Source organism: Gordionus sp. m RMFG-2023, chromosome 2, assembly GCF_954871325.1.
Source record: "Gordionus sp. m RMFG-2023 chromosome 2, tfGorSpeb1-WG-v2, whole genome shotgun sequence".
Classification (NCBI taxonomy): Eukaryota; Metazoa; Nematomorpha; class Gordioida; order Chordodea; family Parachordodidae; genus Gordionus; species Gordionus sp. m RMFG-2023.
Genome location: NC_088776.1, coordinates 54,778,402 through 54,890,018, shown reverse-complemented (window position 1 = coordinate 54,890,018; position 111,617 = coordinate 54,778,402). Strand labels below are relative to the sequence as shown.

The 111,617-nt window shown below is 27.3% G+C and overlaps 7 protein-coding genes and 2 long non-coding RNA genes across 9 annotated transcripts in view; 3 read left to right on the top strand and 6 right to left on the bottom strand.

Moving 5' to 3' along the window:
* Positions 1 to 4,348: 4,348 nt before the first annotated feature.
* On the bottom strand, positions 4,349 to 9,033 carry LOC135923868 (eukaryotic translation initiation factor 2 subunit 2-like). Its single transcript, XM_065458850.1, has 10 exons — positions 8,960 to 9,033; positions 8,619 to 8,700; positions 8,524 to 8,579; positions 8,224 to 8,344; positions 7,162 to 7,259; positions 6,329 to 6,477; positions 5,860 to 5,916; positions 5,548 to 5,633; positions 4,951 to 5,148; positions 4,349 to 4,491 (listed from the first exon to the last, which is right to left on the bottom strand). Exons 1-9 carry the CDS (start codon positions 8,972 to 8,974, stop codon positions 4,952 to 4,954), a joined length of 861 nt encoding a protein of 286 aa, XP_065314922.1. The 5' UTR covers positions 8,975 to 9,033; the 3' UTR covers positions 4,349 to 4,491; position 4,951.
* Positions 9,034 to 13,316: 4,283 nt separating this feature from the next.
* On the bottom strand, positions 13,317 to 17,168 carry LOC135924475 (uncharacterized). Its single transcript, XM_065459531.1, has 5 exons — positions 16,885 to 17,168; positions 16,290 to 16,379; positions 15,291 to 16,185; positions 15,095 to 15,192; positions 13,317 to 13,430 (listed from the first exon to the last, which is right to left on the bottom strand). The coding sequence occupies exons 1-5, from the start codon at positions 17,080 to 17,082 to the stop codon at positions 13,317 to 13,319; spliced, it is 1,395 nt and encodes a 464-aa protein (XP_065315603.1). The 5' UTR covers positions 17,083 to 17,168.
* Positions 17,169 to 27,006: 9,838 nt separating this feature from the next.
* Positions 27,007 to 45,855, bottom strand: LOC135924474 (soluble guanylate cyclase 88E-like). Its single transcript, XM_065459530.1, has 11 exons — positions 45,490 to 45,855; positions 44,229 to 44,781; positions 40,680 to 40,767; positions 38,551 to 38,647; positions 37,951 to 38,080; positions 30,015 to 30,161; positions 29,625 to 29,771; positions 28,773 to 28,929; positions 28,551 to 28,660; positions 28,115 to 28,204; positions 27,007 to 27,978 (listed from the first exon to the last, which is right to left on the bottom strand). The coding sequence occupies exons 1-11, from the start codon at positions 45,810 to 45,812 to the stop codon at positions 27,007 to 27,009; spliced, it is 2,814 nt and encodes a 937-aa protein (XP_065315602.1). The 5' UTR covers positions 45,813 to 45,855.
* An 8,644-nt stretch (positions 45,856 to 54,499) lies between these two features.
* Positions 54,500 to 56,495, bottom strand: LOC135924473 (uncharacterized protein DDB_G0288629-like). The gene is made up of 2 exons (XM_065459529.1): positions 56,400 to 56,495; positions 54,500 to 54,748 (listed from the first exon to the last, which is right to left on the bottom strand). Exons 1-2 carry the CDS (start codon positions 56,493 to 56,495, stop codon positions 54,500 to 54,502), a joined length of 345 nt encoding a protein of 114 aa, XP_065315601.1.
* Positions 56,496 to 58,630: 2,135 nt separating this feature from the next.
* LOC135924471 (putative uncharacterized protein DDB_G0271606) lies at positions 58,631 to 60,073 on the bottom strand. The gene has a single exon (XM_065459527.1). It carries the CDS (start codon positions 60,065 to 60,067, stop codon positions 58,631 to 58,633), a length of 1,437 nt encoding a protein of 478 aa, XP_065315599.1. The 5' UTR covers positions 60,068 to 60,073.
* A 4,211-nt stretch (positions 60,074 to 64,284) lies between these two features.
* LOC135924587 (N-alpha-acetyltransferase 16, NatA auxiliary subunit-like) lies at positions 64,285 to 83,010 on the bottom strand. The gene is made up of 22 exons (XM_065459659.1): positions 82,879 to 83,010; positions 82,751 to 82,835; positions 82,601 to 82,705; positions 82,420 to 82,508; positions 82,171 to 82,239; positions 81,720 to 81,854; positions 78,696 to 78,843; positions 77,651 to 77,782; positions 76,075 to 76,176; positions 75,131 to 75,237; positions 74,720 to 74,783; positions 72,290 to 72,465; positions 71,894 to 72,046; positions 71,253 to 71,381; positions 69,624 to 69,824; positions 69,032 to 69,207; positions 68,582 to 68,780; positions 67,788 to 67,896; positions 66,981 to 67,248; positions 66,567 to 66,733; positions 65,853 to 66,010; positions 64,285 to 64,859 (listed from the first exon to the last, which is right to left on the bottom strand). The coding sequence occupies exons 1-22, from the start codon at positions 82,945 to 82,947 to the stop codon at positions 64,674 to 64,676; spliced, it is 3,027 nt and encodes a 1,008-aa protein (XP_065315731.1). The 5' UTR covers positions 82,948 to 83,010; the 3' UTR covers positions 64,285 to 64,673.
* Positions 83,011 to 84,326: 1,316 nt separating this feature from the next.
* Positions 84,327 to 84,681, top strand: LOC135925068 (uncharacterized). Its single transcript, XR_010571514.1, has 3 exons — positions 84,327 to 84,366; positions 84,415 to 84,558; positions 84,604 to 84,681. It is a non-coding gene; the product is annotated as an uncharacterized LOC135925068 (long non-coding RNA).
* A 2,222-nt stretch (positions 84,682 to 86,903) lies between these two features.
* On the top strand, positions 86,904 to 87,400 carry LOC135925260 (uncharacterized). The gene is made up of 3 exons (XR_010571595.1): positions 86,904 to 86,961; positions 86,999 to 87,064; positions 87,110 to 87,400. It is a non-coding gene; the product is annotated as an uncharacterized LOC135925260 (long non-coding RNA).
* Positions 87,401 to 102,893: 15,493 nt separating this feature from the next.
* LOC135923109 (RNA-binding protein 39-like) overlaps positions 102,894 to 111,617 on the top strand; it is a 9,083-nt gene continuing 359 nt past the window's right edge. Inside the window, exons 1-13 of the mRNA XM_065457685.1 lie at positions 102,894 to 102,970; positions 103,012 to 103,043; positions 103,428 to 103,586; positions 103,640 to 103,993; positions 104,838 to 104,912; positions 107,445 to 107,583; positions 108,119 to 108,211; positions 108,899 to 109,108; positions 109,318 to 109,383; positions 109,828 to 109,974; positions 110,277 to 110,472; positions 110,748 to 110,895; positions 111,176 to 111,360. Coding sequence (XP_065313757.1) covers positions 102,920 to 102,970; positions 103,012 to 103,043; positions 103,428 to 103,586; positions 103,640 to 103,993; positions 104,838 to 104,912; positions 107,445 to 107,583; positions 108,119 to 108,211; positions 108,899 to 109,108; positions 109,318 to 109,383; positions 109,828 to 109,974; positions 110,277 to 110,472; positions 110,748 to 110,895; positions 111,176 to 111,360 — 1,855 coding nt within the window. The 5' untranslated portion in view covers positions 102,894 to 102,919. The remainder of the gene's footprint in view (positions 102,971 to 103,011; positions 103,044 to 103,427; positions 103,587 to 103,639; positions 103,994 to 104,837; positions 104,913 to 107,444; positions 107,584 to 108,118; positions 108,212 to 108,898; positions 109,109 to 109,317; positions 109,384 to 109,827; positions 109,975 to 110,276; positions 110,473 to 110,747; positions 110,896 to 111,175; positions 111,361 to 111,617) is intronic.

Here is a 111,617-nt window from a genome sequence, read left to right as displayed (position 1 = left end):
GACACTTTGGCAGAGATATCATTTTGCGTTCTTCTTTTATGAGTAGCCCAAGACCTCAGCTTTATCAGCACGCAATGGGTGTTGTACACTGCTTTGGTAATCCGTCATTATTCATTACTTTCACCTACAACCTTAAATGGGATGATATTATACATTAATTATTTCCTCTGCAGACGACTGCCCAGATTTATTTTGTCGCTTTTTCCAACAAAAATTAAAATGTCATAAAGGATTTGCTCTTAATTTTATCAGACACACAAAATAATAAATAATCCTCATCATTTTTTTAAAAAATTACCTAAATTTATATGGCAAGAAAAACAAATTTCTTAAAAAATATATAAATAAATTGCATATAAGTTTCATTAGTATTGAATGGCATTTTTGTAATTTAAATAGATAGCATTTTTTTGTACTTAACACAAAGATATAGATAGCCCTTATCAAATTTTTTGATAAAAAGAGTTAACCCACTAATTGGTAAATCCGTGATTTCCCCTTCATGTGATGATAAATTATTTAGAAATTTAACTATCTCCGGGTTTGGGAAAATGAAAATTAATATGGGTTGGACTGGGCTTGAGAAATATTCCTCAAGATTAATATTTGCTTGCACCTGACTTGGGAATATATTTTACAAATGATTATGGGCCGGGCTAGGAAAAAATTTTCAAAATTATTATGGGTTGAGCTAGGCTTGAGAATTTTTTTTAAAAATTATAAGGTCTTGGACGCTTGGAAATTTTTTCCAAATATTATGAGCTTGGACCTGGCTTGAAATTTTTTAATGATAAATGTTAGTCTTATGTAATCAGTAATATATTTACAAAGAATTTTGATATTGGGTAAAAGCTCATTTAAATATATTTTGACTCAAAAAATAGTTTCCACTCTTAGTCCTAATGGGTTGGACTCAATGACATTGGTTAAACTTGACCTAAATGAGGAGGGAGGGGGGTTAAAAATATTATAAATTGGATATGATTTTAAAATAAAAGGTAACATCTTTCTTAAAAAAACGAATAAAATTCTCATTCCCCGTCATTTCTGACAGGCTATCTACTAGTTTATCTTATTTTTTGCCTTTCAACTTACAATTCAACCTTTTACAATTTAACTTTTTACAATTCAATCTTTTATAATTTAACTTTTTATAACTTAACCTTTTATTACTTTTGTTTTTCGTTTTGATTATATGTATTCTAATTTATATTTTTAGATGATATATATAGAGTGTGTAGAATATAATAAGAGAATATAGATAGGAAGAAATAAAGTTACAATTAATTATTAAGATATCTTTAAATAATTAAAATTTATAAAATTCTTTATAATTAGTAGAATTGTTAGTCAATGATGTATGTATGCTATTAGAATGACGATATTAAAATGTCCATATATAGGAGTTAGCTACAGCGCCATTTTGTGGTTTGCACGTTGACTAATTTTTTTATTTATCAATATATGAATGCACATGTCATTTAATCGTGCATGTTTTCATAGATGCCTTCAAATGCATGCATTTAATGAATTCGCCTATCTAGTGGTATATATAAATCATTGGATAAGGATGGTATCGAGATATACTTTAAAGAAGTATCTGTATTTATATACTATTCTAGAGGCATCTTATATAATTTTAGATACATAGGCTTCGGATTGCTCATGTTGATTTGACATGGTATTTACCATAAATAGGTGAAACATGAAATTAATACATTTATTGACGCCATCAAAGCGGTTGTCGATTTATTAGATGTCACTCAGTGCCAATAAATATGTAATATATATAAAAAAACAATACATGATGCTTGACAATAAATATTATGATTACTATAGAATTAGATAAATTACAACTTTATGGTTTTTTTTAACTATATTTTAAATTACTAAAAAGTAAGTTCTTACTCTAATTTTTTTTATAATATAATGTAAGTGATAAAGGCAATCTATGTAGGAGAATGCGACACACGGGCAGATGGTGCAGATAGTGAAAGCTTTGAAGGGAAGGTAGAGTCCATTATTTATCAAATAATGGATGTGGTGGCTAGAGAGATGCGCGAAGAACTTCCATGGTAGTTACTATATTCAGATGACATTCTATTAATGGCAAACACTGAGAAATAATTGAAATATATGAAAGCAAAGGGCCTGAAAAAAATGCAGTAAAGAGAAAGGCTAGGATTAGTGGAGATCTGAAGATGGATGAATCTACCAACTGACCTTGTAATGTATGGGGGAAAAGAGTTGGTAGATATTCAATCCAATGCACCAGATACCAGAACTGGGTGTATAATCAGATGTTAGCGGAAAAACAATTAGGTCTGGAACATGTATAGTAAGGGTACATTTAGGTTTGTGGAATCAATGCAATTAAATGGATCGAATCCAAATCACGATCTTATATTGTTTTCTAGATCCATAATAGACATTAAATTTTTAGGTTGTAAATATGTAAATGTTGTCTTGATAAAATTTATGAGAAAAATATAAAAATGTTGGAGGATGCTAATAATATGATAAAGGCATATTTTTTTTAAAAAATACAATATTTTATTTTAATTTCTTAAATTTATTTATTATAAGTAATTTTTTTTTATAATAGATTCGAATATTTTAAAAAATGATCACGATCCTCAATTCAAAAGAAAATCCTAAATCCGGGTAAATTTCCAAAATTAGGATCGATTCCAAGATCGTCGATCCTTAAACAACTCTAGGTACATAATAATGATAACGTAAGAAATGGTGATTTGATTATTGGCAATGGGTCAACCCTGGGTGCTATTTAGTTTATATGCTAATCGCGTGGTGTGGATTCTACTGTTGTTGCAAGGGTCAGACAAACTTGGAATTCAGAAAGATGTCGTCTAATCTAAGAATGAAGTTAAAAGGAGTTAACATAACCTGTGTGAGTTATTGTTTAGTTTATAGCTGAAAAACATGGGTAATGAAAGTGGCCCAAGAAGCCAAATTGAAAAGATCAGATGAGATGTGTAAGGTAGAGATCTGCAAAGTTAGGCCCGGCCCGAACGGGCTTCGGGCCTAATATTATGGAGAATAATCGGGTACGGGCCGTTGAAAATAAACGACATATAACATATGTCTTTTTTGAGTAATTATAAAAATTAATTTCTATATTTAAATAAATTCGGACCGGGCTGGTCGGTAAATTTTTTTTAAAAAATTTGGATTCGGGCTGGGCCGGTAAAACTTTTTTAAAAATATTTCGGGTTTGGGCTGGCAAAACTATTTTAAAAAAATTTCGGGACGGGCTGGGCTTGGAAAATTAGGCCCGATGCAGATCACTAGTGTGGGGTATCTCTGAAAGAGAGAAAAACTAGCAAGTAATTGTGAGCAAGAATGGGAATAGAAGTGATTGGAGTGGTAATGAGACGAAATATACTAAGATGGTTTGGGGGCGTGGAACGTAAGACAAAAGATGACTGGGCAAAGAGCACCTTGATAGTAGGATCAAGACCTCGAGGAAAACCTAAAATAGCGTGGATAAAGGTGATAGCGGCGGATATCAGAAAAGTTGATCTTATTGATGCTCAGGAATGTCAAAAATAGAAAATACAAGGGGAACTAACCTGAAATCAAACGCAAAAGAAGTTAGTTGTAATAAACGCAAGGGAAAAATAATTATCATCAGATTAAGATTACTATAGAACATAGATGTTATAAAAGATCGAAAGTCCGTCTAGGAAGAAAAAGACTCGTCTTAGACAAGACGTCATTCTGTCTAAATTATTTCACATAACCCAGCCTGCAAATTTATATTTATGAAAATTTTTTAGGCATATTTTCAAGATTAATTATAATTTATGATTAAAAGAGTCATTTAAAAATTGCTATATTCAATATGCTTGAGTTGAATTTTTTTAAAAGGCTCATACGAATCATGTTATTCTCATTTGTGTTTTAATAAGCAATAAAATCTGATTGGTTTTTTAATAATTAAATTCTCTGGATTCATATAGAATTTTTCTATAAAAATTTAGTCTGACACAGATTTTGCTTACTTATCCATTTTGATTTTTTTTATATTTTGTCCAATTATGACTAGATTGGCGATTCATTCATTAAATGCATTTAAAAATGTACAATAGGAGTCAGCTGTATCGCCATTTTATGATTTGCACATGGATTAAATGAGAATAATGTGCACTTATATAATAATAAATAAAGACAATTAGTAGAAGTGCAAAGCAAAAAATGGCCCCACAGCTGACTCTTATGTAAGAACACTATAATAAATCTCCAATCTAGTAGTATATATAAAATGCCTGAAAATTAAAATATAATTTATAACTCTTAATAGACATAGGTTAAGGCATATTTTAGTTCTTAACCAAGGTTTTATTTTAAATTTATTAGCAACATTGTAGAAATGTGTATAAATAAGAATAAAACATAAAATTAAATATAATAAATGTCCAGGTGATATAGCGTCATTTTGTACGATAAGGCCATTATCTCGAATAGAATCTGTTGAATAATAAAATATAATTGTTATGAATAAAAAATGTTATGGAATTTAATAAAAAAAATTTAAAATTAAAGTGTAAAAATTTTAAATCTAGCATATTGTTTCAGTTTGTTTTAACTCACATTTAAATAATATATTGTAAAGATAAACCTTAGTATAATTAATATTCCATTTATTAGATATTAAATAAAGTATTTAAGGTAGTAAGGTAAGTTTGAAATGGTTAAGTGCGATAAGATAAGAATTAATTAAAAGGTTTTTATATAGCAAAATGTAAAAGGAGATAAATGAGAGAACCAAGAATTTTGTAGTTTTTTAAAATATATTATGCTAAATCAACCTCTCATTCTAGAGGGGGAGTGGGGTAAATGATGTTTAACACTACGGATAATCTATTACAACCAAGACCAAAAATATATAAGATGATAGTATATAAATTTGTAAAAAAATGCATATACATTAAGCTGGGGCAGTCTGAGCCATGGCAGTGTTGGCGCGAATTGCGGCTCGTTTTCCAGTGACGGCTTGGAAACCAGACTTGATGGCGGCGACCGAGCAGCGAGACCCACATCGCTCGCATTGTAAAAAAAAGAGACGTGTCTCTTTCTGCAGAAGCGTTTCAGGACTATGACATGTGTGACATGTTACGTATTCCTCTGTTGACATATTTAATTTTTAAAATCAAATTAATAAATGGTTTTTAAATTAATCTTCTTCAATCATAGTAGTCAATCAATTTTTTAGAGTAAAAAAAAATAGTACATATGTTTTTTAAAAAAATGCCATTAACAAATGCTCAATAATTTTTGGGTTAGTTTCTCGTAAAGTTGCTTTCTTTGTAAATAAATATATGAGTGCATTCGTTCTTTCCTTTTCTACCATTTTTTCCCCTTCATTGAATATTTGATTGACTTATTTGAGAGATTTGGACAAGTAAAACGTTTATATGAAATATACAAATTATTTGGTGCCCATCTAAAAAAAGGAAGAAAAAAAGAGACTTATCTTGATGCGATTTTAGCATCTTAAAAAAATCATTTAAAACGTGATCAAACTTATGTAACGTCTCAAGATATTTTCGATCTGTTTTTGCTGGAATTTCCCTTTGATAATTAGTTGATTGTTGCCATCTACCGAACCACTTAAGACATAAAAAAAAGAGTTATGATGTAAAAAAAGAAAAAAAAATAGTTTAATTAATTAGAAAATGGCTAAGAAAAATAATCCCTGTACAAGGGAAAAGTTGTTTAGACAAAGTGATAATTAAAAAAATTCGAATTTTTTAGAAAAGGTTTGATTTGACTTTAAGTATTATGACATAATAACTTCTATAAATATATTTTTTTTCTAAAAAAAAAAAATGTCACCTGGTTCCCAATTCAGAAAGTAAAAAGGCCAATAAATGTTTGGGTTGTCTGTGCAATCTATAATATAAAAATAATATATAAGTTTAATATATTTTATTCATTCACTTAACACGTTGGACTACAACCAATTCTGAAATCGCGTGTACACCGGATAAAAAAATTATCAAAAATTAATTTATAATTTAAAATGAGTTAATTTTAAGCAAAAATTTTCTAACAATTTGATAGTGTAGAGTTCAATTATATTTTAAAATCAACCTAAAAAATAAGCTAAAATTCGCCAATATTAGCTTATGCTAAATTAGGAGATCACTATAAATTTCACCAAGACAAATGGGATAATTTGATTAAAAATTAGGGCAGGCTGGAGAATAATTTATATCACAGACCGAACACTAAAGAGTGAAAATATTTTTTAAAAAATAGAGATATATATATAATCGTAACAATTTAAGGAAATGATTTATACAATTTGCAAATATCGTGGAAATTAACGAATGAAGTTTTTTTCGTTCCGACGCGGACAACTTGCGGAGGCTTCATAACGAGACGTTTTTTTTCTCCAGCTACCAAGTCTGGATTTTTGTCTCTCATTATTTCGAATACTCGCAGTAAAAGCTTTAAAAAATGGAAGTTTAATTCATTAACATATATATTTTAATAGAATTATTATCCAGTTTATACCAAGTCTTTTTTTCGAGGAAGCAAATCAACACCCAAAACATAATTTAAAAACAATTTTTTAAGTTTTTTATTAAAAGGTGTTTGCTTATTTTTTATTAAATAAACTTTATATGTATGAGCCCTCGTAGAAGTTATCGAATATTAACTTCCATATTCTGAGCATAGTTTTCAAGTTAGAAACATGCTTATCTATCTAGAAAGAGTTTTTTATTTCTTTTGCACTGTATTAATAAATGAATATGATCCACCTGCATAATGGCAAATAGAGATTCACTATTGTAAAATGATTTTGAATTAAATAAATAATAAAAAATGGCAGGTCAAATTGGATGGAGAAAAGATAATTATAAAATTTGTTCTGCGATAATATCAAATAGTTTTGGAACCAATAAGATAAAATCAATATTTTAATTTAGATTGTTTAAAAAACATCAGTACACCCTAGAGTGTGTAAGATCGAGCATTGTATAAAATAGTTATTAATTAAAATCAGATCAAAACACTGATTCAAAATATCACCTTGTGGCATGATAGTTTAAGTTGAGGTGGCCATCTTAGATAGTTTTATAAATGATGGCAAGTTAGATTGAGTTTATGGTTTATTTAATATTTAATTACTTCATCATAGGTATAATCTCTGTCTGTATTTGACCAGGATGATGTGACATCATCCTCATTTGCAAATGTACTTGCTTCATGTGTATCTTCATCTAAACCTAATTAATTATAAAATTAATGTTTGGATGAGACTTATATTCTATAAAATATGATATATATGTACATTTTTGATAAATTTTGATTTTATGAGCTTTAAATTTGATTTTTTTTCAAATACTATTGAGAGAAATGCATCCACAGGCTTTTCAGGATATCCCCACTTTTGTAGAATCAAATTTAATCTTACAAGGGTGTCATTAAAACAGTTCCATCTTTTAATAAAAACTTGGCAGGAGGTATAAATGAGTTGAAACCCCTTATTTTGAATTTTTAATTAACCAAAACAAAAATTTATTTATTCAAGTTCATTATTTTCTTTTTGATGCAAAATAGCTCTGGGCCATGCAAAATTTTTAGTGGTCAGGGCATGAACTAGACAGTCCTTAAAGCCCCCATATTTACTTAATCTTAAAAAACCATAAAATAAAAAGATTCAACCCTCTTAAAATGGGTTTTATGAATAAGGAGCTTGGAATGTGAAACAGCTAATTTAAAAAAAAACAAATTTGTTCAAGTTTATAGTTCACTAACAAAAATCAAATACATTCCCTTCCCATTCAACTTACATTTACATAAAAAAATATATTCAAACCCGTAAATACATTCATTCAAATCTATAAGTATTTTTTAAAATGTGGTTAATATAAATAAATGCCAAATACCATCATTGCTAACTAATGGATTCAATATTTTAATTTACATTTATATATTTTATCCATAACTGAGATTGCATTAGTCTTGTCAAATAGGCACATTAAAACATGTCACATATATCTAATAGGCATTGATGTGGGTTATTTTTTGGCTTTTTTCAAGCTATTTTTTATGCAAAAATCTTAAAAACAGAGGTGATAGTTTCTTATTAAAAACTTTTTCTAGCCATCATTTTAGAATCATCCCAAAATATTTTTAATTAGAGCAATTTTACATAACTAGATTGTATTATAAAAACTATATTTTTACCATTCATGTGAAGATTATCTTGATCATCAAATGTGACAACATTTTTCTTTTTCTTCTTTTTCTTTAAGGATAAATCAAATATATCTGTACCTTCAGCATCCTCTGCATTGTTTAATGTTTCCTAATAAGGAAAAAATAAAATGCACTCTAGTATCTATAATAATTTTAGGGAAACTAACCCACCCAAGTAAACCTGAGTAATAGTTACTAAATTCAAATGTAACATATATTAATTTAATAAGAAATTAATTCCATTAAAATAATTAAAATATAAATTGATTATAAAAAGAAATTACTAACTGGTAAAGCTTCACTAATTTCTTCCATATTAAATGCATTTTTTGGTTTATTATCACCTAAATAAACAAATATAAAAAAATTTTGAAATAATTTACTTTCAATTTTAAGGTCATCACCCTGAAGCTCTAGAGATATATCTTTCTTTTTCTTCTTCTTTTTCATGATAGGGTTAAAGAGCTAAAATATATTTTTTGTATGATTAAAATTTTGGAGGTTTCACAAACATTTGGTTAAATATATATTATTATTTAATAAATTCTCTATATTAAACAAAAATAATGAGGTATAAAACTTTTAAAATAGTTATTATAAATTATGATGCAATAATTAAATATTATTTTTAATTAACTTGATAAGAGTAATATATACATATAAATCATTAGAGTTATAAATATTTATAGAAAAGTTATTATTATAAATAAAATGTAATGAATACCATATCTTCTTCCATAATTGCAATGAATATAAAATTAATAAAATTGAAGAACTTTTATTTTATTTTTTACGCCACTAGTAAAATTTGTGATCTTGAATAATATTTGAAACACTTAAATTTGGATTTATTATAGTCGTATTCTTTTAAAGGACATACTTTTTTTATTTAAAATTAGTTTTGTATTTTGTTTATTTTATCAAAAAGAAGAAGGGCAATCATTTTTTATGAGAATATTGTAGAAGAGGGGAGATAATTTATAATTGCAGATTTTAAAAATCATTCTATGGATTTAATATTATTAATTTTTTATGAAAATTGAAATATTTTTTTTGATAATAGAATTTTACGAAATTTGAAATCAAAGGTAGTCTTAAATAAAATTGATTAGTGTATGAGGATAGTTCTTTTTAAAATAAAATTTGTAAAGGGCGACCCAATACGTCCACTAAGGTAAGCTAGACTCCTAGGTAGGTAGAAATCAAAAATTTTAAAAATATGGGGGGGGGGGGGGGGGGGGGGGGTGAAAAGAAAAACCAAGACGTACTATCTAAATTTCTCATATATAAAGACGCGGAGTTACTCTAATTTTGTATAAATTTTGAAGGCTAAAATATTGGAAAATAAAATATGAGGAACTAGAGAAGGCGTTTACACAGTTTTAAGGATCTGATACATTATTGTGCTAACAACTATAGGTGCTTTACTATAGGTGCTTTACCAAATGAATTGATATACTAATAATCACTTCTAAGCTAATTGAGTAAACGAAAGAAAGGAAATATCAAAGCAACAATTTATTAGGTTAATTCAGAAGCACAATTTAAATTCGGTATAAACCATTTAGCCTTTTTATTTCATACTCATATCGTTCAATAAACCTTATTTTAAATGATGCGGGTAATGATATAGAATGAACATTTTTAACATATTATACAAAGCTCATATATGTTTTTTTTGTCTAAGATACAATGTTGGTTCGTTTATAAAATACATCTAATTCTCAAGACAGTAAGTAATACTATCTGGGAGAGTAGATTTGAGGCGAAGTTAAGATTAAAGAAGAGATTAAAAAATCTTTCAAACAAAATTATAAATTTATCTACACTCTATTAACTTGTTATATACTAATTTAAATGAGGTATATTTTTTAAGCAAAACAATGCGTTTGTTCTCTTCTATTATATTTATTTTGAATATAGAAATGATTTGAAAGTAATACTTATGTAAAAATTCTCCCAAAAAAGTGAAAATTCTTATAATAAATAATTATGAGGCAGGAAATTATAAAAATCTTCATAATCATTTTAAATTAGAATATATAATTATATATTGGGTGGCGCAAACAAAGATTTATTTTGAAGCTTTACAAACATATTTATGTTTCTTTATGAGAAATTGTTGCAGATGATTGTTTAGCAAAGAAATTGGGCCTAAAATTTTTTGGTGAAAAGCTGATAATTTACTCTATAGTTATACCTTAGCTACCAAAGGTTCATCTTATTGTAATAAAACTACTTTTTAGGATAACATAGAATGCCGCAACGCGAATTTTTTTAATAAGAATTGGAATTATCGAACCATGCAATTGCAAAAAGCTATTATACAAAAGAAAGATTCTGGTTTAATTTTGCAAAAATTTGATATCTGAAGACTAAGGAAAGCTAAGAAGGAAACTATTCCCTATGTTGTAACACTCAAAATCTCTAGAGAAGGTCAGCCAAGTTCAAATAAATCGTAAGAAATTTGGACGAGACAATTGATTCCGACGAAAAAGATAAATAATTTTGAAATTATTTATCTCCATTAATTTTCTGTGAAGAAACTTAAATAAATACTATTTCTAGTAAACTTATAAATTTCATTAAAATTGGCTAAGTTATTCATCATTTGACAAAATTTTTAAAAAACATTATTTTTTTACGCCGGTCGGTATCTAGCTTCTTGGGCCAGATCTATGGATGTGGGTTGGCTAAGTTATTATTTATTTATACTTTAGAAATAAATTATAGATAGCATAACTAATATAGATCTAATGAACAATATTATAATATTTTTACTAGAGATCTGCAAAAGTCTGGCCTAATATTTTTTAAAAAAATCGGGCCGGATCGGGTCGGGCCTTGGAAATTATTTTAAATATATTTAAATTTATCAATTTTATATTGAATTTTTTATCTAAATAAAAATATTTGACTTTATTTATAGAATTAGACGCCATATAACATATGTCTTTTATTTTGAGTAATTATAAAAATTGATTTCTTAAAAAAAACTTCGAGTTCGGGCCGGGCCTGCAAAATTTCTTTAAAAAATTTAGGTTCGGGCCGGGCTTTAAAAATTAGGCCCGATGCAGATCAGTAATTTACCTAATAAAATTAAATTAAAAAATTTACTTAAAATGGAGTATACTCATTTATGGTTTACATGCCTAAATTATTGTAAACTATTTCTTGAAGCACTTAATCTATTTTAGCAATATTAATTTTTTCAAAACCTAGACACTTTAGTAGATATCATAAATTATTCTTTTTAGTTCGGAGCCGAGCTCTAATTTTATTGTTTCACGTGCTTGGTTAGATTTTTATTAATAAATATGAGCCGATACTGGGCTCATACCATAAATTTTTTTTAACAACGCGAGAGGCCGTGTGCATGTACTTTAAATTTTCATATGCTTAGACTGGGGTTTGCTATCGAATATTGCAGCCATTCGCTCCCAATCGAAGAAGGCTTTGATTTCTATTATAAATTATAAAATCACGGCAAACATTTTAATTCTAATAATAAAATGCCCGTTATAAATAATATTCCAGATAACCTTTTTTTTAAAAACTGTGAGACTGTATTAATTATTTATTATGTTTTTTATTTATTTACTTCCCTTCTAGAAAAAAACATGATGGATCAAAAGATCTTTTAGAATACAGTATATATATAACCGAGATCAACAAGAGTATCATTTATCGCGGTGGTCCAGCCAGATTTTTAAAAAAATATTACAATAATTTTTCATCTTTATAGCTAATAATGGCGATTGAAAATATTCGGTTTTAAAATACACGGCCAAACCCTCGGGTATTTAAAAAAAATTAATATACGACCCAGTCCAAAGCCGCCGGGCATGCAGGTCTCTGATATATATACATAATTTTAAATCTGTATTTTGGAATATATTTGTTGTTCTCTATAATTTTAATGACAATACCGATATTTATTGGTAGTGTCAAGAGCTACGTCTTCAGATTGAAGCTAATTAAAACATATTTACACTCTACAAATGATTAGATATAGATTGAGTAATCTAACTTTAACTTCAAAAATTGTTCAAAGGTAGAAAAAGTAACCACACTAATTTTGAATTTTGGAGAGAAATAAGTCAGAAAAAATGATATTTTAAATATTTATAAGTTACAAGAAATATTCATTAAATTGTGTTGCTATAATTTTTAAAATTATTTAGATATAGCGGAAAATTAAAAAATAGTCATATTATATTAGTCCCACTAGAAAAAAAAGGTTAGGGTTGGTTTGGCAATCATCATAACAAATATGCTATCTATTTTTTTAATTAGTCAATAGTGTGAGATCCCCGACCACTACTGTCCAACCATTTAATCAAAATTTGCATTAAAACCTTTAGTCTAATAAAGTTATGTTACTAAGCTAACACATAATTTATGGTTCATGAAGCTCAAAAATAAATATTTATAAAACCAGATTATTCCCTATCTACATGCATCATAAACATAAGCCTTAACCAAAAAGTTTGATTAGATTCATCTTATTTTTAAAAGGAGTCGTCCCCAATATATATACATTAAATGTATATGGGTGCAAAAATGGGGTAAAATTCAAATCAGTCTACCAAGCAATTTCACCCTAATGCATGTGTTGTTAAAACTTGCCTTTAGATCCTTTGTCCAAGTCATAAAGAAGAAAAAAATTTAACAGAAAATTACTTTTAACCTTTTCAATTTTATTCATGATGGACCTCAAAAGTAACGGGCATGAGATATTATATATATAAGCTCACTGAATCTAACAAAATATAATCCCAACATGCATCTCACCGCTTGAAACAAAACTCATGGGAAGACTTATTGAACGGCCATAGACAAATCCAAGCCCCAAAATGATGATTTTTATTTAATAATGTGGACAACTATTCAATTATTTAACCCTGTTTTATTTTAGGTATAATAATTAAAAGAGACTATAACAAAAATATAGTATAATAAAGTGTACATGGATTATATATATATATATATAAATATAACTTTATTTAAAAATGATATGCATCAATAATTTCAATTTTACTGATATTTTAAAAAAAAAGTGTAAGGTTGTAATTTTTGTTTTAGCAAATATTAGTTATTTTGTTGAGAAGTCTCTCTTCTTGCAATAGCTTCTTATTTAATCTGTTTAAGATGAATTGGGTCTTCTTCAACGATTTTTTTATACAGGTTATATTCTTTATGCATGTAACAATAAATTGGGAAAAAAAAATAAATAATATCAATTATTAATCTAAAATTAAGGTATATACTTTCTTAGGGCGAGTCCTGGTTTGCCATATTTTTGAAACTTATTTTTGTTTAGCCTAGTTTTAAACAGACTTTGAACTAGGACACCCTATGTTGGTTTGTTTTAAGTTTGTAAATTTAAATAAATATTATTACTCCTATATTTTTCCTGTACAGCAACTATTGAAATAAAGAGAGAATTTACCCGTCAAAAATAAAAAATAAAACAAACACTCATATTCTTAGCTGTTTCGAGAAATCTGTATAGGCGGCTAAACTGACATTTAGGAATAAGACGAACCAGGACATGGTCATTCTTTTTAGAATATTCATTGAATTTGCCTAAATGATCATCACACTTATCAAAGTTTGAGTCAAGTATAGAAATAGATGTCCTATTTATAATTAAAGAAATGCGAGAAAAAAAATAATCAAATCAAATAAGAGTTTTAGGCCGCATTCATATAGCTGATCAAAGATAAAATTAATATTAATATTAGAAAAAATGGTGTAATATACAGATTTTAAAAATTGATCAGTTGTTAAATGGTGTCGGTTCAAATCCCCCTATAAATGCCGCCTTTAGCATACAATGTTTCCTGTGTGTGATCTCCGGATCCAATCCCAAAAATTGATAAACAAATATTTTTTTATTAGCAATCGGTGCAGCCTACAATAACCCGAAATCCGAAAATTGGGCAAAATACTTTTTACGGGCTGAGCTGAAGTTTTGAAAATGTTTTTATAAAGCTGATATTTTAGCAAATTAATATTATTTTTCTTCATAATGCGTACCAAATATATTTCAAGAACTGGGCCAAGTAAGAATAATTTTTTAAGTTTTATTCGTAGTTATATTTAAATTTGTATATTATCGAGAATAGATTTTTTTTTTCTCTATTAATTTATCGATTGATAAAATTCAAAGTTTGATTTAGCTTTATACATGAAACTAATATGTGTTATATAATATATGAATATTTAAAGGTATAAAAAATTTCATGATAAATTTTATAACAATTTTTATTTTTTATTTAAAAAAATCTTATATATATTTGTAGGTTAAAATTTTTTCATATACAATATTTTAAACAATTTACTTCCCATATGATTTAAATTGAATTTAAAAAAATTTTTACAAATCTTATTTGAGGGAGAACCTGGAGTAAAACATATATTTAATTTTGAGAAATATTATAGTTTAAGAGGGTGCTTGTTTTTAATAGGGCCTCGATGATGCTAAGGTGTAAATAATAAAGAAAACTTAAACGAATTTTAAAAAAATTATATAATTTGTTTTACAGACGTAGAGACCCTAGAGCTAGACTACTGTTAGAATTATTACTAGAACATTGTAACCAATATTTAGAAGTTTTATAAACCTTTCTACAAAATCCATTCCATTTGACCACGGTCCTATATCTTAAATGTCTGCTATTACAAAAATATATGATGACTATCTTTAAATGTTTAAAAAGTAAAAAAAAAAAAATTAGAAGAAAGTGTTGGACTGAACTAGCGTAAAAAAATTTAGATCTTCTAGGTACCTCGCATTGTTAATACAATGTATAAAATTTACAACGACATTTATATTTGATCTAATTCTAAATACCTTAATAGTGTTATGGTATCGAGGTTGGTTAAAACTTTGACCAATCATAACAGTAGATGTATTCTGATTTTGGGTTGTCACTTTTTTGCTTATTTTTCCTTTCATTATGAAAAATGAATATAGGATAAATAACGTGTAATATGATTTTAAAAAAAACAACATTCAATAGTTATCATAAAATAAATGAAGATAGAACCTTTAACTTTTAAACCATATATCTCATTCCTGGGACCATTTCGTTGGTTTAGTAATATTATGGATAAATTAATCTTGGATTTTAAGTATTTTCTTGTTAATGCCTCTTTCGAAACACTACATAGCTTAATTTTGTGCCTTCTCTTCGCTTTGAATCTTTTTTTTACAGCATATTCTTTCGAAATAACCGAGTGGCTGACGTTCTCATCCATATTACGGAAGCAACATTCGACTCCAAATTTGCTCAATGCATTACAATTATCGCTCTCTACCATATCCGCGTCATTATTTGTCATAATATCTTTAACTAATTTTACTGGTAAATCCAAACTTGTTTGTGCCGAGTCTCCGAAATCGAAAGCTTTCACATCAATATTAAGCGTTGATCCTCTATTATTATTAGTATCGTTCAAATGGGCAACATAAGGACTAAACCTTATGCTTTTATTGCTCGGAGAAACATATGGTGGCATGTTGGCAAGCATTTTTGAGGGTTTAATAAACGAGATTCTTTTGTTAATATCGTGGTAGATACTAGCTAAGAATGTGTTGAACGGACATATAGCATTCATGGTGTTCGGATTCCCGTTCACTGTCATCATTTTAGGGAAAGTGGATTTCCAGGTACTAGAATTTAAATAATTATAAGATACATCGTAATTACCACTAGAATCGGCGAAGTTGTAAAAATCGCCATTATCCCCTCGGATGTTCGTAGACTTAGCACATGTTTTAACTTCGGTCATAGAAGTAGAGGCCTTAAAATAGTTATTGCTATCGAAATAAAAGCTTTTTGGGAGAGGATGAGGTTTGTGGTAGGTGGCTATGTAAGAATTTTGCGATCTATTTTGCCTTGTATATATGAAAAGCTCTTTACGAAGGTCTGCCAGACTACCCTTATATTATAAAAAAAAAGAAATTACAAAATCAGCATTAGATATAAGTTAAAAGTATAAAAATCCTATGTGTAAATATATTGTAATTATACATTGTTGCATACTTTTATTAAAGTGGCCACAAAAGGTTTTAAAATGATTTGTGAGTGTTTTTCAAGTCTAACGATAAATTGATCAAGTGAAATCACATTATTCTGACAAAAAAGAAATGAATTTTATTTAAAAAATTTATATAGTATATAAAGAATGGCTAATATATATAATCTTCTTTTAAAATTACAAAATATTTTTTTAAATCTAATGTGAATTATTTTTTTAAAAAAAGAAGATATTTTGGTCAATTTGGAATATTTTTGTGCGCCTGTTCATTAAATATAAATATTCTATCCACTATTTTACTCCCTCCCCTAAATAGTCCTTTAACACGGCATTAGGATCCAATGACTTTATTGAAATTTCAAGGAGTAACCAACCCCTAATTGTAAAAAAGCATAGTCAGTATCCATTTTATATTTTAATTACATTGGGTGTGGTATATATATATCATCGATTTAAATGGGGGTGGGGATCTAATCTCTGTCTCCTAGCTACGCCACTAAGAAAAAATTGATTAGATTGTTACAGCTTAGTTAATTTTTTATTTTGTTATTTGTACAATTTATTTAATAAATATTTGTTTAAAAAAAGAATTTTTTTTACCACTAGTTCCAAAATTAAGTTTCTAACCACAACTCCATTTTCTGGCGACATATCATGAGCTCTTTGCTGTAAGGTAGTTAAAAATCTCTTAAATTTCCCCATCTTTTTAACGAGTAAGAATCCATTGTGGTCTTCGTGTGTATTTTTCCCCTCTTTATCATTCGCATCGAGTCCCAGATTGGGTTGGCCTGAAATCATTATCAGATGATTAAGTCACGAATAAAGGGATTTATAAGCTTATTATATATATATATATATATTTATTATATTATGATATAATAGGGGTAAAATGACGATTTAATAATGAAATCGAAAAAAAAATAAATAAATCAAAATAATAAGTCTAATATTATTGATGAATATTATGGAATAAATTGTCGATGATTGACACTGTATCAATTTTTATTTGAAATTATTTATTTTTTTTCTCCCCTTTACTATTTATGCCGTTGTGAGCAATTAAGTATACTTGAATGAATGCGCACACTTTCTATATTTTTTTTTTCGAAGAAGTAACGATTCCCTATTTCGAAGATCTTCTTATACAAAAATTATTTATTTATTTTTTTTATATTGATTTTCATCCATTTTTTAAAAAATTTTAATTTCAAGAATCATTCAATCAATCAATAATATTACCACGCGGTATGCAAAAGATTTAGAAGATGGGTCAACTTTAAAAGGTATGAGGGGTGGGGGGGGGATGAGAGAGGAGACCCGCAGATGACTATTCAAAAAATAAATCGAATAATTTGAATCGAATAGTAGATTATTCGTTTTTTTCGAATATAAATGAGTAAATTATTTGATTTCTAATAAAATTTATTCGATAATTTTGCTTGGTTAAAAAATTAATAAAACTTGAATAATTTTATCTTAGATAATTATGATATGATGAGATTGATTTCCCAAAAAGGACAATATTAATATAGGACAGTTAAAGGAAAAGATTACTTGCAAACATTCCAAGAGCATTGTAAAATGAGAAGGAATAACAATATCCTCATATTAATCATTATAATAGGTTCTAGAAGTTAGTGGTTTTTTAAAATCAATCATCAACATTCCTTTAGTTATAAAAACGGATTTTAAGTAAGGATAATTGTAAAAAAATTTTATACTTATAATAACATACCATTTTAAAACTGATTTCAAAAGATTTTAAATATTCTATAAATTATCTTAAATTATCTTAAATTCGTCAGTAATCATTATATTACAAGACTCTTAAATTATGTTATGCATAATGCATTCAGGGGGGAAAAAAATAGTTGATTAAGAAAGGGATATCGAAAAATGGTATAATCAGATATTTTTAATCAATTATTCTGATCAGCTCAACACAGGTTCTCTTTTTATAGCAACTAACAGCTTATTTTATTAATGACAATTTTTAGGCTAAATAACATAACAGTGCAATAGTAAAATTTTTAATAACTATATTTTATAATATTCAAAAAGAACTAATTATTTTGAATGGAACACAAATAGTAAAAAATTATTTTACATACGAATAGGAAATTAATTGATTTGTTTAAAATAGCCGATCGCAAATATACACTATTCTATTCAAGTTATGCTTGTTTTTGAATAGGCCTAGAAAATATTGATAGGAGAGCATTTTGAAATAAATTCTCAGGACTAAGCTGACTTATTTAGTTATAGTCAAATATATTTGATCATATAATCGCCATTTATATTTCTTATACATATTTCTAACTTGATTCAATATGGATTCCATCGCTTTAATCTTATAGTTATGTTTTAAGGATATTAAGGAATTTAACATAATGCGTAGTGTTGTTAAAAAGCCCGATTTGGGTCGATTTTTCAAAACGGCCCGAATAAGATTTTAGCTAAAATAATATTATGTAAGCATCGAAATTTGTAAAATAGATGTCCAAGCATTTCTGCCAGCTATGTGTAAAATCTTTATGCTTGCATTATGTTATTTTGGTTATATCATTTTTTTAAATTTACCCGAATCACACTAATGAGGCATTGCAACTAGTATGATATGAAAGAATCTTTAAAAATTTAACTCATTTGTATAGTGTACATTTTTCATTTTTAAATATTCTATTTTACCTTCCACTGAATGAATATAGTTACCCATATACATGCCCCATGAATCCTCACACCAATCCTGTTGTAAGATTTCGAATCAATTTAAATTTTGAACTTAATTTTTGTATCGATTTTTTATCTTTATTAATTTGAGTTAACTAACCCACTATTTTGTCTATAATTCATAAGGTAGCACCATAATTAACCAGAGATGTGAACCCTTAGACAAAAAAAAAGGATCGGACCCAGGTTTGGGTTTAGGAATAAAATTTAAAAAAGGGTTTGGGCTCAGGGTTTGGAGATCATAAATAAATATAAAATTACACAATATGTTCTTATAGAAAGAAAGAAAGAAAGAAAGAAAGAAAGAAAGAAAGAAAGAAAGAAAGAAAGAAAGAAAGAAAGAAAGAAAGAAAGAAAGAAAGAAAGAAAGAAAGAAAGAAAGAAAGAAAGAAAGAAAGAAAGAAAGAAAGAAAGAAAGAAAGAAAGAAAGAAAGAAAGAAAGAAAGAAAGAAAGAAAGAAAGAAAGAAGAAAAAAATATAGTCGTTTACTACTTTTCTTATTATTACCCACACTACAAAACATAAGCGTATCAGAAATTTTATTAGAAGTGGGGGGGGGGGGCATTATTAGGTGGGTTTCTCCTCATAAATTTTATTGAGATCATTAAGTCCACTTATCGTAAGCCTTTCACTTATGATAAAAAATAATCTTAGGTTTTTACTTTTTTTTTATAAAAATACTTTTTCCTAGAAATTTTATAGTGATTAACTTTTACTAATTTATCTTTCAAATTTGTTATATATTGTTTACATTTTTTTGAGGTGAGCACTGTGTAGGGTAAAAAAAATTTATTACCTTAAAATGATATTTACGAGAGCAGGAAAAATTGCTATGGGGAAGGGGGGAGAGGAGGGGCTTGGTTACGCGCCTGCTACAAAATCCCCAATATTTCACTTTCTATATAATTGACATAAAACAAGTTAAGCAAAGTATCTCTATTATACAGCATATTATAAAATTATCATTTATAATAAAATATTATTACCTACACTACAAAATTTCTCACATGTCACCTTCTAAAATTGTTATGAATTGAAACAAGATATTAACCGATAAAATGAAAGTTATAAAAACAAGAGAATCGAAAAATGGGAAAAGATAAAAGTGATTTTTCGAAAAAAATAAATTATTTATTTTTGGAAAAATATTTTTAAAATTTTTAACGGGCACAGCTAAAATACCAGGATTCAGGAGGGTTCAAGGACCGGGTTCACATCCCTGTAATTAACACATTGTTTCAGGATAAATTGACCTTTTTCAAAATTAAGATACGCGAGTCTAAATTTTAAAGCTTCCTCCATTATCCGAATTCCGCTCTACCCTACCAACAAATATACATGTGTTTGATAAATATTTTTTAATTTCTCTCAAACTATCCCAATAATCAATATTTTGATTCTGAAAATACCAATTCTTTGAAATCCTGAAAATACCAATTCTTTGAAATGGAGATCGGACTGAACGACATTCATTTTTTTTTTCTAAAAGCATTTGGGTTATCTATTATATACATACCCTTTGAGTGTTAACGCCAATATCATTAATATTGTTTTAAATTAACCTAACAAAACAAATTTTTTGGTGGTGGTGAGAATTCATTCCTCCTCGAAATTTGGAAAGAGGGCTAAAAATAAATAATAATAGCGGTGTGGGGGCTTATCCCCCCGTAGGTTCCTCGCAATACGCCTCCTGGTTTTTATTTACCAAATTCAATGTTATTCACATTTTCAGAAATTTTTTTGCGTAAAATTAGTTTCATTTTTAAGGATGGGACTCATCCACCCCAACAACTATACTTGTTTTGTCTAACACGAACGATTACTTTTTCTAATTATAGGTTTCCTGAAATATTAATGTAAATTTTTATTAAAAAAAAAATAAAATATATGTTCCAATATTTTCTGTGTAGGCATACACTCGAATAAAAACCATTTTCTAGCCTCTACAAAAAATTATAAGAACCCCCAAGAATTCTACTTAAAATTCGCAAAAAAACAAAATTACACTTGGATATTGCAGAGAGGGGGGATTGGATGTATAACGATAATTTTATGATTCAGAAAAGATTTATATTATTAATATATAAATATAAGATTTTAGCCTTTAAATCGTATGCATTATTATAATATATATAAAAACTAGAATTAGATATAATCTAATGAATTCTTTTTTTTAATACTCTCTCGAGAATTCATTTGAATGTTCATTTTTTTTTTATTTGTTTAAAAAAAAAAATTGAATTATAATAAATTTCTTTATAATATATAAAAATGTATTGATTCGAAAAATAAAATTAATCATGAGGAAAAAAAACGATTTATGGTTCCTCTAGGTATATTATGTTTATAAATTGTAATTTAAGATCAGCTTGTTTTCTTTTTAGAAAAAATATAAAATTTGAAAACTATTTATTTCTTAAAAAAATGGATGCTATTAGAAACCAGAGCTAAACATCTAAAAATACCCTTAAAATATTCAAAGTGTTCGTAAATAGAAATTAACATTGATTGCAATTTGTTTAATTTATAATTTCTTTTCCAGGAAAACGTATATAATATGATTAATCAAATCGAAATGTCAAACTTCCATTTTTAATAATTTTAAAATTAAAATAAAAATTCCCTTCAGTTAAAAACTCTACTAACTTGCTATAAAATCAAATGTCTTTTGAATTTATATTTTATCTGAAGGATTGATAGAAGTATAGGACGAGGTCTAATATTTTAGTAGATGTGGAAAAATAGGAAAGATTGACTAATATATAAATATTAAAAAAAAAACAATTTAGCTTTGAATGGTTGTAAGCTACCCCGAGTTTACCCTCGTTATTTTAAATGACTGGCCAACAAACTTATATCTATAGCTCTCCGTCTAGAACCTCTATATTCGTCGATTGTGGGCAGAGCCCATCGAATCAAATACCTAATTCCCTTAGCACTGCAAGTTCTCTCGCGGACTCTAACCTCGCAATAAATCTAAATCCGTTAACAACATTCTCCTAGCTACCAAATGTTAATATACCATTCACTTTTGAACCAGTGGGGCTTTTTATTAAAAATAAAGCCCTACGCCTGGATAGCATACCCCTTATCTCCAGAGTTGTTAAAGTATCTAGATATAAAAATGCAGTATCTGTATCTGTATCTAGATAGATTTTTTAGAAAGATATCTGTATCTGTATCTAGATATTATTTTAGAGGTATCTGTATCTGTTTTTAGATACTTTTCAGATACATTTTATATACCCCTTTTTTTATTTAAAAATATTTGACTGTAAAATTTATTTTATTTCATATGAGCTTATGAAATAAATAAATATATATATATATTATATATTAATATTTATTAATATTATAATAAAGAATTATATATACATAAAATATTAAAACTTATATATAAAAAATATATATAAATATTCATTAATTTAAATATTATGTCCGAGTTAAACCATACAAATTTTAATATTACAATATGGAAATGGTAAATTTTATTTTATAACTAAATTTTTAAGTTTATATATTTATTTAGATCTATATCGATGAAGAAGAGGAAGCAACAACAAGTTCTATTGCTTTACCATGGCCAATTTATAGAGAATATTTAAAAATAATATCTCAAAACAAAGAAAACAATTCTCTGATGGTAAAATGTTTGCCGTGTCTACCTAAAAATACAAAAATATCCGTCAGTATGACTTCAACGTGCAATATCTTGAAGCACATAAGGGTATAGATATTATATATTTAAAATTCTAATTTAAATTTTAAGAGAAAACATCCAACCTTGTTAACAAAAATAAAAAAGGGGAAGGAAAATAAAACTACCAAAGAAAATACTGGACAAGGCTCATCCTCCATCAATATTTTTGCTAAAAGACCTTTGACTTTAACTCAAGGCACTTTAGATGATTTAATTATTGCTTTTATTATAGATGGCATGCAGCCATTTTCAATTGTTGAAAATCCTTCTTTTAAAAAAATGATCAACACTTTGGCTCCACACAAAAATATAATTTGCCGACAGACAGTTGTTGGTAGAATTTCCCAAAGATGGGAAAATGAAAAGAAAGAAATAATTAAAAGTCTTATAGAACCATCATTAATATGCACAACAGCAGATTGTTGGAGTGCCTATCGCCGGTATAGTTAACATTTCAATTTGTATAATAATTAATTAAGAATAATTAATTCAGCAATTTTAATAAATTTTAATAAATTTTAATTTCTAGTTCATATATAGGAGTAACCGCTCATTATATAAATCCAATAAGTTTGGAAAGAAAAAATGTAGCGTTGGCTTGTAAAAGAATGACTGGTAGTCATACATATGATAAAATAGCAAAAAATTTACAAGATATAGCTAAGGATTATTGCATTCAAAATAAAATTTCAAAGACCATTACAGATAATGCCAAAAATTTTAAAAAATGTTTTAGGTTTATTTTATTATAAATAAATATAAACATAATATATGATTGATTACTTAATTTATTAAAGAGTTTTCAAGCCAATTGAAAATAATACAAGTGAATCAATTGATGATCTGGAAGATGAAGCAGTTGTGCCAATTTCTATATCAAATCTTTATAATACAATATTTTCTTCATTAGATATATAGCACAACACTACTTAAATGCCAAAATATATGGAATAGGCAAAATAAGTCTCCTATTTCATCTGAGATTATTAAGGAATATATTGGTCGTTATTTTATATGTCCTAATATAACTAGATGGAACTCCACCTATAATGCCTTACAATTAATGTCAGAAATTATAAAAGATAAATCTGACAAAGTAGACAAGATATGTGATAAAATAAAACTACCTAGGTTTTTACCTAATGAATGTGATTTTATTCATGAATATTGTTTAGTAAGTTATAAATAATATTTATATATATAGCATTATTTTAAATTAGCTAATGAAGCCAATAGCTAATTCCCTTGATATTTTGCAGGGAGATAAGTATATGTACACAGCTTATTACTGTGCAACTATTTCACAACTTATTATCAAATTAAAGAATTTTAAAGAAATGAACCTGAGATTCTGTTTACCACTCTTAGATGCCTTACTTAAAGGGATTGAGGATAGGTAAATTAATATAATAAATTAAAAATATTTAATAATTCTAGGTTTATTGTGACCTTATTTGAAGATGATAATATTATAGCAACCATGCTCCACCCTTTTTTTAAACTTGATTGGACATGGTTGCAAATGGAAGAAAATCTTAATAAAAGAAAACAATTAATACAAAAATTAGCTGGTGAATTATCAAAGTCATCAACTGACTGCAAGCAAATAACCTGCCAAAAAAAACAAATAATTTAATTTCAGATTTTTTTCAGTACCCTACAGCAGATATAATTTCTAATAATGATTTAAATTTTGATAATCAACAAATTTTAAATAATTTTTTCAAAAATGAATGTAGAGATTTTAGCATTTTTAAAGAATACCCTGATATAAAATTGTTATTTATTAAATATAACACTACAATTCCTTCAAGCGCCCCTGTGGAAAGACTATTTAGTGTTGCTAAAAATGTCTTTACAGATAAACGAGGATGCCTAAATGATCAAAATTTTGAAAATGTTTTATTACTGAAATCTAATAATTATTTATAATTATTTAATCATATATTATCATATATAATATTAAAATCATTATTTTAGTTATATTCTGATAAATGTAATATAGCGTCAATAAATTTTTTAGCTCATTTCATGAATTTTCACAATATAATATTAATTTAGGTTTATGCAAACCTATAAGAGCATAATAAAAATGTATCTGTATACAGATACATTTAAAAATTGTATCTGTATCTTGATAACTTTTTAGACGCTGTATCTGTATCTAGATAACTTTTGAGACTATGTATCTGTATCTGTATCTAGATCCATTTAAAAAGTATCTTTTAACAACTCTGCTTATCTCTCTCATGAACGAAGGGGTTTCCATTGACCCAATAATATACGTGTTTTAACTTTGCAGTGAAGTCTAACCTCACATTTTCTGCCATGGAAGAGGCAGAAATCTTTAAATAAAATAAATACGCCGGCCTTATGAACAGAATTTTTACATCAAGAACTATAAAATCCTAGGGATGTCCTGAAATGAGGGTTTCCTTTTTATCAAAATCATCGCTAAAAAAAAGAGACTCATTACAGGTGACTGACTCCAACGAAGGATTTTACTTTCGTCAGCAGATTTTGAGATATTGACGATTCAAATTTATAAGCATTTACTCCTTTGTTTAACAATAAATCTCAATTCTAAAAATAATTCCTTATAATTTTATAAATTGAGTTTCTACAAATTTTATTAAATTCTATTAAAAGGGTCCAAATTTTTGCCTATTCAATGTTGGACAAATAAAATTCGAACTTTCCAACATGTAAAAATTCATTTTTTAAATTAAATTTTAGAAATTTGATATAATTAATTTGAGTCAAATGTTGTATTTCAAAGCTGATGTTCAAAATGCCCACAATTAGCTCGAATACATGCTCTAAGGAGATCTCGCCATTCATTGATTGCATAATCAACGATTCCTTGAAAAATGATTCTATTCCTTCACAAGTGGCTGTTTGAGATTGTCAACATAGAGTATGCGTATTTGATAAACAAGTTCTTTAAGGAAGCTCCATAACTTTTAATCAATCGGATTGAAGCACATCCATAGTTTCTCTGGCTCAGGGAACTGGACTTTGTCTTGCTGAAATATAGGAAAAATTTACTCGACAATTCTTGAGTAATAGACAATAAGTGCGTGCCGAGTAAACGGCTTGCACCATATATTTCGACTCCTGGATCAATAAAGATAAGTTATGTGCAGTCAAGACTTAATACCCCAACTGAAACTATAACCCATTTAGAGAAATTTGAACGAGTATGAAGCAATTGATTGGCGGCAATCTTTTTTTTTCTCATTAAAACTGCTATGTAACACCCTATCATTCTACAAATTTACAGTTGGAGTTACTGTAAACATCTTTTAATCTGTGAAACATATGAATTGAACTAACCTCTGTGGATATTTTCGTAGAAGTTCTTTGGTACGTACTTTTCGGGAATCCTATTAACATGGTTAGTTACATACTGGTAGGTTCAACTTTGTTCATCTAACTTTGAATGTACATAGACCCTGTTGAAATAATTTAATGAGATTTGCAGAGAATGAGAATTTATCCCTTTCATAATCTATAAAACTTTCTTAAATTATATTTAGAATTAACAGATTTATTGCTAAAACAAAAAGGGTATCAGTTCAATTGGAACACAGTTTATTGTATACAACGATAATATTGGTATTATAGTATTATTCGGGAAAAAAATCTTCTAAATAAAATGACTCTTGAAAGAAAAAAAAATCAGGAATGACTAAAATGGAAATCTATTTTACAAAAATTAGCTATAACCGAGTATAGCCTTACTCTGTATTCACAGGCGTGAACTCGCGGTGCAGGAGTTAGGGTAAAATAGGCTTTTTCTTTGATTTATTTAACTAAAATTTGATATAGAAAGTATGGAACTATTGTTTCATCATTCACATAATTGTAAATTGGTTAAAGGTTGTTATTTAGGGTTAAGTCTAACTTACCTCTACAGATGATGTTTCTAGGATTATATAAATATATTCATCAAAAAATATTCCGGAGAAGGAGGGGGGGTTCCGTTTTCCCCGCAGGATTTTCCCCCGAGTATCTGATATTTAAAAATATGATATTTTTTTTTTTAAATATTCAATTGTTTTAAAAGTCGGGTGTATAATTTTAAATCATTAAATCATGTGTAATATTTTTACTCAAAAAGAGTTATATATAGATCATTTACTTTAATTCAAAAATAAATAATTTACTATTTGTGATGTATAACATTAAATCTATAATGTAATGCTATATTATAATATATTGTGGTAATATTTTTTTTTGGTATTTTATAAATATAATATTATACAAAAATTAGATATTACAGTGCATTTTTACAATATCTTACACATTTTACTTTTCACTAAAATGGCTTTATTTTTTGGTATAGAGTTTTGAATTTGTTTTCCAGATAACTCTTGATTATTGATAGGTTTATTATTATTAATATTATTGGATTCATTATTATTATCACTCTTCTTAATAAGGGCGAGTTTTTCAGAACTTTTTTTATAATTAAATGTTTTAATATGATTCTTTAGATGATCGGATTTTATTTCCTTAGACACATTATCGTTTTTATTTTCAAAGATATCGTTGGTGTTTACCGGGAGATCATAACCAGAGGTTCCGTTAAAAATATTGCTCCTTTTTATCGGTCTAAATGATAAGTCGGATGTTTTAGCATTGTTGGTTTGTTTACTTAAATCATTTTTTATGAAATGACAGCGATCATTCATCTTATTCATAATATTTACGTCATCGGGTTTATGATCGACATTATCCGATGCATTCGGTGCAGCGCTAATAGTAGATTTTGATTTTCGAGGACGATTCTCCCTTTTCATTATAATATATTTACCTTGTTGAGATGACATGGCATCGATGGGCAAAAAATGGTTTCCAGTAAAATCATCCGACGATATTCTTGGAGGCAGATTTAATAGCATGGATGAAGTTCTTTGATCATCAGGCACTGGCGGATTTAGAGAGGGCAGAACAGTACTCACTTTGCTATGCAGACTGCTCTGGGATTTAGCGATATCCATGATGGTCACGGGGTTGTAAGTAAAACCAGATTCTTTGACTTCGTCTCCTCCCAAATAATCATAATCATCCACTATTTCTACTTCCGGGTGATTTTTTTTGCTGATGAGATTTATATTACTCTCCATCGATAACATTGACCCCCTCCTATCAATTTTGGATATTATCGCTTCGTATTCCCTGCGTTTGGCCTCCAACGCGGGTGAATAATTCGCTAGCGTTTTATTCAATAACCAGTAGGTCTCCATTGTTCCTTTACCCTGTATACAAAATAAATGATGTCCAAGTGAAAATGATTTTAAAATTAAAAGAATACACTTATTTATATTAATATCAAATAAATATAGTAAATTTCTAAATCAATAAAATGTAAAAGAATGAAATTGTGTATATAACCTTTATATCGATGACTCCTCTTTTCTCGACATGATATGGAAAACCCTCCAGCTGTTTTTTAGTTGTCTCACTTATGTGAATTTTGAGTGGCTTTATTGAATATATCATTTTAAAAAATTTCCCCATATTTTTATACTATCTTTACAAACTTTTAAACAAATTTTCTAATATCTGTACAGACATTAATTTAAGTTTGACATTTAAAATTATAATTAAACTATCCCTTTAAACTGATTGGGGGCTAACATTAAGTATAATAGTATTTATATAGAACTCCGCTACATAACAAATTGATGGAAAGATTTTATTGATCTCCATTAAATTATCTAAGTAATTTATGCAAAAAAAAAATCTCGTCTCATGTATATTATCTATTATAAAATTATTTATATACATATATAAAAAAAATGAACATCCCAAAACATATAAAATTTACTTCGCTCGCGGATTGCATACGAGAAGCCGTATTAACTGTATCCCCAAACAAGCAATATCTTGGCATTTTAATTCCTACCACACCCGCTACCACGGCGCCCGAATGAATACCTATTAACAACAATCATATTTCTTAATGTACATCAATGCATATGGCAAATATTAAGCCTTTTTTTATAATTCTATTTAATATTTATTTCCAATATATAAGGATTCACTTAACCGAATCTAATTTGTAAATTCCCTTTCGTAAATGGGTCAATAAGTTTAGAGCAGGCGGCTAAAATATCGAACGTGGCCTCTGCGAGGTATTGAGCATGAAACTCAGCCACAATAGGGGCTCCTGACACTATCATATACGCGTCCGCTATAGTTTCCACCTACATTTCGCGTGCCCAAAATTAGTAAATCATTAATTCTTTTGGTTGTTGTTAAGGATCTCTACATGTATATACTATAGCAAGTTAACCTTAGCTTTGAACTCTAACTTAATTGAATTTCTTATTTTTTGGGTATTTTAATATAAAAATAGACATAGTATAATTAGAGAAAAGAAGATTAATTTATTTTTAAAATGTGTTGAGATCTTATATCATAGTTACAAAAAAATCGCGGTATACTACTCAATCTTTGAAAATAGATTTATGTGTATAATGATCACACTTCCCTTGAGTTGTAAATTTTTTGGGGGAATACCATAAAGATATCTACAGAATCTTAAATCTTAAAACCATCCCCCGTTTCGTCCTATTTGAAACTTATTTTCCGCTTAGCCCCAGATTAAACAGATTTGAAGTAGGACACCCTATTTTGGTTTGTTTTAAGTTTGTACATTAAATAAATATTATTTGTTATTTATTACATTTTTTTTACGATATAAAATAACTAATCTTTTACATAATCTTAATAGCCTTAGCCTCTATCTTTTTAGGCTGTTTAGAGGAAGCTACATGGATTGCTAAGCAGACTTTAGAATAAAGAGGAACCTATATACCCGTAAAGACTAATAACATTTTTATAGATATAATCATGTCATTAATCACAGAATATAGCTTCAAATAAAAAATATGAATACTTTGTAGACGTGATGATTTGATACAATTTTGTCGAAAGTCATATACATGGTATTTAACATTGTGACGACGTCCATCGGAGAAATGTTGGCGCATATGACATTGAAGTTGGCGATATCAGTAAATAATATAGAAACGGCATTGAATATCTAACATAAGAAAAATTTAATTCCGATTTTCAAACCTATAGGAAATTTATCGTTTTAATTATATAGATAAAAACCCCTATGTAAAATATTTTAATATATTTTAAATTTTTAAAAAGTTTTTCATAAATTGTATGTCTAAGATACGCTTTTCATTTTATAACGGGGCGGAAGATTGCGAAGTTCTTTTTCCACGTTAAAGGTTGAAATGTAAACAATTATAATTAGGATAAATATGATATAAACTTCGCAAGTGTTGACCGATGGTTCCCCTTTACGTAATCTATCGGCCACTGCTTTGGGTATCATTTGATACAAGAGCTGATCAGTTCTTTTTACTTCTTCATCTAATCGCTTCATATTTAGGGCTATCTTTTTACTTTTCAATTGTTCCTAGAATAAAATTTTAAAATTAGAAAAAACCATTGACGATCAATAGTTTTTTTTTATTCATTCAATATAACAGAACTAGTTCTATTGTTCCATCTTTCCGAATCACTCATTTGGAGTTTTTGGATTTAATATCAATAGAATTTGTTAAAAATTTGTGGGATCTAACGGAAAATATTTATTAAACCATTTTTAATGATTTTCATCGGGCCTTTTTTAAGCATGTTCTATCCTTGACAAATTTTTTATTTGTCACGCGATTCGAAAATAAAAATTATTTGTTCACCCCAGAACCCAAATTTATTTAAATAAAGAAATTAATCAAAAAAAATTTTAGAGTTTTTTTTTACTATTTTACCTTATTTTTAGTGTTATTTTATCTTTATTATCAAAATCTATTTTCAAATTGTTCCATACTTTTACTCCTACCTAAATGTGGTTTACATTTATACGCCGCGTTCTTTATGTGTTATTTTTAAAAATAAATCGGATCTAAAATATTAATTTTTATTTATCCGTTAATATTAGAAAAGATTTTTGATTATAAATCAAAATAAAAATATTCATATCTAAAAATTATATATTGAATTTAATTTAAAAGGTTTTATATGTGAAAGAAATGTGTTTTTTTTTAAAAAAAAATCATGAGATTTTTATTTTTAATTTTTAAAGATCCAAAATAAAAGATATATGGCGTAGTATCACATCAATTAGGCGCGGAAAATTCGGCGCACGACAATTCGGCACAGCTTCAATTCGGCGCTGCGACAATTCAGCACAGCATCAATTGAGGGTGGCGACAATTCAGCGCAACGTTAATTCGGCGCGGCGACAATTTAGCGCGTATCTATTACAGTTGCAATTTATTATATATTACTTAGTATAAAAAAATAAGGATGATTAAATAGAAATCATTTTGAATGTTGGTCCTATTAATTATTTCTCCATATTTATTTTTACAAAAATTTCAATTTTATTTACTAAATGTGTAATATCAAAAAAAATTAACATCCAATATTTATACCTATTTCTTTGGTTGACCAATTTACCACATAAGATATGTTGATTAATAGCCAATGTTATGTAAGCCGAAATTTTGAAGAAAGAAAGAAAAAGAAAGGTTTGGACCTCTATTTCGAATCTTACATAATATTTTGGCTGGAATTTAAATCGACCGTTTTTAAAAATAGACCCAGCCATGGTCCAAAAAAAATAAAATTAAGACTGACTCACTTTTTAGATTTATTAAAAATCCTTAAATTCTATTAAACCTTTTTAAAAAAAATATTATGCTTAGGCTAATTTTTTCTATTATATAAATCAAAAATTAAATGTGTAATATCAAAAAAAATTAACAACCAATATTTGATTCAACCCGACCCTCTTCGATTTTTAGTAAGTATATTTATCAAATATTTTTAAATATATATATTCCTCACTATTTTATCTATCTTTCTAATATTTATTTTTGCTCAAATAAATAATATTTATATATTATTTTGATCTTTTTAATGTGGTATATTAAACTAACCACTGCCACTTAACAACAATATTTTTAATATTTATTTTTTTAAATAATTGATAAATTTTGCCAACTCATTTCGCAATAATTTTAGCTTGTTATATATATGGATGATTATCTGGACATTCCATCTGAATGTTCTTCGTTAGACAACTCATCCACTGATTCCGAAGATGATTATGAATCGGATACACGTTACCAAATTGATAGTGATGATTATGAATCGGATACACCTTATCAAATTGAAATTGATGACAATTCTGAACAAGATGCGTATGATCAATCTGCTACAAACCATAATAATCCTATCTGGTCCAAGAAATATTCTTCACAACCAGCATTAGAATTTGATAAAATATCAGGTCCAATATCATCTTTAAAAACGGACCCATTGTATCCATCAGATATATATAAGAAATTTATTAATGATTCTCTAATAAATACAATTACATTCAATACCAATTTATATGCCCAACAAAAAAATATTAAATATCAACCAACTAATCCTACAGAAATAAGAAAATTTTTATGTCTTTATATACTCTTTGGAATTAAAACTATTGCAAATTACAAAGATTATTGGAGTTCTAAACCAGAATTCCATGACAATTTTGTTTCATCCATAATGAAAGTAAAACGTTTTATTTGGCTTATGGCCCACATCCATATAAATGACAATATCTTAGAACCATCGAGAAATGATGAAAATTATGATAAATTATACAAAATAAGACCATTCATTGATAATATCCGTTCCTCTTGCTTGAAATATTTTCTTCCCTCGGAATATCAAGCAATTGACGAAGGAATGATTAGGTTCAAAGGCCGTATAGGATTTAGGCAATACATGCCTAAGAAACCCACGAAACGCGGTTTCAAGGTAATGTGTAAATTTTGTCATTATTTATTTCGGCTAAACTATATTTTTAGGTTTGGATGAGATGCGATAATTCAGGATATATGAATGATTTTAATATCTATGTTGGGAAAAATAAAGAGGTTGAAAGTAATCTTGGTTATAATGTTGTAACAAAGTTTTGTGAAGGACTTCAAAATCATAAAATATTTTTCGATAATTATTTTACGAGTTATACTCTAATGGCCGATTTAAAAAAGAAAGGTATATATGCTAGCGGAACACTAAACAAAAATAGGAGATACTTGCCCATAAAGAATATGGAAACAAAATTAAAAAGAGGTGAGTTTGACTGGAGAAGTGACAAAAATAATATAAGTATAATTAAATGGCGAGATAATCGTGACGTATTTATAATGTCCAATTATATTGATCCGAGATCAGTGGATACTGTGAAGAGAAAAAATAAAAAAGGGGAAGTTTTTGACGTAAAATGTCCAATAATGATAAAGATGTATAATAAATATATGGGGTCTGTTGACCATTTCGACCATTTAAAGTCTTATGGTGGCTACCAATATTCTTTTGGCTGATAGATGCGGCGATTATCAATTCATTCATAATATACAATATTCTTACAGATAATAAACTCTCATCGAAAGAATTCCGAAGACAAATAATTGCTAGCGAATTGGCATACTGTAAAAATGTTAATAGGGATGATAATATTCATAATGATAATAATTATATATCAATGCAAAGAAAAAATAATAAACCTTATATCCTTCCAGAAATTAGACTAAAAAATTCAGCTCATCAACCTCAAGCAGGAACCTCACGAAGGTGTACCTTCTGTAGTACAAAGTTAAATCCCAGAAGAACAAGGTGGTCGTGCAAATCATGCAACGTACCACTCTGTCTAAATAAAAATAGAAATTGTTTTGAAAGTTTCCATAAGGTGTCAATGATATGAATTTAAAACCACCAGGGAGAGCCGCCATTTTGAATTTAAAAAACTTTTTTTGTGTGTTTTATATTATATTATATTAGAATCAATAAAAAAATTAGTAAATATCGTGTTGCATCATATTAATTTTATGAGGGAACCTAAAGGGTTAAGCTAAAGGTATAATTTAAACTTTATTAAATAACTCTAGAATAGCCCTTTAATATGATATAAAATTTATTATATTGAAAATAATTTTATTACCAAAAACCGGAAATAGAAAACCGGAAATGGTTATAAAATAAAAATTACCCTTTTTTTTCTTTCAAATTTTTTTAACAAATAGACATTATATATCTTAATATTTGTACAAAATCCTAGATTGGGACCATTACTGGGCCAATAGTTATTACGCTTTAAATATAAATAGTATGGCTTAAATTCTATATTATACGAAATGAGTAATTATTTTTTTAACAAAAGTGATAATATTTGTGAATAATAGTATTAAAACTGAAATCCGAACCCCATCTTAAGATTTATATTCGCCCCCCCCAAAAAAAAAAATTTTCTTCTTAAATTCGAGATTTTTGACCTCGCAATTCTATGAGTGAATTATGTAGATTATTTTCTTTGCCAAATAAAAAATTATCTTTGTGATAGTCAGAAATATATTTTCATAAAGATTATTTTCTACTTATAATTAATTATCAAATAAAATAATTATCATAAAAATCAAATTCAATTCCAACAGCAACAGCCGTCATTTATATTGATTAATTTTATAAAGCCATTTTTCTAAGAAAATTAAATTACCGGTATTCATTATCCAATTTATTTTTAATTTAAAATAATTATATAAAATTAATAGCTATCTTTTATTCCTTACCAAAAAAATTTAAATGTCTAGAAAAGATATTTATATTCCAGTAAAGTGCTGTAATCCCTTTAGAATAAAATCTCATTCAGTACGTTACGATCTTAGAAATGTTTTACAATGGATGAGAGAAGTGAATTCTAGCTTATCAATTAATCAAAAAATTTGTAGCTCTTGCCGGAAAAAATTAAAAAAATATTCAACAAATCTGATCTCACCTTTTACTTCTACGATCCCGATCACATTACCTTCTATTTCTAACTTACCTTCTACCTCAACTATTAATGAAACATTTAGCGATTCTGAACCTGATCAACCATGCAATAATCCCGACTTTTATACAGATTTTAATACTTCAATTTCAACTTTAAATGAAACTTTGCCATTTTTAGGGGAGACTTAAAAAGAAAAGGTTAAATGAAAAAAAATATCCTGTAAATAAATTTTTGAAAATTCAGGGAAAAATTAAAAAAGTTTTTAAAATAAATCTAGAGGATCAAGCAAAAAAAGATGAAGCCGAAATCATAAATCAACTGAAAGAAAAATTTGCTACAAGTTCTCGCAATGAAAAAATACAAATTTTAACAGTTTTACAAAATCTTGGACTCTTGATAAAATTGAAAAGGAATTTTCAACCACAAATTTTATGGCCCGGACAGCTAAACAATTAGTTGAAGAAAAGGGTGTTTTGTCAAACCCAAATATCATAAAACCAAGTAGAATAATTCCGGATGACATTGCAAATAAAGTAATAGAATTTTATAATTCTGACGAAAACAGCAGACTTATGCTAGGTATGAATAATTTTATATCAATGAAAGTTAATGGAAAAAATGAAAGTCAAACGTTATTCTAATTCATTAGATAATTTAATGTATGATATTATTTAATTTAATATGTTTATAACAATATTAATTTTCCATTTGATATTCATGTAATATAAATAATTAGCTAAATAAAGTTATAAATATTTTTACAATTATTTTCTCTCTAAAATAAACTCGCTAAACTTATATGTTTATAACATAATGTCTACTAGTGGGCTCACAGCCTGAAACATTTATAAAAAAATATAATCGGCCCGATCATAAAGGAATTTTCTTTTTATTTGTTTCGTAAATTACTATATATTTGGTATAATTTAGGATTTAAGCCATATTATTTATATTTAAAGCGTAATAACTATTGGCCCAGTAATGGTCCCAATCTAAAATTTTGTACAAATATTAAAGAGTATAATGTCTATTTGTAAAAAAAATTTGAAAGAAAAAAAAAGAGCAATTTTTATTTTATAGCTATTTCCGGTTTTATATTTCCGGTTTTTGGTAATAGACTTTTTATTAATAAAATAATTTTTATATCATATTAAAGGGCTATTTTAGAGCTATTTAATAAAATTTAAATCATGCCTTCAGCTTAATTACTTTTTGAGATATTTAAAATTAAATATACTGTATTTTAGAATTTTCGCGTTTCTAAAGATGGCCATATCTCATGAAGTAAGCCGATTTGAAAAGTAAAATTTTACATTTTTATTAGTTAGTGTATATACTACCAACATACAAATTTTTAAAAAAATCGAAGGGGGTCGGGTTGAGAATCGACTTTTTTTGGTTGATTTAATATGGAATACAACCGTTGACCAATTTATCACATAAGGTATGTTGATTAGTAGCCAATTTTATGTAAGCCGAGATTTTGGGCATATTATCAGGGGGGGGGGGGGGGGGTATATTATTTTTTTAAACTTTTTTAATTTTTTTTTCTATTATTATCAAAAATTAGGCATGAAAAGGGGATTTAAGATTTAACATTATAGTACTTATCAGGGGGGTATTTTGGGTCTATTTTTAAAAACGGTGATTTAGATTGTAGCCAAAATAATATATAAGATTATAGATAGAGGTCAAATCTTTCTTTTTCTTTTTTCCTTCTATGCGCAAAATATCCAGGCTTACATAATATTGGCTACTAATCAACATACCTTGTAACGTGGTAAAATAGTCCTTTAAAGAAATTAAATATTAGTTAATTTTTTTCGATATACATTTAGTAAATACAATTGAGATTTTTGTAAAAATAAATATGGAGAAATAATTAATAGGACCAACATTCAAAATGATTTCTAAAATGATTTCTATTTAATCCTTATTTTTTTATACTAAGTAATATATAACAAATTGCAACTGTAATAGACACGCGCTGAATTGTCGCCGCGCCGAATTGACGTTGCGCTGAATTGTCGCCGCGCCGAATTTTCCGCGCCGAATTGACGTGGAACCATATGGCGTAGGATTGTTAATAAAAATCCCGCAGGCAAAATAATATTATGTAAGCCTCGAGATTTGGCAAATAGAGATCCAAACCTTCCTCCCATCTATAAGCAAAATTTCCAGGAATACATAATATTATATCGGCTAAAATCTTAATCAGGTCTAGACCCAAATCGGGCTTTATAACAATCTTAGTATGGCGCCTATTTTCCTACTATAAGTAAAATTTAATATTCCTTAAATATTTTTTAAAAATTAAATTTATTAGATTTTCAAATTTCAATTATTAAAAAACGTTTAAAAAAATATGTATTAACAAAAAAATATATATAAAACTTATAGTTATAATATATGAAGAAGAAGAAAAAATATAAATTTCAACTATATAAACTAAACTATTTTAAAAAAACGGGGATGGGAAGGGGGCGTGGATTAAAAAGATATATTGTCAGGCATAGAGCGCTGAGTAGCGATGCAAAATAGCTCCATTAGCCTATTAATATTTTAGATACTGCCCTAAACTCTCAAGATTTCATTAATAGATTTACAAACCTTGCGCATAATATCTTTCAGTTTTTTTAAAAAAATCGACTCAAATGGAGGGATTTTTGCATTACTAGAGAGCCGAGGATGGAGAATAAAATAATATCTACACATCTCGAGAGATATTCTTTGTCTAAAAATTTTCTTTAGGATCTCCGCTGAAAATTATATTCCACAAATAAATATAAAAAAAAATATTTGCGCTTTGTTTCCTGCACAAAAAAATTTCATAATATATTTATTTTGATTTCACATAATTGAACCCGTACCAAAATTATTTGTTGAAAAGTAAGTCCAACCATACTTACCCTGAAGATCTCTACTCTTTATTTATGTTAGCGTCGATATGTTTTCTCCGGTAATATGTTATTTTTTCAACTTTAAATCATTTTTTAAGAAGGTTTTTCTAAATTTAAAAATCTGATTTTATCGGAAATATATTCCAAGTTTAGCATATACCTACTTTATAAATTGTAGAAAATATTTCCATTAACCTTTTTGAGTCATTTTAAATTTTTATAAAAAATCTATGGAAAAATTAATTTAAATCATATTAAGTTCAAAAGTTCATAGCAAATTTGTCTGAAATTCATAGGTTGGGTATCTAAACATTATGGAATACATTTCCAGTGAAATCATATTTCAAAATTTTCAAAAAAGCGCTCAAATAATGATTTAAACTAAACCTAATAAAAATAACACATTGCTGATAAAAACTCTTATTTATCTTGGTTAACCTATTTTACAATATATGATAATACAAGGGGAAAGAAACTTGATCAACGGCCGCTTTTAATTCGGTACTTTGTTGAGTGCCTGCTAGAAGTAAATCCCTCGAAGAGTCATGCATGCATAAATCGTTAATGTAGAGTCCGAACTTGGCCATATCATCCAATTCTTGCATTCTAAAAAAAAAAATTAACAACTTTAAAACATCACAAATTTTTATAGTATAAATAAATTCGTAGGCGCGTAGAAATGGGAGGGACGAGATAGGGAGTTAAGGCGAATAAAAATATTTACAATTACCCCCCCCCCCATTCACCTCTCTTCACTTCTCTTTCTCTCCCAAAATATTGTATACAAAATATCAATATAAACAAGAATTTGAAAAATAAGTATTAAAGTTAATAATTTTTTACAACGACTAGAATTCAAAATTTTCTAAAAAAAGAAGCATCATATAACATAATTTAGAGACCTGTCAGTCATAGGTGGACCTAAAAACCTTCAATAAAATTTATGGCGGAAAAACTCAACTAATACTCCTAAAATAATTCTTGCTTCATTCTGACTATTGTATTCTCTTCTAAACAACGTTTTCTTTTAAAAAAAAATTTTGTTTTTATATTAGTGTTATATTAGTTAAATATACACGGGCGTTCCCAAGAAGTTCAAATATTGGAGTTGGTCTAAATACACCATCTGTCCTTTCAAATGTAAACTATGCTCCGAGATATCGATAAGAGTGTCTTGATATGTATATTATATTTTTAAAAAATTTATATGATCATATGACATAGTTTTAGAGTGTTTCTATAAATTCCTGATCGATATTTCTAAAAGAAATGGAAGGTATTAGGTAGAAAAGACTGAAATTCAAAATAAAATCCTATTTTATCGAAATATCAATGATGTAATTTTTTTTGGTTATAAATACGATATTGAGTACTAACCTTAACTTACGATGCATTCATTAAAAGTGTTGTACATACATTTGAAGTAAGCTATACAGTCAATATCTAAGGCTCAATAGACGCGGTGGCCCCTACACTTTCTGAGCCATGGAATCAGAATACCCCCCAGTACTTTCATTCCTATGATCCTTCCACTCATGTTAGCACCATCCTCTGCCCAACTAAGAATTAGAGAAGTAGATTCATGCAATCAATATATCTTACTAACAAAGCTACTGCTTCTGATTTAGATATCATAAGCCATCAACTATAATGAAAATTCCCTGTTAAATTCAATCTCTTTTTCAATTCTTTTTTATAACCATAATTTTAATGGTTTCAATTAGAATATTTATTATTATTATAAGAATAGAGTATAATTTGGATTATAATCCCTTATGTTTTTTCTCCTTCTTTTTTTCTTCATTTTTTATGGATATACAATGTGAGGACAGGTTTCGAATCTGCAAATAGTTTAATAAAGTTTTTAAAAGCTTCATCGTTTAAATTTAGCCCACCATGCGTTTTTCTAATATGGTCCGTCCATTTATCATCTCTCATATAAAACTGTGAGTAATTATTAATTAAGCATTTGTATTTTTTGGGGGGGTTAATATTTTTTGAGCATATTTTAAAATTAGTAAAATAAAATTTTATTGCTCCATGCCCTCCCCCTCCGTTATAGAGGCCCACTGAATAGACGCCATTTCTACATTAATGCTTTCACATTTCGTCTAAATACCTCTTATTTCAATATATTCACACTTTGTGTATTTTAATGTACGAATCGTCGGTTCTTGGGTTAGATTCGTACTCGTATCAGTCCTTTCAAGAAATTAAACTTGTCCCAAAATGTATTATTTATTACAACTCCTCTCCCCGACCTCGAAACAGAACCACCCTATTCAAACACCCTCTCCTTCCCTAATCCCTCAACACGTTATATGAGTGTTGAACCCTTCCTTTCCACGAGGATTATAAGACAGTTTTAAAAAAAATATTGCAACAATTTTTTGCCTACAATTTTGAAAAATAATTTTATAAAAATAGAAAACAACGTACCATTTTAACATTTCCACAGCAGCGGAGTTTAACAATTAAAAAAATATATTACTATTAATCTTTTCTTATGCGGATTAGAAATCTGCAAAGCCGACCCTGGTTGAGTTTCCAGCCCCGTCGGAATCCAGGGGATTTACGTAAAAATTTAACCGGCCAGGTTTGGCAAATTTTTATAAATTATAAAGGGTCGGAACAAATTTTAAAAAAAATATTATTAACTGACCGGACCTGGCAAAATGTTTAAAGGGCCAGTGTGGGCAATATAGGCAAATAAACTTAACAGCCAAAGAAGATCGGGTGAAATTTTGCCGACCTCTAATTTAGGTCGTTAATTTGTAACTCCTTTTAAATCTTTTTAATTTCCCCAAAATTCAGTCCATTTCTTTTATTAGGATTATTCAATTTGATTTCCACTCAATGATTTATTCTCCCCCGAAATCATTTTCAGTATTTGATTTACAAACTTGGGAGGCTGGTACTTTTTCATTCCTAGCCAATTAAATGCCCACCATTTTGCGATCTATTGCTTTCCTTAAATAATCTACTCCTTAACGTCACCTCTTATCATGATAGTAAATATAGTTCCATTATTTTAATAATTAATTATCAAATCTATTTATTTATTTTTATTATTTATTTTAAAAGTTATATTCATTATTGGGGGGGGGGGGTCTTATCTTCATTGGGTTATGGAAAAGATGATCTAAAGAACTCCGTTCAACAGATGTTTTGGATTAATTTATCTAAAAGTAATGTTGCATTTCACCATAATTGTCCGCTGCAAGGTCATCCTCATCTTTTTGTATAGGAACTATAGTTATCAACTCGAAAAGGTTGTTCAAATGATCCAAAATCTATATTTAAAAAGGTCAAAAAAAATTAATTTCATTAACAATGTATGATGGAAATGATAATTTTATGATTTGAAATAGGGATTCACCGCATTTTAAATTAAAATTTGAATATCCATTAATTTTTTTTTGTTTGAAACAATAATTTTATGTATTATAATTTTCCAAAAAATTTCTTTACGTTTACCTTTAAAAGTGGGTAAAAGTATAATAGCATTTATTATTAATAAGTTCAATTTAATTGCCAAACAAACTTCACATTTATGTTTCAAAACACAGTTTTTTAAACAAAAAACCAATATGTATAATCAACGTGTGTGGATTTATATCTGTTCCCTTTATAAATTTTGCACACCCTCATTTTACTTTCCTTTCATATTTTAAGGGACGTTAAATTATAAGAATTGAGTCTAATTAATGACTATCTGGTTAAAGGCATACAATTGTAAATGCCTATTTAGTTGAGAATAGTCATAGATAAAGAAGTATACGGTATTATCACGTTTGAACCATGATAAAGAAGAAGCTCAATTTAAAACGCGTTTTAAGCGCTTTTTATTTTTTTTTAAATTATTGTTTTTTATTTATTTTCAATGTTTTTTGGGGACTTATGAAAGTAGATATGTCGAATATAGGGTATCAATCGATAGCTAATCAAAAGATCTATTCTATTAGAGATCAACATTTTCCCATTAATGGGCGAGTCTAGGTTTGGGTCAGAAATGTTTTTACCAAAACTAAATATCGATATGGGTATCAAATAATAGCGAATTTAAATATCTCTTGATTAATAGTATTTATTATTGGTCTTGATGAGTATAACTTGGTCTAGATGGGGTGGGGAAGGGGGGGGGGGGGTCATGAATATTTTTATCAATGCAAAATAACGATATGGGTAACAGTATAAAAGGTAATTAATAAGGATTGAGCTACACATTGATATTAAATTTGTTGGATATATTACCTTTAAATGTTTTCTCAAGTTGATGCTACTAGTCTTGTTTGATGAAAAAACCTTCTGACACATCTTACAACAAAATTTATACTCTGTTTATATTTTTTTTATAGAGATAAAATATTTTGTGAATTTGGGAAAAGGAAATTCCATATTATCGTTATTTTCCAGGGATATCTGTCCATGATGATCTGTAACAAGATTATCTTCAATATCAATCTCTACTGTCGAAATTTTTAATTTTTAATCTTTTGCAAAAATATATTTATAATGCGTATTTTTAAATGTAAAATTAAATTTCAAAATAATATAAAATAAAAGGATTATCAATTTAGAATTGATTATAAAATTGTTTTAATAATTTTTGCCATTTTATTTAGTACCGAGCTACCGCTATCGCTCTTTTTTTTTAAAAAGGTGCGCGCTAAAGCTATCTATATTTATATAATATCTATAAAATAACGCGCTACTTTAAGAACTGCATTTTATATATTTCGAATTTAGTATTGGCACCGAAAAAAAGATTTTAAAAAATTTGTTTTATCTTTATTCTCTTTTATTTCTTAAAATTCTATCCAACCCAAAATTTTGTTATTATGAGGGCGTGGCTACTAAAGAAAGGCTAAGTCTTTTTAACGAGGTTTGTGTTTTGACATATCCTAAATCTTAATTTATACTAAGGGAGATTAGGTATAAACGCATAAAAGAATGATTTTAATCAAATTAATTTTACATTATGTAGGCAAACCCCAACCATTAACACATTAAATTACGATTTATCTATAATTTTATGTGAAAGCCAATTTTAATAATATGTAAAATATATGTATATATAGAATATAGGTATAAATAGAATATATTTATTGATAAATAACGGACTTCCGAAGTATTTTATATCCATATTCAATTTATTTATTATGGAAATTTTATACAAATTCTGACCACCTAAGCCCTAGACCCGACCATTTACTGCTATTTAATACTATAGTCTTAAGAGATTTCAATTACCTTAGATACTCATATCAAATTTTTATTTTTTAACTCTTCCCTCCTCAGGACGTAATCCAACCTATTAAGTGACCAAGAGTGAATACTATTATTTTAGTAGAAAAATATTTTGATTAGCTTCTATTTGTTAGTCATATCAATATTTTGTGTTGATAAAAAATTTCCTGACCCTCCAAGACCTAGAGCCCATTTAGAGTTTAATTATTATTACAATCAAAAGATATTTCAATTACCTTTTATTTGTTACCCATATCAAAAAAATATATCCCGGCCCGTGCATCCACCCCCCCCCCCCCAGGCCAAGTCCTACACATCAAGACCAAGAATTACTTACTTAGTCAAAAGAAATTAACTTTTATTTGGTACCCATATCGATATTTTGTTGAAAAATATTCTTGACCCCTAAGACCTAGATCCGCCCACTTAGAGTGATAATTATTATTGTCAAACAATGAAAGTTAATTAGAGTGAATATGCCCATAGAAAATAATGTTTCGGTAACAAATGTTGTAGTTGAGAATTAAAGAGAAGACAAATAATTAGTATAAATAAATTTACTACTAATACTTTATTAATTAATATAATTTGTAATAATTACATAATCATAACTAAAATTTAAAAAATTAAATAATATAAGAAAAATTAAAAGATGAAAAATTAAGTTCGCAAAATAATAATAATTAACAAGTAAAATATCCTCGATTATATATACTTTTCTATCCTATTCATTTACATCGTCTTTACTCAAATAATATAATAATTCGTTTCGTTTTTCTGTTTAACAGTCGATTTGAATATTACTTCTTTTTTCGCGATTTTATTTCAAAGTAAATGTACATATTACAACAGTTATCACAAACAAAAGATATTTTAATTACCTTTTATTTGATACCCATATCAAAATTTTTTAATTTTTACTCCCTCACCCCACAGACCTAGTCCTGCCCAACATGACCAAGAATAAAAATTTTCAGTCAAAAGATAATAAAATTAGCTATAATTTGATTACCCATATCGATATTTGTTTTGATAAAAATATTGAACTTTTGATTAGCTATCGATTGATACCTTATATTAGAGATATCATCTTATTTCATAAAGTCAAAAAAAATAATATTGAAAATTAATAAATAACAATAATTAAAAAGAAATAAACGAAATGCGCGTAAAACGGTTTTTAAAATACGATTTAACTTTATCACGCACGGTTAAAACCCATATTATCATTCCTTAATTTAAAACACTAATTGTTATCCCTATAAAACCCGTGTATGATCCCTTTAATAATTACGACAGGTGATTCCGAATATATATATAAATTTCTATATTTTTTTTAATTAATTTTTAAAAATTTTTTTATAAAATAATTAAATATTATATACATTAAATTGCAAATTTAATCTAGATTCTAAATATGTAAGTAATATTTTTTAGACTTACATAAATAAACCCCACGAAACAATAAAATAAAAAAACGACGACACGTAATTTACGTAATTACCTTCGACCACCTAAAATCGAAAGGGGGCTTAATGATGGCAAAGGTCTCGTCAATATTCTGTCCGATAAGATCGGGCATGATGGCTAACAGAGCTGATCCAGCACTTACTATCATCATAGATTTGTTGAATGTGACGTGGAAAGGAAATACGGTATAATAAATGGAAGAATCCAGTTTCAAAATATCGTAAGGAATTAAATTTAAATCATTGGAAGACGTGCCATTATTCTGGTAAAGAGATGAGGAATCCGTTCCCATGAACCTTTCGTAATTTAACGCGTAGTTATGAAAGGGGTCCTCACCTTCTGAAAGTAAAAAGGATGAGTTATCGAAATAGAGTCTGTACACGACTCCGTAGGAGTCCTTGGATATCAGTTCTTTCATCATTTGTATTTCTATGTCAATTTTGTAAAAGACTCTACCAACTTTCTTAATCTGACCCTTGACATAATTAGCGTAACCTTTGCGCTTGCTTTTGTATGTTAACGTGAGTCCTTCCCTTGACTCTTCACTGGTGGAAAAGGATGGAGCTTTTAACCTTGGGTAGGTGAACCTAATTGTATATTCAAAATGGATATTATTTTTTTTTTGCCAGTTGTGGAAAGTAGTGTCTGTATTACAAACAAATAAAATATAAGGGTTATCTACTCTTAATTTTGGTTACCATTCCCAAGAAGGAGTCCATGATTGTAATTTAAAAGTTTTTATTTGCATATTCTGTTGGAGAATGAAAAATTCTTTAGATTCGTTTGAAAAAAAAAAGAATTGATTCTATTGTGAAACATAGTTTTTAAAAAATTTATAAGGTTTTAGGGGGGTGCAGTTGGAGTGAACATATACTTAGTTATTTAATTTATTTATTTTTATTTCCCTTGATTCTGTGGCTTAATCAAGGATTACTAATTTTAAAGTATAAACTCTCGACTAGTGTTGTTAAACAGCCCGATTTGGGGTCATTTTTTAAAAAAACGACTCAATTAAGAATTTAGCCAAAATAATATTAGGTAGTAAGCCTGGAGATTTCGCTCCTATATGGCAGAAAGATCGGAATATCTATTTGCCAAATTCCCGAGGCTCAGATAATATCATTTTGACTAAAATTTTAATCGGGCCCGTTTTAAAAAATCGATCTAAATAAGGACCCTTATACTTTAACATTGGGCAATAAAAAGATTTTTTTTTCTCCCCTCAATTAAAAAAAAAATGTTTAAAAATATACATTTTTTGTAAGGAACCTTTAATATATTAAATTGATATGGACCTTAGATACTCGTGCAAATTGTCGAGACCACTGAGGAAGTCTCTCATTCGCCTGCCAAGAACGGATAGAATCTTATCGTAACCATATTGACTGAGAAATGTCACGAATGATGCGCCGAATTCTTCCATCATAACCTCGTGATCGACTCCCGTCACTTCTTCCGCAACTTTTGCCAGTCTGGGGATAAGCGTTTCGGAATATATTTTGTGGGTCGAGAAGGATCTATGCTTGATTCCGACTTTGGTCATAATAATTGTCCATACCTCTTCCCCGAACTTTTGTTTCAAGTGTTCAGCTATCCCTTCCAATACTAATCCGTACATTTTTAATTATAATTTTTTTTATTTTGTCCCTCGATTTTTTTTTTAAAAATTTTTATTATATTTTAATTTATTCCAAAAAAATATAAGAAACGACATTCTATTAGAATGATTATTTGATTTGGCATTGAAATAATTGAAGATTTTATTAAATTCAGGAAACATTAAGAAAGCATCTTGACTTTCCCAAAATTTTATCCAGTTTTGTTTTTTAATATAAATTTTTTTATACTTTTTATTTATTATATTTAATGTATAAAAAATATTAATGAATATTACACTTATATATAATTTAAAATATTAGTTGTTTTTTTTGTTTCTAGATTCAACCTATCGATTTTTTAAGTATAATAATAAAAAAAAAATTAAATCAAATTAAATTAAATTAAATTTATATAATAGTTTTAATTTTAATTTGATTTTATTCAACATTTTCTTTAAAACTTTACATTTTTTTTTTGGAAAGTATTTTTTTTATTATTTTAATTAAGATTCATTTATTCAAAGATAATGATGAACATATAGATTGTGTTATTACCTTGGTCTATCTACCTTCAATTTATTTTTATCGGAAGATTATCCCGCTCATTAGGCCTTTTTTTGAAATTTTTAAATCGTTTTCTTATCCTGTAAAAGATATTAATGTTAATGTTGTTGTGGTGTTAGATAGATATTGGGTAAATCTTGATATAAGTAATAAACTAGATTTGTCATATTTTTCTATAACGTTATCAAAATTAATTATTTATATTATATATATATATATATATGTATATATGTATTAATAATAATAATGAGATTTCTATATTTCTAATTCTTTATACCTGATTTGAGAGAACAAGGGTGAGAGATTATTATGTTGCCGAAATATTTATAATCAAAATTAATTAATGTCAACGTGCACACTCCATTTCATTTTGTGATCGAATAATCATTTAATTTTCCGAGCCAAGGTAATATTTCGAAATATTAATTATAAATGTAAAGGGTAACAAATATATAGATATAATATAGAAGAGAAAGGGTTTCTTATGGTTTATATAAATACTTAAACATATTTCTTATGCACTTGTCAGGGAATATCCAATAGTTATCAAGATAATTTTACTAAATAGTTCCTTTTAATCTTGGAAGAATTTTAAGCTAGAAAAGTGGATAAAATTTGTTTTTAGGAATATGGGTTTACCTTCCTGCAAAAAATATCAAAGATATTCCCATTAAGGAAGCCATCACTATAGAAGATAATTTTGCCTAAATGGTCAGTTTTATTAAACAAGGGTAAAATGATGTATTTATACATATGAATCAAGTTAAATGAATAATTTTATATATCATATGTTCAAAATTTTATTAAATTTTGTGATTTTACGAGTCATCTAACCTATATTATTGAATTTTGAGATTTAAAAAATTATTATAATTTCAAAATACCTTTAAAAATGGGAAAATAAATAACCTTATTTTAAAATTCTCATTAATAAATATTCGATTTAAATGCAAATTAAATTTAAATGATGCTTCATAAATTATATTAAAGCTACGCAGTGTTGATCGATATTTTATATAGATTTAGTGGCGCACTGGTCATAAGATCAGGTAGGCGAGAAAATGCGATTTTTGATGCCAATCAGAAAAATATATGCTTCTTGAGATTATCATTTAGATATTGCTTTATTAGTTTTTCCCCATTTATAAAACTATTTTGTTAATTGTAGTTATTATTAGAGATCTGCAAAGTTAGGCCGGCCCGTACCCAACCCGAGTCCGGCCCGGCCCGAACTAATTTTATTTAAAATAATCAAGTTCGGGCCGGGTCGAGCCTAATATTTTAAAAAAAATACGGGCCGGGTGGGGTCGGACCTTGGAAATTTTTTAAATATATCTAAATTTATCAATTTTATATTGAATTTTTTATGTAAAATAAAAATATTTGATTTTATTTATTGAAACTAAACGACATATAACATATGTCTTTTATTTTGAGTAATTGTAAAGATTAATTTCTATATTTAAATAAATTATGGCCGGGATAGGTGGGTAAATTTTTTTAAAAAAAATTTCGGGCCGGGCCGGGCTTGAAAAATTAGGCCCGATGCAGATCACTAGTTTCTATGCATTATTTATTATACTATAATTTTCTTAATTTTCTTGATAGTATTTCAATTATAAATATTCCAATTAGTTTTATAGCCGCAAAATACATTATACTATACCACTTTTTTGCTCTCGATTTATATACAACTATTAACTAAAAAAACATGCTCACTTCACAGAATTCTATTTACTTACTATACGAGCCAATCTCGCTTATTATATATACTATTATTAATAGTTGTTTATTGCTTATTTGGCTGTCACAAATTTAAGTTGTTAGTTGAACAATGTGCTCACTTGCTTGAGGAAAATCAGCACGTCGAGAATTGTATTTGCGAAGGTTTCCATGCCCATATTTGCCATTAAATGGCCGCAACATTAGGTGGGTTTATTTTCCATAATTTTTATTGGAGATCTATTGTAGGCCTTTGGCTATATTAGATTTTTATAAAAAAAAATAAATGGGTTTCTACTTTTCTTTTTTATATAATTTTTGAATCATAGTCGTTATTTTAAAAAAAATTATTAGCTTTTACTAAAACTTTTTTTTCAAATTCTTTCTTATAGTGATATATAGTATCCATTTTTTGGGGAGAAGGGGGTGTAGAGGGAGGGGATTATTATAAAGATATTTATGCGAACAGAGCCCTCCCCCCTTGGTTACGAGCCTGATATTTATTAAATGAACGAAATGATTGTATAATAAATTCTAGCCTTTCTTGGAATATTAAAGGCCTCTTTTTTCTATCGCTATACATGGGCTTCTCTAAATTTAATTCCTTTGAAATCGATGCCTAGTGTTGTTAAATTTTATCCAGATAATTTTGACTAAGCCTCTAGATTCCGCTAACCTTTGTTCCTTCTACAAGCTAAATCTTCAGGCTTGCGTAATATTATTCTGAATAAAACATTGAGTTAGCCGTTTTTTAAATTCGGCTCAAAACGAGCCGTTTAACAACACGATGCCTATGCTTGATAACAATTTTAGATTTTTTTTAAATTTTGCTAAAAAAAATTTTTAATATTTAAACTGTCTACCAAAGGTAATGATGTATAGCGTTGAGTGTTATCAATTTTTTTTTATGTGCTTTTACTTAAAATATAAGATAAGGTAATAAATTATTTTTTATATATAAAAAAAATTAATAACTTAAGTTTCTATAGATGTTGATTTATTGCGGTATTATACTTTATAAAGTTCGACCTTAGCTTGAATCCTAGAAGGACCGGGTTTTTTCTTAAGCCAACTTAAGGGATTTTGTGCACCAGATATGATGTATAACAAATAGGAAGTCACCGCCATGGTTGATAATTTAGTCAAATAAAAATTAGTCTTATTACATTTAAATAAAATTTTATATCGAATGTCATTAATATATCATACCAGTCTATCAAACGCATTGAAGGTTAAAATAAAATATATTCTATTTAAGAATTAGAGTAGAACTAAGGCTTCCTAAAATAGGGCAAACTCTATACTTAGAGCTGCGTCTTAAATTTTTGAAAATAAAACTCAATTCAAGATATGATTTTGACTATTTGACTTATAAATCTATTATATAAACCGAAAATAAAGATTGTAAAAACATAAGATTCCAAAATATTATAAATCGGGGAAAAAGAAATGTATATATATATAATTGATTTTTGAATCGTGATTTAAAATCCGATATTTAAGATAATTTTTATTTCGCTTAAAAGTGGTTTCTCTTTAATGACTTGAAAAGTTGATTGATATTTGAGAAAGTAAATTACTAATCAGGCATTGCTTATTGGCTTACTCCGATATTCAGTGCTTCTATAATTTTGGTTCTGGTATGATAATAATCTTGGAAATTTTTTCTTATTTTGGCAGTAATTGGACTTTCTTTTAAACTAAACTGGTAAAAATACAAATGTAGAAAATATGTCCTAATTATTGATATAAGTTTCATAATTTATACTTCCACTAGAGGTTTGGCTGACTTGTCATTTAAGGCGTGTTATAGTAGTTATTATCTGGCCTCATTATTTTTTGTGATCATCATTTGTATTCGAAGAAATAATAAATAAATAGCAACATATCAACGCAAACCAGATATTTAAAACTTCTATGCAATAGAAATATACTAATTTAGTACTAATTGATTTGGTATAGGTTTCAGAGATATCGTTATTTTCTTTATTCTATCTACCAAACGGATTAAAGTATAGAATTAAGTATTAAACATTGATATATTTTTTATAATAATGCTTTCAGTCGTTTCTGAAATGTAAGGTTAGCCAAAATTTAGTTAATAAAGCCCACATTAACATATGTTAAAATTAGTGCCTTCAAATGTTCAGCCCACATATATTAAAAAATATAAATAACCACGGGAAAATCAAAAAATAATAATCAACGTTTATCTTAGGCGGGCCCCGGCCGGAGTCTTGATAAAAGAGGGTTTGGAAACAAAGTCCCCTATAAAATTCTTAAACTCCTCCCCCCCCCCTCCTGAATATACCTAGCGACCATTGTTTCTACGTTACCAAACTAAGGTAACCTTTTATTCATTTTAAAATACAAAAGATGCGATTGCCAAATGTAATATTTTTTTCAGTCATATAGGCTAATTTATTATATACATTGTTTTTTATATTAAATTTTATAATTTTTGGCAACTAAAGTATTTTATTCGCAAATAGGCTTTAAGTGGCATTAATAATTTATACATAAAAGACTTTTTATGATATCTTTGGTATACAAATTATACATTATATAATTCAACGAACTATACTTATAAACAGTTCGTTCTATGAACTTTTTACCCCTAGCTTTAATCATTGGAGTGTCAATAGACATTTTGTAAAACTTTATTTTCAAAGCTCAAATGAGTGTTATAAAGTATAACGAGAAAATATACAAAGGGTCACAAACACAACCCGCTAGTATTGGAATTTATTTGGCGTATGAGGAAAAAAAATAAGAAAAGTTATACTTTTTTAGGCCACAAAATTTGTTTCTTATATATTTAAAAGTTAAAATGTAAAAAATAAAATAATTATTAAACATTTAAATAAATTACACTTAATATTTCGTAATTTAATCATAGTATTGAAAATGATTTATTTACTATAAATAATATATTGGAAAAATATTTGGGTAACAATGATAACGCGAATAACTATTTGACATATTTCGCCAAAAAACCGCTATTTAACCCAAATATTATAAAAAAAATTCCCTCTAGTTAAATTTGAATTGAGCATAATATATTAAGTCTTAATAATTTAAAAATTTGCAACGGTTAAAATGTTCCAACTTATTTAAACTTTTAAAAAGAGAATTTTTAAATATTAACGTCTACCAAATAAAGAGATATTTATGAGCAAAAAGGAACATTAATAAATTGCCTGTGTGTTATTTATAATAAAATTTTGTACCCAAAATGGGCAAACTCAAAAAGTTCTTTTTTTGATTTTTTTATTTAAAAAATTACATTCCCATATTTTATTGTTTATACTTAAATAAAAGTGATGAATGTCAAAATTACAGCATTAAAAATTTTATTTCAACTACTTTGCCCTGATGAGCCATTTTACTCTGGGTAGATAAAATGGCGAAATGGCACACTTCACGTAATTAACCATACCCCCCTAAGCTATTATAGGTAGAGATCTATACTTTATTTCATTTTGTAGATGATGCATTTTGCTACACATAAATATTTAATTTGTTCTGTTTTGTTTCTGTTTCAAAATTTTATGGTATAAAAATGCAAATATTTTATGAATCCTATTTTAAAACGAAGAAACTAGCTCTTTATTTTAATTTAACATAAGTAAATTGTGTGGAGAGGAGGGGGGGAGGGGTTATTTTTATGATCCAAATATATTAAGAAGATTGTGCCTCCCTCCTCCCCCAAAGAAACGATATAGAGGAGAGTGAGATAGTTAAATATTTTATATGAATCTAACGAGAAGATTGGATATGACCAAAAAAAAATAGATAATAGTGCCATTATATCTCTAAATTGATTTGTTTAAAATTAAATATGATTTGCGCCAAAGATCGAAGTTAACAGCTAGATTTTATTTTACCGTTAAAATTTATATTATATTCGCTCAATTCCTTTACTAAGATTATGTGTGTGAAAGTATTTTTGCCAGTATGTTTGATTTTATTTGTGCAATATGTTCTAGTTCTTCGCGAAATATTTATAATTTTATTATGAATAATTAAAGGAAACCGACCGAAGACTTAGGAAAAAAACGAGCCGAAGGCCGGCATAAAGGGTGCCTCCATAAAAATAAAGGCGCTAGAAGAATCTTCAGCTGACCCCGAATCACCAGTGCGCTCCTAGTATACCATTATAACAAGTTTAAAAAAAATGACAAAAATTTGAATTTTTATATTATTTACTATTTAAAGCTTTTTTTTAAAAAAATTTTTTTTATTTAATTTCCTTTATTTTATGTTAATTATAAATAATCGTAGTAAGGTAATTTTATACAAAATATAATATTTTTAAATTTTTTTATAACTCCTTTATAATTTGTTTTTAATTTTTTTTTATATAAAATAAAATTTTTATTTTTATTACTATTTTTTCCTATTAAATAAAAACTACATTAATATACAAGCTTATTAAATTATTATTTTTTTAGAGATTTAATTTGAAAAAAAAAAGAATATGATAAAAAAAATGATAATCATCTTTTTATAAAATATTAATAATATATTAAGTAAGTAAATGTAAATAGGTAATATAAATTCAAGTTTATGGTCAATATATTAAAATTGACTTTGAAAGAAAGAAAGAAAGAAAGAAAAGAAAGAAAGAAAGAAAGAAAGAAAGAAAGAAAGAAAGAAAGAAAGAAAGAAAGAAAGAAAGAAAGAAAGAAAGAAAGAAAGAAAGAAAGAAAGAAAGAAAGAAAGAAAGAAAGAAAGAAAGAAAGAAAGAAAGAAAGATCTCTTTGAGATGTTTAAAGGTAGATATAACTTTCTAAAAGGTTTGAGTGAGCATGGGGGGGGGGGGGGGGGGGGGTGATTGCATCTTAGGGTACTTCCCTATTGAGGTCTCAGTGACACAAACTTGTAGGGAAAGGGAGAGAGCTCTGCTATAGATCGAAGCATTTTGATCTAATTAATGTGTTTGTAATTTGATAGTTAACCTTTATTTAATAGGTTTTATTAAAATTTTAAATAATTTTTTTTTTAAAACTTTACAATATTAATAATCATAAAAAAAAACGTGCTATAAAAATGTGAAAATACAAATTTGGGAGAAAAAAAAATTATACAAAAATTACAAATATGTATATTAAACATTATATATTTTTTTTAGAAAAGAATAAAATATACTTATATTATTTATAATTAATTAGAAAAAAAATAATTGTATTTCGAATTTTTTCTTTCTTTCATTTACCAGACTTGAAATGAATCATTTTTTTCCTTTGCTTTTTTTGGCACCTTTTTGATGCAAAAATAGAATATATTTATAAATATTGTAACATTTAAGAAATAGTTAATTTTACTCAACCGTTTTAGTTAAGTTTAATAACTTCATATGCATTATCGATAGAATGTCACAAGAAGTAACAATACTATACGTATTCTCCAGGAACTCGGATATTTACGGGACCGAAAAGTATAAGATCTTACCCTGTATTCATAGTCAGCGCGTATTCGCGGTGAAGTATACTTTCAACTTCGCCCCGAATTCGCGCTAACTGTAAATGCGGGGTTAGACGAGAAAACGGAACTGAACTGGACTATGATTAAATTCAAAAGCCTTCTGGAAGTTTTAGAAAGGCGCTGAGAAAATATTCCCTTCTTCCTGTTTCCTAGTATAGCAGATTCTCTCAATGCGGGGTGAGACTTACTTGTTCTACAATAATTCTGTCTTCTTTAAGTGCAATAAATCATCTTATTTTTATGATGCAATTATCATTATATATCTTGATTTTAGATTTTTACAATCCCTGTTATAAAATTGACCTTATGACATTTATCTTATCAAAAATAATTATTGCGGGGGAGGAAGGGGGTAAAAGCTGCTGCCCTGGTATATTTAGTTTCTAAAAAAATAATTTGGCAGACATTTATAAACTATTAAAAAAATTTTAAGATCAGTATTTTTTTAGAGGGAGGGGGAAGGTGGTTTAAGGCCAAGGTGTAGAGGTATCCTCTAAGGATGCTATAGAAATGGATGACTTACACCCTATAATAAAAACCTTTGAATCACAAATTAACCATCAATTTTCAATTCAAAAATCAAAATGAAATAAAGAAGTGCTCGAATTTAAGATGAATGATGTGATGAATGACTATTTAAGACTATAATGAATAATGGTATCTCATTTATTATGTGCCCAATAACGACTAAATATGAAGTCTACTCTGAACACGAAGGTTGGACCAATTGTCGCACAATAGACCAATCAATCCTTTCGGGTTTTGGTCCTTAGACCGCTAGATCTGGGCCGTCGGTCGACATTCACTATTTGTAAGACTACGGTCAAAGTTGTTGTTTTTTTTTAACTTATATTTTCCGTTTAATTCTAACCCACGTTTGTTGAAATGTAGCTATGATTGAATCATATTTTTTTTTAAATAGGGAATGATGTATTTACTGACCCTTGGCTGAAGTTTTGCTTGGGCTCTTTTTACCCTTTTTACCGGCATCTTTTTTCTTATCCGCTTTGTCTTCGCCTTTCTTCTCTTTTTTGTCCTTTTTGTCTTTCTTGTCCTTTTTGTCGGTTTTGTCCTTTTTATCCTTTTTGTCTTTCTTGTCCTTATCTTTTTTGTCCTTTTTCGGCTTATCTACACTCGTTAGGGATTCTTGCGCCTTGAGCGCCTTTTTAGGGGAAATTTTTCCCTTCAATAATTTTTTTTTTTTAAAAAAAATTTAGTAATTTAGAAAGAAATATATAACATATATAAGTCTATATCAATTTTGAAAAGTTGTACAATTTGACAAAATAATAATGGATACGCCCCAAAACCTAAAAGAAAAAAAGAAAGAAAGAAAGAAAGAAAGAAAGAAGAGATAATAATTGACAAAATATAGTTACATTAAGAAGAGGCCTATCCTATTTTCTAGATTACAGTTCGGGGGGGGGGGGTAAAAATTTAAAATTAGGCTGCTTAAATTTTAAGGGATTGATTCCGGGTTGGAGAGTTTATGAAATTTCTTGTAGCATTTAATAATCAAATTTGTCTTAAAACACATTTAGAAAATACACCTAACACGTGGCCTAACACGTGAATCAATTTTATAATTGAGGGAATAATACGATACGCACCAAAATGTAATTATTTTAGATTTATCAGTTAAATTAAAAAAGAAATATTGTATAAGAACAACCAGGTAATACCTGTTTATATAACCCCAAAATTTAATAAGAATCGATATTTTGTTAATTATGCGTAACTATATTATTAAATGAAAATTATTTTTTTTTAAAAATGTTAAAAAATTTATTTGGAAGATTTTTCTTTGACAAAAATTTTGAAGCAAAAAAAATCTTTTGAAGAATTTTAAAATTGAAAAGAAAAAAATTTTTAAGCTGTGTCCTAAATATCAAAAATATAAATAAATAAATTCTTAATTTTGAGGTTTTTTTTTCAATATATTTAGGACACAGCTTAAATTAATATCAAATATTTCAAATATTTATTTTATTACAAAGTGATTTACAAATCTCAGGTAATGATCCAAAAATACTGTTTAAGCCTTCTCAAAAAAATCTTCAGAAATAGAGAAATCTTTAAGAACATCTCAAATTCTGCTTTTAATTATTATCTAAAATTTAAATACAATCGAGAAACAAAAATTTAAAAATATTACTTTAAAAAAAAATAATTTGCCCTATAATTTCGAACTTAACTTGTCAAATTATTTGGTCATGAATATTTACAATTTATTTATATAAGGCCAAGTCCAAAATCTTCTTTTTTAAAAAAATTTGAATTGTTTTAAAATTTTAATGAAATCTTATTTTGGATATGTTTTTATTTTTACAAAATTTGCAAATCGTATTTTTTTTTTGATATTTTAGACTTAGTCTAAAACAAATTTTTCAGATACAAATTATTATATAGGTCGGTTCGTTCCTTTTTAAAGATTTTGGTTCAGCCTCTTCAAAGACGAATTGTATAATGAATGACTAGTAACATGACTTTAAATGACATTCGTTTACTTACCATGTCGGAGCTCGAGGTCATTGATTGAATTGAGGGTTCTTTTAATAAATATTTTTTTTAAAAAAGCATTAGCATAATAATATATTTTATCTTTCCTTTCATTTTTATTTACTTCTCGCCACTGATAGCTCTGACAGTTCTTTGATGGGGGAAATCGGTTTTTTTACTTTTTTGATATCAATTCTCCCACCCTAATATAAATAATAATAATGACAATGATATTCTTAATCCTTTATATAAAAAAAAATAGATTATGATAATGGCTAATGGCGAACTTAGAAAAAAAATATATATATTCTTAAAATATTTAATAAATGTAAAACTTTATCAAGTTGATTATGCATAGAAACTCTCATGACGGAAGCTCTAGTAGTTGCGTCTAGATTGGTCGAAACCTCTTTCAGTTCTTGTACGGACATTCTTAATTTCTTCAAAGCGCTGAAAATCGTTAATGGAGAATCGTCCTATAAATTAAAATTGTCGTCGCGATTAAGCTCGTTGGCGTTAAAAAATATATTTTATTTTAAGATAATAAAACAAAAAGAAGAATCGAGAGTTGGTATACTTTTCTCATCATCGTATCTCCTCTATTAGACATTATGGCATCGTACAACGCGTTTGCTTTACCCAAGATATTACTCTAATTTTGGAACGAGAAAAGGGGAAGATTGAAATATATTTTTTTAAAGGAATGTTAAAAATGATATTATTTTTTTTACAGGTCGTTGATTTCCTTCTTGACTGATGGTAGCCATTATGTCAGCGATTACCATTTCATCATCCATTTGGGAAATTGCTCTGGGCATAGAAATTGGCATAGAAATAGGCATAGGCATAGGCATAGGTATGAAATCCCGTCTAGCCATAAAATCGCGATATTCCGGAAGTGTTGGAACTTTGATAATACATTATACGAAGATATATTTGGATATATTTCTTTATATATTATTTTTTAGTGGCACGTTTTGAGGACACAATGTTTTTGGAATTAGTAAGCTTATGGAAAAAAAATACTATGTGATTAAGAAAATCTATACATCAGTCTCACTGCAAAATCATCTAACTTTAAAAGTTTATAAAAAACTATTTTAATATTAATAATGAATATAAGATTTAAATAATGGAAATTATCCATTTATAAACCTTAAATTAAACATAAATTTGTATAAATTTTACCCAAATTTTTGAAATAAGAATAGAATGGAAGATCCAAATAATAATGAAATAAGGCATATTTAATGGATATTTAGCTTATAAGATTAAAAAATATTAAGGCAAACAAAAAACCATATTGAAATTCTTACTTAGTTAGACACTTTTTCAGTGAGGATCAAAAATATAGTAAAAGTTATTAGTATATACTGTATCTTTGTATCTTATTTTCTTTATAAATCGTAAAACGATCATTTATTTTGACTCCATAAAATTTTCTCGGGTTAGGAACAGGGAAAAATATGGCATCCAATACATTGAATTGAATGCAGGTGTGGTACCTATAAAAAACATAAAAGAGGAGTAAAACATTTTATAGAGATTTCTATTATTTTTTTAAAAAAGAAATTAGGTTACCAACAAGCATTGAGCAAGAAATCATGAGTTTCCGTGATTTTCTCCATCTCCCTTCCCACCATGCAAAGTTGCCTCACAGTCATATGTACAAAGCGTATGCAAGCCATAACATCTCTTATGTGTCTCCATCTATCGAATCGCGAATGGTAGATCCATCTCCAAGCGGCTATGAAAACCTCGATCTCATCCTCTACGGCTAAATAATCGCTCCTAAGAAGGGCGCATAATTCATCCAGGTTAAGATTCAGGAAATCGTCTGCCGTCATATTAGCCCTGGTAGCCTGTGAGGGCTGTGGTTTATACGGTACTACCATACTGGAGAATTGTGGCATGAAAGGAGTCGGGGGCGGGACATAAGTCATCAGTGATGGGGGTGGAGGATTATAAATTGGCATCGGTGGGGGAACATAAGTTGGCATAGGTGGTGGAACATAAGTTGGCATAGGAGGGGGAACATAGGTTGGCATTGGTGGGGGAACATAAGTTGGCATCGGTGGGGGTGGTGGCGGAACATACATTGGCATTGGTGGGAGTGGCGGCTGAACATAAGGTGGCATCTGTGGTGGTGCCGGCTATATTTTTAAACCAATAATATTTAATCCAGTATGTCATGGATATAAAATAGTAATCTATAAAATTTTAAAAAATGGATCTTATTTATTATTAGATTATTCATTATAAACCATTTTATCCAGCTTGTTTATTCGATGATGCAAATTATTTAATTTTAACCGATTCCATTAGAGGAACTTGGTAATTTGGATAGATTTAAAGTATATATATATTTAGCATGTTATTCAACATACACTACCTTATAGATTTGTTGAATTTGAGGCATTATGCTTGAAAATTGATTCATTTGATTCACTGGCACTAGGCAGGTGCTGCAACTAGAAATTTATTTTAAAAAATTAATTCATCATTATCTTTTTTAAATGTTTATTTGTTTTAGTTCTCATTATATTATATTTTTTATATATTAAACTCACAGGTTGCTTTGTAACGGCATTTTCTCGTACGTACCAAGTCCAATAGATGGTTTAGTATACCCTTCTACGGGAAAATTTATCATATCTCTAATCTCTTTATCAACTTTTTGGTCCACAAATTTTTGAAAATGAGGCATCATAGATGGCTTTCTTTGCTGTAGCTGTTGTTGCCTTTGTAGGTCTTGCTCAAGCTGTCTTTGTCGTTCCAGATCCCTTTGTCTCTCCAGATCCCTTTGCTGCCGTTCCCTCTCCCTTTGCAATTGATCTTGCAGCTGTTGCTGCTCTTGTTGCCTCCTTAGATTTTCTTGTTGTTGCTGCTCTTGTTGCCTCCGTAGATTTTCTTGTCGTTGAAGTTCTTGTTGCTGTTGTTGTCTTTGTCGCTCCATATCCCTTTGCCGCTGATCTTGTTGCTGTTGTAGCTCTTGTTGCCGCCTTAAATTTTCTTGCCGTTGCATTTCTTGTTGCAGCGCTAACTGTCTTTGCCGTTCTAGCTCTCTTTGCCTTTCCAGTTCCCTTTGTTGTTGATCTTGTTGTTGCTGCGCTAGTTGCATCGCTTGTTGTAGTCCTAACTGTCTTTGCCGTTCTAGCTCTCTTTGCCGCTCCATCTCCCTTTGTTGTTCAAGTTGCTGCGCTTGCAACCCTAACTGTCTTTGCCGCTCCATCTCCCTTTGTTGTTGTTCAAGTTGCTGCGCTTGCATCCCTAACTGTCTTTGCCGCTCCATCTCCCTTTGTTGTTGTTCAAGTTGCTGCGCTTGCATCCCTAACTGTCTTTGCCGCTCCATCTCCCTTTGTTGTTCAAGTTGCTGCGCTTGCAACCCTAACTGTCTTTGCCGTTCTAGCTCTCTTTGCCGCTCCATCTCCCTTTGTTGTTGTTCAAGTTGCTGCGCTTGCATCCCTAACTGTCTTTGCCGTTCTAGCTCTCTTTGCCGCTCCATCTCCCTTTGTTGTTGTTGTTCAAGTTGCTGCGCTTGCATCCCTAACTGTCTTTGCCGTTCTAGCTCTCTTTGACGCTCCATCTCCCTTTGCCGTTGATCTTGTTGTAACTGCTCTTGCTGCCGCCGTAGATTGTCTTGTCGCTGTAGATCTTGTTGACGCTGTTGATCTTGTAGTTGTTGTTCTTGTTGCCTTTGTAAATCTCGTTGCCGTTGTGACTCTTGTTGCTGCTGTTGTTGCTTTAGTTGTTGCTGACGTTGCAATTCCTGCTGATCCTGTTGCTGTACTTGTTTATTAAAGTCTCCAAGTAAAGCTAACAATCCTATGATCATAAACTCGTTAGCGATCTTATTGATTTCTTTCATGAAATCGAAAGTTGCGCCACTGAAAGGTACATTGCCCGTGTACATATACTCCAATACTTTGAGAAAGACCTGACGAGTGATGTACTCGTATTGAGCCGTTCTCAAATCATAGTTAGACAATTCGGGGTCTCTCATATACGTATCGCATAATGTTCTGCTTTGAGCTGCAACCACCAATTTATGGACCGGAAATTGACCGCATGGCAAAGTTATCACCATGTCGGCACATTTTACACGCCCGCCACACCATAAGGCATCCGCTACGAAAGTTGCGAGTCTATGGCGGTGATCTTCTCTAATTTATTTAATATTGTATAAGAATCATTTGTAAGAAATTGAAATATAACACACATCTTGTATGATTATAAAAAAATAAGAACTATTTACGTCATCTTCCTAGAATAGAATCACTCTATAAAGTTTATTCCAAAATTAAACAGGGTGAGCGTAGAAAATCGAATTATCTTTCAATATTCTTATATAACTAAATAATCTTAAAAAACGCATTAAATTTTGTAAAAAAAAAATTGATCAATGATTTTAAATCCTAAACATTAAATTACAAATATGATACAAAAATAAAACGTCATTAATTTTGCTTAAATTATAATTGAAACTCGATTTTTAAATATATTTATTTTAAAATTTGTTGTAACTCATTTTTCTTAATTTAGCTCATGATTTTCTTTCAAAAAACATTAACTTCCAATATTTTTGTGGGTTAGCTCATATTTAATGTTCTCATTTATGAGTTATATTACAATAAGTAATATACACTTTGTTATTTTTATATCTATAATTGATAACCTGCTCCTATTTTAGTTTTTGTCTTTTTTCCTTAATCTTCCTTTTCAATACAGATATTCTACATTTTTCGCCCTATATGTTATAATCTATATTATCCATCGTAATGTGAGGATATCTATACAAGTGTTTTCTAACATATGTTCACGTTGATCTTACTTCGGGTGCGAGGTTCGAATTTGTAAAAGACCCAAGCCTAACTGAAGGAAACTTAATATAATTTTTTATTATAAAAAACATTTATTAGCCCTACTCATATAAATAATATCATAAAACAGTTGAATGTCTCTAATGAAGTTAACTGAAATAAGTGTCAGTTAACTGCTGACAAAGTCTCGGATGCTATTTTCAACTCTGTTAAATATTCATTGGCTAATGTGCCTATATCTTCGGTATTTTCATTATAATTTCTTTATAAAATTCCGAGTCGATTAAAATCGGAACTTTACCTAAACCAGTGGCATAAGGAAAGGGTTAGGATAAGTTCCAAGAAATATTATAAGAGAAAATTATGTGTTTTCATAATTTTTCTAACTTAATATCTAAAAAGGGGAGAAAATCTATGGGAAATATGATAGATATCAAATTTAATCTCTATTGATTTAAAATTGATAAAATTCCTCCTTATTTTCTTTTTATATTTATAAAATCATCGGCACATTTAATTTTGTTAATAATAGTTTATTTTAAAAAAAGTTGAGAGACGTTTCCAAAAGTCGCTCCACTTTGAATTTGCCTTTAGGAACCTCGATCTTGGAAATGACCCTTCCCAAATGGGCAAAGTTTGAGCATTTTCAATTGTAGAAACGGTATTAATATTATTGAAGGTTATTTATTTCCTATGAATTCTTATCAAAATATTAGAATACGTCGTAAATTATCCTTAAAAAAAACCCCCTTATTCCTGAATGTTATTGTCATCACTTAGTCACTATGGCCGTTTATTAAGAAGTCAGTTTAAACTTTGACCTAAGTTCGAATCCAAAAAAGGAAAGGTTTATTTCTAAAGCTAAGCTATAGTTATTTTGGCACGACGGGATATGATATATAGAGTTTCGGAAGCAAGCGCATGATTTGATGATTTGGTCTATGTTATACATAAAAATGGGTCTTATTCTATTTTAATAAAATTTGGTAGTTGTGTAGTAAATTATTATATGATGACCAACGCCATAAATTATTAACTTCTTTCACTATTACCTATCAATCAATGGCTCAACCTTAGAGTTTGAAATAAAAAAATAAATCTTTTGTAATCGTTTTCATCACCTTAACTAATCTATCTTAAGTCTACTTAAATACTTTTTCATGCTACCGTTATTAAATTAAAAAGTATCAAATCTACAGCCAGATACATCAAGTAAAAGTATAAAAGTTATTTTTTTTTATAGCGATAATATTTTATATATTATGGAATTTAATTTAATGTTGTATAATGCTTAGGTCACTATACTGTCTATCAAAAGGATAAAATATTCTAATTCCGCATAATTGTATTGGTTGCTTTATAATTAGCGCTTTCAAAAATTTGGCAACTTCTGGCGCTTGAGGTTACATCTTAATAAGGAATTCAGATTCATATCAAATTTTGAAAATGTATTCTAGTCAAATGCATGGTTTCGAACCGATCGGAGAGACATACGGGTTTTTTAAATAATTTTCTTAACCCAAACCGTATCGCCATTATCTTGAATTATAAAACTCCTTGTATCCCTAGAAAAGTGTCACCCCTAGAATAAAAAATAAAATTAGCTTATTATCTTTCTACGAACAAAAAAAGCGAAATAAGTGAATTTTCTATATAAATATTTGTGAGGCGTAATATAAAATGAATCACCTGACACTGCGGAACACATTGTTGTAGTCTATTCTGGCCTTTTTCTGTTACTTTTATGATTAGCAACAATTCTTTAGTTTCCCTAAAATTAGTTATTATTTTTATTGCACTTTGGTAACTTTTATTCAGCGTCTGCAACAGCGGAGGGGAGGGGGGGGGGGGGCTAGGTTATAATTATTTAGATGTCATCTATTATATTTTTGAATGATTTATAGACAATATATTGATATAATAATTTAATTATAGACCTATCATAATATAAAATTGCTAAATATAGACCATACATAGTCATTATTTTTCAAATAAAACTCTGAATAATTTCCTGCTTAATATAATTTAATGAGATTAGCTATTGGCTAACTCATATTCCCCCAAACAATATGTTATAATAATGGATTATTTGGAAATGAAGGGGGTTTTTAATTTAATTCATGCCCTAAGTAATAACACTTTTACATTCAAAATTTTTTGATAGATAGTTATAGGGTATTGATAATTTAAGTCATTCTATTTAAAATATAAAAATGGATTAACCATTATAATTAAAAACGTGTAACTAACAAAATCTAGGAAATTGTAGAATGCGGCGAAAATTTTTTAGAGAGGTAAGTATAGGTATTTGAGGGGGAAGGAGGCTTGCATGCAGTCAATATCCTGTCATGAAGACGATGCTTATATATAATGTTATTAAAATTTTAGATCTCATTTTTCCTTTGTCTCCAAATTAAAATAGTATCAGATTCAATCTTTCTCTCTCCAATTACATTAATTTAATAAATATCATTAATATATTATAGGGATATGTATAAATAATTCATTATTATAAAAATCAACCTTTAAAAAACTATATATTTTTTTTTCTTTCCAATAAATTTTACGAAAAATATTTGAAAAAAATTATATATAATTAATTCAAAATAATTCCCAATTTTTAAAGATCTTTAAAAAAAACTTTAATTGTTTTTATCTCTAAAAAACAGTGTTTAAAACAAATTTTAATTATATCAGATTACTATCTATTTTTTCTTCATAAACTTATGGATGTTTTTTTGTATTCTTAACCGCTAATTCACGATAACTACGAATGCAGGGACTAAGATTTCAACTATAATTGGTCTAATTATGTAAATTACGCAGCGTAAAATTTCGCATCGATTGAGCGAATCGTGTTTATTATGAATGCAAACTTCGATTTTAAAAAGGATAAAAATTTTATTTTATACATAAATTTCCGTTTTTATTTTTTAATATTTTCGTCAAATAAATTTTTATCTTAATTTATATTTAAGACAACTAGGATTAATTAATTTAATCGAATAACAAAATTTAAATACTTTCTTTTATGCGAAAATTAAATATATTTTTTTATAAATTAGTTCCAGTTTTATTATAAACCAGTTCCGGTTATTGAATTGGGTTTCCTCTATTTGTCAAAAAAATAAATAAAGAGGGAAGGAAGAAATCGACATCTTACCTAAGATTTTAGTAAAAATAGAAACTATGAGACAATATAATGTCTATCAAATAAAGTTAAAAGCGTTTCCAAGTTTTAATGTAAATTTTCATTAAATTTCAAACATTTAAATAAACATGGAAAAGTTATATCACTCCAAATATGCCTTATCCTAATTTTTATATTTATAATTTTGTAGCGCCAATTTAAATTTTTACAAGTAAATTTTTGTATGTCATAATTTCTAGCAAGATAAAATCAAACGAAATCAATTTATTTTTCATTTACACACAACACACATAAAAAAAATAATAATAAAATTACAGAATATAAAATAACTTCTAAAAAAACACGCAAAATTATTTATTTAATGTTAGATAGATAAGGAATGGGAAATTTTGATAATAAGAAATATAATTAAGTCAATTGTTGCGCGCATATTCTAATTTTACAAATATATTGCTTATTTTGTTTGACAATCAACACAAAACTTGACTTTTTTAAAAATGTAACGAATATGTCCTTCGCCAACTCATCATAAATCGTATATAAAAATTTGACTGTGTTTTATTTTTAGACGTGGGATTTTTTATATGACTATGGTAATTTTGTAGTGGAAGAGTTATAAAAAAAAATAAAAATAATATTTATATGTCGTGATGAATATGTCGAAACGGGACGTAAGGTAATATTAGGTCTATGTCTATCAGCGGATACATAGAACAACGTAAATGACTAATAAATTCTTGGACAAGTCCCTCTGTTGAGGAGTTATCGGTATTTCCTGATTTCGTGTTTATATCCATCATAAAATAGAGAGCCGAAAAACATTTCTTAAAAAGTAATAAAACAAAGAATAATAAAATATATATATATACTTTATATCAGAGACCTGCAGGCCCGGCCCGGGCACCAGGGCCGGAATTATTATATTCGTCAATTAGATATGGTTATAATGATTATATATAGTTATGATTAATATAATGTTTGGTGTTAACACTAGATAACACTCATAGTATCTATTACATAATAAAATTATAGTTTTCCTGCCATGGAATAAATACGCAAAGGATTATATACATTATTATATAATATATAATATATGTTATATTTTTTATTAATTAAAACATTTTTATAAATACATTGTATATTCTCAAAATATTATATTTACATAAATTTTTTATAGTATCAATTTGTAATATACTAAATATCTGTTTAGAATTAAAAATATGTTGTTAAACGGCTCGTTTTGAGCCGATTTTTAAAAAGGGCTAACTCAGTTTTTTATCCACAAAAATATTATGCAAGCCTGAAAATTTTGCTCATAGAAGGAGCAAAGGTCTAGACATATAGTATCGAAATTTCGAGGCTTAGTTAATAATTTTCTGGCTAAAATATTGAGTTAGCCGTTTTTAAAAATCGGCTCAAAACGAGCCGTTTAACAACACTAGCGAATATACTTGCTTATTAAATGATAATACTTGCCGAAAAATATGATAAAATACGAAATAATGAATTTTTTGTATATACCAGGTCGAATATAATTTTTAAAAATTCCAGGCCGGGCCCCCAAAAATTTTTTTTAAAATATTCGGGCCGAGCCAGGCCTAAAATTTTTAAACCCGGGCCGGGCCGTAAAAAATTTTTGAAGAAAAAATTCGAGCCGGGCCAGGCAGAAAAAAATTTTTAATATGGGCCGGGCCGTACAAATGGTACCTGTACAGGTCTCTGCTTTATATAAAAGAATTAAAAGGTGATGAGATGATAGTGATAAATATTTATTTTTAAAAAAAAAATTTTTTTGAATAAAAACGTTAATCGATTACTCTTAAGAAGCTTTTGTAGTCGAATGTCGAAGTGAGCTGGTGGCTTTTAAAACGAGACAAGCACAACATGAGGATATTAATGGACCTTTTATAAACCAACTTTGTGTCTTGGATAGGGGAACCATTTTTTTCGTTTAAATAAACCATCATTCTAACGCCTATATATATTTTTTTTGTAAAAAAAAACGTATAAAAAAAATAAATCAGTTATGATTACTGAGTTTAAAATTTTGGTTCCTATTTTAAATCGCAAACAAAAATCATTAAAAATTGGAAATCTTGTAGTATTGCTAAATGGATCGATTTGGATTGATTTTTAAATGTCTAAACATTTGTATATGAGAAAAATCTAGTAATATATTTTCCTGAATCGGCTAAAATCGAATAGTTTAACAACACTAAAATCTTGCTTATATATCTCTGAGAAAATTTTTAAAGCAATATCGAAAATAATATTAATAGATGCAATGGAAAAAATGGGGTAAATGGGATAAATATTATAAAGATTCTCAAATTAGAATCTTTAAAATGATTATTTCCTCCATTTAAAATGATTTTTATTTTGAAAAAAGAAATGTAAATACAAGTGTTTACCTCTCTAGCATCTATTAATATTAATTTCAATATCGCTTTAAAAATTTCCAGGATATATAAGCGATATTTCCCTTTTTAGCAATTTAGAATCTATTCTAAATTTATTAAAGGTTTTATAACCAGTTAGGAGGTAAGAAAACTCCCCGCAATAAAATTGATTATCACGTGACATGTCGCTAATCATTTCGCTGTGCATTCGAACAAATTTATTGACTGAATTGGCCAGTGCCTCAGGATTTGAAAATAATTCGTTCCATGAAATTTCGTTTAAATCTTCGGCAGCAATACTAAAAAAAAAATTTTTGTTTTAATTATACTAATTTGATATTTGTATGGCAAGTTATTTCGATGATTGGAGATACCATGTCAATTTTTTCTCAGAAATATGGTTTCTTTATAAAGAGAAAGTGGGAGAAGGATGGGGGGGGGGGGGTGGTAAATCAAATTTACTTATGATTTTAGGTAACTCGAGAATCATTTGCTAAGAACAGTGCTTACGATATTTTAAGGAAGTTATAACTGAAAGGAAAAGACCTTAAGGCATATTTAGTTAAGAGATCGATTTGTTTTTCCAGGAGAATTTCCTTGATATCCGAAGGAATATTGGGAATGAATGAAGATCCATCTCGTTCGGAGCACCACATGAAATGCATAAATTTGACCCAACATTCGTAGAACAGTAAATTATTTTGTAGGCTATCAGCGTTGCACAAATTTTTGCTCGGCGAAAAGGAGTTAGTTGATTCGATGTCCAAGATCCTCCTCATATTTATCAAGGCTCTCAATACGAGAAATAATTTTTCTAATACATAAATTTTTTTTTTAAAAAATTGAAAAGTAAGCATTAATATTTTTTATTGTACACGATTTCGTAATGCAAAGCAAAACATAATACATGGACTATACTCCAAATCCAGTCTCGGCCAGTACTGGGTCGAACGGGCTTGGGTATAATTTTATTTTGGGTTCGGGCGGGCAAATAATTTTTTTAATTTTCGGATCGGACTTTTGGGGGCAAATAAAAAAACTTCATTCAGGATCGGGCCGGCTTGAAAAATTGCCCCGATGCAGATCACTAATATGAACTATCGCGTATTAAATATTTCATTCGTTCATTTAGCGCGTTCATCCAACATTAGTGCATATCTGGGGTTGTCCCTGAAAAATTTTAAGAAGCAATTTTTATAAGTCACACCTAAATTTAGAAAGATGCGACATTAAATAATTAGAATAAAACTATATTTGTTTCGAGTGAGCAAAAAATAAAATATAACGAAAGAGGAGATAGCTATTGTAATAAACTAGAATGTTGTTTAAGAAATTTAATAATGTTTTACTTACTTTTCCTGATATAAATGTTAAAAGAGAGACAATGTGTCTTAAAATTGTCGAAGAAATTGAGTGATAATGGCGTCAAAAATTTTATGGCCTGCTCCAATGGATTCGAAGTCTTTTAATATTTAATAGTGAAAGGAATAAAATAAAATGAAATCTGATATTTATGAACTAACACCATAGGGTCAAAAAAGGGGGTTTAATATTCAAAAAAATGGTTTCCATTTTGTTTTTAAATTTCATAAAAAAATTCCTTATTAGCAATAGTAATCAACTATTTTAATTTGTAGAACGTTTTTTAAATAGTTGATATTCGTTTTCTGTGTATTTTTATTGAATGGGGGGGGGGGGGGGTGTTAATTAACTAAAACACTATAATAACCATTAACATTAGATAATCGTAATGTTAATATATATGAAATTTTAAAACTAGGCTTATTTAAAATCAGCTGTTTTCCATTTTGATTACGTGTCCTAACCAATTGAAACATTATAATAACGATTAACATTACAATTTGAAATCAGCTGTTTGCCATTTTTATTATGCTTAATAATAATATAATAGGTATACATGATTTCTAATTCATTTTTTTACAGCTCTCAAATGTTTTATAAATAATATATTTTTTAGACAAAACAAAAAGTTATTTTAATCGTGAAACCATTTGCCTACTTATATAATTACTTATCTCAAAGACATTAAACAAGGCAAACAGCTGATCGCGGTTAGCCGCATTATTAAATGGCATCGATTGTCAATTTATAATGTATTTTTGTTTTTAATAAACATCTTTACATACCCCAATAAAATCCTTCGGTTCCAAGGAATTGGAATCACCGTCATCGTTATTCCCTGATCTTTGATCCGAATTCGACTTTTGCTTGAGTTGAGCTTTCCTTTCCTTATTCCTCAACTTTTTAATATCGGCGCTGCTTAATTTATCTGAACCAACCATTTGTGCATCATTGGGTTCTAAGTGCCCATTCATTAATTTCGAACTGATATTAATGGTATACAAAAAAAAAATTTACACTTTTTTTTTTGGTATCTTTCACATGCCGCTCCCCCTCTTATTTAATCGTAAGGTTAAAAGTTTCAAAATCAAGGACTGTTTTTAAAAATGTCTTTTTTAATGGACAATTTATTTCAACTAGTCTTGAGACCTTTAAATAGTGATGCCGCCCTCCTCTCTCATAGATCATATTTCTAACTTTCATTTATGCATATTATTAATGAGTGCTATTTATACTTATTAGATTCATCCACATTACTCTGAGTATTGGATATTTTATCGTTGTCCTGGTCAGTATTCGTTACAATATTTTGGGCTAAATATTCCATTTCTTTTTCCTTAGCCACACGATCCAATACAAGGCTGTCCAACTTTTTCACCAGTCCGGGATCATCGTATAGTTTAATATATATCTACATTTGATTTAAAACAATTTTTTTGTTCAAACCCTCAAACAAATAGACTGGATAATATATGGAGGTTAGGTTTCGATTTAATTTATACTTTTCCCTTAACTTGATTTATAAACATAGGCGATTTACTTCTCATTTTTTTCAGCATAAAAATGCATTAAATAATTATGGGTAATAAAAAAAAACTTAATTTTGTTGTATCTCAAAAACAAAACAAAAAAAAATCCAATTTCTCGAATATTCAAAAATTAACAAATTTTTATTAGTGTGTAAAAAAAATTTTTTTTAAATAACCTCGTATAAACAATTGGTTTTTCAATGATTGATTTAGATATAAAAAAAAATTACAAACAAAAATTCTAATCAAATTATTTCTCCCCAGCCCTGACTATTAATATTTTTGGCTGGAATTTTACCTCGATAGCGCATTGGGCCGTTTCCATGAAGTAATGATTCCCTCCGACTCTTTTGTCTTGGCCGCCATATGATGGCAATTCCTCCTGAGGTTTTTTGAGGTTGAAGCTGGATATGAGCGTTTGGACGTAGGACACGAGCGTCATTTTGCGAGGGCAGTACGTGTGGAAATCGTATTGGTCTTCTAGCATGTCTTGAAAATGCTTGATAGTTTAAAAATGTAGCCATAAAATTTAAAAGAAAAAATAAACACCTTACAGGAACTTTGGGTAGATTGATGAAATGGTAAACAGTTCACGTTAAGAGAAGAAATATATCATCATTTTATAAACAAAAAACGGTTAGCTGCAATAGCTAAATTTAATTTCTCTTTAGATGTCGACAGTAAAGCTTACAATAGCTACGCGTTTCAGATTTTAGCTAAATAATATTATATGAGCATCGATATTTGGCAAATAGATGTCCAAGAATTTCAACCATCTATGGGCAAAATCTTTAGGCTTACATGTGATGTTATTAAGGTTATAATCTTAATCGGGATGTTTTTTTTAAATCTACCTATTGCCATAAAAACAAGAACTATATCGGAGTTGCCCGCCAATACATTTTTTCCGATTTGGGTCGATTTTTAAAAAACGGTACGGATTAAGATTTTAGCAAAAAAAATATTGTAAGCCTCAAGATTTTGCTCATTGATGGTAGAAAGGTTTGGACCTCTATTTGCCCTAAAATCTCGAGGCGTAATATTCATTTGGCCAAAATCATGATCAAGTAGTTTTAAAAAAATCGACCCAAATCGAGCTGCCGATTTTCAGATTTTTTTTTTAGAAATATTAGTCATCGGCAAATATTATAAAATTCACGGAATAGATCCGATAAAATGGAGTCTTAATTTGATTTTAAATTTATTAATATTCAAGAAAATATATTATTATATAATATTATGAACATTCTTTATATAATTGAAGTGATAATTTAACAAAAATCTAACTTAATAATTGAAAATTAGTTGATCTACATCGGAAATTTTCTAAAATTATTTTTGTCATAGCCTGTAGCAAAATTATTTTTAAAAAATAGGCCCTGATCAAACCAAAGCCAATTGGAGCCCGAAAGGAGGGCAGGGATATGCTATGCGAGATCTTTATTAAAATTATTTATTTTAAAATTTAATAAATAATTTTTAAAAAAAAATTAAAAATTAATATTATTGATCATGAATAGAGTAAATGTACTAATTTTTATCAATATTTATATACTTTTTATATTGATAAATATAACATAATAAATTCGCATAGATAAAAAGTTAATTAAAATTTGATAATAATATATCTCTTAAGTGACCTACGTTATGATATAATAAAAATATATTAAATATGTATAACGAACAAAATCAGGTTAATAATATCTGGTCGGTAATTGGCCGGTATCAATTTTATATTGGCAAATCTTATCTGACCAGCCTTCAAAGAGTGATGTATACCAGGAAAGAAAAATATTAAACCAGCTGTTTTTAAAATCCATTAAATCGTTGATTTTATCATTTTTTTAAAATAAAATATAGAAAAAATCATCAAGGAAATGTGGTTAACTTCTTTTGTAATCTATTATTAAAAATAATAACCAATTACTTTATAAATTTGGTGACATTTTTTGAGCGCTTGGCCATAATCGGACATGATCTTATATGAGGAAGCACACGCGAGTAAATACCACATGCATTGCATTTCGTTCAGATCTTCACTAGGTATCGTGTTTTCCTTGTTTACATAAATAAACATAAATTTGTTTTTTTAAAGCATCACCTATTAAAGGCGTTTCAATGTAATAACAGGTCGAGTCTTGTAATAATTTATTTAAAAATTTGAACCTAGTTTTAACGAATAGAAGAAGAAGAAAATTACAAGACGCATCCTATAACTATTTAGTAGATTAATTTATCCTCATTAACTACCAAATATATGGCGAAAAAATTACGACTATACCCTCCTCATATTGAAGTATTATTTTATATTTAATTCCCTCTCACTCACATAACCTATCCGTTTTTATAAAAAAAATTTAAATATGTGGGAAATGCTGTCTTCCATATTTGGATTGAAAAAATCGTGGCAATTTATTTAAAATAAATCATCTCCATTTTGTTTTTCGCTAATAGTCCTTTTTCAAAAACAAACATTAAATGAGCGTTTTACCAATTCGTTATTATAATACTTTTTTTATGAATTATGATTGAAAAAAAAAGAGTGAACTCTATTTTTATATATTTTACTTTAGTAAACTTGGATAGAATCTCGTTGGCTTGGTTGACAAGGTTGGCTTGCAGGGAGTACTTAGCGTAGAGACAGTTCAAATAGCGATCGGCGGTGTCGAATGATTGGCATTCTCTCATAACTCTTAACCCCTCTATTATGTTACCGTTGTTCTGGAAAGTTGGTTCATTTACGAAATACAATAATTTTAAATCATAAATCAACACACGATTAACTCTGTTTATCAATTAATAAAAAAAATTATATAATCAAAAAGGTAACGCGTTACCTCATTCATTCATCTGCTAAAAAAAATATCATAATTCTTAACTCAATTGGCACATTTGCCAGGTGAAGTAATTTCCCCCACCCTCCCCTTACTATGTAAAATACTATAAATGGGAAAAATGATTAACTTTGTAAATTTTGGCTTTCGTGGTGTAGGCGTCTACGAAGGTGGGCGTGTGATTTATTGTTCGATTGAGGCAGTCGAGAGCTTCAGTAAAATGACCCAGTTTGCTGCAATGCCGAGATTTCAATACGAGAGCCCATAGAAGAGTTGTAGGGGACTCTACGTTCGTTTGGGATAAATCTGTTCTAACGTATTCACATTTTAAAAGATTACAATTTCGAAAATATTGTTGTGAAGCCCAATTTGAGTCGATTTTTTAAATACGGTTCTTCGACTAAGATTTTAGTCAAAATAATATTATTTAAGTATCGAAGTATGGAAAATAGATGTCACCTATGAGCAAAATCTCTATGCCTATATAATATTATTTTAACTAAAATCTTAATAAGGCTTTAAAAAAATTATATTTTCAAAGGAATAAATATGTAGTAAAAAACATTTAAAAAAAATATATATTAAAATGTTGCTCCATTTCTAAAAATTCATAAATTATTGCGTATAAGGAAAAGGTCATTATTCCCCCTTTTCGTCATTCATATTTGATTCAAATTTTCTAATTGAATTAGTAGCTGTACGCAAGCCTGAGATTTTGCTAAGAGATGTTCAAACCATTCTTGCATCTGAGCATGATCACCAGGGCTTACGTATTTGTTTTAGCTAAAATATTGGGTTAGCCGTTTTTAAAAATCGAGGGGTTTAATAACACTAGATTGAATAACGAACAATTTTTTTTTCAACCTTCGTTAAAATTAATTACCCCATCATTCTTTCTACATTTTTTTAAAAAATATTTTCTAACCTATCTATTTGAAGTCATCTATTTTTTATTTTCTAATAAAAAAAAAAAGGAAGTCCATTTTTATCCTTTTTTTTATACCATTGCAAAAAAAAATAAATAAACTTTACAGACCTGCCCTTTGGTCCAGGATTTTAATTTTGATAATTTGTCTAGGTTTTTTTAAAAAATTAAGCTTGACCCTGTGCGTTTCTACCAATGACATATAATATACCTAGACTGACGATTCATTCATTAAAATGAATAATAAAGCGTCGTTAAAAGCAAATCAGCTGGACCCACCATTTTGGTAACCTATAATAATTATTTTCATGTTAAAAACTATTGTATATTTTCTAATTTTTTGAAATTAAAACATTTAATTCTTTAATAAAGCTTGCATCAGATATACGAATAAATTAGGCTCTCGTTTAAAATTATAATAATAATTACTGTTACCAAGATGTCGTCCCCAGCTGATTTGCATTGATGTACAATTTTAATAAATGAATCGTCTGTCTAGGTATATTATATGTCATTGGTTTCTACCTAATTACACTGAAGGCCACCACAATCATAATGGGATCCGGATCCAAAACGAACTAATTAGTTATATTCGAATCGAATTATTCTAATAATTTGAATCGAATATTCAAGAATAAATATGTTTTTTTTTATCTTTTATCATTACATTTCTGTCGTTAACCCATCAAACTAAATTGGTAATGTAGGGTTGTTAAAAAGCCCCGATTTTTAAAAATAACCCTATTAAGATTTTAGTCAAAATAATATTATATAAGACTGGAGATTTCGCTCCTAGATGGCAGGAAGGTTTGTGCTACCATTTGTCAGATTTCGAGTAGTTTTATTATAAGATACCCGAGTTGGGTCGATTTTAAAAACCACCCGATTAAGATTTTAAGCCAAAATAATATCATGCATGCCTTGAGATTTGGAAAATCTCCTATCTATGAGTAAAATCTCCAGACTTATAATTTTATTTTGGCTAAAATCTTAATCGGGCCATTTTTAAAAAAATCGACACGAATAAGTTTTAACAACCCTAGGTTGTGATTAACAAGATATACGTAAATTCCTTGTAAAAGACTTTTCTGAGTTTTAACTAATTTGCTGTCCCAAATCTCATGTCTTATAAAAGAATAAACAGTAAGAAAAATTGAACCTGATCACATGTTCTATATTTTCAGGTTACTACAATACTTTTTCCTATTTGTCGATATATTTTCGTATGAATTATTTTACAATAATCGAATTATTGCATACGAATACGAATATAATGTATTTGTTCGCTTCTCATTCGTTTATGAATAAGGCTTATTATTTGAATGTGGCCTAAATAGTATTTTTAATTTTACTTAATACTTAAATGTAGGTCCACGACCCGGATCCACAGGGAGCTTACGTCAATTATGCAAGACCCCATCCTCGCATAATCATACCGGTTTTCTTTTATAAGAATGCCAAGAAATATCGACCCAAATAAATAAAAATAATTACGCTACCATGGGTTGCTTAAAAACCCTTAACTTTTGGTTGTCGATTAGAGTAAAATATAATAATATTTCGAGAAAAAAAATGATTATTCAGTGAATTTATAATTAATTTGGAAAATAGTAATATTTATGGTCTCCTTGTGACCTAATTTATTATGGGCCTCGAGATTACGTACGTATCCGTTTATTAATTCGTCCATTATATCCACCTGGTTTAAATGATAAATATATCATAATATTAAAAAAATAGATAAAATGATTTAAAATATTTTCGAAGAAATCGGAAAAGGTTTTTATAACTTGAAAGTTTTTAATGGAATCTAACTAAGAAAAAAAATATATGAAATGCTAGACTTCAAACCCACCCAGGGGCCGAGATATACGCCACAAACTAGGAAAAAAAAGTTTCAAATTTATAAAAAAAAATATAACACAATTTAATTTGGAAAAAAAATCTTAGGGGGTAAAGCCAAAACTCTCGTTGATTTGTGGCAGATCTGGCAGAGCTTATTGTAAAGTTCAATATAAAAATATTTTTAAAAAAATGGAAATAAACTTTATTCTGATCCGTGTAAAGAGTTTTTATCAATTTAAATAAGGAAGGAATTCCTTTCCTCAAATTCTTTTGCAAAAATTTATCGACGAGTTCTTTAAATTGTTGATCTTTGGTTGTAAATAAATGTAAATTGAATAATCATTTTTTATTCGCAATTGTGATCTATATAAAAAAAATATTAATATCCCCTAATAAAAATCAGGATTCTGGACCCTACAAAATATTTTCGAGGTCATGGTATTGATCCAAGTTCAAATTTTTTTTTAAAAAAATGTGATTCAGTTCAGATGGGCCATTCAAATGGGTTCTGTCAAGATTCGGCTTAGGCTGTATCCAAAACCACGAAAAATTAAATACAAAAAACATTGGAAATTTTAATGAAAATAAATAAAGAAACTGTTATAAGTATGTAAAAAAAACAATTTCAAAAATTTAACCTACGATTCCGTTAAAATTTTTAAATTAGCGAAAGTTTTGAAACTTTTGGAATTTTTTTAAAACATTTTAGGACACAGCCTTAATTAAAAATTAGTCAAACTGTCGGTCGAATAGAATGAGATATATAAGTATTTTTTAAAAAGTTATTTTAACTACATATAAAAGAATTTGAATAATGGGTATTCAAATAATTAGGAAAATCTAGTAACAAAGCATTAGGAATAAAACCAAAAATAAATAAGTTTGCAAAGATAACGTAATATTTTTTATCATAAAATGACTAAAATTCTTAAACCCGATCCGGATTTGGGTAGGTTCAGTTTTACAAATCCAAATATTATCGGGTCCCTGTTTGTCATGGGTTTTGGAGAAAAAATATGGTATCAAACATGGGTCCAGAGATCCTAGCAGAGACAGGAAATTTTAGGCTAAAATGGATCGTTTATAAAAAAAATATTCAATACATTCAATTTTATATTATTATATATTTTTTTTAGTATGCTAACGAGATGTAAATTGCAATGGAATAGTCTGCGGCAAGAGAGCGGAAGGATTAATTTGTAGAGCTTTTTCGTATATGTGCATTTTGTCTTGCGTGCTCAATTCGCCTGTCATTTAAAACATAATATAATATTATTCACATGTTTCCAGGAATTCAAACATAACCAAAAAATCTAATTCGGTAGTCATTTCGTGATCACAAACCAAACCGGATATTAAAAAAGAGGATTATTTATAATGCATATTATAAGATATATCTAGATTTGGCAGCTATAACCTAATGCATAAAAGTCTTAGAAATAAACAAAACGGTTGATTTTGTAGATTCTACTTTACGTGTGGATTTGATGGATATTTATTTTGAATTATGGTTTCTATCAATACCTCTTTCTAGTATTGTTAGATAAATATTTTACCCAGAAAAATATCGCGCCAAGATTTTGTTCAAGGATGACAAAAGGTTTAATATCTATTAGCGAAATCTCTAGGCTTAGAGACAATATATTTCTGGTTAAAATATTGGGTTAGCCGTTATTAAAAATCGCATCAAATTAATTGAGACGTTTAACATCACTACCTCTTTCTCCCATCCCCCTTTTTATTCTACGACTTATTCCGAATATCATGCCAATTGCCAAAGAATTTACGCATTAAGTAATCAGCTGTAGAGTTCCAGATACTGCACAACTAAAATTAATTTCATATCGAGAAGAAGAAAAAGAAGTAATACCCAGTTCATATCCAGTATCTCATTGCAGAGCAAATGCTAATTAAATGCCTGAGTGGGGGGGGGTACTTGCAATGGGAGTGATTGTATCGGAGTACCCTCTCCCCCACAGTTCCCTCTTATAAGTACGTAGTAACTTCTTTTTTTTTAAATTATGAAATAGATTATAGCAAAAATTTTTTAAAAAAAAATTCCATTCCAAAATGAATGAAATAAAATATATTCTTGCATTCAACATTTAAAAATAAAATAGACATTCCAACTTCATTAGTTCATTATTAAAGAATAAAATTAAAAAAGTTTTTCTTCCTTGGAATGTTTTTTTTTACCTCGCACTTACTTTCCATATGAAATTAAAATAATGTATAAAAATGTCAATCAATTATAAGAGTTATATAAATCAATGTCTTTGTCATTGTATAAAGGAAAGGATGATAAATGGGTTGATCATGTTAGGGAAAAAAAATATTAATCTTTTAATTTTGACGTAAGTGTTAACATTCAAAAGATATTACACATGTTTGGAATAACACCATGCAATTTTAAAATGTATAATATAGTTTTTCCAAAACTAATCTCAAACTTAAAGAGTATTAAAACTCAATCCAAGAAGAAGAAGAAGAACTACCTAATAATAGTGGATAGTCAGTAGTAGAGAGGGAGGGGGTAAATACAAATGTTGCTATTTCTATAGGAGGGGGGAAAATATTTTCCAGAGGATTGGATTAGTATGGGTATAAGATCCATTGATTAGATAATATTAGTCTTCTCCTCAATCATGATTAATAAGATAAAGTGTAAAGAAAAAAAATAAAAACGAAACAATTTTTGAATAATTCAAAAACAAAACTTACTTTGTCCTAATTTGATACGTAAGCCATTTTCGATACCTTGGTAATAGGATAAATTTTCTTGATTTCGAGTCACAAGATTCCAATACACCAGGATGCCTTCTTCCGGTTTGTTCAATTTACATAATAAATCCGCTTTTTTTTAAAAAAAATTTTTAATTATATATTTTGTCACAAATAAGGTAGGTGTCAGTAAGTAAGGATAAAGGGATGCTTAGTAGCCCTAATTTGCGTAGTATTTTTTTAAAAAAAAATCTTGAGCAACCCTTGGTGGCCGGAGCTAGTGACGCCATTGTCACAAATATATTTACTGATGAATAGTGAGTAAAAAATAAATTGGAGGAAAAAAATAAGAAGTATACAATTCAGATCTAATCCAAAACACGTGATTTTTTCGTGACCTGGCCGAATTTTAAAAAATTCTGTGTCCGAGCCCTATCTCAGTACAGATTTTTTTTGTTCCAGAACAACCCGAGTCTGATTGAAAAAAAAATTGGAATTTGAGATTAAATATTGTGTTAATTCACATATTGTCACCTTAAATAGAAGTAACTCAATAACATAAATGAATAAGTGAAATGCGTAGTGTTGTTAAACCACCTAACTTTAGTCAACGATAAAACAGCGTAGCCATGTTTTTATTCAGAAATATTCTAATCAATCTTCAAGTTTAGACTCAACTTAGATGCTTAATTTGATTTTTTAGGCTAAAAGCTTAACTAAGCTACAATAGAGATGGTCAAAGTTAAGTAATTTAACAACACTAGAAATGCGTTAAGTGAAAAAATGGATGATTCTGATTGACATTTTGATGATTATTGGGGATCAGTCCAGCCCGAATTCGAGGAAAGTCATAATTGTCCGAGCCTTCGGGCAACCTGTACAAGGCTCTAGGTACACCATGCCCTGGCATGTCCAACCCATTTTAAAAACTTATAAAATCATAAATTATATATATATAAATTTATATATTTTATCTTAAAATCTGGAGGAAATATTTACAAAAAAATCAAAATTTGATAAAAAAAATTAATTTTTTTTACAAAACCTTTTGTTTCAAGGATATAAAACTTGTCACATATCAGATTTTCTTTGAGTGTCAAATGCTGTAAGGCATCTTGATATTTGCCAGCTTGAACCATCACGAAATTTTGGTATTTTAAAAGTTCTGAATTCTCGTATTGTACACTGGTTATCTGAATTTTCAGCAACATGGATTACCAAATAATTTTAGTATACTCAAATATATTTTTTTAATTGTAATAGTAAATTTAATTTATTTTAATAAATGTAACTTACAAATCGGAAACTTATTTTAAAAAAGTAATAAATTTAAGTGCGACATTGAAATAACCTAATTATAAATGTGTATACAGAATTGGCACGAGATTGGCAGTAAATTCTTTATACATGCACATAACATATTGGAACATCGATATAACATTACAAATAGGCCATTTCAATATCGGTAAAAAATCGTAAATAAATTCCATGTCAGGTAAGCCCCGTCCATTATCGCCCCACCCAGCCCTCGTGGATAACAATTTTAAATGGTTTACATAAGAAATTAGGTTAACTCACATTTATACAACAAATGTTATTGTTATTTTCCTTTTCTTCTAATTTTAAGATGTATTTTTTTTTCATTTTTTATTTTTTGTTGTTTAGATAATTAAAATTTGGTTGAAAATTCAGCTTACTTTGTTTAGTGACCATATAAGCCACATTTGTCATAATATAGTATGCATGAATTCAGATACTCAATATTGAGTAGGGTTGGCTAATAAAACCCATTTTTATTTTAAATCAATATTTTTAATGCAATTTATTTGCTGAATTCGATTATAACCTTGACTTAGATTAGTCCAAAATTATTTTTTTTAAAAGAAAATTACTAAGTTGCACAAAAATTAAATCACTTTTTAAAATAATTGTTAATTGTATTATTCTACTCTTAAAATATATAGAAATCATTTAAAATATTCTAAATTTTAAACCTAAACTAATATTAAACTTACCATTTTTTTTTAATTTTTTTTGGTCATTCCATGATAAATCGACTGAAATAAGAGTGATTTCGGACCACCATTTTTTAAAATAGATGAAACTTGGCACAAAGGTAAAATAGATTGTATATTTTATATAAATCAAAATTTTAATGCTCTAGCTCTATTGTATCTCGAGTTATCAAAGTTCGGTGAGAGCCTTTTCCTCTTTTACCGAATCTCAAATTACTCAAAATTTTTTTGTATAAAGTAACAAATTATATATTATTTTGTAACCCTCGATATTCCTTTAAGAAAATGCAAAAATTATTTTTAAAAATATCTTCTGTGACCTAATTTGAGACTTTGAAACTCACTAAATATGTTTATTTTCAATATATTTAAATATTTAAGTTAAAATATTAATGGAGAAAATAAGAAATTTTACTGTTATTCTATATTTAGGAATAAATAAATCAATTATAGAGAGCGCTATTTTTAAAGAAAATTATAACGTATTTTATATATAAAAATATGCATTTTAAATAACCATTAATATTTCTAGAAAATTGTTATATCCGCTAGAAATTTTTAAAAATATACATTTTTTTATACCTCAATAAAAAGATAATCTATTATAATTATCTTTAATCTTTATAGATAGCGCCCTTTATAATTATTATTTTTATTCCTAAAATTTATAAAAATTAAATAAAATTTAAATTCATATTTTATCAATTAATATTTTTACTTAATATATATTAGTAATAAACATATTTGATGGGTTTTATCGTTTCAAACGCCCTTTATAAGTAAATTTCTTCCTAAAATTATAAAAAAAAACTAAATAAAATTTAAATTCTTATTTTCCCCATTTATATTTTTGTCAATAAACATATTTTATAAGTTTCACCGTTTTAAATGGGGCACTTTTCAAAATATTTTTTTGTTTTACTGGAAACACAATGACACTGGAGATATTTTTCAATTAATTTTTGCATATTCTTAAGGAGAATTTTAAGGGCTACATAATGATATATAATTCGTTAATTTAGACCAAAAATATTATGAGATTAGTTATAAGAGAGAGGCGATCATTGAACTTTGAGGACCCATAACTAAGGATATATTTGAGCTAGGGCATTATAATTTGGATTTGTATAAAATATGCAATCTATTTAACCTTCATATCAAGTTTCATCCATTTTTAAAATGTTTCACTGGATGATTTGTCATGGAGTTACCCTTTTTAAATATGTTTAAAATTATAAATTAATATAGATATAATTTCATCTTTCTTATAATTTCAAATCACCATAATATTTTGTAATAAACAATTGATTTATCTTCAGAAAAAAAAGGTTAATAAAAATATAATTTAAAAGGTAAGTTTTAATATAGGATGAAGGGTTCTAAACATGTTTGATTATGCGGACACCAAAAATTTGATACATAATTAATATTCTTTAAATTTAAGAGAATTATACATGTTATCTTATTTTAAATTGAGCTATGCATGAGGACAACCAAATAGGAAATACAATAAAATTGTAAACTGCCATATTTTATTAATTTTTTTAATTTGGGTTAAACACTTTATTTGAATCTGAGACTTTCACAATCGTTCTAGAAAGTATTGAATGACTTTCTTTTGTACTAACTGATATAGACTAATTTGTTTAAAAAAAACAATATGATCGAATTTTTATTTGATAATATATCGAATTAGCTCATGAATTATCAATATGTAGTTATTCGACAAACAGGTTTCCTGAAGCATTAACTCTATACTTGTAAATAATATTATACTGAGGTAAAAAATTGATATATTAATCTCAAATCTATTCAAGTACCTCTATAATTAAAATATAAATTTTTATTAGAATCGTGATTTAAATTCAAAAAATCCAGAATTTTGCCAACCCTAATATTGAGTGAATGAATTCAGATTAGATAATATATTTAACTCCTTTCAAAAAATATGTTATCGTAATTCTATAAATCAGAGAGAACCATTATGAAAATGAAAAGTCTATGTAATCATTTTGTAAACTGGGAGAGATAATAATTCATAAGATTGCAAGTACATTTTGGGTATTGACAAATTCCGATAAAATTTTCAGGCACATTTCATAATTAGATGAAAAATTTTCTGCCAGAGCCAAGTGGATCCAAGAGGTTTGCTGAGTAGGTCTTAATTTCAATAGTTTGTATCTAGTTTCCTATTTTTTACAATTCATTTATGTAAATATAAATACGAAATCAAATTAATATGAGAGGTAACTTAAATACTTTTGCTATAAAAATTATTATAATCCTAAATTTGCATTAATTTCATTAAAAGGAATATAAAAATATATCTTGCTTAATCAATTTTTTCTTTCTTCAATGATTGTAAACTAATTTAGTTATTTTAAATATTTGGGAAATAAATTCTATATAGATAATCTTGTTTAAATATATATTATATAAAACCTAAAATTATATTAAATAGCTTTATTATTTCTCAATATATAATAAAAATTAAATATTTCTTACCCTGAATCCTTCTATGTCCCTTATGTGGATTTGAATTTTAGATAGATCTTTTAAAATCTGTACTTGTTCCTAATTGTGCAAAATATTATGAAATACATATATATATTCTTCTGGTTTAATATTACTAATTAAGTTTATCTATTCTCTTATATATAATATGATGCTTTTTGTTATTCAAATTCTCTTTGAAAAAAAAATAATGCAAATGTGAAAAAAAATGTATTCAGTTATTTAATAACTTAAACAAACTTGATCAATCCGAAGAGCATTTCTATAACATTTAATAGCCTCTTCATATTTTTTGTCAAATAATTGTAACATGCCATAAACATGCCAACCTTGATTTAAAATATTGTAATAGATTCAAGCTAAGGAAATATTTTCATTAAAATTGTGTATAATTTGATAAAATTAAATTAAAAAAGGATACACACATAACTCTTAAGGTCATTTTTAAGACCTCTATGAACATTTTGTAAAGCTTCCTCTTTTTTTCCTAAACAATTAAGCAAAAGACCTTTCATTGCTAGGGTTTCTATAATTATTTTAAAATATTTAAACAAATCGTTCTACTTTATACCCCCATGCTCAGTGTATTTAGGATTTGATAATATACTTCTGGCAAATTTTAACCCATTTTTATATTGTTTTTGTTCATAACATTTCTAAATATAAAATTATTTAAATTTCAATATGTAAAATATATACCACAACTCTTTTGAATAAAGATTGTTCCTTAGACGGCAAAGTTGTGTTATTTTGAACTTGCAATGACATAATATTTTAAAAGAGCCTTCACAAAAATGATATTTAAGTGAAAAAAAAGATTCCTGATCACACTCTACGAAAATGTGTATGACAGGTCTATTTCATTATTGAAGTTTTTTTAGTTGCTTATGCTATTTATGGAACTAAAGTAGATTATATTATATATTCTTAGGGTGGTAACTAAAAAATTATGGAAATAGATTGGGGTAGGGTTTAGCAATACTTATTTTGGATTTAACATTTTCAAATACAAATGAATAAATTTAGTTTAAAAGATTTTTTTATTGTGCAAATAAATTAAAATTACTAAATACATGCTTCATTAAGTTATTGTATAAAATAACGGAAGATTTAGAATAACTCTTTATCTAAATATATTTAATTTTCTGAATCACACCTCATAAAATAGGAAAATATTTTATTCATCCTTCATCAAATCAAGGAGAAAAATTTGAATCCATGTCATTCTTCTTGAACATTTTTTTATATAGACCATAGAGGACAGAAAAATGCACATTGATCTGAAGTATGAGTTAAAAAAATTTCGCCCAATAATTTCGACTTTATTTATACCACTGACTGAAATTCTGTGATTCATTATCAATTAACTATTCACATTATCTGGACATAAGCGCTCCCGTTTGTCGACATTGCTGTTCACTCCCCGTTGTGTGAAAGTGGGATGTGAATTGAGAGCAAAAAGAGGGAAAAAGGACGAAATAAAAAAAAAGATATGAAAGAAGAATACTAATAAAATATGATAAGCGTTTATACTTAACGACTTGACGGTCATAGATTTTTAACACATTCGCATTTTAGCCACATTGGCCTCCAAATGTCAACATCGGTATTTATAAAAATTTAACTTTTAAAAATATTATATCATAAATATTTCTATAGCATTTCATATATTATATCTTTCCCAGCATTGTTAAAGGAAATGAATTTAAAATTTTATAATATCTAAGAAAAATTACCCTTATAGGCTGAATATAAAAACCTGTTCGCCTATTTTTTTATCTTTATTTGTAATTTATATTGTTGTAAGATGAGGCTTTCATACTGTATTTTCGAAAGCATACTTTGTCGATTTCGGAAAAACAGTAGAAGAGAGTAAAAACCGACGTAATATGTAATATATTTTATTTTAAGAAAAAGACTTGAAAATATTAATTTCTATAAAATTGAAAGTGTCGATGCGAAAAGAAGCGAATTTTCAAAAATGATTAAATGTATCAGAAATCTGCAGACTCGCTTCAAATTTTAAAAAAATATATATATATTGACCCTGCATGAATTTTATATTTTCAGGTCAAACCTCCGGTGTAACGTTTTAAAAATACTCCATTTTTTTATATACTCCTTTAAGCTTATTTGTGGAGTATTTTCAGATCATATTGTTCGATTATAATGTATTTACATATCAGAGTATATTTAGATCAATGTAATTTTTATAATGATATTTTTTTGAAAAAGTGCTCATGTCAATCAAGAAACATTATTCTGGAGCTGATGATGCTGAGGCGATTTTTTTGAATTTCCAGTCAAATTTTTTAGGTCGTAAAGGATATTTGCCCCGTTGGCGCCTTTTTTAAACTCCATTTTAAAAAATAAATACAGGTTCATATTCATATATTTTACATTATAAATTTTATTTTATTATAGAAAATAAAAGAAGCTACAAATTTATCATTGATTCAAGAAGCTAAAGATTTATTATTGATTCAAGAAGCTAAAGATTTATTATTGATTTAAGAAGCTAAAGATTTAAAAATACAGGTTCATATTAATATATTTTACATTATAAATTTTATTTTATTTTAGAAAATAAAAGAAAAGATTTATCATTGATTCAAGAAGCTAATCATTGATTCAAGAAGCTAATCATTGATTCAAGAAGCTAAAGATTTAAAAACAGGTTCATATTAATATATTTTACATTATAAATTTTATTTTATTTTAGAAAATAAAAGAAGCTAAAGATTTATTATTGATTCAAGAAGCTAACCATTGATTCAAGAAGCTAAAGATTTAAAAACAGGTTCATATTAATATATTTTACACTATAGTTTTATATATTTATTTTAATTATGTCATTATATCTTAATACTAAATTTAATTCTATACATGAATTAAACGATGCCATATCTATATATGAAAAAAATTTTTTTTTTAACATACTTATTAATACAGACTTATTAAAGGAACCTTATAGCAAAGCATTTATAGCTCAATATAAATATAATCGAGTTTATTATATATGTAAATATGGACTGAAAAAAAATAAGTCTAGAGGTATAAGATCCTCATCTAGTCTTCGCAAGGAATGTATTTTTATGTTCACAGTCTTTCTTCAGTGTGATAAACTAAATGTGTATTCTTTAGATATTGTCACATTTGTAAAAGATCATAAAAACCATGATCTAGGTTAGACATATTTATTTGATTTTTAACTAACATGATTTATATAATCAAGATAAAAAACTATATGAGATGCTCTCTAAACAAAGAAGGCTTTCTCCAATAAAAAAACAAATTGTGGAGCAAGCTATCACTTTTAAAGCTAATAATGTGAAAATACAAGAATATGTTCTTAATTCAGGTCAGATGATGACTCTGAGAGATATTCATAATATTTCAGCCAAATTAAACAAGCCATCTGATAATGTATTACTTGATGTAATAAATCAACTCAGGGAAGATAATGGAGCTGTGGTGGAAATCCTAGAAAATGATAGTGAATTGTTGGGCATTTACTTTCAAGATGCTAGCATGCTCCATAATCTTAAATATTATCCTGAGGTGATATTCATTGATGCTACCTACAAATTAAACAATCTAGGTATGCCACTGTTTATTCTACTTGTAATAGATAGTCATGGACAATCTCAAATTGTCGCTTTATGGCTTGTAAAGGCGGAATCATATTTTTGTGTTAAAAATATGTGCATGATGCTTGGTACCAGATGAAAAAATCGTCTGCGGGAAAATGGCTGATGTTAAATTGTTTTATATATTTTTTTCAAGATACATTTAAAATATTTGCCTTTAAAATGCCATCTCCAAAAAATAATGGAATGCCATATCTTTATTTGAATGGAAAACAGGCCTATTTAATCTTTTATATTTTATAGATATCAATAAAAATCACTTTATCATCATTGGAGGAGACCTTAACATGAAATTATGTAATGAAATCACTAATTCTCTTATTGGTTTTGCTACTTTAAATAATCAACTTTTTATAAACAAAGAAACAATAAATATCACACATACTTCAAACCCTCAAACAAATATACTCCTATAATCCTTAAAAAATATAATATCTCTAATCTTAATTTACCAACCCCAGCAAATAATTTTCTACATAATTTGAATCAAATCAACAATAATGACTCATGGTTAAACATTTCAAACTCAATTATCAAAACAGCAAATACCCATCTTAATATTAATTATCAATATCTATACATAATGTACATTAATACAAATGTGTTATTTTAATTATTTCTGCTAGCAATATAATTATACATGAATGGGTTTAAATTTAATCGTCAATATGTGTCATTAAATCATATCAACACAAATTCTCATTAAATATTTTCTTTGTTATTTTTTATTTTTCAATATTATTTTTTAGATGTTACAAGAAAAGGTATAGTTTTAAAAAAAATTAATTATATATTTATCAAGATGACACAATTAAATCAGGACAGAAAAAATGTTAATACTTTTAAAAATTTATTAAATAACTTTAAACAGTTTCTAGGTCAAGTGAAAAGTTTCATTCTAGTACCATAAAAGGTATACAATGGATTTTATTATTAAATAATATTCCTTTTTTTAGATGATGATGAAAATTTTCAAGAACCAGCTATTAAAAATCTAAAGCTTAATGCGGAAGAAATCATATGAAGGGTAATATTTTCATATATTTAATATTAAATCCTTTTTGAAAATATCTAGTTATGAATATACTAAATTCGATAGTTGGAGAGGATTATAATTGTATAAACAAAAAAGGTATAATAAAAAAAATCTAATATTCATATTTTTTTAGATGATGGAGTTAAGACACCAGAAAAAGCATCGAAAATGCTAGAGCCTGATGACATTCGACCTTTTGGTAACATTTTTAAGATTTGATAAAATCAATTTTTTAATTTAATAGGTGCCCCGCCGGAGAGGACGGGCATGGCTCAAAATGCCGTTTATGGTACAGAGGTGGAGATAGTTACAATGACAACTATGCTCCAGACAAATATTTTAATACATACTATTTATAAATGGGCATACTATATGCCCATTAAAAAATTAAGTAATATTAAAAAATTTAATGTAAATATTTATTTAATAAATCATAGCGAACATATTGATCGCATAATTAATTTTAATTAATATTTATATCGCATATAGCATATATTATTTATATCGCATATATTATTAATTGATTTTTTTATCTTTATATTTACAAATTAAATAAAGGATTTTAATGAATTATTCTGAAAATTGTTTCTAACTTTGAGCAGTAACGTGATAATAGATAGTGCAAGATTTATATGTTAATCTTTGATATTTTCGAATTAAACCTTAAATAAATATATAAATTTTTAACACTTAATATTAAATCTAATAATTTCTAAAGAGAATAAGGCAAAATTGCCTTAAATATCATAGGACATAGAAAAAATAATATTTATTATTCATACGTCAGTTATAAATGCCAATTAACTATATTTATTATATTTAATATTTATATGTCAGTCATAAACGTCAATATCACTAAAAATGTAATATTTAATATATGCACGTCAGTCATAAACGTCAATATCACTAAATATAGGAGTATATAAAAAAATGGAGTATTTTTAATTGCCTTAAATATCATAGGTAATATTTATTATTCATACGTCAGTTATAAATGCCAATTGACTAAATTTAATATTTATATGTCAGTCATAAACGTCAATATCACTAAAAATGTAATATTTAATATATGCACGTCAGTCATAAACGTCAATATCACTAAATATTGGAGTATATAAAAAAATGGAGTATTTTTAAAACATTACACCGGCACGGATTTATTTTTTCAAAAAATTTTTGGCCTGACTATTTTATTAAAATTTATATTACATTTATTTTTTATTTCTATAGATAATAATTGTGGTTTAACCGATATATTTTAAAAAAATTAGAATATGGGCTGGCCAGCGTCTACGTGAGAGCGGGGAGGGGATAGGAACAGTTTGTATCCAATTTTTTTGAGGATGTGGGTAAGGAAGGCACCTTTAAAGGGGGCAGGATAAAAAAAAAATTTTTTTTTTGGGGGGGGGGGGGGATCTATTTAAGTTTTAAATGAAGTAGGATATTGCTGTAGTTTAAAATTTTGTGCTATTTATTAAAATTTCTAGAGTAGTAAGGATTTATTGTTTTCTTTATTACTTCATGAATATCTTTAAGATTTTCCATTTGTATAGACTTATCAAGTTAGAATGAATATTTTTTATATTAATTCAGTTTAATATTTTTTATTTATATATTCAATAACATAAATCAAAGTGAGGAAAGATATATCATATAATCTTAAAATGACTTATATTTTCATTTATATTTTTTATTACTAAAAGTTTAATTACCAGAGAGTATAATATCGGAATTATCAATTTATCCACCAGTTAATTCTATAGTTAAATACTAACATGCAAATTAAAAAATTAGAATGCATAATGACCATCAATATCATATGTATGATAAGAAGGCAGGATTAAGTCATTATTAAATTATAAAAAAGGTATATATAATGGGAGATAGACATACGCCAAATGGCGTATTAGCAAGAAATAAAAGCGTTATGACTAAATACTGCCTTGCGAAAAAGCAATTAATCATAATCAACCATAATTTGATGATATAATATCTTTTAAAAAAATTTTCAAAAACAACAGAAATCAATTTTAATAAAAAATTGATATTAAATATCAAATAATTTAAAATTCTATTTTTACTTAATATTATTGGAAAAAAAATATATTTACTAGCTTATTACAACTTAAATTTTATTTTTCATTTGATAAATTTAACAAATATATATCCGTAAGAGGGCGTTAAATGGATAAATATGAAAATATATTCTTAGAAAACCAGAATAATTATTGGATATCACTTTTTTGTATTTGAGTGTAAATACATGTAAGAAACCTGAAAAATTTTAAAAAATATCGGTTTCTTTGACATTTAATTAATGAGTAGGTTTATAATCGAAAAATAGTAGAAAATTTGTAAGGAACATATTGCTGGCGTTATTGATCAAAATCTCTTTATTTTTGGTTTATACGTGTATATTTAGGTATTAAACATTATCCGAAAAAATATTTTGAAAATATTATGATTTGACCGAATGCCGAACTCCAAACCGACCACTTACTAAATATTCGATACCAAATTTGGTAATATTATTTGGAAAATGATCATTTTTGGTTTATTTATTTATATATACGTGTAAATCATTATCTCAAAAAATATTTTAAAAATATAGTGATTTGTCAGATAATCATTTTGAAACCGGCCCAATGACTAAATACTGCATTGCTGGCGTTATCCATGGAAAATTCTTTATCTTAATAAATATTTTATTTTTTATCTATTATATATCAACATAATAATCCAAAAAATAAAATATAATTTTATTAAATTAATGTCAATAAAAGACATTTGATACAATAATTATACCAAAAATAAATGCGAAAAATATATATAATTAAACGAGGATCAGATATCCCTAGTATTTTCATCTAAATATATCATAATTTCCTCATATATTTAAAAAAATTAAAATATGGCCTTCAACATATACCCGGGCCCAAGGTTAAAATCTCTGATTGTTTTTGTAATATATATAATTTATATTTATTTCAATAATATTGTTGGTTGAATTCTCTCTAATATATACCTAGTAATTACATCAACATGCCCGACTAGTCTATTTGAAGAAGGATACATCATAGGCACAATATTTTCACTTTTTATCTCTTTAAGAATTTCGAGAGGCACCTCAGGAGATGGCTTCTCTATTAATCTAATATAAAAAAAATTTATTATTTATAATTTTATAAAACTTACCGATTCGAATAGAGCAGGAAATCAGGCATTTTATCACAAAAGGAATATTTATAATTATAAAATAATAATAAATTTTAACGGCTAAGATTTAAAATTATTTATTTATTTGTTTATTATTTTTTTATGCACATTAATTTTTCATTTATTTTTTTTAGGAATATACCAATTAAAAAATTATTATTTTAAAAAATTATAATTTTGTATAAATTTTCAATTTTTAAGAAATAAAAAATTAACAGGTACCCAAGAATTTTCGATGGAAGGGAGGGGAGGGATGATTTTTTATATTGAAATTATTTTTTTTTTGGAGATTAAAAATTTATTATAATTAAGATTATCTGAGCTCGGTATTCGGTCAAATTATAATATTTTCAAATAATTATTTAGGATAATGCTTAACACATTATTGTTCACGTATAAACCAAAAATGAAGAATTTTCCATGGATAACGCCAGCAATGCAGTATTTAGTCATTGGTCCGGTTTCAAATCGGTTATCTGTCAAATCACGATATTTTTAAAATATTTTTTATGATGATGTTTTACACGTATTTCTAGATAAATAAACCAATGAACATTTTCCAAATAATATTAACACCAAATTTGGTAGATCGAATATTTAGTAAGTGGTCGGTTTTGAGCTCGCCATTCGGTCAAATCATAATATTTTCAAAAAATTAATTAGGATAATGCTTAACACGTTATTATTCACTTATAAACCAAAAATGAAGAATTTTCCATGGATATCGCCAGCAATGCAGTATTTAGTCATTGGGCCGGTTTCAAATCGGTTATCTGTCAAATCACGATATTTTTAAAATATTTTTTGGGATAATGATTTACACGCATATATAGATAAATAAACCAAAAATGATCATTTTCCATATAATATTAACACCAAATTTGGTCGATCGAATATTTAGTGAGTGGTCGGTTTTGAGCTCCTCATTCGGTCAAATCATAATATTTTCAAAATTTTTTCTAGGATAATGTTTAACACCTAAATATACACGTATAAACCAAAAATGAAGAGATTTTGATCAATAACGCCAACAATATGTTCCTTACAAACTTTCTACTATTTTTCGATTCTAAACCTATTCATTAATTAAATGTCAAAGAAACCTCTATTTTTCAAATTTTTTTTAGGTTTTTCACATGTATTTACACCCAAATACAAAAAATGCGCTATCCAATATTTATTCTGGTTTCCTAAGAATATATTATTATCATATTTATGTATTTAATGCTCTCTTATGGATATAAATTTGTTAAATTTTGTAATTGAAAAATAAAATTTAAGATGTAATAAGCTAGTAAATATATTTTTTTCCAATAATATTAAGTAAAAATAGAATTTTCGTACGAGGCGATTAAACTCTTGGGCAGGGAATAAAAGGGAGAAGAAAATCAGGAATCAGTAAGAATCAACGATAAAATTTTTTTTAAAAGATATTATATCATCAAATTATGATTGATTATGATTAATTGCTTTTTAGCAAGGCAGTTTAGCAAGGCAGTATTTAGTCATACCCAAATAAAAGCTATATTTTTAATTTACTATTAACAATAATTAAAGTCAATTTACTTTTTTCTGAAAATACTGTAAATCTTAATTTTTATTTATGAGGTAATTGAATTTCTTTCACGATATTATTTATACATCCATTTTCTTGACCAAAAAATATTGGGCAATTAACTTCGTTAATATAGCTTCGTAACTTTTTATCGATTTGGAAAATGAGTATAAATAAGAAATATAGCTTTTATTTCTTGCTAATACGCCATTTAGCGTACGTCTATCATCTCCCATTTAATTTAGGGGATTAACACGTTTGTGGGCAAACCGCACGTACTTGTAGACACAACAGTCCGATAACTGTTGTTTAAACGTCTATAGGCTAATAACAAAAAAAGTTGGACAAAACAAAAGCCTATACCCGAGAACTATAAAATAATTTAATAACTTTAAGAGTGGGTGGTGGCAAATTTTAAGCATAAAATATTTATAAGTCTTAACAATTACTATCGATATTGAGATTTAATATTCATATCAATTACAAATTAACCTAAAAGGGAAAAAATAATTAAGAATATATTAATTAACTTCTCGTGAATATTTTAATTTGGTTAATATGGTTTTTAATCTTGGTATTTTATTATTTGCATTTGTAGCATCCACTTGCACTGAAACCCCACTCATTAATTATAAACATAATAAAAATATATATGAAATTTGTGAAATTATCATATGTTTATATCGTAAAAAATCCATACACAAAAGGGCCACCCACCACTCACTTCAATTTTTGCCACTACAAATACATTAATCGGCAGTCTATAGTATATTGATATTGTTATTACTCTACAAAACCTTCATCTAGCAAAATAAAATTTTTAGGTTATAAATTACAAATGTATTAAAATATATTTAGAAATTATTTTATATTAGACACATAAATAGATATTATGTATATTCATATCAGGGGTCTACAATACCATACCCAAGCCCTTACATCTGAAATTTTTCTTGGGTCAGGTTGGGAGAAAAAATGAATTGGCTAGGCCGTGAAAATTTTTTTTATATATATTTTGGTGAATAAAATATAGTGTTTTTAATTTAACTACTCCTTAAGATCATAAATAGTTATTTATTTAAGTTTAAGAACATATATTTTGAGTCCTTGTATTTAAAAAAAATAAAAATTGGGCTAGGCCAGTGTACCTGGCCAAGCAAAAATTTATAGGTCTATTTAATTCTCACTGGGCCGGGTGTGAGAATTTCGTCATTTGCCAATCACTGTTCATATATATGTTCCAATTATTTGTTCAAAGTATTATAAAAATTTACTTCTTTAACTTATTCTAGAAAAGTTATATTAAAAAATTTAATAAGCTCTTATCAAAACAAAGATTAATTTTTCATTCACACCTAATAAAAAAAATTACTTTCTGACTCATCCATATTCAAATAATAAAGATAACATTTCTGATTATCCATCATCAAATAAAGGATAAATTATTATTCCTCAGTGAATATTTAAATTGTCAGATGTAGCCTCAAATAGGTTACGAGCCCAATCGACAATTTATATAGTACACAGTAATCAAATTTCTTAGATTACAAAATAATTGAAATTATATGATTTTTCTTCTACTGACTATATTATTCTATTTTTATTAGGTTTGAGTATATAAAGATATTTTTTTGAGATATTAGGAAATTTATATCAGAAATTTACAATTATCTTCTAAATACTTAGTTATAAGTGCATATAGTTGCTGGAAGCTTCAGAAAATGATTTAAAAGATATCTTTGTAATGTGATAACCCCTTATAAGCTGCTGAGTTAAAGTATTTAGAAAATGAAGCATTATCGTATTAAAATAAAATTTAGCAAAGTATTAGTATAAACAACTACACAAGAACAATCCGAATTATTTATTAATTAAATAATATATGTATAATCAAATATATGTATTTATTCTTTTTTTTACTTTATAATTTCTAATATCAACAGTAAAAATATTTTCAGAGGATACGATTTAACTTAATTTTATTAAAATATTAATAATATTAAAGAAAAAATATAATTCTTTCCTCTTCTTTTTGCAATTCTTTTCTCTGCGTAGATAATCATTTATTAATAATTTAATACAATATTACTCATGCACATTATAATAAACAATATATTAGTTCCCGATACAATATATCAACAATTAATAATATTAAATATTAATCTCTAATAAAATAATCAATTATGAATAAGAACTTGTATATAATACTGAAAATTAATTTCGGACCCAATTATATCTTCAACTATGCAGATGTTAGTAATAGATGAATAATTGAAATAAGTATGTTGTAAATGTTCTCTGTCCAGTTTACAAAATTGCCGAATAAAATTCTAAATTTATGGTTGAAATAGCTGAATTAAAAAACTCTTAATTTAAATATCTATATTAAGATCCATAAATATTTTTTGATAGTTTAAAAGTTAAAAAATGGGATAAAAGCAAAATATTACATGAAATTATAAATATAATTATAATACGCATAATAACTCAAGCCCAAAGCGTGTTTTTTTGAAATAGAGGTATCCATGTTTGATACTAATAGATATCGAAAGATAAAATTTGTACTATACTCTCCTTAAATTATAATAAATCAAGATAATACGAAAACGATCATGTTTTAATTATGGAGATTATATATAATAATAGCTTAAGTAAAGTAGATTATATTATATGTGTTTTAGGGCGGTAACAGAATTATGGAGAGGGATGGGGAGGCGGAAGTAATATTTATTTTGGCCGATTTTAAAAATGTTTTTATCAACACAATTCTAATATCAAAAAAAAACTGTAAACAGCAGATATCATTATCAAATAACATAATTATGACAAACAGTGATATAAGAATGCATAAGAGTGACCTCGTTAATTGGCGCAAGGTTCAAGTTCTTTTCCTGGAGAGCCATAAAAGTCATATAGTGGATAGGTTTTTTTATGTAGATTTACTATCTTAATTTTAGAATAATATTTTATTTATCTTAATTTAATTTTCTTTTTTCCGCTTATCTTTATTTTAGAAAGTGATCTTTTAACAAATTTAAATAGCATCGAAGGGGTAATTAATTATTTTCTTCTAAAATATGTAATTAAAATTTTCAGGCATAATTCCCTATTGAATAGGTCTTGAGATTAAAAGGTAGCAAACTCGGAGAAATTTTTAATATTATACTTTTTTTAAATATATTTTTTTATTTATTTATTTAATATTTTATTTATTTAAAAATAATAATTATACGATCGTGTGGATATGGGTGGAGATATAATAATAATTCAAAGTTCATTACTAAATGTTTTAAGAATTCCATATTATTTTCGTGTGAAAATTTTCACAATTCTTTAATTTTACATTAAAAATGGAAAAAATGTGTGCTATATTAAATGTTATTAAGTTATAGGACTATAAATTATTTCTGTGATAATTTTCACGATTCTTTAATTTTACATTAAAAATAGAGTAATATATCATTGAAATAGAGTATATTATTTGAAATTTTTTTAAAGGCGTTGCGTCGCTAGCCTTTACAATCTCAGGGGGCTCAACTAAAAAATAATATGGGGGGAGGGCTTTGCCACCCATACTCCCCAATTTGCGAGCCTTCGACCAGGTTTTATATTAATTTTAAATTTGTTAACTCTGAACAATTATTCTGAATTTTAATTTTCTTATTTATTATATTTAGTATACAAAATAAACTGGCATATAAATAATTAAAACAATACAAGACATTTCTAAAAATAAATTTTTTAAATACAAAATCTACTTATTACAGTATAAAATATTTTCGAATGCTGATATGAAAAAAATTTGCGTCTAAAGAATTACAAGTGATAAAAAAGATTAATTAATTCATACATATGCCTCAATTGATAATAGTTTTTATAACCTCATAATGCAATAATATAATTCTTAGCAACTTACATTGAAATATAACTTTCTGTTACCATTTTACATATTTATAGAATGGACTAATAAAGAAAAATTTATAGGCCTATACCAAATCAACAATTTTTGAAGAAGAGAGTATAAACGACCAATCCAAATGATAAAACTATATGGTGGTTAGAGCTTCCTTTTAGATGACATGATGGAAGCTAGATAAGTAATCGTCGAGAAAATTATCGTAAGATATTAAATTTCTAAAAGATTGTCTTCCAATTTAAATCATATAAAAACGACTACATAGTTGACGATTATTATTTATCTAAAATATGCAATCATATGCTCTCAGGCGTTGTTGTAATAATCTTAACATACAAACAGATTAATTTGCAGTAATAGCCATGACACTCACGATGTAAACTAGTATCAGAATTAATTATGTTGGATAAATTGATAAAATAAAAACTAAAAATCTTTGGAAGAAATAATTGTGCAAATATATTGAAGCCTTGAGTTATTTACACGGCAAGGATGCCATATTAGAAATGAAACATTTTGGAACTATAAAATAAGGACCAGAATGATATGATGAAACATTTAAGATTTTATATATTGTAGCACCACCTCTAGTTGGTATATTATATCTTAAAATAATAGTAGTTTGTAAAAATATCACTTGTATTAAAAATTTAACTCAAAACTGTTTTTTAAAAAAGAAAAAAATAGCTTTCCTAACGTAAAAAAGAAAAGAAAGGATATCAAATTTATTACATCTATTGTAGGATGAATAATAAAATGCTTAATTTTTAAAATTATTACAACTAAATAGATGGCGTTAAATACTTGAAAGCAAATTGTTATTATATTTATTATCAAAAGCATTTATTAGTAAAATTCATTATATTAGCTGTAATATATTATAACTGTCAAATACGTCTATAAAAGTAGCATTTTATCTAATATTTTATAAACAACTGTATATAATAGAAAAACAATATGTCTACTTACTTACTTTTTATTATACTTATTTGGACCTTAAAAATATTTTCAGGAATAGGTATGATAATAAAATTTAAAAATAAATATACAGTTGATTAGTCATTTTGAACTCTGCTAATTACAATATTAAATTTTTTAGTTTTCAATTAATAAATGATTATATCTATATTATAATTTTCCGATGTCCTCACTACGTCATCGTGATGTCATGTCATGTCATCGCTACGTCATGTCATCGGTACGTATTTATTTTTATTTTTTTTATTTGTTGATTTTATTTATTTATTTTATACAAACAGATGAATGGAATTTCGAGAATTCATGGTGTACGTGTACACATACCTAACATGGATTGAGAGATTTGAAAAATCGTTTTTGAATTGATAATTAACTTTGTAAATATGAATGAAACTTTTTATTTCACTTAATCCCTTCTTTATTTTTTAGATTATCAATAACACATCAATGAAATCTCTACAAGATACTCAACTTGTATATTTATTTTGAACATACTCACAATTTTTGTCAGTACTTACATTACAATTTTTTATACTCATATTTTTCTTTCATAACCAATAATTAAGAAGATAACCAAATATATTCAAATATTTAAATATTCTTATCCTAACCTATTTATAATCTCCAATTCTTATAAATAACTCGTTCTTTATTTTTTTCCCCTCCTTTAATGAATTTATTTATCACTAAATTTTATCTCATTCTTTTCTTTCTATCTCTATTATCTATTAACCACTATTTCTCAAAACCTTATCAATTCTTTTAATTTAATTTTTATTATTTTTATAATATAATAATTTATACTTCTTCCCCCCCCCCTTTTTTTAACCTTATTTTTTAATTACCTTACAATTAATTAACCTTAATCTTAATAACATTACATTCATCATGTTATTTTTTAACTTTTAGAATATTATAATAGGCTTGATAAGTCCCCACAAAATTTTTTTTGATGATAGCCCTCCAACTACTAGAAATATGCATCTAATATTGACCCATCTACCGGTTTTACATTATTTTAATGTTTGTTTAATTTTAACAATAGTTTATTTATATTTTTGCCTGATTTATTTAGTCTAGGCTAGGCTAACCCTAATCCCTCACATTGCTACAAAACATGATGAATCTATTATTAAAGATAAGCAAAGAAAATAATGACGATTAAACAAACGCCTTAACCGTTCTAGAGTTACTGGTAGACAAAATAATAAAGAACTACGCTTGAAATGAACTCATCTGGAGGTTTATTTTGTTTTTTTTATCTTATGTTTTATATCTATGTTTATTTTATTTTCACCCAGTTCTCCAAATTATTCTATTACCACTACCACAATCCCTATGCCTCCGCCTATTTTTTAACAAATAAAAATATTTAATTCTGTAATATCATTCACTTCACTAGGAGTTAATATAAATATTACTTTATCCGATTCTCTGAGAAACTTTCATGAATATTTAGAGGAATGTTCAAACTTGAATGTACAGTACGGCCAATTTCATCAACTTTATTAATGGAAAAATATGCAGTAGTTCTGTCGTGGCCTTTAAAACAATACTTACGACCGTTTTATGGTTGTGTTAACATTGTTGTTCATGATTCTATTTTAGAAGGGAATACCAATGCTGACATTGACAGAAATATCGTTTTGCGTGTTCAAACTTGAATGTACAGTACGACCAATTTCATCAATTTTATTAATGGAAATATATGCAGTAGTTCTATCGTGGCCTTTATAAAAATACCTACCACCGTTTTATGGTTAAGTTAACATTGTCGTTCATGATTCTATTTTAGAGGAGGATACCAATGCTGACATTGACAGAAATATCTTTTTGCGTTCTTCTTTTACCAGTATCCCAAGGCATAGGCATATCATCTTTATCAGAACGTAATGTATTTTGTACACTGCTTTGTTAATCCGACTTTCATCTACAACCCTAAATTATATAAAATTATACATTAATTATTTCCTCTCCAGACGACCGCCCAGATTTATTTTGTCGCCTTTTCCATCAAAAATTAAAATATCAACAAGGATTTGCTCTTAATTTTATCAAATACATAATAAATAATCCTCACTATTTTTTAAAAAAATTATCCTAAATTTATATGTTAATAAAAAAAATAACTTAAAAAATATATAAATAATTTGCATATAAGTTTCATTAGTGTTTAATGGCAATTTTGTAATTTAAATAGACAGCATTTTTTCTTTTTACTTAACATAAAAAAATATATATCCCTTATCAAATTCTTTGACAAATAATTTCAGAAATGCAAGACATACATTAAATTTATCTGAAAAACAACAATAACCCTATATAATAAACAACATATTTTTTAGATATAATTTTAATTGATCATATTACAAAAAAGTATAAGAGTCGGTTATTTTAATTTTATTTGTCATGATTCTCTAATAAGTGGTTGCCCAGACCTTCCCAGTTTTCCTTAATACGGAATATGTTTTTTTTCCATATTAGACTAATTGGTAAATCAGATATTTCCCGTTCATGTGATGATATTAAAAATTTAACTATCTCCGAGGCGGGAAAAATTTTCAAAATTTTAATTGGTAGGACTGCGCTTGGAACCTCAAAATTAATATTAGCTTGCACCTGACTTGGGAATATGTTTTACAAATTATCAAGGGTTGAGCTGGGCTTGATAAACTTTTATAAAATTACAAGATCTTGGATGCTTCCTAATATTGTGAGCTTGAACCTGGCATGACATCTATCGTAAAAAAATGAATAAAAACCTCATTCCCCGTCATTTTTGACGGGCTTTCTACTAGTTTATTTAATTAGGGTTATAAAATAATTTAAATAATAATAGTCAATTAAGCTTCAACTGTTAATGCTAAATTAATATTTAGTGAGTGATATTGATATTCTATTTTTAACACAAAATTTGATTGCTAGCTGACATAGTGAAAAAATAATTTATCTATATTTTAATTTTCCGAAGTCCTCACTACGGCATGTCATCGCTACGTCATGTCATAGCTACGTCATGTCATCGCTACGTATTTATTTATTTTTATTAATTTATTTATTTTTTATAAAAGCAAGACTCAAATAAAAAGCAACTATTATATCCTGGTAAATAAAATTTATAATTTATAAATTTTTTTATTTATTTACTTTTTTTATAGGTGAAATATTTTGAGAAGAAAATCCAAGAAAGCAAGACTCAAATAAAAAGCAACTATAATCCTGGTAAATAATATATTTAATTTATGATATCAAAAATTAAATATCATTCAATTATAATTTCGACCCATATTCATTTTGAGAAGAAAGGGTAAATAATATTTTTATTTATAAAAATGAGTTTTTACAAATCAAATAATCATACGCCCTTATTTTCCAAAAAATGAGTTTTTACAAGGGCTAATATCAAAAAATAAATATCATTCAATTCTTTCAAGTAAATTAAATTATAAATGCTTATAATTTTTTTACATTTAGAATACATTAATTTTAGCTTCTGATGATATTCACACTCTTTCTAGAGAGTTGAACCTAATATTGATTCCTCTTCATGTTTAATACATTAATATTTTTAAAATTATTCTTCTGTTTTATTTTAGATAACAACCCTGTCTTAACTTCTCTTAATGATTGTACAGATGCTGATTAAGCAACTATTATCCTGGTTAATTATTATTTTTTATTTATTAAAATGAGTTTTTACAAGGGTTGATATCAAAAAATAAATATCATTCAATTATTAATTCAGCCCATTGATAAGAAAAGCAAAGTAAGGGTAAATAATATTTTTAATTTATAAAAATGAGTTTTTACAAATCAAACAATCATCATACACTCACAAAAAGTATAACATCAATAATTTAAACTTTCCCATTCCAGCTACACACATTCAAAATTATTATAAATATTTATGAAAATAGTTTTAAAACACAAAAAATTAATTCTACCTTTTTTTAAACAAAATTGTTGTATAAAACAAGGATGTGCCACCCCCCCCCCCATTTTTAATCTACTAATTAGTGACATCACAAATACCAGTACAAACTGTAGACTGGCTATGCTACGCCGACAACATATATATCATTATTGAAGATGTCATTAACATGAATTATTTTAACAATAGTCTTAAATAATATGTGAAAAATCAGCCTGATAAAAAATTTAAAAAAATATTCTATCTTTCCTTCTTTTTTTGATTTCTTTTATTATCTTCACCTTTCTCAAACTTTTTAATTTCCTATTTCTTTCTCTTTAGCTTCCTTTCCCTTATATTTTCCCTATTTTCTTTACATTTACAATACTATTTTGCGTTCTTCTTTTACCAGTAGCCCAAGGCCTCAGCTTTATCAGGACGCAATGGGTGTTGTACACTGCTTTGGTAATCCGATTCATTACTTTCACCTACAACCCTAAATGGGATGATATTATACATTAATTATTTCCTCTGCCGACGACTGCCCAGATTTATTTTGTCACTTTTTCCATCAAAAATTAAAATGTCATAAAGGATTTGCTTTTAATTTTATCAGACACAAAAAATAATAATCAATCCTCATCATTTATTTAAAAAATTAGGTAAATTTATATGGCAAGAAAAACAAATTTCTTAAAAAATATATAAATAAATTGCATATAAGTTTCATTAGTATTGAATGGCATTTTTGTAATTTAAATAGATAGCATTTTTTTATACTTAACATAAAGATATAGATAGCCCTTATCAAATTTTTTGATAAAAGGAGTTAACCCACTAAGTGGTAAATCCGAGATTTCCCCTTCATGTGATGATAAATTATTTAGAAATTTAACTATCTCCGGGTTTGGGAAAAAGTTTTGAAAATTAATATGAGTTGGACTGGGCTTGGAAAAGATTCCTCAAGATTAATATTTGCTTGCACCTGACTTGGGAATATCTTTTACAAATTATTATGGGCGGGGCTAGGAAAAAATTTTCAAAATAATTATGGGTTGAGCTAGGTTTGAGAATTTATTTAAAAAATTATAAGGTCTTGGACGCTTAGAAATTTTTTCCAAATATTATGAGCTTGGACCTGGCTTGAAATTTTTTAATGTTAAATGTTAGTCTTATGTAATCAGTAATATATTAACAAAGAATTTTGATATTGGGTAAAAGCTCATTTAAATATATTTTGACTCAAAAAATAGTTTTCACTCTTAGTCCTAATGGGTTGGACTCAATGACATTGGTTGGACTTGACCTAAATGGGGAGGGGGGGGGTTTAAAAATAATATAAATTGGATATGATTTTTAAATAAAAGGTAACATCTTTCTTAAAAAATTGAATAAAATTCTCATTCTCCGTCATTTTTGACGGGCTATCTACTAGTATGTATTAATTTAATCTAATATTTAAAATAGTATATATTTAATCAATAATTAGATAGTCTTATTAATTTTTAAATAATAAAATTAAAACTATATTTTACTTAATAGAATTATAAAAGAAATCTTTCAGGGTGCAATCAAAAAAATTTATTTTTAGTTCAAGGGGTTAAGATTCCATTAAAAAAAAATTTTTTTTGCTTCAGGGGGCTATTTAAATTTTCTAGGGGGCTCGAGCCCCTGCGCCCCCCTCCTTAGCGACGCCACTGAGGCGTGTGCTATATTATATGCTAGTAAGTTAGAATTATTAAATTATATATTAGATAAATAAGCAATTTATTTGAATAAACAATATATAAAATGATGGTATATATATATATATATAATTTTAAGGAAAAACATAAATAGTTTTATATAAATTTATAAAATTTATAAATTTAATTAATTTACTTAAATTTGACATATTTTTAATATGACAAAATAAAAATATTTACATATATATAAATAAGGGGAAGATTTTCTTCCCCTTCTGGGGATGCTCGCTTTAATTTCGCAAATACCCGGACAAATGGTTTATTTTTTAATAATAAAAGATAATCTAAAATTACGCCAAACGAAAAAAATATTCAATTCTTAAATCTTTTGGGTAATGAAACTTGAATACTACATCAAAAATTTCAACCAATATCGCATATTTATTATTTTTTTAATAAAATTTTTTTTAAAAAAAATATTTAAAATAAATAAAAAAAATATTTAAGAAAACAAAATTAAAAATTTCCCCGAGTTTTAGTGAGTTACCAATTAAATTAAAAAAAATAAATATTATATGAAGTTAGAATACTCATGTTCTCTCCAAGTTTCGTGCTATTAAACTTTGATCTACAAGTTTATATTGGTGCTTATTATTTATAAAATTCTTTCAGTTTATTTTTTTTAAAATTTATAAATCAACTGCTAAACTAAATATAATATATATTTGAAAACTACCTTATTTTACCTATGTTCCTTCGAGTATTAAATCTAACTATTCATTTTTTAATAAAACATGGCTGACGATTTCATAGAATCATTAATTGAAGCACCATATCAACCCGATGTATGTTATTTTTTTATATGTTAATTTATATCGTTATGTAGAATGCAGATGACGAACGAATGGACCTATCTAAGTAAGTATTACTTTTATAAATGTAATTTGTTCATAAGTTAAAAAATATGATAAGTATTATTATAAAGTATAATATTTTCCTTTTATGACCAAAGGTCCACCTTTTCTATATTACGAAGAAATAAATACGTTTATTATTACAACTTCTTTGATTTGATGTATTTTACAAAGGTAAATAAAACACTTGAATTCCCTTTGAATATTTAAAACAATATTTTATTTAATGTGTCAATACTATGTATAACAAACTCCTTTTTTGAAAAAATCATAACAGATTTGAATGACAAATATGCAGTGGGATAGTCCAACAAGATATAAATTCTCTTATATAATATATAACATTTTATATTTTATGTATAAATTAAAATTATTATATTTTATATAGTCCAGAAGATAATGGAGATATTGATACAGTAAATGATGATAAACATAAGCGCAGCAAAAAAAAGCGTAAGAAAGAAAAGAAAGACATTGATGAAGATGATGAAAGCAAATCTCATAAGAAGAAAGATAAAAAACATAAAAAGAAAGAATTGGAATCCGAGTAATATATTTTTTAAAGTTATTTATATATAATTTTTTTTTTTTAAAAATCAGTGATATAGATAAACGTGATTTTGAAAATAATGATCATAAAAATGAAAAGTCTGATCATAGCAATAATATTAATAATAAGATTGAAGAAAAAACTCACAAAAAAGATAGAAAAAGGGAAGAAAGAGATGTCAGTCATTCAAGTGATGATAGTAGGAAAAGGAAACGCAAGGAGAAAGATAAATCAAGGGATAGAGATAAAAAAGAAAGACACAGAGATTCTAGCAGAAGTAATAGCACAAAACACAAGAGAAATAGTAGTAAAGATAGAAAAAGAAAATCACAATCGAGGTCAACCTCACCTCGTAAATCTCAAACATCAAGTCATCGAAATGATAAATATGAATCAAGGAAAAGGTTATATATTATTTTGAAAAAGATGATGCATAATAAAGTACACATGCATAATTTTGATAGATGATAGTTTTTACAATAATTCATGTTTATTATTTTAATAACTTATTAATATTTAATTGGTATATTAATTTTTTAATCATTACACTTCTTCCAATACAATTTTAAAAGATTTATAACTTTAAGGAAATTTTGAAGTTTTGAAAACAAAATTTACATTATGGCCATGTTTTTAATTTATATTTTAAAAAATCATTTTTTATTTAGGAGCATCACTATACTTTTCAATTTATTTGTGCCCAATTTAGTGTCAAAAATCAATAAATTTTTTTCTTTATGGTGTATATTGGGGTGGTGGGGTTATAAAAGTCAAAAAAATGATTTATCTAAGTTATTAAAAAATATGCCCATGAAGAAAATAAGTCATGAGGCTAAGTTATTATTGAAATATACATTTATCTTACTGTGAAATTTATGAATAAACCATTGTTAATTAGCAAAATTGGATTAACTTAAAATATATTTTATCATTAATACTAAATATTGAATGTTTACCCATTCATGATAACTTCTGAATTTATTGTTATCAAATTAAATTTACATCCAACAATGCTAAACTATTTGAATTATTAATATTTGATTTAAAATATTTTGATTAAATCATGCTAACCATAAGCTCAAGGCACTAATAGAACCCCCCCTCTCCTAGAGACACCACTTATTTTTTTTATATTTGATAGTTTTGTTTTTTTCAAACATTCATATAACTAAACATTTTGTGTGTATTTATAATTGTTCTAAAAAATTCTGAAATTTTAAGGTCAAAATTTTTTATATAATTATATAGAAACTATGACGAAGAATATGAAAGGAGAAATAGTGGGAGAAGTCGGCACTCCCCAGATGATTCCCCACCACCCAGGTAGCTATTAGCATTTGTATATATTTTTTAAATTTTAATTAGAATTAGTTTATGATTATATTACTTGTATCCAAATATTGTTGTTACCCAGATTTGGGTCGATTTTAAATGGCCCGTTAAGATTTTAGCCAAAATAATATTATATTAGCCTCGATATTTGGCAAATAGAGGGCCAAATTTTCTGCTATCTACGAGCAAAATTTCCAAGCTTTTGACTAAAGTCGTAATATGTGAACCTATGTTTTAAAATGTTTTTAATGAACCTAAACTGAATCTAATCTTTTTTTAAAAAAATTTGGAGAAGCTAATGTAATTTAAAAAAATATTTAATTTGTCTTTATCATCTTTCTTTATTTAAAATATATTTTATTACTATTATATATCATATGATGTAGTTTGTTTTTTTTAAGTTATTATGTATTATGTTTTATATATTTTATAAATTATATGTTATATTAAATCATTACTGATAATTTTTCATTGTATTTTTATATTTACTTTTAACATGTACAATTGAAATAAAGAATCTACTGCATTTTCTAATTTCTTCCATGAAATCAAGGGAGATTAAGCGAGACACATTGTGATAATATAATGATATTTAATTCACTTCCATTAGTTTAAGTCAAAATAATTATCATGACCACAAATATGATTTTTAATCTTAATAAAAGAAATTAGCAAAAAGTCAAAATAGGTAATACAATACAAAAAATCTTTTAACGACATCCACCATTATAAAAACATCCATATTGCTTATTTGGAAGGAGAGAAACCTGAAATCTAGTGATAATATCTGTCCTAGTTATATGGATTTAGGTTGGAAGAACAATTTTAGGATTGAAATATATTTTATCATAACAGAGGACAAGATTGAACAAATATCTCAGATGATAATTTAATATACAAATTAAAATTTAAAATGAAATTATGAGTTAGCTTAAAAGAGTGTTTTATTTTTCATTATTCTATAATCATAAATAAGATTAAATTTTTTTTATAAAGCTATATATCGGTATTTCATATAAAAAATAATTTGAACCTCTATAAACCTTTATTTAAAGGTATTCAACCAAATCAAACCTATATATCAAAGAGTTTTACACACAATTAATCGGGCCGTTTTAAATCGAACCAAATTGGGTTGTTTAACAGGTAGTGTATCCATTTTTTTAAAATAATTCATGGTAACTTAAAACAAAAATATTTATTCTTGAAATTTATTTTTGGCCATTTTATATATTTATTATTATTCATATTGGAGATCTGCACCTAAAAATTTTTGGTTGGATGGCAACTTATTTTTATGGGCCAGGCTAGACTTTTGAATAGTATAAAGAAAGAATTTGTACCATATTTTTAGGTTAGGCTATTTAAAAAAATAGGGGCTAAGTTGGGTCTAAACCATTTTTGGAAAATCAGGTTGTGCTGATCTCCTATATGCACATTGCTATGTATTATAAACATTCTTGAATGATATTAAAAAAAAACAATTTATCATGTTTAGGCTTGAATTATTATTGGCGTGGAGATTTGAAGATAGACATCTAAATCTACTAATCGCAAGCATTTAATTTAGATATGTTTAGCGAGGATAGTCTCCAACTGTGGGAAGTCCTTTTCGCTTCCTTTACAGAATGTGGATTCCTAAAACCTCATTTTATGTTTCAAATGAGTTTGTTTATTTACATTTTTCCACTTATTACTCATAATAAAAAAAATATAAAATATACAATTTTATTTTGAAAGGTCTTTTATTATATTCTCCTAAATTTATGGGTTACATTTTATAAGCAGGAATTTTATGATTATTATCATTTGACTGAGGCAAATACATGGCTCCTACGAATGGTACATTGTGTTCTCATACATATTAGATCTCACAGCATACACCTTATTAATTCATTAATTTAAAAAAACGACACTATTTTTACTATGCAGTTTTTGTTATAAATTAATATTTTTACATTTTGTTTCGATTTCCAGTACCACATATGCTTATACAAATAAAATTGTAGTTGGTTTAGATGTTACAAGCCGTTATTGGGGAATCACTATGAGCTTTGTTAGCTTTGATCTCAAATGGAACTAGTTTTTTAGCTAAGCTAGATTAATCCATGCTACAGTGTATGTATATAGTAGATATAAAGTCAGAACATGACTTGACCCATTAAAAAATATATTAAATTTGGTGTTGTTCCGAAAATTATTATTAGCTTATTTGAATTTGCTTTTGATGAATAATTTCCATTTTTGTTTTAATCCAACTTTACATAATTATTCTATTTATCTTAAAATTTTATTTACAAAATTTTTATATTTATATTCCTAAATATTTTTAGTAAATTTTTTTTGTCACTATCGACTTTTTTTTTACTCTCTTTATTTGCCTATATTTAAAAGTTTATACGTCTTGAGTGAATATCCATCAAAACAGAACTAGAAACTTAAAAAATAGCAAACGAAAAATTGGTAAAAGTATTATTTTTTTAAATAAAAAAAAATTATAATATTGAATCATAATAATAACAGGGCAAGTGATAAAGACGATGTGGAATTGACACCCGAGGAACGAGATCAAAGGACCGTTTTATTCATGCAGTTAGGGCCTTATGTGAATGAGCGAGATATCATGGATTTCCTAAAATCTGTTGGGAAAAAGACTAAAGATGTATAAATATTTTTTTTGCCAGATTTTTAGATTTATAACATTTTTATTGCCATATTTTAGTAAGGTAATTGTAATTACCATATTATCGTTTTATTTAAAAAAACTATTTCTTGATTTTACATTTGTCCATAAAATATACGTGATAATTTTTTTTAAAATTTGACACATGAATTATGATCTCATGAGTAAGCACCTTGACTGACTCCCTAGCAATCTAGGAATTAATTTCCGTCTTAAAAATTCTTTTAAGTTATATCACTTTCTTAAAAGCTCTATCTTAGGAAAGAGCTTAGGATGAGATATGGGCTTAAGACTAGTTTTTTTTAATATAAAACAAAGGTATATTCGTTTTTTAAATAAAATTTGGTTGTTCAGGAAAGATATATACTTGTCTAACTCGTATGTTTTCAAAAACAAAATCAAGGTCTAGTTGAAAACTATGCTAGATTTTATGGTAATAAGTTACAAATGTTCAATACAACTGATTTTATAAGACCCGAATATAATTTATAAATTTTTTTTAACTATATGGTAGGTCAGGGACATAAGACTGATAGTAGATTCTAGAACACGAAAATCGAAAGGGCTAGCTTACGTGGAATTCAAAGAACCCGAATCTGTTCAATTTGTAAGATTCTAATACAAATTAAAATTTGTTTACATTTTGAAAATTCTTATAGTTATATAGATATTTGTTTTTTTATATGTGAAAAACATATTTTACTGCCTTTATAGAAAATATAATTTAGTCAATATTTTATTGCAAATTTTTCAATATTAATTTTATTTTTTTGGAAAAAAAATATTACCTAAACCTTGAGATCTCGCATATTGATGGCAGAAAGGTTTGAATTAGTGCCTATTTTAAATTAAAATTCTATAATAGTAGGCATGCCTTAATATTTCATTAATAGATGTCCAAACCTTTCTACCATTCTATGAGCAAAATCTTCAAGCTTGTGTAATATTTCTTAATTAAAATATTGGGTTAGCCGTCCTCAAAAATCTGGCCGTTTAAACAACATTAGTTTGTTTTTTTTGGCAAAATTCTTAAGCTCTTTAATATTTATTGACTAAAAAATACACTAAATCGCTGTTTTCTACAATACTAATCACAATGGTCATAAATAAATTTTTAAGTGTTTAAAAATTTACATTCATCAAGATGAGCCATTTAACATCTTTATTTTTTAATTACAAGTATTTCAACATAATTGCTGCCTTATTAATATGGAGGTTTTAAAAGATTGGTCAAAAATTCAAATTAAATGTCAACCCTTTACATGTAATATATATCTGTTATAAATAAATAAAGGCCTTGGGTCTTAACGGCAAAAAGATTAGGAGCAGACCCATAGTTGTTCAACACTCTCAAGCAGAAAAGAACAGACTAGCGATCCTAGCCAATGGGGGAATCGGCTTGCAAAGGGGAGGTCAGCCTGGCCCCATGAAACTCTATGTGGGCTCGCTCCACCCAAACATTTCCGAAGAAATGCTCAGGGGAATTTTTGAACCATTTGGAAAGGTATGTAATCATTCTTTGAAGATGTGACTATTATAATTGTTCATTGTAAATAATCATTTAGAGCTCATTTAAATAGGAAAAATTTATATTACTCATGGATGTAATAACATATGTTTTTTATCTTTTTAGTTTATACTTTGATGATATGTATTATTAATCTTAAAGCCTTATTTTTATTATATGTTTATTTGCATATAATATTTATATAGATCGACTTCATAAACTTGATTATGGATTTAGAATCGAACAAATCTAGAGGCTATGGTTTTATACAGGTTATTTGTATATTTATTTAAAAGCTAGTATTACAAGTCCTTCCCATATATATCAATTAATATGTACCAAAATTCTGAAACATAAACCCGAACAATAATGAGTAGAAATATAAATTTTGCTTCATTTTAAGGAAAAAAACTCTACTGATTATAAATAAAAAATATATATAATACATTGATTGACATTTCATACAATCTATTTTTTAATTTATATTATTTTATTTTGTATGTTCCTAGTACTCTATTTTTCTCCATTATTTAAGTTCTCTTATCTTCTAATTTGTTTTATCTAATATTTTTTACGCAATTAATTAATAAGTATTTATTAATTGCGTTTAAAATGTTTTAAAATAAACCCTTTTAACCCCTTAATATTAGATATTTAGTATTTGTTGAACACTAAAAATTGAAATCTAATGAGTTAATATATATTTATGAATATAGTTTCACGATTGTGAAGATGCCAAGAGAGCTCTCGAGAGCTTGAATGGGTTTGAATTGGCAGGAAAGGGAATGAAAGTCAGCAAATTCAACGAGAGACTCGGAGTCCCTTCTTCACCTCCCATGCTTATGGTTCCTCCCAACCCTCTTGTAATTAAATTATATAATAATATTGATGAATTTGATGTAATTTAAATATTAAAAATTTATAAGTATCTGTTATATCAGTCAATATCTTCCAGCTATCGGTCTTGATATCAACTTAAAAGACATGATTGCTGAATCATTTGGACCACTCTTTTTCCATTAACATGGTCCAGTCTTTAAGCTTTGGGGCACAAAACTAAGACCGTACTTTGGCTCATAGTGCCCTAATATTTTAGTAATATTGTACATTCAAATAGAAAGAATCACAAATAGATAATGAAAAATAATTAAATCAAATGTTTTAGACGCCATTATATACTGGTGGATCAGTGGGACTAACCGGAAGTGGACAAATCGTTAATTTTGCTGCGCAACAAGCTATGGGAAGTGTCAATCAAAGTGCTGCCGCCTATTCTGTTCTAGATAATGAGGAGATGGAAAAAACCGGCATCGATTTGGGTGCCTCAGGCAGGCTTCAGCTCATGGCCAAGCTTGCAGAAGGTTATACTTATATATATATATATACCTATGCTCAATTTAAGTTGCAAATCTCAGATTTAAAAACCTTATTTCTAACTTATTTTATTAAGCCCTTTTTAAGATTCATGTATTTTTCTTTAGAGTTTGAACCTTCATTAATAGGAATTTTGGTCTGAACCTAGTTTCTATACTAAGATTTTTATATAGGGAGTCAGGTTACTTGTTATAAATTTTAAAGGGAGTTTTTATTCCAGTCTTAGATCTCTTCAATAAATTATTCTTATTTTAAACAAAAGGAACTGGTATGCTAATTCCGAAAGTTTCTTCCTCTGGCATGAGTGGAGTGACACATCCTCACCTTCTGAATCCTATGCCTCAAATACAGACGCAGCCTCCTATTGCCACCCCATGCTTTATGCTTTCCAATATGTTTGACCCTTCCAAGTTAAACCTTTTTTTAAAATTGTCAAATCAACTAAGAATATCTAAATATTTGTTCATACTACTTCTGACATTTTTTATTATTTAAAAATATTTACCCTTTTATTTTTCTCATTTGGAGGTTTCACTTAAATTTATTGGGAGCCATTAATTAATGCAGGAAGGTGGTATATTCAAGAATAACTTAGTTATTATTTAAATATTTAATTAATGATTTTTAATCCCTAGGAGTCTAATATCATAATTTATAAACACAACCTATAAATTTATTCCATATAAACAGGGAAGAAGGAAGTGAATGGATTATGGATATCCGTGATGATGTTATAGAAGAATGCGACAAGCATGGAGGAGTTTTGCATATATACATCGACTCCACATCGCCTGCCGGCAATGTATACGTAAAATGCGTCTCCATCACTACTGCCATCGCCTCTGTCACCTCTCTTCACGGCCGCTGGTTCGCTGGTATGCACCATATTTATGTTTTATACCCATTAAGATCATCACTTTACAAAGTTCTGATTCTCTGTGTAGATTCTCTTTGAAAAATAAATATTCCCAATACTTCAACTGAATTTTGCTTCTATGCGACTCTAATTTCATATCACATTTTATTAGATTTAATTTCGTAATTTTTATAATTATTTTTATAATTATTTTAAAATTTATCAATAAAATTTTAATATGATATTTTATTGCCATCTCGTTATTTTTAACTTCTT

What these genes read in the sequence shown, in the direction of transcription:
- LOC135924475 (XM_065459531.1), bottom strand. Translation starts at nt 17,082, where the DNA reads ATGATTTCAGGCCAACCCAATCTGGGACTCGATGCGAATGATAAAGAG. An exon ending in ACTTAATTTTGGAACTAGTG is followed by an intron (nt 16,380 to 16,884) that starts GTAAAAAAAATT and finishes CTTTTTTGTCAG; the next exon opens with AATAATGTGATTTCACTTGA. An exon ending in ATATGGTTTAAAAGTTAAAG is followed by an intron (nt 15,193 to 15,290) that starts GTTCTATCTTCA and finishes TCATAATGAAAG; the next exon opens with GAAAAATAAGCAAAAAAGTG.
- LOC135924471 (XM_065459527.1), bottom strand. Translation starts at nt 60,067, where the DNA reads ATGAGAGACCCCGAATTGTCTAACTATGATTTGAGAACGGCTCAATAC.
- LOC135924474 (XM_065459530.1), bottom strand. Translation starts at nt 45,812, where the DNA reads ATGTACGGATTAGTATTGGAAGGGATAGCTGAACACTTGAAACAAAAG. An exon ending in CATCGGTCAACACTTGCGAA is followed by an intron (nt 29,772 to 30,014) that starts GTTTATATCATA and finishes TTCTTATGTTAG; the next exon opens with ATATTCAATGCCGTTTCTAT. An exon ending in GTATGCAATCCGCGAGCGAA is followed by an intron (nt 28,205 to 28,550) that starts GTAAATTTTATA and finishes TATTCAATAAAG; the next exon opens with CCACTCAAAATTCACATAAG.
- LOC135923868 (XM_065458850.1), bottom strand. An exon ending in GAGATTATACCTATGATGAA is followed by an intron (nt 6,478 to 7,161) that starts GTAATTAAATAT and finishes CATTTTTTAAAG; the next exon opens with CTTTTACTGCGAGTATTCGA. An exon ending in TTCCACGATATTTGCAAATT is followed by an intron (nt 5,917 to 6,328) that starts GTATAAATCATT and finishes TTTATATTATAG; the next exon opens with ATTGCACAGACAACCCAAAC.
- LOC135924587 (XM_065459659.1), bottom strand. Translation starts at nt 82,947, where the DNA reads ATGTCATTGCAAGTTCAAAATAACACAACTTTGCCGTCTAAGGAACAA. An exon ending in CTTTATTCAAAAGAGTTGTG is followed by an intron (nt 82,836 to 82,878) that starts GTATATATTTTA and finishes TTTTATATTTAG; the next exon opens with AAATGTTATGAACAAAAACA. An exon ending in TTAACTAAATATGCCTTAAG is followed by an intron (nt 66,734 to 66,980) that starts GTCTTTTCCTTT and finishes TTTTTTTTTTAG; the next exon opens with TATTGCTGCCGAAGATTTAA.
- LOC135924473 (XM_065459529.1), bottom strand. Translation starts at nt 56,495, where the DNA reads ATGTCCGTACAAGAACTGAAAGAGGTTTCGACCAATCTAGACGCAACT. An exon ending in TGCATAATCAACTTGATAAA is followed by an intron (nt 54,749 to 56,399) that starts GTTTTACATTTA and finishes AAATTATTGAAG; the next exon opens with GGAAAAATTTCCCCTAAAAA.